Below are 141,911 nucleotides of genomic sequence, written 5' to 3'. Positions count from 1 at the left end.
CAGGATTGGCTTGAACAAGCTTGACAAAAATGATGCCCACAAGGCTGGATGGTTAGATGTTGACAGGGCTGCAGACAGATTGAGCAAACAGTTCCTCCATTGGGATGCTTTGCAGAATATACGTTCTCCATGCCTGCTGCTCAAGAAAGAAGAGAGGAGAAATCCATGCAAGTCCAGCAAAGTTTATCACACATATATAATAAGATCTTAATAAGTCTATTTGGGCATTTAAGTAGCTTACTCAATTCAGAAAATCAGCTGACTATAGATTGTAAAAAAAATACTGCAACACTGCTGTTAGAACTGATGGGTATTGCATGTATCTATAAGCAGCACGGGCTTTCACCCCATTTGTATGTGCAGCATTCAATGCATTTTTCATGGGTTTTTTTCTCTCCCATTGATCTATTAATCAAAACGCAGTCATTGGAAGAGACCTGAGACTGCTAAACTTCCCATAGCAAACTCATGAATCTGCTGAAATACAGATAAACATTCTTAACTAATGGGAACTCGCAGAACCAGGCTCTACTCCAGCGAGTGATATCAGCACATTGAAAGCATACCAACACATCCAGTATACATGTACACTAGCATCAAAACCAGATAACTGAAGATATTATAGTAATAATGTGCTCCAATGGAGCATGGCTTGGGCTTAAGGTCCTGACAGGTGGAAGGATTTAGGCCCTTCTTTCCTTGATCAAAATCCCCCTTTCCTAGAAATTATTAACAAAAATACAGGTAAAGCATAAGGTTCCTTAGAAAAGGTCCTAATTCAATAAAGCTTTAATTGAGCAGGTTAAATAACTTTTGTGCTGTTGAAGGTTTTCATGGCTGGAATCATTGGGTTGTTGTGAGTTTTCCGGGTTGAATGGCCATGTCCCAGAAGCATTCTCTCCTGACATTTCACCCACATCTATGACAGGCATCCCCAGAGGTTGTGAGGTGTTGGGAACTAGGCAAGTGGGATTTATATATCTGTGAAATATTCAGGGTGGGAGAAAGGCAGGAAACAGCCAGTCTTTGAAGCTGCCAGGCTATTCAGTGTCAATCAAGCTGGCCAATTGAAACATTCACACTTGCCTCAGGCAGACAAGAGTTCTTTCTCCCACCCTAAACACTCGACAGATTTATAAACCCCACTTGCCTCGTTTCCAACACCTCACAACCTCTGAGGATGCCTGCCATTGATGTGGGTGAAATGTCAGGAGAGAATGCTTCTGGGACATGGCCATACAGCCCGGAAAACTCACAGCAACCTAGTAAATCACTTTTGTTTTAAAAGATTTGATCACAGATTCACCACATCCTTTAGTGCGTAGCCCAGCATTTATTTTCAAAGCTTGGACAGGTTATTTATTTTAGATAGTGGCTCCTAGAATATTGGCAGTGCTGCTGACCAAAAGATTCTGGGAGTTGTAATACACAACAGTGATCCCTCTTCAAATTCTGGTTTCTGCATACACGGTTAGCTACTAAAGTATCATAAAAAGTAGTTTTCCCATGGTGCAAAACAAGTTATCCCTGAACTTTATTATACGAAGCTGCTACCCCCATAGCAGTTGTGTGAACACCAATAGAAGCAACGTATAGGCAGGGGCGGTTCAACCGCGAGGCAATCTAGGCAGTTGTCTGTGGCGCCATCCTGTAGGGGGTGCCATTGAGGCAACCCCTGCCCCGCTGCCACGCATGCCTCCGCAAGGAAGGAGGTCGCCGCTTTGGGAAGCAGAGAAACACCGCTTCTCTGCTCCCAAAAGTGGAAAACCCTTTCCTTCTCGCCCCTTCCTCGAGGTCAGGTCTCTGGGCTGCCTGGCCATGTTCCAGAAGCATTCTCTCCTGATGTTTCACCCACATCTATGGCAGACATCCTCAGAGGTTCTGAGGTCTGTTGGAAGCTAGGTAAGTGGGGTTTATATATCTGTGGAAAGTCCAGGGTGGGAGAAAGAGCTCTTGTCTATTTGAGGCTAGTGTGAATGTTGCAATTGCCCAACTTGATTAGCATTTAATGGCCTTGCAGATTCAAAGCCTGACTGCTTCCTCCCTGGGGCCATCCTTGGTTGGGAGGTGTTAGCTGGCCCTGATTGTTTCCTGTCTGGATTTCCCCTGTTTTCAGAGTGTTGTTCTTTATTTAGGCGTTTCCTTAATCCCTCCTTATTATCCAACATTTTAGCTTATCCAACATTTTTATTTTTCAGTGATTGGTTTGGAGGGGGGGGGGTGCCAAAATTCTGTTCGCCTATACAGTAGAGTCTCACTTATCCAACATAAACGGGCTGGCAGAATGTTGGATAAGCAAATATGTTGGATAATAAGGAGGCATTAAGGAAAAGCCTATTAAACATCAAATTAGGTTATGATTTTACAAATGAAGCACCAAAACATCATGTTAGACAACAAATTTGGCAGAAAAAGTAGTTCAATACGCAGTAATGCTATGTAGTAATTACTGTATTTATGAATTTAGCACCAAAATATCACGATATATTGAAAACATTGACTACAAAAATGCGTTGGATAATCCAGAACGTTGGATAAGCGAATCTTGGATAAGTGAGATTCTACTGTACTTGAAAATTTCCTTGGGCCGGCCCTGCGTATAGGAATAATCATGCTCACTATCACACATTTCTGCAATTGATCAACTACACCAATCCATGATTCTATAGCTATACTTTGATTTAGCCCCATGTCTTCACTCCCCTGGAGTTCTGTTACTCCATTATTATTTTTTAAAAAACAATTTTACAATTACTGGGAAACATTAAAAATAAAACTTCAACGACAATAGGTGGACACAGCATTTGTGTGATAGGGACTGTCACCAAAGATGCTGACCTGCTTCAATGGTATTTTACCACCTTTGTGTGGAAAAGTCCTCTGTATGCTAAAACTAAATCAAGACCATTTACCTTTAGCAAAAGAAAATAAAAATGGCAGAAGCATGATAATGCTTCAGGAGACTTCCAGCCTCTTCTTGTAGCTCAGCAGATAAATGTTAAGACTTCCTCAAACCAAGTAGCCCATCTAGCCTATCTCGGGAGTAATGCATATTTTCAGTGACATGGTGACTCAAGATGAGAATTCTACTTTGTGACATAAGAGAGCTTTGTTACTGTTGAACAGAGGACAATTCAGCCTAGACATCTCAACACAAACTTGTCCAAGGATGTTTGGCAGAAAGAGGTGAGGGAAAATATGGGGCTCTGGTGCCGTCTGTGTACAGAAACCAATTAGACTTGCACTGAGACAGTTTTTACACTGCCATATAATCCAGATTATGAAATCAGATAATCCATATTATCTGCTTTGAACTGGATTATATGAGTCCACACTGCCATATAATCCAGTTCAAAGCAGATAATCTGGATTTTTCATGGCAGTGTAGAAGGGTCCTGAGTCTTACTTTGATGCTGTCAATGGAACCCCTCCTCAGTCATCACTGAGGACAGCAAACTAGTTGAAGGGGCTCCATGACAGTAATGGTTGGGGGAATAGGGTAGAATTGCCCTGTGGTAAAGTCCTCTGCTTTTTTATCTGAAATAAAGTTTGGGTTTTCTGACAACTTTGTAATCTGAAGGAAGAATGTCTGTACTTGTTAGAAAAAAGGGCCCCATCACATACCTAAAATGTGGGCCCAATGCAATGGAGGTGTTGCAACAAGCAAGTTGCATGATCCCTGCATCTAGTCATATTTAGCAATCTAGCTATGGCTGTTGGGACCAATTGAAGTTTCTGAATATGCTTCAAAGGCAGCCCCGTGTAGAATGTGTTACCATAATTCAACTGGGATGTAAGTAAGGCGTATGTCACTGTGGCCAAATCTGATGCTTCAAGGAATGGGACAAGTTAACACAAGCTTTAACTCTGCAAATGCATTCCTAGACACCACTGAAACCGGACCTTCCAGGCTCCAAGCAGAATTCACACTCAGGGGAAGTGCAACTCCAGTGGTCTCAACCTTCCTAATGCTGTGACCCCCTAAAACAGTTCCTCATGTTGTGGAAACCTCCAACCATAAACTTATTTTCGTTGCGACTTCATAGCTGTCATTTTCCTACTGTTATGAATCATAATGTAAATATTTGATATGCAGGATGTATTTTCATTCACTGGACCAAATTTGGCATGAAAACCCAATAAGCCAAATTTGAATACTGGTGGGGTTGTGGGAGATTGATTTTGTCATTTAGGAGTTGTAGTTACTGGGATTTATAGTTCACCTACAATCAAAGAGCATTCTGAACTCCACCATCGATGGAATTGAACCCAACTTGGTACACAGAACTCCCCTGAGCAACAGAAAACGCTGGAAGGGTTTAGTGGGCATTGACCTTGAGTTTGGGAATTGTGGTTCGCCTACATCCAGAGAGCACTGTGTACTCAAACAATGATGGATCTGGACGAAACGTGGCACAAATTCTCAATATGCCCAAATGTGAGCACTGGTGGAGTTTGGGGAAAATAGACCTTGGAATTTGGGAGTTGTAGTTGCTGGGATTTATAGTTCACCTACAGTCAAAGAGCCCCTTGAACCCCACAAATGATAGAACTGGGCCAAACTTCCCACACAGAACCCCCATGACCAACAGAAAATACTGGAGGGATTTTGGAGGAATTGACAATGATTTAGGGGAGATATAGTTCACCTACCTCCAGAGAGCATTGTGAATTAATATGTGTTTTCTGCTGGTCTTTGGCCACCCCTTTGACACCCCCCCCACGACCCCCCACCAGGCGTTGAGAAACCCTGATCTAGCACAAGCTGAATCTATATTACTCAATCTACTTCATCACTAACCAGGAGCATTCACCAGCAATATTTTCCACCTGCGGTTGTATTGCCAAGACCACCCAGGTTGCTTCGATTGAGGGACATTTTAGTTACAGCTATCCTTTAAATTAAAACATAAGTGTTTTCCTTTCCATATTTCCCACTGTCCTGTACAACCATAGTGTACCTTCTCATATCCAGCATTTCCACTCCTCTTTTTTAGAATACACCCTTCCTATTTTAGACTGCCTGTACACTTACAGATGATAATGCTGTAATTTTAAAGTAAACATTAACAGAATGCAGGCCTTCTTCTTCTTTCAAATGGCATGACTAGCCTTTGCTTTGCTTTCTCCAAACGTGGTTCCCTCAGAGTTACAATCCCCTTTGGTTTTGCTTCTTTCAGAGGCAATGCTGCCAACAGTAGGCTAGTAACTTTCAAGGACTTTTTCCAACAAACGTCACAAACTCTGAGGATGCCTGCCATAGATGTGGGCGAAACATCAGGAACATGGCCATGCAGCCCAAAAAACTCAAAGCAAGCCAGTTTCAAGGACTCATTTCCAAGTTTGCCCTCTCTTCTACTGCATTTCCTCTTAAAAGAAGCTTCCAATAAATAATATCTGTCTTATCTTGAATAGATATGATATCAAGAACCAGCATGTTTTAACTCCCCTTTTGAATGCAAGTTTATAAAATTTCAGTGACCTACCTGGAATTTCACTGTGTAGCTTTGTCTCCTCTGGTCTTCTCAACACAGTTTATGGGAGACACGGATTTCTAGTTGAGACTTAAATTTCTTCTGCTTAGGCCTTATCTCAGCAATTCAGTCCAATGCGAATTTGTCAGTCCTGACACTTCCCTTGAAAGTCAGTCACTAACTAACTGAACGGGAAGCAGTGGAACTGAACATGGGAGGGAGCGAAAAGTAGCATAGGGTGCTTTATGGCAAACAGAAAGGGCTAAATTGGTCCAGCTTCATTTTGCCAAGGCCAGCAGACATTAAATAACAAGAGAGTTGTCAACACCGAGGGAGCCAAGGGGTTGTTTGGAGCGACAGGCGCAAGTGTGACCCTGAGCGACCCCTCAACGTGGAAGAAGGGAACATTCACAGGGAACAACTTCAAGTCCCAAGATGTAAAAAGGCCGATTAGCTAACTTCAGAAGTTCTGGAATTACAGACCGGGATGTCAGGGTGAGTGAGGTTGAATTTCCCAAAAGAATGACAGTGCAAAACCAGGAATATATTCCGTTTAAAAAAAACAACATCCACCTGTGAGTATGTTTATTCCAAAGACGACAGGTTAAATGAGGACGCCGTCTTTTGACAGATATGTGGTCCAGTTTCTTTCTGCATAGTAGGTCCCTCTAAAGCCTGACAGATAGTTGGCAGACAAGAGTTTGTCCTATTTACTTCACAGAGGCGTAAAAGCCTTGGCGGTTATTGAATTTAGCTCCTTAATCAGCATAATCCCCAATTATCTGTTAGAATTTCACACACGTACTGGGTTCCTAAGGTTCTCACATTCATTTTTACAATTAGTATCCATTCATTAATGTGATTTTAAGACCAATAAAACTAATAAGACAGTGGCAGCATGCATGTGGTAAATCTACTTTGGGCTTTAATCCAAAATTTAAGGGAGTACTGAATATATTCTGAGGGGATTCAACACCTTGCATAGTTTATTTAAAGTTTAGAAGAAAACCCATTGACACTGAAGCCACAAATACGTACCTGATGCAATATGAATATCTAATAAGGAATGAGGTGGGATTATACCCTTTCTTGAATCAAACTTGAAAGTTTCAGGAAAGGAGAAATGAAAATACAAATTAATGAATGGTATAAAGAAGTTTGGTGAATGGCACTGAATGACAAGCTAACATCAAATTTAAAAGTAAAGAAGGGATTATGGAAAAAATGATTTTGAAAGTGTTTGGAGAAAATTTCTATAAAAACCATTGGAAAAAGAAGATGGAAATTTACCTCCAAATGAAGAATTGAACTTTTGGTGGAACTACAGAAGAAGAGATGGCTCTGGGGAAGGGGAGCACAGGGGTGAATTTAAATAAAAGAGGGGGAAATGTATAGAATATGTTTATATAATATGTTTATATAACTTTTGTTATTTCTAAGAGGTTTATTGTACCAAGTACTAGAAGCAAGGTAGGAATATACTTTTATCCTCCTCCCAATCCAGATCATTTAATTCTAGATGTAATTCAACAAGGTCCCCCATGATCTTCTGGCAAACAAACTAGTCAAATGTGGGCTACGGTTAGGTGGATTTGTCATTGGATAAGTGAACAAACCCAAAGGGTGCTCACCAATGCCTCCTCTTCATCCTGGAAAGAAGTGAGGAGTGGAGTGCCATAAGCAGGGTTCCGTCCTGGGCCCGGTTCTGTTCAACATCTTTATTAATGATTAGATGAAGGGTTAGTGGGCACGATCATCAAGTTTGCAGATGACACCAAATTGGGAGGGAGAGCCAATACTCCAGAAGACAGGAGCAGAATCCAAAACGATCTTAACAGATCAGAGAGATGGGCCAAAACTATGCAGTTCAATAGGGACAAATGCAAGATATTCCACTTAGGCAGAAAAAAATGAAATGCAAAGATACAGAATGGGAGATGTCTGGCCCAATAGCAGTGTGTATGGAAAAGATCTCTGAGTAGTCATGGGGAACAAGTTAAACATGAGCCAACAATGCAATGCAGCAGCTAAAAAAGTTGATGGTATTTTGATCTGCATAAACAGGAGTACAGTATCTAGATCCAGGGAAGTCATGGTGCCCCTCTATTCTGCTCTGGTCAGACCACACCTGGAATACTGTGCCCAATTCTGGGCACCACAATCTAAGGGAGATTTTTTAAAATTGTGTCAGAAGCGACTTGAGAACATATTACAAGTCACTTCTGGTGTGAGAGAATTGGTTGCCCAGGGGATGCCCGGATGTGTTACCATCCTGCTAAGAGGCTTCGCTCATGTCCCTGCAAGCTGAGGCAAACAAACAGGAGCTCACCTCGTTTCATGGATTCAAACTGGCAACCTTAAGGTCAGCAACCCAACTTTCAGGTCAGCAGTTTAGCCGGCACAAGGGCTTACCCATTGTGCCACTGCGGCTCCTAGGGAGATGTTGACAAGCTGGAAGGTGTCCAGAAGAAGGAGTCTAAAAGGATCAAGGCTCTGAATAACAAGCCCTATGAGGAGTGGCTTCAAGAGCTGGGCATGTTTAGCTTGCGGAAGAGAAGGCTGAGAGGAGACATGGATAAGGCCATGTATAAATATGTGAGGGGAAGTCATAGGGAGGAGGGAACAAGGTTGTTTTCTGCTGCCCTGGAGACTAGGATGCAGAACAATGTCTTCAAACTACAGGAAAGGAGATTCCACCTGAACATTAGGAAGAACTTCCTCACTGTGAGAGCCATTTAGCAGTGGAATTCTTTGCCCTGGGATGTGGTGGAGGCTCCATCTTTGGAGGCTTTTAGGCAGAGGCTGGATGGCCATCTGTTGGGAGTGCTTTGAATGTGATTTTCCTGCTTATTGGCAGGAGGTTAGCCCGCGATACTGCTTCCAACTCATTCTATGATTCTAGATTCATATAAAAATAATCAAGAAGACCATTTGTTCCAGCATGGAACAAGTCCATCAGAGTCATTGTATAAACATCCCTTAAGATTGAGTTTGCACACAGGTATGGCTTTGGTGAATTATAATGGGATACAGGCAGTCCCCAAGTTACAAACAAGAAAGGGGCTGTAGATTCATTCTTAAATTGAATTTGTTTGTAAGTTGGAGCAGGTTCAAAAAAGTGCCCTCTTGGCTAAAAAAAGGTGCACATTACAGTTCCTATTTGATTATAATCCCTTTTTAAAAAACACCAAAGCTTCCAAGCAGTGGAGGGATTACATAGGGAATCCTGAAACCAGATGATTACATGAACCACAAAGCACTGATGCACACTAAGGGCTTTTTTTCATGCACTTTTGTTGTCTAGCTGCCAGACTTTGACGCTAGCTTTGAACTGCATTAAATGGTCAGTGTAGATGGGGCCTTGGTCATGCTGAATTATGTGTAAACTCCACAGAGCTTCCTGTTCAAAGCCAATCAGATTCACAGCAAAAAGATTTTTAATGTATCCAAATCTGAAGGATAAATCAGTTTTTAAAATAGTATGTTGAGACCCATTAGTGTGTTGGCTGCAGTATGTAGGTGTGTCACTGGAATGTAATGAGCAATAAACCTTATATTTTTAAAATAAATGAAAAGTTTTTGAGATATGTTGTGTCCCCACGCATTGCAACATTATAGTTTATGTATGCGTCCATCTCTTTTATAAAGGGTTGGCTTAACTTCCGGTTGGAGCCTCCGGTGGCCTAAGGGATAAAAGCCTCGTGACTTGAAGGTTGGGTTGCTGACCTGAAAGCTGCCAGGTTCGAATCCCACCCGGGGAGAGTGCGGATGAGCTCCCTCTATCAGCTCCAGCTCCATGCGGGGACATGAGAGAAGCCTCCCACAAGGATGGTGAAAACATCAAAACATCTGGGCAATGTCCCCTGGGCAACGTCCTTGTAGACGGCCAATTCTCTCACTCCAGAAGCAACTCCGGTTGCTCCTGACACGGAAAAAAAAAAAACTTCCGGTTTGCTAGTAAAACTGAATTACATTGATGCATGTCTAAAATGTGTATCACCAACATGAAATGTTTGGAAAGCTCTGGATGAATGGAGTGGAGGCTTCTGTTTGCACCATTTACTAGTTTTTTCAAACAGACCTATTTTGTTTGATAGACAGAGTTGTGTTCTCTTTCCTTGTTGCTTTAAGTTAAAGGTAAAGGTTTTCCCCTGACATGAAGTCTAGTCATGTCCGACTCTGAGGTTGGTGCTCATCGCCATTTCTAAGCCGAAGAGCCGGCATTGACTGTAGACACCTCCAAGGTCATGTGGCTGGCATGATTGCATGGAGCGCTGTTACCTTCCCACTGGAACAGTACCTATTGATCTACTCACATTTGCATGTTTTTGAACTGCTAGGTTGGCAGAAGCTGGGGCTAACAGCGGGAGCTCACTTCACTCCCTGGATTCGAACCACTGACCTTTCGGTCAGCAAGTTCAGCAGCTCAGCGGTTTAACCCACTGCACCACTGGTGGCTCCTTAAGTTATTATGATGCATTTCTCAACCTATTATTATCAATTGTATAGGCTGCTAAGAAATTTGGCCAAGAAAACTCCAATTTGGCCAAGAAAACTCCAATTGCCCAAAGGGGCACAACATCAATGTAAATATGCATACACATCAATGGAAGCACAGAGGGGAGGGGACAGATGAGAAATCAGATAAAGCACATTAATCTGTAGTTTGTCATTACAGGAAAACTGAGAAATGAGATCATGCCATGAGAGTATTGCTCTTTTATTTGATATCATTTTAAAAAGCAGCTGGAAATTTTTCAAATATCAAATAACATAAACAAAAAGACTATGCAGATTTCCAAGTATAAGATATAATTACTTTTAAAAATTAAAGGAATGTATAACAGATCATCCATACTGCAAAATTATAGCAGTTTGATACCACTTTAACTGGATATCTCTTATCGTATAGAATTCTATGATTTGTAGTTTGCCAGAGTTCTCTGAGGGCAAAAAGTAAGTATCTCACAAAACCATACAAAGACTAAAATTCCATAACACTCAGCTGTGGCAGTTAATGTGGTATCAAACTGCTATAATTCTACAGTATGGATGCAACCTATTTGGGGACATTCTATACCACTCCCTTTGATGCCATGATGCATCAAAGGACAACAGGAAAGATAATAACAGTAATGAACAGTGTGTGTGTGTGTGTATGTGTGTATGTATGTGTGTGTGTGTGTGTGTGTGTGTGTATATATATATATATATATATATACACACACACACACACACACACACACACACACACACACACTAAAACACAAACATTTTGTGCTCATTTTTGAGAACGAATTAGGCTTTCTGTACTTTCCTTCTCAGTTCTAAGATACCCTGAGATGTCAGAGAACCAAGGAGTACGTCAATGTATTCATCTATTTCCCAAGGTTTAAAAAGCTTGACATCCTCCAACTGGATATTGTTCCCCTGGCCAAGGCAGACTCATCTGCCCATTATCAAGCCAGAACCAAGGGCGTATTGGTTCTCTCCCAAATGCGGCTGGAGGGAAAACAAAGATTAAGGTATCGGTATCCGAATTACGAAATGACACCTCACCAGCCATATAATCCAAATATACTTTGATCTTCTTGAGAGGTTCACACAAGCTCAAGGGATTCTCATCTATACAACCGGTGAATGCTGCATAGGTGAATGCTGCATATTTGCCATTGCAACAACCTATTGCCCAGATTCCATCTTTAGGGGAAAACTCAACCGGATCCACCTGGGTCTTTCTTTTCACCGATTCTTTGGCAACACCAACACCCCAGTATTCTGCATCTTTGATGTCTATTTCCCAACAATGTCTCCCTTCCATGAATGCCAGTGTTCCTAGCACACATTTTACTTGATCAAATCGCATTTTATGAAATGTCTTAATCTCCGCAGAACCCTGGTTTACACGAACACTTCTTCCACCCCAAGAAAGGATTAGCTGATTGTGGGCTGTCACGGCATCAAAGTACATCATTGCTGTAAGAGAGAAAGGTTGTGATGACCATACTGCTCTGTTCAAAAGTGACCATGTCATGTATGATGCCATCACCAACATTCAACAGTACAAAGGAGATGTAATGATACCATTGGTTAGGACATGGCATGTCAGCATTGCTGTATCTCCCCAGTAAGGCCCCATCAACACTGCCATATAAAATCAAGATTATCTGCTTTTGAACTGGATTATATGGTAGACTCATATAATCCAATTCAAAACAGATAATGTGGATTATCTGCTTTGATAATCAGAATTATATTGCAGTGTAGATCTAAAACTGGGATGAGGCTGGTAACTGAGGCTGGATCTACACTGCCACATAATCCACTTTCTGATCCCAGATTATATGCTTTGAACTGGATTATATTGCAGTGTAGACTCATAATCCAGCTCAAAGCAGATACTCTGGGATCAGATACTGGATTATATGACAGTGTAGGTCCATCCTGAGCAAGAAGGGAAATGGACAACAAAAATAACTTTGGCCAAGGGCTACACCAAAACTCAGCATTGCTTTCAGTCCAACATACGCGCAACACTAGTCAAGATAGATAAAGCCAGGCATTAGTATTTGACAGAATTAAAATTTCCTTTAAAGAATAGTGAGAGGTATAGTTGATGGGATTGTACTGGTCGGTTTTACACTCATGTTGAACTGGGAGATGGAACAATTGGTATACTGGATAAACCCCTCATAAAGTAGGGTTTGTCCAGTATATTGGACAAAAATATAACTCAGGGCAATAACAATGGATTATGTCTCAGGCAAGGGGTGTCTTAAGTTTGGGACCCCTGGGATTTATACAAATGTATTTGTTGTCACGGGAATAAGTCTATTCCCAATACAGCCCCCCACAACTCCCTCCTACTTCCTTGTTCATATTTATGGTTTTACAAGCATCAAACACCAGCTACGTGTGGAGTAATGGAGACATAATCTAGGTCAGTGGTTCCCAACCTTTGGGCCTCCAGGTGTTTTGGACTTCAACTCCCAGAAATCCCAGCCAGTTTACCAGTTGTTAGGAGTTGTGGCAGCTGAAGTCCAAAACACCTGGAGGCCCAAAGGCTGAGAACCATTGATCTAGGTGGACAAAAGGGGGGACCCTATTCTTATTCCTTATTTATTTACCCTTGCTTCTATCCAGTATTCATTGCTGTCCAACCTAAGATCATAACATGTAATTTCACTGTCCTTCTTACAGTGAATTGTACTTGGTGGTTGAATGATTTACTGCTGTATTGACTCTTGTTTTAATATCTTACTGTGTTTTATTATTTTTTGATTATTGTTCAATGTATTTATGCTGTTGTTTCTGTAAATTGTGCTAGTTGGGCCTTGCCCCATGTGAGCCGCCCCGAGTTCCCGTGGGGAGATGGTGGCGGGGTATAAAGTTATTATTATTATTATTATTATTATTATTATTATTATTATTATTATTATTATTATTATTACAGTGGGAATACGTAATAGATTATGGGAGCAATCAGCTGATTTTGGCCTTGGCAGTTGTAGTAAGAGTGGTATATCAAAATCTGGGATATTAGTCACTCTTGCTTCACAAAAGCTTCAACTGTGGCTTGAAGTCCTCTTTGGGCTAGCAGGCAAATAGAGTATTGGTGGTGATTAGCAGGGTTAACTCCAGGCTTTAGATGGGCACAATGTGGGAGGGCTTTGTGTGCAAACCCTGTGGATCCCTGAGCCCAAACCTTGGGGTTTATCTTCATTTTAGCCACCCAAAACTGCTGACCAGGCAGATTTGTCTTGATAAAGTAAATACAGTAGAGTCTCTGTTGTGACTGCGCCTTCGGGGATTATGGTTGATGGTGATGGAATTCGGAGAGGAAGAAAAAACCCTCGTGATGAGGGTTCACTGGAGGAGTTGCGCAGGAAGCAACTTAGAGAGCTATATGGGGAATCTTCTGAGGAAGATTCAGATGGGGAGATGGATGCTGAGGAACAGGTGGTGGCTGGGGAAGCGGGCACTGAATGGGCACAGCCACCGGAGATGTCTGGGGATTTGGGGCTTATGGATACTTCTGAACATGGGGTTTCTGCAGGAGCTGATCCCAATTGGGATGCTTGGAGAAGGGAGGATGGTTCTTTAAGTGTTCATGGGGCTAAGTGTGGGCAGGATGATTGGGACTCCGACGAATTGCTAGGTACTCCAGATCCACGAGCTCTAGCTGTGTGGAGTTCAGACTCTGAGTAGATTTGGGACACCTGGTGTTTGGGTGTGAGTGTTTGGTCACCCAGGAGGAAGGGGAATAAAATGGGAATGTTTGGCCACTGCACTTTGCGTGTGGCAAGGTGTTGCTGAGGCGCCATTGGGATCTCTGTGTTTCTGGACTTGGACTGTGATTCGGATCTGCTGATACCATCTGGCTTGGCTCTCGCTGTGTCTTATCGTGGACCTGTTTTGGATGACTGCACCCTCTTCGGACTTTGGATTGAATTTGACCTGGCTTCTGTCTACGTCCTCTGACTGACGGCTACTCCCGGCTTCTGATTATTGGTTTGTCTTTCGGAATTTCTGCTGCTTCCTGACCTGACCTTGGATTCTTCTGACGACGGCTATTCATCATCCCTTTGAGGCTCTCGGCTTATCTGCACCGTGGAAGCTGCTTTACTGCTTTTCTAGTTTGTTTATTTTCCAGCAATTAACTCTATTTGTTTTCCAAAGCTGAATTGAAGCGTTATTTAGTTTTTTATTGAATGCCAGCATGGGAAATTAGCGTGGCTCGTTTTTGAGTTATTATTGTCCAATCTGCTCTCGAAACACTGAAAAGTGAAGTGTTTCAAGGATATTTCCTGTGTTTATGTTATTTTTTGGCTTATCTTCGGAATAAACTTTGTTTTGTATGTTAACTGGCGTCTGACTCTTGACAGTCTCACTTGTCCAAGCCTCGCTTATCCAAGCTTCTGGATTATCCAAGCCATTTTTGTAGTCAATGCTTTCAATATATCATGATATTTTGGTGCTAAATTCGTAAATACAGTAATTACAACATAACATTACTGCGTATTGAACTACTTTTTCTGTCAAATTTGTTGTATAACATGATGTTTTGGTGCTTAATTTGTAAAATCATAACCTAATTTGATGTTTAATAGGGTTTTCCTTAATCCCTCCATATTATCCAAGATATTCCCTTATCCAAGCTTCTGCCGGCCCATTTAGCTTGGATAAGTGAGACTCTAGTGTATTGATGTTTGAAGAAGGCCACTTTAAGCTGAAGGCCTTCAAACCACATAGTAGCGTTCTGCTTAGCCAAGAGATCACACCCTAATAGGGTGATGGGACAGTCATGACTGTATAAAACTTTGTAGGATCATCCTGGTTCAGCTGATGCCTAGACTCCTCTAAGGGTTGAGTAAATGGCAGTAGATGTCATCCAGAAATGCCCATGACTGAATTCACTTGGCTACTCATGGGACACAGGGCTTGGCCCACAAGGTCTCTTCCAACTCTGTTTCTATGTTTTCTCTGGAGGAGAGTCACCTTCTTTTTTTGGTAATCTGGGATGGACTCTGGGATCATCATGCTATCATCATGCACCCTATTTTGCCCACCTCATGCATTTTATTCTGACTCATGCACTTCATTCATCAGCCCTAATCTATGAGTTGCGACAGTCCTCCCATTCATGCCTAGGATTGGACCTTTCATAGGCTTATTGACAACTGTTTAAGATTGTTTTTATGCTTTTATAATTTTATGTTGTTTTAAACTGCTGTTGTGATTATCCTGTTTTATGTAATGATGTTTATGTTTTAATTTGATTGGGATTGTTGTATATTTTCCGGGATGTATGGCCATGTTCCAGAAGTATTCTCTCTTGATGTTTCGCCCACATCTGTGGCAGGCATCCTCAGAGGTTGTGAGGTCTGTTGGAAACTAGGCAAGTGAGGTTTATTTATCTGTGGAAAGTCCACTCTTTGTCTGTTGTAGGCCAGTGTGAATGTTACAGTTAATTTGTTCATTTTCATGGTTTCCTCCTTTCTGTTGAAGTTGTCCACATGCTTGTGAATTTCAATGGCTTCTCTGTGTAGTCTGATATGGTGGTTGTTGGCGTGGTCAAGCATTTCTGTGTTCTCAAATAATATACTGTGTCCAGGTTGGTTCATCAAGTGCTCTGCTATGGCTGATTTCTCTGGTTGAATTAGTCTGCAGTGCCTTTCATGTTCTTTGACTTGTGTTTGGGCGCTGCGTTTGGTGGTCCCTATGTAGACTTGTCCACAGCTGCAGGACATACGGTAGACTCCTGCAGAGGAGAGAGGATCCCTCTTGTCTTTTGCTGACCGTAGCATTTGTTGGATTTTCTTTGTGGGTCTGTAGATGGTTTGTAGGTTGTGCTTCTTCATCAGTTTGCCTATGCGGTTAGTGGTTCCCTTGACGTATGGTAAGAACACCTTTCCTCTGGATGGATCTTTGTCTTGATTCTCATGGCTTGTTCTTGGCCTTGCAGCTCTTCTGATGTCCATAGTGGGGTATCAATTGGCCTGTAGAGTCCAGTTTAGGTGATTTAATTCACCTTGGAGGAGGTGAGGTTTGCAGATTCTTTGTGCACGGTCTGTCAGGGCTTTGATTGTGTTTTTCTTTTTACTTGGGTGATGGTTGGAGTTTTTATGAAGGTATCTATCTGTGTGTGTAGGTTTTCTGTAAACTGTGTGGCCCAATTGTTGATTGGGTTTGCGGATGACCAGAACATCTAGAAATGGCAGTTTTATTTTATGATGTGATGATGTTGACTGGGCTCGTCCCTATGTAAGCCACTCCGAGTCCCCTCGGGGAGATGGAGGCGGGAAACAAAAATAAAGTTGTTGTTGTTGTTGTTGTTATGCTGAAATCAGGCCTTAATAAGGATTGGTAGGTGGCTCTTCCTTACCTTCTACAAATGGCGTGGGTCTATCTTGTATCATCAAAGAATCTTCCCCCAATTCTGGATCAGCCCAAAAAAGAAAGAAGACGAGTATTGGTAAACAGATGCAAAAAGTAAATCTCTAAATTAAATATAGTTACACAGCGGGCCCTCTGTGATGGTGGATTCTACTATCTATGCCATGAAAATATTCAAAAATAAAATTCAGAAAACAAATCTTGATTTTGCCACTTTATATAAGGGACACCACTTTATTACACCATTGTATATAATGGACCTGAGCATCCACAAATTTTGGGTCTCTCACAAATACCAAGATCCCACTGTAATATTAAATGGAAATAGTATGGAGAGAAAGACGAGGTATATTTTTTTATTGTGTCAGAAGTGACTTGAGAACATACTGCAAGTTGCTTTTGGTGTGAGAGAATTGGCCTTCTACAGGGGCATTGCCCAGGGGACACCTGGATGTGTTACCATCCTGCTGGGAGGCTTATTTCATGTCCCTACAAGCTAGAGCTGACAAACGGGAGCTTGTCTCATGAATTTGTGCCAGCAACCTTCAGGTCAGCAACCCAACCTTCAGGTCAGCAGTTCAGCTGGCACAAGGGTGTAACCCATTGCGCCACTGTGGCTCCTATGGGGTATAAATAAAGTAAATAAATAAAAAATGAGATCAATATCTCTCCAATACTGTAACCTGTTGGCTTGTATATCTTGTTCACCCTCTGTCCAAGTGCTAACTTCCCATGGGAACCTTCCATTATTTCCTCCATAATGTGTTTTTTTAAATCTCCAGATCAGATGTGGGGCCATGTTATATCAAATATTTAAAGCAGTATGATTCCACATTAACTGCCATGGCAATATCCTATGAAATCCTGAAGTTTAGGAACTGAGAATTCTCAGCCAAAGAACTGCTTGGTTCTAGTTGTTTCCAGTTTATGGCAAATCTATCACAGTGTGTTCTTGGCAAAATCTGTTCAGAGGGTTTTTTTTTCATGTCAAGAGCGACTTGAGAAACTGCAAGTTGCTACTGGTATGATTTCAGAGGGTAATTTCCTTTGCTTCCTATGAAACTGAGAGAATGTGACCTCACCAAGGCTCAAGAATCTTTCCAAATTTAAAACTCCTTCTTTCATAAAATATAGTCATGGCATTTAAAGTGGACTCAGTTCTATAATTCTGGCTGAATCTACACTGCCATATAATTCAGATTATTTTCTTTGAACTGAAGCCCCTTCTAGGCTGCCATATAAAATCCAGATTATCTGCTTTGAACTGGATTATGTTGCTGTGTAGACTCAGATAACCCAGTTCAAATTGGATAATCTGGATTATCTGCTTTGATAAAGACTATGCTGGTCATCAGTTCTCCCCTCTTAACTTACCATTTACACAGGGCTTCAAAACATCACCCCTAGCCCTTCTTAGGGCAGCTGCCATCTCACCTAGAAGATGGGTTAGAATGGAGACAAAGAACAACACTGAATAATACAGTCCAACAATATTTTTGGCATCAGCAGGTCAAACATACCCAGAAACATGGCTAACATTGAGGGCACCAAAATATGTGCTGGCTCGTGTAATTTATACTATTGCTTAAAATGCCCAAAGTACTTTCTTCATATTACTCCAGTGGTTCTCAACCTTCCTAATGCCGTGACCCCTTAATACAGTTCCTCCTGTTGTGGTGGCCCCAACATACCTGATATCTGATATACAGGATGTATTTTCATTCACTGGGTCAAATTTGGCCCCATACGCCCAAATTTGAATATTGGTGGGGTTGGGGGAATTGATTTTGTCATTTGGGAGTTGTAGTTGCTGAGATTTATAGTTCACCTATGCTCAAAGATCATTCTGAACATCAACAATGGAATTGAACCAAATTTGGCACATACAGCTCCCATGACCAACAGAAAATACTGGAAGAGTTTGGTGGGCACTGACCTTGAGTTTGGGAGTTATAGTTCATCTACATCCAAAGAGTACTGTGGACTCAAACAATGATGGATCTGGACCAAACTGGGAGTTTGGGGAAAATAGGCCTTGACGTTTAGGAGTTGTAGTTGCTGGGATTTATAGTTCACCTACAATTAAAAAGCCCCTTGAATCCCACCAATAGAATTGAGCAAATTGGGCTTTTGGTGGGAAGATTCGCTGTCAGTTTCCAAAAAGGAAGAGAAAGACAGGCAAAGAGATACTCAGCCTTCTCTGCCAAAGGGGTTCCTAAGACCATCAGAAATAGGTGTTTTCTGATGGAGTAGTTATATGTTTTCCGGGCTGTATGGCCATGTTCTAGAAGTATACTCTCCTGACGTTTCGCCCACATCTATGGCAGGCATCCTCAGAGGTTGTGAGGATGCCTGCCATAGATGTGGGTGAAACATCAGGAGAGAATACTTCTAGAACATGGCCATACAGCCCGGAAAACATACAACAACCCTGTGATCCTGGCCATGAAAGCTTTCGATACCACATTGTTTTCTGGTGGTCTTTGGCGACCCCTCTGCCACCCCCTCGTGATGCCCGCAGGGCTCTTGACACCCAGGTTGAAACACTACATTACTCAGATTCATCTGAGGTGGGGGTCACCAACTCGAAAAGTTCTTTATAACTCAGGCTGGATCTACACTGCCATATAATCTAGTTGAAAGCAGATATTCCTGATGTTACCTGACAATGTAGAAGGGGCCTCTATGGCAGGTTAAGGCAGACCTAGGTTGACTCTAGAGCAGGCATGGGCAAACTTAGCCCCCCCACCCCCAGGTGTTTTGGACTTCAACTCCCACAATTCCTAACAACTTCAGGCACCTTTCTTTCCCCCCTCAGCCCTCAGGCTGTTAGGAATTGTGGGAGTTGAAGTCCAAAACACCTGGAGGGCCCAAGTTTGCCCATGCCTGCTCTAGACTGTAGAATTAAAGCAGATTGATGCCACTTTAACTGTCATGCTCTGTGCTATGGAATCCAGGGATTTGCAGTTTGGTGAAGCACCAGAACTTTTTGGCAGAGAAAGCTAAAGACCTTGTAAAGCTACAACTCCCACGATTCCATTACATTGAGCCCTGGCATGCCCTTAGCCCCCATTCCACAAGAACCTTAAGATCGTCTGGAGAGGCCCTGCTCTCGGTCCCACCCGCCTCACAGGCACAGCGGGTGGGGACGAGAGACAGGGCCTTCTCGGTGGTGGCTCCCCGGCTGTGGAACTCCCTCCCCAGTGACATTTGGCAGGCCCCATCCCTTTTGGGGTTCAGAAAAAAACTGAAGACCTGGCTATGTACGCAGGCATTTGAAGAATAAGCATGTATTGGCTTCGACGTGGTCTGAATTACGGCTCTTGTATAACGTCTGGTGGATGAATGGCATAAGCACTTTGCATTGTTTTAAACTTTGTATATTGTATTTTATGACTATTTTATGACTGTTTTAATCATTTTAGTTTATTGTATATCAGTGTAACGGCATCAATTGCCACTTGTAAGCCGCCCTGAGTCCCCTCGGGTGAGAAGGGCGGGGTATAAATAATTGAAATAAATAAATAAATAAATAAATTCCCAAAGGACTGACAAATCTACTAGCCAACACTAAAGCCAAGCTGTGTTCCTGACTATCACAGGAAGTGAAACTCTTCTGCTTCTTCAGGATACCTTTGAATCGCTTCAGTATGTCCTGTACGGTCTTCTTATGTTCGATGAAACGACTGTGTCTTTCTTTCAGAAAATCAAACCTGTTTGCTTCAAAGCGCTCTGTCTCAGAATAGCTGGAATAAAACATATTGCATGTTATTTGACTTTGGCATTTTTGCTTGGGGAGATACAAACTTCTGAATACTTTTATACTTCCTCATGTTTAAACATTTCCACGCACATGGAAGGTAGAAGGCTGTCAGGACCTAATATTTCCTGAGGTACATGACAGCCTGTCCCTCACATTCGCTGAGGTTTGGAGCACAGGACTCCCATGAATGTGGAAAAATGTGAATAAATAAGTTGTCTAGCTCAGTGGGTTTCAACCTTCCTGATGCCGCGACCCCTTAATACAGTTCCGCATGTTGTGGTGACCCCCAGCCATAAAATTATTTTTGTTGCTACTGTTGAAAGTATTATAATGTTAAAAAATTATATTGTTCATGTACCTTTAACAGGTAATATGCTTTGTCAATTTGATACAGGTGGAGCTGTGTTTGTTATATATATATTCTTTGCACTTTGCACTCTGCCTGTTTTTTTCTTTTTGAGTTTTGTTTTGTTCCTGCATTATGCTTCTGTATTAAATTAAGTTTGACCACATTACTTCAGGGCTTTTGTTTCTGCTGCAGCTTTATTTTTTAATACTCTGCAACCTAAGGATTTTACCTTTGCTAACAGCTACTTCATAACTGGAATTTTACTACTGTTATGAATCGTAATGTAAATATCTGATATGCAGGATGTATTTTCATTCACTGGACCAAACTTCGCACAAATACTCAATATGCCCAAATTTAAACACTGATGGAGTTTGGGAAAAATAGAGCTTGACATTTGGGAGTTGTAGTTGCTGGGATTTATACTTCACCTACAATCAAAGAGCCCCTTGAACCCCACCAGTGATAAAATGGGGCCAAACTTCCAACACAGAACTCCCATGACCAATAGAAAATACAGGAGGGATTTGGGAGGAATTGACAACTGATTTAGGGGAGATGTAGTTTACCTACATCTGGAGAGCACTGTGAACCCAAACAATGATGGATCTGGATCAAATTTGGCATAAATACCTGATATGTCGAAATTTGAATACTGATGGGGTTGGAGGGAGATTGATTTTGTCATTTGGGAGTTGTAGTTCACCAACACTCAGAGAGCACCCTGTAGCAAACTGGTAATGGAACTAATAAACTTGCCACAAAAAGGAAAAGAAGGACAGGCAGAGGGATCTTCAGCCTTCTCTGCCAAAGGGGTTCTAAAACCACCTGAAATATGTGTTTTCTGGTGGTATTTGAGGACCCCTCCGATAACCCCCTCGCGACCCTCCCAGGGGTCCCGACCCCCAGGTTGAGAAACACTGGTCTAGGTCTTCTAGTACAACTTCTTCTGGAAACTAACCATAGAATCACACTGGAGGACTCATTGCCATACAACCCAGTTTCTGAATCCAGATTATCTGGTTTTAACTGGATTGTACAGCAGTGTAGACTCATATAATCCAGCTCAATGCAGATAACCTGGATTCATCAACTGGATTATATAACAGTGTAGATTCAACTTTAGGGATTCATGGAGAGGTTTTCTCTTTCTAAGTCTGTAGTTTCTCCAGCTCTTACAACCCATCACTTCTATAAAGAAAATGTCCCAAATGGCACTTAATCTACAAGATTTTTGCAGAACATTAAATAAGGAGGCTTAATGAACAGATACGTACAGATCTCTGATGCCGTGAATGTCCTAGAAGGAAAGAAAGGTGGCCCATTAGTTGTGTGTGTGGGGGGGGTGGGGGTGGGGTAATTTCCAAAAAAGGAAAAAGCACCACCAGTAGAGCAACTAATGCCTCTTCTACACTGCCATATACAATCCAGATTATCTACTTTGAACTGGATTAGACAGTGTAGACTAATAGAATTCAGCTCAAAGCAGATAATCTAGATTTTATATGGCAGTAAAGATGAGGTCTGAGTCTCATTTGGCAGAGACAAAGCAGGATATACATATACCTAACTGTTTTTTTCATATCAGGAGCAACTTGAGAAACTGCAAGTTGCTACTGGTGTGAGAGAATTAGCTGTCTGCAAGGATGTTGCCCAGAGGACTCTCAGATGTTTGATGGTTTACTATCCTGTGGGAGGTTTTACTCATGTCCCTGCGTGGGGAGCTATTGCTGACAGATGGGAGCTCACCCCGCTCCCCGGATTCGATCGGATTACCTTTAAGTTGGCAGTTCAGCCGGTACAAGGGTTTAGCCCATTCCACCACTAGGGGCTCCAATACTACTACTACTAATAATAATTCATATGTATTGTGATCTTTCCAAGTTAAACATGACCGCATTCACTCGCTTTTCTCCCCAAGCCAAAAACAAGGAAAATCCAACAATTTTCTCACCTTTCTCATGAACTGACGACACATTATCTGCCCTTTAAATATCATGCTTTCAACTTGGGCTCTTTCCTTCAGCAAATCAATTGCTGGCTGGTTGCTTGTCTTCTCTATGTCACTGATCAAAGAGTTGAGCTGGTCTATTTCCATGCTGTATCTGCTGCTAGTTTCATCCACCTTCTTTGTGAGGTCGGCTTGAAACACATCCAGATGGGGCAGCAACAACTGCACTTGATGCTTCAAAAACTGGCAGAACTCCTCAACGTCAGCCAGCAGTTTGTCTTTCACAATTCCTATCTTTTGATAAGAGACAGAAGACAGGAAAAAGAATACTTTCTAGCTCATCCCTGCGTCTCTACTGAGAAAGGGTGCATCTCTGCTGTAGGAACGAATGCCGTTTGAAAATACTTTACCATGACTCAATGCTATGAAATTTTGGGAGTTGTGGTGCTGGGGCTTGACCAAACTGCAACTCCCAGCAATCCATAGCACTGAGCCATGGCAGTGAAAGTGGTGTCAAACTGCATTAATTCTAAAATGTAGAGCCAGCTAAAGTCTATGAATTTCAAACTGGACAGAACTCTGAATTTTAGGGGCAACTTGGTATTTTCAAACTGAGAAATCAGTAACTTTATTGCCTCCCTCCTCCTTAGCAAGTCCAGGGACAACTAGGTAGAAACTCAATGCCATCAGGCCACCTGATAAATACTCTTTATAAAATTTGCAGTCTGCTACAGTACTTAGAAATTGTAGCAGTGAAGAAAATGAGAGTGTTTCTGCACTGCGTAAAAAGGTATCCAAAATTCATCCATAATGATACTTGTATTGGACCATCCAAAAGGTACAAAATATGTCATGCCGTATGTTTGCAATGTAATGCCAAACATTAGTTCAGAAACACAACCGTTTAGTGGATTCATACTGTTTTATTTAGGAAATAAAAGAATTACAATACACAGTCATTTTTAGAACGGAAACCTCTTTCAGTTACACGGTATATTTAAACTTCAGAGCAGTTCAGATGTTTTCATGGGTTTTCCTCCCACTGCCAATCACTCAAAACCTTCTGTCTTCCTCCTTCTCACAGAAATGGATCCAGATCAGTGGATCTGTTGGGAATCTATTGAGAAGTTAAGACTCAAAATAACCCTCTCTTGGGGTGATTTCACCAAAAAATATAGCAGAGTGCCAGAAGCACACTTCACAATCAGCGGAAACCTATGTGTGGTGACCTCTGTTGCTTAGGATGGCATAGGATTGCAGAATATAAGTTCAAAATTATTTATTGAAGTAAAAGAAATACATTCAGGATAGGAAAATTCTTGGAGCTAACTAACTTTTAAAATATCATATTCTAAGGAAGGTAAAAGGTAAAATATCAAAGAATGTAGACATGCAGCTACATCTTGCCTGGAGAATGGCAAGATGCGTCCTCACAGGAGGAAACAAAAGACTGAAGAGAAGATAGAATGGAGGTTGACCATGTGATCGATGTGGGATTTGTGTATAGATAGTGTTTAAATGAAATTTGTGTCTTGCCAGTATTGCATACTGATTGCATCATCCAGATTGTACTATAGTCTGGAAAGAGTTAATTACTAAGAAGCTGTGATGACCTTGATGTGTGGCTGGAACTGGGGAGTGTCCAGACACAAGTGTGTGTGCATTGCTGATTACATCAGTTCTGTTCTGTTCTGAGTCGAGTGCTGTCTGCTGAGAAGACAAGTCCTGTGTCCATTGTCTTCAAGTCTGTTTGTCTTTATTACTGCTTTCAGTAAAACTTGTATATAGTTTTACCATCGTCTCTGATGTCTCTTCATGCTGCGTTCCTCTGACTCCATCCAACTGCTGCTGCGCTGCGTAAATTACTCTGATAATCGAAGCCTAGGACCAATCAAAATGGCAATAGAGAGGAAGTCACCTCATACCTCAAAGAGATCACATTGCTACATCAACAAATTGGGGAAGAGAGGAGTAGAGACAGAAAGCCCCTTTTAGGAAGGCATGAATAGGAATAGAGAAAGGAATCCCTCGTTCTAATTCTGTTTTCTTAGTCTTGCTACTCATTGGAGACTGGAGACTTGTGGAGTCCAGGATGACACCCAACAGGATCATTACCCCCAAGCCGCACATGAAAAACAATCCCACTTCCCAGCATCACCAGCATCCAACATTACAAAGCATATATCAAAAATAACACCTGACATCATCAACTAGTTGTGTAGCACATCTCATCATCCAGCATTACAAAGCATATCCAGACGTTCCTCCCACACCGAAAGTATTTCTATCCATCTTATAACCTCAGGCTATTCACATACCGTAGGGGTATCATAACCTAGAATTTACCCAGTGCATAGAAGCTGGCACATGTTCGGCATCTATGCGCTCTTGCTCCTCTGTTGGAAAGGGTTTCCATTGTACAAAATACTGTAGTTTGCCTAGTGTCTAGAAATTATGATGCCTCAACATCAGGCTTTATTATGGATTTTGTTCAGCCTGAGTCCAAGATTGCATTTGTTGTCAAGTCTCTTCCATTTCCCTGTTTGCTCAACCACACTTTCAGCCAGAAGGGTGAATTGGTGCTACTCACCACTGTTTTGAAGCACCATTGTTGGCGCTCACCAGTCCAGGCAAGTCTCATTTCCCGAGAGCTGTTCGCTGTCTGATGCGTCATCCTTGGGACCGGCATGGCGGGCCTTAGGTTGTCTCTGCTGCTTCGAGGCCAGAGCTGTTGCCTTTGTCTTCCTTCCCTTGCACAGGCTCCCCTTTTGCTGGCTTTCTTCTGGTTTGCACCCTGCAGGTTTTCTCTCGCTTTCTGGGCAGGCTACGGCCAAATGCCCCTCACCTCCACAATGTAGACAAAGGTCCAGCTTCCACCTTTGTTCCTTTGCTCTTGGGTCAAGCCTGTCTCTGCTCCTGGGCGGGTTGTCATCCTTCTTCCCCCTGCTTCTGGGGAGCCAGGGTTGTTTTTGCCGAAATATTTTGATCTCTTCCTTCACCATCTCTCCCTTGCTGGCCAGGTCCACCCATCCCATCAAGGTGTCTGGCATGTCTCGTGCCAGTACCCATTCCAAGAGGTCTGGTCTCAAACCCTCCTTAAACACGTGGATCCTGAAGGCTTCGTTCCATTCAGGGAGCAGTGATGCCAGTCTCCTGAACTCGAGGGCATACTCTTGAACGGAGCAGGAGCCTTGCTTCAGGTTCATCAATTTTGCCCTGGCTCTGACTTTGCGGAGGCGATCCTCGAAGCGTGACTTCAGGGCCAGCATGAAGGCATCCAAATTGTTCAGCTCCGGGGCATTTGTGTCATACAGAGCCATGAACCATTCAGCTGCTGCCCCCTCCAAATGGTCAACCACATATTGGACCTTATCCATTTCATTTGCAAAAGTGTCTGCCCACTTGGTCATGAAGGTTGCAACTCTGAACAAAAAAATTGGCAATTTCTCGGGGTCCCCGTCAAAGGTAGCTCTGAGCTCCATCTCTTCTCTGTACTGTGGTTGGGCCTTGCCCCCCTCTCCCTCAGGCCTTTCCTGCTGGGAGGAAGGGGCTGCTGCCGAAAGGCCAGGGGTGGTTACCTGAGGAGAAGGAGATGTCGCTGGAAGCCCTGGGGTAGCTTTATGCTTCCCAGGATTGCTGTCATCTCTCAGCAGCAAAGAATGTAATAGCTCTTTCAATTGTGCCAGTTCTTGCCTAAACTCCTGCACTTCTCGGCAGCCTGTAGAGTGGAGAGGGTCATACTCCCAGCCTATTGCCGGCCTGGCTCCGTGAAACTTCTCCATCTGAGCTGGTGTGACCTGCCAGCAGCTGGTCATTGTTGAGGAGGCTGCTTCGTCCTTGGGAGTGTGAGATCCTGCCATCTCTCGTCCTCCGGAGCTTGCTTCTTCCCCAGAGATGTTCACAAGTTGGTTCTCAGCGGTGTTTTCCTCTCTCTCTTCTCCCTGCATGTTTGTTGTAGGTAGAAGTTTAGAGAAAGCGCTGATGATTCCAAACAACTTGTAAGGGTTCTTTGCTCCATCTGTGTTGCTACAGATTTAGTCTGCGGCAGCTAAAAAAGTAGATGGGATTTTGGCCTGCATAACAGGGATGTAGTGTCTAGATCCAGGGAAATCATGCTACCCCTCTATTCGGCCTTGGGTTTTTTTTTCGTGTCAGGAGCGACCGGAGTTGCTTCTGGAGTGAGAGAATTGGCCGTCTGCAAGGACGTTGCCCAGGGGACGCCCGGATGTTTTGATGTTTGAACCATAATCCAACATCTCTCATGTCCCCGCATGGAGCTGGAGCTGATAGAGGGAGCTCATCCGCACTCTCCCCGGGTGGGATTCGAACCTGGCAGCTTTCAGGTCAGCAACCCAACCTTCAAGTTACGAGGCTTTTATCCCCTTGGCCACCGGGGGCTCCATTCGGCCTTGGTCAGACCACACCTGGAATCATGCTGTATCCAATTCTGGGCACTGCATTGAAGGGAGATGTTGACAAGCTAGAATGTGTCCTGAGGAGAGTGACTAAAATGATCAAAGGTCTAGAGAACAAGCCCTCTGAGGAGCAGCTTAAAGAGCTGGGCATGTTTAGTCCGCAGAAGAGAAGGCCAAGAAGAGACATGATGACCGTGTATAAATATGTGAGGGGAAGTCATAGGGAGGAGGGAGCAAGCTTGTTTTCTGCTGCCCTGGAGACTAGGACGTGGAGCAATGGCTTTAAACTACAGGAAAGGAGATTCTACCTGAACATTAAGAAAAACTTCCTAACTGTGAAAGCTGTTCAACAGTGGAACTCTCTGCCCCAGGGGTGTGATGGAGGCTCGTTCTTTGGAGGCATTTAAACAGAGGCTGGATGACTATCTGTCGGGGAAGGGGGGACTTAAATGCGATTTTCCTGCTTCTTGGTAGGGGGTTGGACTAGATGGCCCATGAGGTCTCTTCCAGCTCTATGATTCTCTCAAGAGAACAATCCAAGACACACAGGGGCTGAAGGTACTACGCATCTTATACAAGAGTCTTGTGCTATAGCCCATATATATATTGGCCTTTGCCTAACAATGTCATAAATCGCTATCTGTACCCCCCCCCCCCCCTTTTTGGCCATGTGCTTTGTGTCAGTATGTGTCAGTGCCGGGGGAGCTCATAGTTGCATGGCATGAGTGATTATTTCACATCCCCAGTAGTGGGAAGAGGGTGTTATTTTTTCTCAATGTATATTTGAAACTTTGTAGACCTGTGAAAAGGCTACCACATAGCTCAATATAGAAAGTCTCTGGGTTTTTACATTTCATTTTGTTTATTTCTATATTGCCTTGTAATAACATTATTTTGAAATTGTTTTACAGGAGGGTTCTTAACTTGTGGGTCCCCAGATGTTTGGTCTTCAACTTCCAGAAAACCTAACAGCTGATAAACTGACTATGAAGGGACACAAGGGGTCTGAGCCTCTTCAGCTGGGATTTCCAGGAGTTGTAGGCCAAAAACACCTGGGGACCCATAGGTTGAGAACCACTGTTCTACAGATATTACCCACCGAACCCCAAATGCCACCACGGCTAGATCTAAACAACCATATAATACAATTTGGGAATGCATCATATGGTCAGTATAAACCCAATTAATACAGTTTGAATTGCATTGAATTGTATTATATGGGTTTACACTGATCATATACTGCTGTTCCAAATGGCATTATGTGGTAGTGTAGGTCCAGCCATTGTTACAAACACATTAAAAATAATTCAAGAATCAGCAAAGAAACCTTCACGGCAAATACCCAATGTTCCACTTTCAAAATGTATCATGAACATTTTAATTTATTCTCTGGAAAAAAGCAACATGCAAATAAAGTAAACAAACAAATAATAAATAAAATTCAGAACTATTCCACTGCTTACAGCAGGGGTCCCCAAACTAAGGCCCGGGGGCCGGATGCGGCCCTCCAAGGTCATTTACCTGGCCCCCGCCCTCAGTTTTATAATATAATATTTTATATCAGTTTTAATAATATAATATATTCAATGTGTTGTCGAAGGCTTTCATGGCCAGAATCACAGGGTTGTTGTATGTCTTTCGGGCTGTGTGGCCATGTTCCAGAAGCATTCTCTCCTGACGTTTCGCCCACATCTATGGCAGGCATCCTCACAACCTCTGAGGATGCCTGCCATAGATGTGGGCGAAACGTCAGGAGAGAATGCTTCTGGAACATGGCCACACAGCCCGAAAGACATACAACAACCCAATATAATATATTGTATATACATATAATATTGATAATAATATTATGTTATACAATATAATACTAATAGTAATACCTTATAATAATATTAAGTATATGTTATATATTACATATTATATAATAGTATAGTGGTATAGTTCAATATAGTAATATATAATGCTAATATTGTGTTATGCTAATAATATAATATATTGTATGTACATACAGCTGCTCTGAGTCCCCTTCGGCGTGAGAAGGGTGGGATATAAATGTAGTAAATAAATGCAGTAAATAAATAATTAATTTTAGACTTAGGCTCGGCCAAAGTCTGATATGACTTGAAGGCACACAACAACAACAATCCTAATTAACTTGACTATCTCATTGGCCAGTAGCAGGCCCACACTTTCCATTGAAATCCTGATAGGTTGATGTTGGTTAAAATTGTTTTCATTTTTAAATATTGTATTGTTTTGTTGTTGTTGTTGTTGTTGTTGCACTACAAATAAGACATGTGCAGTATGCATAGGAATTTGTTTTGTTTTTTTCAAATGATAATTCGGCCCCTCAACAGTCTGAAGGATTGTGGACCGGCCCTCTGCTTCAAAAGTTTGGGGACCCCTGGCTTACAGCAAGGAATTACATAGGAATAGGTTAGCAGACAAGTAATTCTCTAATATGAATTAAACTTTTCCAGACTATCTCTGCGCTAATGTGGGGAGGAGGATTGAGATCTATTTTATTGCTACTGCTTTACATAAGGTAAAGATAAAGGTTTTCCCCTGACATTAAGTCTAGCTGTGTCTGACTCTGGGGGTTGCTGCTCATCTCCATTTCTAAGCCGAAGAGCCGGCGTTGCCCGTAGACACCTCCAAGTTCATATGGCCAGCATGACTGCATGGAGCGCCTTTACCTTCCTGCCAGAGTGGTACCTATTGATCTACTCACATTTGCATGTTTTCGAACTGCTAGGTTGGCAGAAGCTGGGGCTAACAACAGGAGCTCACCCCACTCCCCGGATTTGAACCGCCCCAAACTGCTTTACATACCTTCCAATATTTAGCAGGTGAAAACCAAAACACTTGTGGCCAAGCAACATTTTAGTCCTCCCAAGAGAATCCAAGAACTGTCTCCCATTTTAATTCAGACAACCCTGGCTTTCCAGCACAGGCCAGATTTCCACCTATGTGGACCTACCTCCATGTCCTTCATTGACTTTTTAGCCTCTTCCTTGAATTTCTCAGCATCTCCTCTGGTTTTCTTCAAAGACGTCAAATGGTACACAATTTTATTCTAAAACGATGTGGAGAAAGAGGAATTGAGAAGAAACAGGATTATTATTTTTTAAAAGCATGTTTCCACATTTGTTTAAAGAGCAATAACCCAAAGAAAAAGCAGTGGAGTTGGAATCAAACTGGAGGGGCGCTTGTGCATTTTTTCTCTCTTGTTGATTTGGGATTATTTGGCGGGACTACAACTGCATCTGCAGGAGATGTGGTCATTCAACTCAAAAGGCCTCTCATAGAATCAAAGAGTTGGAAGACACATCAAGGGCCATCCAGTCCAACTCCATTCTGCTACCGTGCTCAAAAGGTAGCTGCTAGACAATTGCTGACTCCTGACCTGTTGGAAAAAATAACTGCTGGTCCGCCACATATCAGCTAAGCAGAGGAGCACCCAAGATCTCCAACGATGGGTGCATCTACACTGTAGGGTTAATCTAGTTTAACACCACTTTGTAATTTGGTGGCATCCCAGCATTCTTTGGCTGGAAAAAGGCTCAACTTTCCTGCCGTGGCTCAATGCATTGGCATTGTGGGAGCTGTAGTTTTGCATGGAATGCACCCTTTTAGGCCAAAGAGTGCTGGTCAATTAGGGCCCCTTTCACACTGCCATATAAAATCCAGATTATCTTCTATGAACTAGATTATATGGAAGTTTGGACTTATATAATCCAGTTCAAAGCAGAAAATGTGGATTATTATCTGCTCTGATAATCTGGATTATATGGCAGTGGAGAAGGGGGCTATAAAACCCATGATGTAGATCAGTTGTGGTGGAACTCTTTCTATTTCACACCCCTCTCTCCAGTATTACTCTGCAGGTAAAAGCTATTGTATTTTAAATCTCCTCACCTTTAGTGTCTAATTGGAAGAGATACTGAGGGTTTGGGGGACCCTGTCCCAACAACAGCTCTCAATAAGACAATGCCATAATTTAGGTAGGACAAGGACTACAGCAGAGAATTATAGGATTACTAACTTTGCCCGGCCACACGTTGCTGTGGCTTATGGGAATCATTTGTTGGCCAGGTGGAATAGCAGTGAATAGCCTTGCAGCCTCAAGGTCTGGCCGTTTTCTGGAGTAGCTGGAGTAGCACCCTCAATCAAAGAGCCGCTTTGAAGCCTGGCTACTTCGTTTGTAAAGTAATCCTTGTTTGGCCAGCTTGAATTGCACTGAATAGGCTTGCAGCTTCAATGCCTAGCCACTTTCTACATAGGGCATCCTTGCTAGGCCAGGTTGAATGGGACGGAGTAGCCTTGTAGGTTCAAAGCCTGGGGGTTTTTCACCTAGGGGAAACCTTGGCTGGCCAGGTTGAATAGCACTGAATAGCCTTGCTGCTTGCAAGCCTGGCCGCTTTCTACCTTGCAGAATCCTTGGTTGGCCAGTTTGAATAGCAATGAATAGTCTCCATGTGGCAGGTATGAATGCTGCAATTTGCCACCTTGATTAGCATTTAATGGCCTTGCAGCTTCAAAGCCTGTCTGCTTCCTGCCTGGGGGAATCCTTTGTTGGGAGGTGTTAGCTGGCCTGGTTGTTTCCTTTCTAGAATTCCCAATTTCCCTGCTTTCAAAGTGTTCCTCTTTATTTACTGTCCTGGTTTGAGAGATTATATTGTTCTGTATTATTATACCACAGTAATTATTACATATTATATTTATAATCTTATATTATCTGCTTAGAACTGGATTATATGAGGCCCCTTCTACACAGCTGTATAAAATTCACACTGAACTGGATTATATGGCAGTATGGACTCAACATAACCAGTTCAAAGCAGATACTGTGGATTATCTGCCTTGGCATTCTGGGTTATATAGCTGTGTGGAAGGGCCTTGAGTCTACACTGCCATATAATCCAGTTCAAATCAGATAATCTGTATTTTATAGGCAGTGTGGATGAGGCCTAAGTACACTCTTCCCCTGCCCTGGGTGCCATTTTGGCTGAGGGAGTTGCTAGTGGTGGTGGGCCTAAAGGCAGAGCGGGGGGGGGGGGGGGGGCTAAAGGCAGCGGAACCTACCTTTCTAACTGGCAGTTAGGGGCAGAAAGGCACTTCCTCTTCCTCTGTAATTGGGACTATATTTCTAGGTTTTTTTTATTGAAAGGCATACCTTGGATGACTATGACTGTTGTGGCCAAATTTGGTGTGATTAGGTTCAATGGTTTTGCTGTTTACTCCATAATAAAGTGCCATATTACATTTATATATATACAGTAGAATCTCACTTATCCAACATAAATGGGCTGGCAGAATGTTGGATAAGCAAATATGTTGGATAATAAGGAGGGATTAAGGAAAAGCTGAGTAAACATCAAATTAGGTTATGGTTTTACAAATTAAGCACCCAAACATCATGTTATACAACAAATTTGACAGAAAAAGTAGTTCAATACGCAGTAATGTTATGTTGTAATTACTGTATTAATGAATTTAGCACCAAAATATCATGATATATTGTATAAGTGAGACTCCACTGTATATCTATAGAATCCTAGAGTTGGAAGATGGCCATCCAGTCCAGGAACACACAATCAAAGCACCCCTGACAGATGGCCATCCAGCCACAGCAATGCAACTTATCCCCAATAACAATAGTATATGTATCTATATCTCAATCCGTTACCACAGCAATAGCATTTGTGCTGAACTGCACAATCTTTTAGAGCTATTACTCTGTGCGTCTTAATATATGTATTTCATAGAAATACATCTTAACATGTGTATTTTATAACCTGTTTATGATTATGTGTTTTTAGCTATGTTATGACCTGCCTCGGTGTAAGGTTTCTCAGCTCCAGCTGTGTTGCTGTGGGTTAGTCTTCTTCGGAAGAATACACCAAGACACACAATGAGTGAAGATACTATACAGCTTTATTGTTCGGAATACAAGAGTCTACTCTACTGCCCATCTATATAGGCCCTAGCTACAGTGTTATAAATCATTCTTAGAGTCCTGGCGCCTGTAGGTTGCTCATTCCCACATTCCAGAGTCCCTTTCCTCCCACCTCAGGGCAATTGAGTTTTATGGCTGGTTCATATGTCTTGTTCTCCCTTTTGGCCCATGGCCACGTGTTCTGTGTCAGCACTCTGTGTCCGGAGATGGCTTGAGATGGGGATCGAGCCACAAGTAGAGGTGGGTAAGAAAGAAGATGCTCCTGCTGCTCCTGATAGAATGATTTTTTATTATTTGTCTTTAGGACCAATTATACTATTGCGATTTTCAAAGTTTCTTTCAATTATAAACTATAATAACAAAACCAACAACAAGTACAGCAACAGCAACCAAAACACATCAAGTGTTCTTGGGTGGTTTGTTTTTAGCCTAGGAAGAAGCAGGTTCCCTGTCAGAGGAATACTTTAGTTCAGAATTAATGGTGTAAAAGGTGATATAAACTTTATATGTACTCAATTCACTAGCAGAGGTATGAACAAAGATAATCCATTCATCTATATATATAAAAGGGTAAGAAATTTCAGCCTAGGACAAAACAACAACTACACATCCCAGAAACATTACACTTGGCAGCGCAACACCTCATCCATGCCTCTACGTTCAAAGAACCAAAAGCTCCAGCTACTCCAGAAAACGGCCAGGCTTTGAGACTGCAAGGCTAGTCACTGCTATTCCACCTGGCCAATAAAGGATTCCCATAAGCCACAGCAATGCGTGGCTGGGCAAAGCTAGTATATAATAAAATATTAACAAATGAATCCTTAATATTTTGCATATAATACCGATTGAGCATCGCTTATCCAGAATTCTCCAAAATCCAAAATATTCTCCCCTTGGGGTGGCTGAGACAGTGACACTGCTGCTTTCTGATGGTCCAGTGTACAAAACGTTTGCTTCATGCACAAAACTATTCTAAATATTACATATTTGCATATATACAACTAGAGATATCTCAAAAAAATTGAAAAGCCAATACCTTTCTGGTCTCAAGTATTTTCGATAAGGGGATATTCAACTCACAAAAGGAATCTCTGTCATATAATCATATAGTTCAAAGCAGAGAATCTGGATTTAATATGGCAATGTCGAAGGGGCCTCTCTCTACAAATTCTAAAGGAATTGGCTTTATCCAGGATATTTTTTGCTTTCACACATCAATGCTAACAGACCACAGTCCAAATCTAAAAGAGCACGAGATCATCACATGCAACCTTTGAAGTTTTACAGCTCAGGTCACAGGTCACAATTTGTCCCTTTTGAGATCCTATTACATTCTGGCTGGTTCTACACTGCCATATCATGTGGTTTGAACTGCAAGTGTAGAACCAGCCTCTATTCCCTTCCACAAATCTCTAAATATGCTCGATAACCTAAGGCTTCAATATCAGTCTTATTGATACTTCTGAAGAAGTAGACTAATATTCTGGCCCTAGACTAAAATAAACATTGCTAAGTCTTAAAGGCAGACTGCCTAAATATCCTAAAACAGGCCTGCACACCTGTTTGGGCCTCCAACTCCCAGAAGTCCAAGCCCACTTGTCCAATGGAAAGGGATTCTTGGAGCTGAAGTCCAAAACACCTGGAGGGTGACAGGGCATGCAGGCCTGCTTTCACTGATCCAGAATGCATCTGATCTTGGAAGTTAAGCAGAAGCAGCCCTGGTTGGTACTTAGATAGATGACAAACAACACAGGAGTGATCACCCTTCCCTTTGCTTTACAGAACTACAAATATATAAATACACACACACACACGTTTTTTATTTTGCAGGATGAGGACAGTGCCATCTGAGTGGCGAGAGAGAGAGAGAGAGAGAGAGAGAGAGAGAGAGAGAGAGAGAGAGAGAGAATAAGAATGAATGTGTGTGTGTGTGTATAACTTGCCTGGAGTTACATTTTAAATTGTAACTCCAAGCAAATCTATCTATCTGTCTATCTATATATATAAAAGGGTAATGAAATTTCGGCCTAGGACAAAACAACAAAACTACACATCCTAGAAACACTAAACTTGGCAGCACAACCCCTCATCCATGCCTCTACGTTCATACAACAAAAAGCTCCAGCTACTACAGAAAACGGCCAGGCTTTGAGACTGCAAGGCTATTCACTGCTATTCCACCTGGCCAACAAAGGATTCCCATAAGCCACAGCAATGCGTGGCCGGGCAAAGCTAGTCTATCTATAATATATGTTTGTTTGCCTGGAGTTCCACCTTAAAATGTAACTCTTTATATATATTTGTCTGGGGTTACACTTCAAAAATGTCCCTGTTCCAACTAAGGGCCCTTCCACACAGCCATATAAAGGAGATTATCAAAGCGGATAATCCATATGATCTGCTTTGAACTGGATTAAACGAGTCTACACTGCCATATAATCCAGCTCAAAGCAGATAATCTGGATTTTATATAGAAGTAAAAGGGGCCTTAGAATCGCATAGGCCTTTTTAGGCCCCCATCTACACTGCCATATAAAATCCAGATTATCTGCTTTGAACTGGATTATTACAGGCAGTCCCTGAGTGACAAACATCCAATTTAGAAATGACTCATTGTTAAGAATGGGGTTGGGACAACAGGAAGAGAGGCCCCTTCTACATTGCTATATTAACTCCAGATTATCTGCTTTGGATTATATGACAGTGTAGGATCATATAACCCAGCTAAAAGCAGATAATGTGAATGATCTGCTCTAATAATCTGGATTACATGGCAGTGTAGAAGGGGTTTGAGAGAAATCTGCCCATAGGAAGGGAAATCCACTCATGAAAAAGCCCTTCATAGTTGGCCATGTGACATGTCCACTCTGAAGTTCTAGCTTTGAACTTTGAACCCATCTGATGGAAGAGACTAAATCTGGACTTTAATTTTTATGATTTTAGCAGGATTGTATTGCTCCATGCAGTCATGCTGGCCACATGACCTTGGAGGTGTCTACGGACAACACCGGCTCTTCGGCTTAGAAATGGAGGAGAGCACCAACCCCCAGAGTCAGACATGACTGGACTTAACGTCAGGGGAAACCTTTACCTTTTTACCTATGTTTTCTTTTATGATGTCTATCTTGTTGCACGGTCTTCTATTGGCAATTGAATGTTTTGCTTCCCTGAGTCCTCTTGGGGAGATAAGGTGGTATATAAATAAAGTTTTATCATAATAATCATCATCATCATTGGGGAAAAGTGTCGGAGGCCCCTTCCAAACAGCTGTATAAAATCCACAGTGAACTGAATTGTGGACTCAGATAACCCAGTTCAAAGCAGATATTGTGAATTATCTTGAAAAGGCTCAGTTGTAATGCTCCTTTCTCTCAGAAAGCAACTTATTGCAACCTCCCGAAGTTGGGTTCCCAATGAGCTGTCCGGGAGGCAGAGGAGATTACACAGCCTTTATTTGCAAATAGAGGATATGTGGGTGGCCGCCTGGAAGGACACAGTTTGGTTGGCTTTTATAGAATTTCCAAAGATATTTCACGCTTTCTAAATTCTTCTGTTCCCATACCTTCTTTTTTTTTCATCCTACACATGGTACTATTTGGTCAGATGCTTACCAAAACAGCAAACAGCAACAGTGTCGGCAGGTTTTTGAGTAATTACATTGGACTACCGCCGATTTCTGGGCCTGAATATATTGCACAAGATTTCCCTAGCCTAAAATGATACATTTTAATATATTGGGTTTATGGTTCCCGTCCCCTTGATCTGGTCATGTAAGTGTTATTTATTGTTATAATTGTATTATTTTACTTTGTTTAATAATGTGTTATTATGTTATTATGTAATGTTTGTGTTGTTTTTATGACTGTAAACCGCCCTGAGTCCCATCTGGGAGATAGGGTGGTATATAAATAAAGTTTTATTATTATTATTTATAAATGTTCATCCATCAAAACCAAACTACAGTAGAGTCGCGCTTATGCAACATAAACGGGCCGGCAGAATGTTAGATAAGCAAAAATGTTGGATAATATGGAGGGATTAAGGAAAAGCCTATTAAACATCAAATTGTGATTTTACAAAGTACAAAAACATCATGTTTTACAACAAATTGACAGAAAAAGCAGTTCAATACATGGTAAGGTAATGCAGTAATTACTGTATTTACAAATTTAGCACCAAAATATCTGAATGTATTGAAAACATTGACTAAAAAACAAAAGGCAGACCATGTTGGATAATACAGAACATTGGATAAGCAAAGGTTGGATAAACGATACTGTACTGTACATCAAGGGGCCTCTGGTGGCACAGTGTGTTAAAGCGCTGAGCTGGTGAACTTGAGGACCAAAAGGTCCCAGGTTCAAATCCCGGGAGTGGAATGAGCGCCCGCTGTTAGCCCCAGCTCCTGCCAACCTAGCAGTTCGAAAACATGCGAATGTGAGTAGATGAATAGGTACCGCTCCGGCGGGAAGGTAACGACGCTCCATGCAGTCATGCCGGCCACATGACCTGGAGATGTCTTTGGACAACGCCGGCTCTTCGGCTTAGAAATGGAGATGAGCACCAACCCCCAGAGTCGGTCACGACTGGACTTAACATCAGGGGAAACCTTTACCTTTTACTGTACATCAAACTGCCATCTCTGACTCCTACATCTAAGGCCGCTGTCTCCAAAATATATTGCCTGCTGGTGTGAGTTTCCTGAGCCAGGGACTTTTACAACTCTAAGGAATGTAATGGAATGTTAATTGCCTTTTTCTGTGGGCATTTCCCATGGCTTCATACTAAAACAAAGGCAGATTTCCTTCTAACACGAATGGAAGGCTATTTATTTATTTAATGAAACTACAGTAGAGTCTCACTTATCCAACATAAACGGGCCGGCAGAACGTTGGATAAGCGAATATGTTGGATAATAAGGAGGGATTAAGGAAAAGCCTATTAAACATCAAATTAGGTTATGATTTTACAAATTAAGCACCAAAACATCATGTTATACAACAAATTTGACAGAAAAAGTAGTTCAATGAGCAGTAATGCTATGTAGTAATTACTGTATTTACGAATTTAGCACCAAACTATCACGATGTATTGAAAACACTGACTACAAAAATGCGTTGGATAATCCAGAACGTTGGGTAAGTGAGACTCTACTGTATTATTAATACCATTGCTATGAATAAGATGAAATCAAATTAAACCAGGCCGCTTATGTTCCCTTCAATCTGCCTTGATATTCCGGGCTATATGACTGTGTGGAAGGGTCCTGAAGCTTCCTCACCAGTTCTGGTTTCCACAAAACAAGCAGACAAGGAAATAAGAAGGTATGGGCCAACTTGGGCCCTCCAGGGGTTTTGGACTTCAACTCCCACAATTCCTAACGGGAGTTGAAGTCCAAAACCCCTGGAGGGCCCAAGTTGGCCCATGCCTGCTCTTCTTACTTGGAGCGCCTGGTGGGCTTCCTCGAGGGGGATGACACAGTGCCCGCGGTGGGCTTTCCTCTTGTCGCAGACCACGCAGATGGGCCTTCCTTCGTTCTGGCAGAAGAGCTTCAGGGGCTCCTGGTGAAGGGCGCAGAGGGGCCCCTCCTTGGGCCTGAGCGAGGCCATCCTCCGGGCCACCTCGGCCACGTTCCTCAGCTGCCGGTTCTCCTCCAGCCTGGCCTTGGGGAAGGCGGTCCGGCATTGCGGGCAGGAGACGTTCCGCAAGGCGCCCGCCCAATACCGGCCCAGGCAGAGCCGGCAGAAGTTGTGCCCGCAGCCCACGATCATCACCGGGTCGGCCAAGACCTCCAGGCAGATGGAGCAAGTCAGCTCCTCTTGCAGAGCCTCTTTCACCGACTTGGGCTCCGCAGCAGCCATGTCTCCCTCCTGGCAGCCCTGAGACAAAAGCAATCCCTTTCTTTTCTGCTCTTTTCCAAGCCAAGGTGGGCGGGAGTTCAGGGGTTTGGGGGCTGGCTTGGGGTTCAATCTGACCCATCGCTGCCCTCTAAGTCGGATCTGCAACTTCGCCACCTTTGAACCTTTACAATAGGCAATAGCAAACTTTGGCCCTTGGTGTTTTGGACTTCTAAATTCAAGCCCCACTCATAGAATCAAAAGAGTTGGAAGAAACCTCGTGGGCCAACCAGTCCAACACCTTAGCAAGAAGCAGGAAATCGCATTCAAAGCACCCCCGACTAATGGCAATCCAGTCTCTGCTTAAAAGCCTCCAAACAAGGAGCCTTCGACTGTGTGGATCAGGGGTCCTCAAATTTTTAAAGCAAAGGGCCGGTCTACAATCCTTCAGACTATGGAGGGGCCGAATTATCATTTGAAAAAAAAAAACCGAACAAATTCGTATGCATACTACACATGTCTTATTTGTAGTGCAACAACAACAACAACGAAAGAACAATACAATATTTAAAAATGAAAACAATTGTAACCAACATCAACCTATCAGGATTTCAATGGAAAGTGTGGGCCTGCTACTGGCCAATGAGATAGTCAAGTTAATTAGGATTGTTGTTGTTGTGTGCCTTCAAGTCATTTCAGACTTTGGCAGAGCCTAAGTCTAAAATTAATTATTTATTTACTGCATTTATATCCCACCCTTCTCACCCAGAAGGGGACTCAGAGCAGCTGTATGTACATACAATACATTATATTATTAGCATAGCACAATATTAGCATTATATATTAATATATTGAACTATACCACTATACTATTATATAATATGTAATATATAACATATAATTAATATTATTATATGGTATTGTTATTAGTATTATATTGTATAACATAATATTATTATCAATATTATATGTATATACAATATATTATATTATTAAAACTGATATAAAAATATTATATTATAAAACTGAGGGCGGGGCCAGGTAAATGACCTTGGAGGGCCGCATCCGGCCCCCGGGCCTTAGTTTGGGGACCCCTGGTGTGGATCATCTATCTTCTATATCTTCTATATATATAAAAGGGTAATGAAATTTCGGCCTAGGACAAAACAACAAAACTACACATCCCAGAAACACTAAATTTGGCAGCACAACCCCTCATCCATGCCTCTACGTTCATACAACAAAAAGAAAAGAAAAATAAAGTCCTAATTAGAGGGAGAGGAATAATTGTTTTTATCCAGTTGCTGCCAGTTAGAAGGCCACATCATGAGGAGACAGGAAAGCTTGGAAAAGATCACGATGCTGGGGAAAATGGAAGGAAAAAGGAAGAGAGGCCGACCAAGGGCAAGATGGATGCATGGTATCCTTGAAGTGACTGGCTTGACCTTGAAGAAACTGGGGGTGGTGACGGCCGACAGGGAGCTCTGGTGTGGACTGGTCCATGAGGTCACGAAGAGTTGGAGACAACTAAACGACTGAGCAGCAGCAAAGGAGCCTCCACCATACTCCTGGGGCAGAGAGTTCAATGCTGAACAGCTCTCATAGTAAGGAAGTTCTTCCTCATGTTCACCTGGAATCTCCTTTCCTGTAGTTCAGTGGTTCTCAACCTGTGGGTCCTCAGAAATTCCGAGACCCCCCCCCCCCAAACCCCTGAACCCACCTTGGCTTGGCAAAATCTCAGCCAGTTTACCAGCTGTTAGATTTTCTGGGAGTTGAAGACCAAAAACATCTGAGCACCCACAGGCTGAGAACCACTGCTGTAGTTTGAAGCCATTGTTCTGCGTCCTAGTCTCCAGGGCAGCAGAAAACAAGCTTGCTCCCTCCTCCATATGACTTCCCCTCACATATTAACAGCAACAATACAGTAGTGTCTGATTTATCCAACATTCACTTATCCAACCTTCTGGATTATCCAACGCATTTTTGTAGTCAATGTTTTCAATACATTATGATATTTTGGTGCTAAATTCGTAAATACAGTAATTACTACATAGCACTACTGCCTATTGAACTACTTTTTCTGTCAAATTTGTTGTATAGCATGATGTTTTGGTGCTTAATTTGTAAATCATAACCTAATTTGATGTTTAATAGACTTCTCCTTAATCTCTCCTTATTATCCAACATATTCGCTTATCCAACGTTCTGCCAGCCCGTTTATGTTGGATAAGTGATACTCTACTGTATATTGTTACTCTGTTCAACCTATTGAACTGAAGTAAAATTCACAGACCTGAGTGGCACTTTATTACACTGCAGGGTAAATTTTGGTTCAGAAGCCGTGGTAGAGCTTCTATTTATTTACATCTACAACATCCAACAACAAGAATTCAGTGTGTCTTCCTGTGCATCTGTATAGGAAGGGAGCCTGCCTGCATAATAGCCATCACTCTTTTCAGTCAGAGTTTCCCTTATTTTTGAGTGGCTCTGTGAACTGACCCCAGTGGTCGGTGGACCAGTGGGACAGGGAAGAGTGAATGATGTGGTCGTAGACTAATACAATTTGATTGGTGGCAGCGAAGTTATATTGTGATGTAATTGGCGGTTGGCAGTTGGGATCCACCATTGTACACCTCTTTAACTGCCATGGCTCAGTGCTATGGAATCCTGGGATGGGCAGTTTTACAAGGCCAAAGAGAACTTGTGCCTCACCAAAGTACATAGCACTGAGCCACGGCAATGGGGCTCAATGCTGCAGAGTCATGGGAGTTGTAGTTTAGAGTGAGGCACCAACACTCTTTGGCAGAGAAGGCTGAAGACCTTATGAAGCTACATCTCACAAGTAATACTACTTTAATTCTACAGTGTAGACCAGGCATGGGCAAACTTTGGCCCTCTAGGTGTTTTGGACTTCAACTCCCACAATGCCTAACAGCCTACGAGCTGTTAGGCATTGTGGGAGTTGAAGTCAAAGACACCTGGAGGGCCAAAGTTTGCCCATGCCCAGTGTAGAAACACCCCAGAAAATGGCTTGACTTGAGTTCCACTTTCATTTTCCTTTTTATTCATCTCATAAAGAATCCCCTTACTTTGAAAGATATGTTATGTTTTTTCAGCATTTGGTTGGCCAAATAAAGGTAACAGCATAATGTGTACTTCTAAATTACATTTATGGCCAATGGGACTACTTCTGCATTCTAGAAAGAATATGGAGACACTACACAACAGCTGTAATCTCCCAATATATGGTTGTTTATTCATTCCTTACATTATAAGTTTATTCCTTTTAATTATTTTAATATACAGATTCTGTGTCACTGTGTCTTATATTTGCAGCATAGTAGTCTTCTGCCAACCTGGCAGTTCAAAAACATGCCAATGTGAGTAGATCAATAGGTACTGCTCTGGCGGGAAGGTAACGGTGCTCCATGCAGTCATACCGGCCACATGACCTTGGAGGTGTCTATGGACAACGCTGGCTCTTCAGCTTAGAAATGGAGATGAGCACCAACCCCCAGAGTCAGACATGACTGGACTTAACATCAAGGGAAACCTTTACCTTACCTTAGTCTAGACCAGTGGTTCTCATCCTTTGGTCCTCCAGGTGTTTTGGAATTCAACTCCCAGAAATCCCAGCCAGCTTACCAGCTGTTAGGAATTGTGGGAGCTGAAGTTCAAAACACCTGGAGGACCAAAGGTTGAGAACCACTACTCAAGATCCTTTGAGCTATGAATTAATCAACAATATCCCCTTTGTTTTGCCCAATCATCCTTGGATCCACTTCTTCACATCTTATATAAAGTCATCCTCCTCCACACTGAGCTCTTTCAGCTCTACCCCACCCTCCTTTCCAGGCAACAATGTTCTCATCTCCCTTTCGACAGCTTCTTCTCTGGCATCCAGACTTCGCAAAAACTCCTCCTTCTTTTCCAACACCAGCTCCTTTACTGCTTTCTGTGCTGCGTCACAGCCTTCGGCCAACGTGACGCGTTCGGTGGCTAACGCTGGGTGATTAGGTTCCATGGTCAGGATACGACCTAAGCTGCTGATCCGCTCCATCAGGTATTTCTGCGATACCTCCATGTAAGTCTCAGAAATCATGACTACTAGTTGAGCCACACTGGAAGCATTAAAAATATATCCATAAACTATATCTGCTGTGAAGGCATTGAATGTATAAGCTGAGATTTTAGTGGTACTCTCTACTGTGTCGACAAAATCTTTCACGCTCCAAGCCAAGCAAGACCCAATTAAGTTGGAGATCATTTGGAAAAACTGTATCATCTTCTCCCATTGCTCCTTCAGTTTCCCCAGGGCATTCAGTCCCTTGATGAGCATTTCTCTGGCAGTGTCAAAATCCACCTCCTTGACCTGATAACTTCTCATAGTGCAAAGGATCTCCGCCAGCTCCTCGTTCTGCTTCTTGAAGTTCTCAAAGCTTTTCTGATATTCCTCCCTTGTGGCCTTCAGTGCCTCCTGGCTCTGCTTCACTTTCAGGTGGGCATTTTCTAACCCTAAACTTTCTGCTGCTGCCAATTTGGACAAGTTGGGTGGTTTGGGAGAAAAGGCTGGAGATCGAGTGTAGGACTTGCTGTACGAATCAAATTCTGCTGCATTCTTATGGAGTTGATTAATCTCACTCAGTAAGCTGTGCCCTACCTGCCCAAGACCACCTTCTGAGGAAGCCATTTCCTCCAGCTGTTGGCAAATATCCAGTCCAACTTGACAAATCACTTGAGCTTTTGCTTTGGCCTCGCAATCTACTTCTTTATCAATGGAGGCTTTCAGCCTTTGTAAGTTTGTGGTCACCCACCTTGTTTTGACTTCTCCAGTGTTTTTATCAAGAATCAAGGGGACCTTGAGACCTCCATGTCCATCTAAGAGGTTCTTCAAGCTGGTTGCAAAAGTTAAAAGCTCAGCTGACTTGGAACATATGATACTAGCTGGAATAAATGGCGTCATCACAGCCTGTTCCCCACCAGCGTTCCTGTCAGCTCCTTCTCTCACAATCCCCTGCCTCATTGCTAACATGCGGGTGAACTCAACAGAAAGATTACCCAAGATTTGATTAAGGTTGGTAACCACTTCCATTCCCACTGCATCCCACCCTGTGGGGATGGAATCCATGGCCTTTTTATAATGCTGGTAGGACTCCTCTACTTGCTTCTTCATTAACTTATGATACTGTTCAGCCATCTTTTTGGCCTCTTTGGCTGATTTTTTTCGGATCTCAGCTTGTTCCAGAGCTATCTTCACATCCACCAGCTCCTGCTCATAACCATGTTTGGCATTGAGGCAAGCCTCAAGGAGTTCCTGGATCAATTTGATCACATCCGCAAACTTAGCATTCACTGCCTTGGCCAGCTCTACACATCGCTCTGTCATTGCCTGGAGGTTTTTGAGTTGGCTAGGAATCAAGGCCGTCACCACCTCAGCTTCCTGAAGAAGAGTCTGCACAATTGTTTTCATCCGTTGTGGAATGCCCCTTGAAAGCAACCTGATCTGATCCATGTTTGTGTGGGCCTCGTTGAAAGCACCCCAACCTTGATTGCTCACTTGACATAGGGAAGCCTTGAAGGACTCTGGAAACTTGAGATGATGGAAGCCTTCCTTGGGTGGCTTTAAGTTGATGGAGAAGTCTTGCTGTCCTGATGAGATAAAAATCAATTCCCCCAGGATAGCAATGGAGAGGGGAGCTGGTATCAGGAACTCTTCCCAGTTTGCATAAGGTTTCATGACAAGTTCCGCTTCTTGGCGTAGATCTTTTGCTTTGCTGAGGGTCTCCACAGCCTTGACCAAGGCACGTGTCTTTTCTTCTGGGGATGCCATAGTGAACAATCTGCCAGAGGAGAAGTGACAGATTACTAAGCAAAGATGGTAAGAGGAGGGGCCCAGCATCCAATACCATTTGTGACATGATCACATTGTTGCTCTAATTATCCTAGCAGATGCAAATCTCTGACCTCTTTTTAAATAATACTTTGTATTAAATTTCCAGAATATATATAATATCATAATGCAACAACATTTAAAGATAGTTTTAAATCTAACCTAAAATGTGGCATAAACAACAAGAACTGAGAAGCCCTGACAGTCGAGCGCTGCAACTGGAGGTCAGTTATTACCAATTTATTTATTTATTTATTTATTTATTTATTTACAGCATTTATATTCCGCCCTTCTCACCCCGAAGGGATCACATTACACATATAGGCAAACATTCAATGCCTTTTAACATAGAACAAAGACAAGACAAACATAGGCTCCGAGCGGGCCTCGAACTCATGACCTCCTGGTCAGAGTGATTCATTGCAGCTGGTTGCAGCTGGCTTGCTCTCCAGCCTGCGCCACAGCCCGGGCCTATTACCAACAGTGAAGATGCACAAATGGAGGGTGAAAAGGAAAAACGTGTCCAGAGGAAGGCACATCAAACAAACCCTTGCTGTGACTGCCTTTCATCTGAAAATCTATGTCCTCATTATGACAGACCATGTGGATCCAGAGCAGGTCTTCACCGTCATTTATGAACCCACCACCAAGATTCTACTTCTGCAAGACCATCCTATTCGGCAACAAATGATTGTCTTTCCCTGAATTTTTCCTCCACAGATGACAACAGAGAAATATGCATTCAATGCAGGCCATATTAATAAAGTAAGAGTTGAGAAAGTAGATATTGTAAGAATACCCTTAAGCAGAAACTTTGCAATTATTATAAGACAAAATGATATTTTCTGAAATGCAGTACCGTACATTTAACATATTGGGAAGATTTCTTTATTGCTTTGCAAAACTATATATTGCTCTCTGTGATTATTCATCTTGAATGTGGAACAGAAGGAGCACAGTGTATTTTTAACAGAAGGAGAGAAACCCATAAAGCTGTTCTTGCAGAAATCTAAAGTGCATTCATGCTCCCATACGATTTCTGTGTGCATATCCATACAGAGTTACGCATGTTCTGCAGAATAATTCTATTTCCCATCTACAGGCTTTGCCAAAATGTATTACTTTGTGACTTAGTAATGATATTAAATTACTTCTAAGAATGCTATGATAATGAATAGGAGTTAATTCCTTTTTAAATGAACTTTTGAAATGATTTTTTCCCCTGTAGTATTGATTTTGTGGGAACGATCTTTCAAGAAAGCAGACCAAGGATTGTTTTTCCTTCTGGTAACAAAAGGAGGTTCACCAGCAGAGGAACAACCTACTTGTAGGTTGCTTTTAGGTTGGCTCCTCACATATCACTCCGGCTTCTAAACAGAAGTCTTCATGCCCTTCCATGCACTTCCAATATTTAAAAAATAGCAGCTATGCTGTACTGAAGGGGCATGCACTCTGCATGTTCTCAGGAGTCCCTTTCTGACTCAGAGAACGTGCAGAATGCATGCCCCTTTACTATCTCTTCCAACCTACCACTCTCTTAATAGACTTTATAAAATAACAAAAGCATAAGACACAAAGGGATAACATGGGAAAGTTATAAGTGGAAAGATTTAACCTAAGCAGAGGTATCCCTGGTTAGTACTTGGATGGGAGGCTACCAATGAATACCAGGTGCAGTAGGGTATATTTCCAAGGAGGGAACTGATAAAACCACCTCTGAGCATGCTTTCCTTATGAAAACCTTATGAAATTCATAGACCAAACAGAAGGTACATACAGTCTGGGGATTGTAGTGCCTTATTAAACTAGAAATGCTAGGATTCCATGGGATGTTGTTTCAGCATTTAAATTTCTATCAAAGTACTCTAATTGCACAACCTGAAAGAGCTGGGGATTATTTCCCCATTCCATAATTCCCTTCCGCTCCCATAATATTAGTTTCTTTCCAAGAGAACTTGCAAGAGAATATATACCAAACATTGTAATGTTTAGTGATCTAAATTATTTTTAAGGCACCACAAAGAATAACCCACCCCAAAACTATCTTTTTAAATATATTACTCACTGCTGTTTCTGTACTTAAGACTAAAAGGTATGGCATTCTACCATATCTCATCTTCTGTGTGTGGTCTCAAGCCCCATTCATTATCATAGCATTATGATTCCACTTTCACTGCCAGTGACTGTATCCTGTGGGATCCTGGGGATTATAGTTTGGAGATGCATTGGAGCTCTATGGCAGAGAATTCTGAATACATCTCGAAACTGCAAATGTCAGGTTTCCATAGAATAGAATCATGGCAGTTAAAGTGTTATCAGAGTGCGATAGGAAAGAGACCTTTCTCTAGGATAAACTTTTCAGACATACCCTCCTCTATCAAAGTTTACGCACCTTTTGTGGAGCCAAAAACTCAAAAGCCCAGGATGCAGTCTGCTCAGTTCTCAGTGCAAGACCTCATATATAGGTATTGTGACCAGCCATCCTCCTCCTCCCCCCCCAAAGTATTTTGAAATATCTCTGGCTGACAAAGGGCGTTGAAGCTAATTCCTCACAAATCCAAAACTAATTCTTTGGATGTTTCTGTTGGGGGAAAGGAAGATTTTAACTTCTCGAAGACAAACATCCAAAACTTGAGAACAGATTGGCTGCTTATCCTCAATCCCTTTTTATCAGCATTCCTCAAATATCTATGCAGGCTTTTAGAAGTTATAATGGCCAGATGTTTTTTAGAGTGGGACAGCTAAACCTGTGTCTCTTTTTAACTATTGTGGAGTTTCTTCCCACAGAAATTTAGGGAATCATAATTTAGGGAGGATGGACTGGTTGGATCTTCTTGCGGTCCAAGGCACTCTCAGGATTTTCCTCCAGCACCAGAGTTCAAAAGCATCTATCTTCCTTCGCTCAGCCTTCCTTATGGTCCAGCTCTCACATCCATAGGTTACTACAGGGAATACCATTGCTTTAATTATGTGGACCTTCGTTGCGAGTGTGATGTCTCTTCTCTTCATTATTTTATCGAGGTTGGCCATTGCTCTCCTCCCAAGAAGTAAACGTCTTCTGATTTTCTGGCTGCAGTCTGGGTCTGCAGTAATCTTTGTGCCTAGAAATACAGATTCTGTCACTGCCTCCATGTTTTCTCCCTCTATTTGCCAGTTATCAATCAGTCTGGTTGCCATAATCTTGGTTTTCTTGATGTTTAACTGAAATCCAGCTTTTGCACTTTCTTCTACCTTGGTGAGAAGGCTCCTCAGCTGGTATCATATGCATATCTAAGGTTGTTAATGTTTCTTCCAGCAATTTTAAGTCCAGCCTTGGATTCATCAAACCCCCTTGTCGCATGATGTGTTCTGCTTACAAGTTGAATAGGTAGGGTGAGAGTATACAGCCCTGCCATACTCCTTTCCCAATCTTGAACCAATCTGTTGTTCCGTGGTGTGTTCTGACTGTTGCTACTTGGTCGTTATACAGATTCCTCAGGAGACAGATAAGGTGACTCGGTATCCCCATACCACCTAGAACTTGCCACAATTTATTATGATCCACACAGTCAAAGGCTTTAGAATAGTCAATAAAACAGAAATAGATGTTTTTCTGAAACTCCCTGCCTTCCTCCATTATCCAGCAGATATTGGCAATTTGGTCTCTCGTTCCTCTGCCTTTTCTAAACCCAGCTTGTACATCTGGCAACTCTCGCTCCATGTATTGCTGGAGTCTGCCTTGTAGGAAATACCTTAGATTTTCTACTGAGTGGAAAATTTTCAGTTTGGCCATGTTTCTCCTCCCAGAATGTGCAGTGTATGTTGGGAAGTGAGGTGTGTGTTATTGAGCAATCAGACCCCTGAGCCTGAGCTTGTACATGACAGCAATAAGGTTACCTGAACTGAAACTAATGTTGATAAACTACTATCATGTCCAACCATTGGCCAAGCTAGTAAAAGCTAATGGGAACTGTTGTCCAGCCACATCTGTGTGGGACATATGTTTCCCAGTCCAGGATTAAAGTAAAGAAGGATAAGAGCCTGGATTCCCCAATTCTTAAAAAATGTGATTAAAAGACACAGTTTGGAAATAACGTAATAAAGCTTTGTGCTCCCATAACTTTTTAGTTTGCTGAATCTATCTGCATTTTGACTGATGTGTTCAAGGGGGAGTCAAGCAACTGAGTTTACAACATAGTTTGCTATCTATACATTTTGCTTATCTTTCATGGACAATTGACAGCCTTGGCTTATTTTTGACTTTACAGAATTACCCAAGTGGCAGTTAAACACTGATATTTGCGTCTGGTAATAAAATCCAACACGTCTGACCCTGGAATGGAATGGAGCAATCTGATAAAGAGGATGAGCACCAAGTTTTGCAATCTGGATGTGTTTATGAGTTGTTGCTTAACTGGTTCTTAATGCATATTGATTAACGTCATCGCCGGGGACTGTCCCTAGATCTCATGTTTTGGTTCAGCAAACTTCAAGGTTCAGAATGGTTTTGAACTGCTTCTTCAAACTCTTTAAATCTCCTTATTGCTTGGATTCCTGATTGCTTTTCCCAAGAACATGGGGAGTAAATTAATTCAGAGGCAAAGGGTAAGGATTCACATGTACAGACACACATATCTCCATGTTGCAGTCATATCAATCACATACACAGTGTATGCTTTTAGGGCCTCTTCTACACTGCCATATAAAATCCAGATTATCTGTTTTGAACACGATTCTATGGCAGTGTAGACTCGTATAATTCAGTTCAAAGCAGATAATGTGGATTATCTGCTTTGATAATCTGAATTATATTGCCGTCTAGAAGGGACCTAGGGGAGAGAGGAAATTCCAGTCCATCCACGAGTTTAAGTACACTTTACTGTCAGAACCCTGCTACTAGAGCCTGGATGTGGCTCTGAGTTTCAGGGTCACTGACATTGATAAGACACCTGCGGCTCAGGACTTGGAGAAGAAACGGCTGCTGGACTTGGCGGGGAATTTGCGCGGGGTTTTACTGAGCGGGAAGAGACTGTTCAAATGAGGGGGAGGGTATATAAAGGAGGGTTGGCCGTAGTATCCCATTCTTGGCTTTTCTGATGTTCATGTTTCCTACAGTAAAAGTTTCTGGTGATATCACAGAGAGTCTTGTGTGTTCATTCAGGAGCGGCTGTGGTGAGCTGACACTAAGCCAAGAATACGGACACCATCCCGCTGTAGCGGTGAGGTGTAACATGCAAGTGGAGGATGAAGAGCTCTTGGGCGCAGGAGGAGGAAGGTCGGAAAGGGCCACTCCCGAGCCGGACGCTGAGTTCCACCAGCTGGCGGCCCTGGCGTCATCCACCGCTTATGCCCAGCCAAATGGGGTAACCCAGAGGCGTGGAGTGGTGCGGGGAGACAGCACCGGAGGAGAGGAAGGTTCACCTTCCCCAGGCCCACAAAGGATGGTGTTTCTGGAGGAGAGGATGTCGGCGATGGAGACCACCCTGGCAGTGATGTCGAGGGCGGTGGAGCGCCTGGCGGTTTTGGCGGAGCCGGAGAGAGGAAGGGAACTTCGGGCTAGCTCAATGTGGGACGTGAGCGTGGGAAGCAGCCAGGGCTTTGCAGACCTCCCAGCACCGAAGGGAAGGGAAATGCGAAAGGAGCCCGGTGCCCGGCCCAAGATCCAAACAAGCCTGACGCGGGTGGAGGAGAGTGACGACGAAGGGGAAAAGCCTCCGAGAATCCCGGCTACGCTCCCAACTGAGACCCTGGTGCCCCTGGCGAATGCCGGGCGTGGCACAGGGCCAAGAGAAGCAGCAGCGGGGCCCACTGGTCCGCAAGGGGGCTTGCGACGGGCGGAGAATTGGGGATTGCCACCACAGGGACCCCTACCGAGACGAGAGGAACTAAGGATCGAGTTTGGGGGAGAGTCCTCTGAACTGGATTTTTTCCTGACCACGGTGAGGGGCTATATGGAGGACAATGCTCACACTTTTAGAACGGAATCCAGCCGGGTACGGGCCATTGGTGCAGTGTTGAAGAGGGGAGCGGCCAGCTGGTACGTTCAACTGCACGCGCGGCACGACCCATGTCTGGGGTCACTCCGACGCTTTATGGGGGCCCTGGAGACCCGTTTCCGAGATCCACTGGAGCAGATCCGGGCGAGGGAGAAGTTGAAGACCGTCTCCCAGGGGCAGAGGTCAGTATCTGAGTATGCGGAGGAGTTCCAATGCCTCGCTGAAAAGGTGCCGGAATGGTCTGCAGTAACAAAGATAGAACTCTTCAAAGAGGGTCTCAGGCGGGAGATCCTCTCCTGGGCGGTGCATCGTGATGAGCCTGACACACTGCGCGGATGGATTCAGCTGGCGGGGCGCATCGAGACATCGCTGGCCCAGGCGAGGAGGCACCGAGGAGGGCTACAGCAGCGGCCGCAGATGAAAGAGGGGAGCCGGAAGGAGGGATCAACCCCAGCCGGGAGGAGAACGGAGCCGACAGGGAACGTGAGCACCAGCAGGAGGGGCTGCTTCGTGTGCGGCCGTTTGGGCCACAGGGCTGCCGAGTGCTGGCAGAGAAAAGGGGAAGGCGGAGGCCCGCCCAAACCAAGAGCCGTGGCAGGGAAACGCGCCGAGGAAGAACCACCGATGAGGCACCACTCGGGGGGGTTGGTAAGTCAGGACAAAGCCATGATAGTGGTCCCCATTCAGCTTGAAAGTGGCAGCAAACAAGCAACCTGCAAAGCATTTGTGGATTGTGGATGTTCCAGGAACATCATCTCCCCTGAATTAGCCGAGGGATTGGGATGCGAAAGAACGAACCTAGAATCCCCAATAGCTTTCTCGCAGTTGGACGGATCCACAGCATCGGGATCATTAGCTAAGTACAGTGCCGAAGATGTAAAGTGTAAGATAGGGAGTTGGGAAGGAAAGGTGTCATTTGTGATATCACAAATAGCCAGCTATAATGTTATACTAGGCATGCCATGGCTGGGGCAGGCCAACCCGCAAATCAACTGGGAGGATAAGAGCATGATCTTCAGGATGAAGTTGGAAGAAGGGAGCCAGGAAGTGGAGAGAGAGCCGGGGAAAAGGGGGGAGGAAGACTCTATCAGGATAGCAGAACTGGCAGATAAATTACCCCCAGAGTATCGGGATTTTGTGGATGTATTTGATGAGAAGGAAGCAGACAGTTTCCCACCGAAGCGGAGAGTTGAAGTGAAGATAGAGCTAGTCCCAGGAGCAGAGCTTCCCAAGGCAAAAATATACCCAATGTCGGCTAGGGAAAAGGAGGAACTGAGAAAATACATTGATAAAAACCTAGCGAGGGGTTTCATAGAGCCTTCAAATTCCCCTCTAGGGGCGCCTGTGTTGTTCAGGCGGAAAAAGGACCAAACGCTGAGGCTCTGCATTGACTACAGGGGCCTGAATGCAATCAGTTCTGTAAATAAATACCCCCTACCCTTAGTGAAGGACTTGATCGCCCAGTTATCGGAGGGACAGATATTCACTAAATTGGACTTAATTGAAGCGTACCATAAATTGCAGATCAAACCAGAGGACAGGTGGAAGACGGCCTTCTCCTGTGCATTCGGATTATTCAATTATCGTGTGCTCCCCTTCGGTTTGTGCGGCGGAGGTGCCGCGTTCATGCAATTAATCAACGAAGTGTTGCATCCATTGTTGTACAAGGGGGTCTTTGTTTTTTTAGATGACATATTGATAATATCTCGGACTAAGGAGCAACACATAGAACTAGTCAGGGAAGTCCTGCAAAAGTTGAGAGAAGCAAAACTGTATGCGAAGCTTGCCAAGTGCGAGTTCAATAAAGACCAGATAGACTTTCTGGGGTATAGGATTTCCTCCCAGGGAGTGGCGATGGACCCTGCGAAGGTAGAAGACGTGAGGGGGTGGGAAGCCCCCAAAACACGGAAGCAGCTGCAATCCTTCCTAGGGTTCGCAAACTTCTATAGAACATTTATCAAGGACTTTGCGCGCCTCACTTTGCCATTAACGGATTTGTTAAAGACTAAAGGCAGGGGAGAAACAGCCAAAGTGAAGGCCCCAGGGGCCAAACTGACATGGACAATAGAATGCCAGGAAGCTTTCGAAGCCCTTAAAAAGCGTTTTACTGAGGAGCCTGTCCTACAGCACCCTGATATGTCTAAAGCCTTTGTATTACATTGCGATGCATCAGACCGGGCATATGGGGCAGTTCTGCTACAGAAAGACGAGGGGGGGAACCTGAAGCCATGTGGCTATCTGTCAAAAAAGTTTAGCGATACAGAAAAAAACTGGCCAATTTGGGAGAGTGAAGCCTTAGCTATTCTAAAAGCACTAGAGTGCTGGAGACACTTTCTGGAAGGAAGTGGAACACCGTTTGAGGTGTGGACTGATCATAGAAATTTACAGTATCTAAGATCCCCTCGTAAACTATCAGCGAAGCAAATTAGATGGGCCCAATATTTCAGCCGTTTTGATTTCAGACTCAGATTCTTCCAGGGGAAACATAACATACTCGCTGACGCTCTCTCTCGGATGCCTCAGCACGGGGGAGGAATTCAGGAATCTGAAGGGAGCCTATTCCTAGATAAGCAATGGGGCCTGGCAGTACTAACTCGAGCACAAGCGGCCAAAGAAAACAAACGTACTGCCATTTCCACGGGGGGAGGAGAAATATGGGAGGAAGAGTTGAAGCGAGCGTATGGAATGGACAAATGGTTACAAACTAACAAAGAAAAGGGAGAATTGTGTGGGGATTTGGTGTTTGTAAATAAGAAATTGTATATCCCTGAATGTTTAAGACGAGAAATGTTAAGGAAGTACCATGATAACAAAGGTGCGGGTCATCTAGGCCCCACCAGGACTATTAAACTGTTGGCCAGACAATGCTGGTGGCCCGGAATGAGGAAAGACGCCAGGGGGTACGTCACGCAGTGTGAATTATGTGCAGAGGGAAAAACACCACCGGGGAAGCCCCAGGGGCTATTGCAGAAGGTGGTGGAGCCCATGAGGCCATGGGAATGCGTAGCCATGGATTTTGTAGGCGAACTACCCCCCAGCAGAGGCCACAGATACATTTGGACAATATTGGACCTATTCTCAAAACAGGCACACTTTGTGGCCCTGCCAAAACTCCCTTCAGCTGAAAAACTTGCTGATTTGTATGTGAAGCATGTATATCGCCTACATGGGTGTCCCGACAAAATAATTAGCGACCGGGGAGTCCAATTTACTGCAAAATTTTGGGGAAAATTCTTACAGCTGTTAGGAGCAGAAAGGAACCTGAGCTCGGCCTTTCATCCCGCGACCAACGGGGGGGTCGAACGTACCCAACAGACACTGTGCCAATTTTTAAGGATGTACACCAATTATAGACAGGATGATTGGGCGGACCTTCTACCGTTTGCTGAGATGGCTTTTAACGGGGCCGTACATTCGGCCACAGGTCGTGCCCCATTCGAAATAGTATACGGACAGGAGGTGGCACCTTTCCCCAGGCTACCCGAGTGGAAGGAAGGGGAGGGCCAGACCGACGAGGAATGGCCGGCCAAAATCAAGCAAGGGTGGCAAACCGTAGTAGAGGCATTGCGGGAAACACAAAAGAAGTACAAGCTCTTTGCGGATCGTAGGCGCCGAGAGGGGGACAAATTGGGCGAAGGAGATCTGGTTTGGCTGAGCACAAAAAACCTAAAATTGGGATTCCCATCCAAGAAATTGGCTCCACGCTATATAGGACCATTCAGGGTAGCAAAAAGAATAAACGAAGTGACCTATGAGCTGAGGCTACCCAAGGGCCTAGGAAAGATACACCCGGTATTCCATTGCAGCCTGTTAAAAAAGTATAAAGGAACTCTGGACGGCGGAGAACAATAGTTGTGTTTAATCTTTTCCTTCCAGGATGAAGGGGAGGAGGACGCCATGTCAGAACCCTGCTACTAGAGCCTGGATGTGGCTCTGAGTTTCAGGGTCACTGACATTGATAAGACACCTGCGGCTCAGGACTTGGAGAAGAAACGGCTGCTGGACTTGGCGGGGAATTTGCGCGGGGTTTTACTGAGCGGGAAGAGACTGTTCAAATGAGGGGGAGGGTATATAAAGGAGGGTTGGCCGTAGTATCCCATTCTTGGCTTTTCTGATGTTCATGTTTCCTACAGTAAAAGTTTCTGGTGATATCACAGAGAGTCTTGTGTGTTCATTCAGGAGCGGCTGTGGTGAGCTGACACTTTACCAGATCTTGGGCTGAGCAGTTAGAAAGTGTAAGAATACTATGAAACATAAATCTTACAATTATTGTAAAAAGAATTTACGATGCAGTATTTTAATTAGTATTTATTGGGGTTTCAAGTACAACTACAAAGATATAACAAAAGAAAAAGACACAAACAGGCACAGATTTTGGACAAAGCAAAAATGTTTTTAACAGACTGTTCCATTAGAATAAATGTCAGTGTGTTGGATGCTATTGGTCAAGATGAGCGCATAATTATCTGAGGCTCCTTCTACTTTAACATATAATCTAGATTATCAAAGCAGATAATTCATATTATCTGCTTTGAACTGGATTATATGACAGTGTAGACACTGCCATATAATCCAGTTTAAAGCAGATAATCTGTATTTTATATGGCAATGTAGAAGGGCCCTGATAGTGGTTGAATTTGGAAGATATCGGGCACTTCTGTTGTTGTTCTCATTCTTGTTATTTGCCATTTACTTGACTTATGTTGGCTTTAAGCATGAGAGACTTCCAGGTGCTGTAGTCATGAGAAAACTTGTCACGTCTTGCAAACCCAGGCCTGTCATGTCATGATTTATATCAGTCATGGGCAAACTTCAGCCTTCCAGGTGTTTTGGGCTTCAACTCCCACAATTCCTAACAGCCTACAGGCTGTTAGGAATTGTGGAAATTGAAATCCAAAACACCTGGAGGGCCAAAGTTTGCCCATGCCTGGTTTATGTCTATCCATTTGTAGCATGGTCTTCCTTCACTTTCTAATTAGCAACATGTATTAGCCTCATCATAGAAGAGAGCTCTTTTAGTGTGAATGGCATTAAGCAACAATTTAGAAATGCATCAGAGTTGGACTACGACATGGAGCTTTGTGTGTTTGTGTATTCACATCTGATCTGCATCTCTGCACTGTGCTTCTGAGCCAATTAACTGCATGGCAAGAGGTTGGACTGGATGGCCTTTGCGGTTTCTTCCAACTCTATGATTCTATGAAGTACAGGTTAAGCAACAACTCATAGTGCTCAGTCTCTTTATCAGATCATTCAAATCCCTTTCCCTGTTGGTTTCCTTATACTAAATGTAAGTTTGTGTGTCTAACTCTTTGGGTATTTGAGTAAAGCCAAAGGTAATCCAAGGCTATTAATCATTGATGGAGGATAAACAAAAAGTGTAACCCAGTTACTTGACCCCTTAAAACACATTAGCCAAATTTCAGCTAGACTCCGCGAATTATGAGGAAAGAGGTATGTGCCAGCTGCATAAAGCTTAATTCATCTATCAATCAGTACAAAAGTGAGCAACATCTCTCTCTGTTTGCACTCTCTCTCTCTCTCTCTCTCTCTCTCTCTCTCTCTCTCTCTCTCTCTCTCTCTCTCTCTCTCTCTAGCAGCTCTGTTGAGAGCAGAGAGAGCAGAAGGGGTGGATGCTTCTCCTTCAAGTTGGTTTTTATGGGGATTTTTACAGGATCCAGGCAGGAAGTGGTCTTCTAGGGTATCAGAAGTCCTTTCAGAAAGAGCAACTCCATTTCTTAAGAAGAGGCTTGAACATCATTAAATCCCATGCTAAAACAGCTGTTCATAATATTGCTAAAGATGTTGCTAGTGATGTTACCAAGGCAATTGTAAATACAGTAGAGTTTCACTTATCCAAGCCTCGCTTATCCAAGCCTCTGGATAATCCAAGCCATTTTTGTAGTCAATGTTTTTAATATATCATGATATTTTGGTGCTAAATTCGTAAATACAGTAATTACAACATAACATTACTGCATATTGAACTACTTTTTCTGTCAAATTTGTTGTATAACATGATGTTTTGGTGCTTAATTTGTAAAATCATAACCTAATTTGATGTTTAATAGGCTTTTCCTTCATCCCTCCTTATTATCCAAGATATTCGCTTATCCAAGCTTCTGCCGGCCCGTTTAGCTTGGATAAGTGAGACTCTACTGTAATATGAAAACCCCGGCTTAACATGAAGGATTGGGTCTGGTATAAAGGGAAAGCATCATGGGTGAGGTTAATAGGTTCTCTCTGAGCTCTAAAAAACAGTATAAGGAAGAAAACTCAGAATTGGAGAGTTGTAATAAAGAGGACGAGGCACTAGGTACCAGCTAGAGCAGTGGTTCCCAAGCTTTGGGCCTCCAGGTGTTTTGGACTTCAGCTCCCACACTTCCTAACAGCTGGTAAACTGGCCGGGCTTTCTGGGAGTTGAAGTCCAAAACACCTGGAGGCCCAAAGGTTGGGAACCACTGACCTAGAGGGATAGATTTTAAACCACTACCATGGCTTTTATCCACAGCAATTCTGAAGAATCTACTAAAACAGAGTTAGACTTGTTTACTATTGGCCTACATAGGAGTACAGGCAGTCCCTGAGTTACAAACATCCAATTTACATCAGACTCGTAGTGAAAAAAATGGCAGTGTGACAACAGGAAGTGGGAGAAATCTATATGTTGGAAGGAAAATTCACTCATGGGGAAAAGGTGTCTCCACTGAAGCTTTATCACCGATCCTTGTTTGCACAACAAGCCAAATTTTTCAAAATCCAATTCTCACAGGGATATAAAGTGAGGGGAAATCTTCTGAACAGGGGCACAGACAGCAAAACAAACACAACAGGGGTGTTAACCCTTTCCTATGCTATCCAACGTGTGTGTGTGTGTGTGTGTGTGTGTGTGTGTGTGTGTGTAGAAAGAGAGAGAGAGAATGCTGGAGTTGGAAAAACATTGCACTATATGTTGTCCTGGAAGTGAGGTATGTGAAAGTCAGGTATAGTTTATGACAGCAAAACTGGCACAGTCTTGTTGTGGCCCTTTCAATATATATTTTTCAGCATATATTTACTTCACAGGGTTTGGCTACCCACTTCAGCAGGTTATAATCAAGCTTCAGCTGGATGATGTCTTTAGCTGTGTTCTCGTAAGAAGGGAAAAGCAACTGCAAAAGTTATCAGCAAATGACAGTCCAAACAGTGGTCATTTAACAGTCACAGCAAGGTTTATTTGTGATTAATTTTTAGAAAAACACAATTTCTATGCGATTTTGAGATATGGGGGGGGTTAGCTTATAGCTAGAGGTTTGGAGCTTTCTCTGGCTAACTGAATAACACAGCAGTCTCTAATAGGTAACATAAAGGGGTCAAAATTCAACAATTCTTAGCTTCTTGAGAATTCATGTTCCCACATTGATTACCCATTTCACTTATTGAGTTGAGTTGCATTTCCACTTTCCTTTTTATTCATTTAATAAAGAATCCTGTTTGCATTGAAAGTTATGTGAGGTATTATTACCTTTTGGTTGGCCTAAAAAGATATCGCCACAACGTGTATTTGTGATTTACATTTATGGCTAGCAGGGCTACTTCTGTATTGGGGGGAGGATTTGAAGATATAGACCACACAACAGCTATATTCTGCTAGTGTATATTTATCTATTCCTTCATATATATATATGTATACACACACACACACACACACACTTTATTACGGTCCATGGACCACACACACACACACACACACACACACACACACACACTATTACAGTCCATGGACCCACAGCTGTTAAGTGGATAACATACAGGAGTTTACAGAACATTCAAAACCGGGGAAATGTGCTAAACAGACACAAACTACACAATGTCAGGTAATACCCTGATTGGAGACTAGACTCTTTCTCAGCCTTGCTGCCACTGCAAAGAACTTTGCCACCATGAGGGTCACCTCGTGGTGCTTATCCTCCATAAGATGTCTGACCTTCCCTTGCGGGGCATGGTCAGGCAATTGGGTCAGGATTGCGTGTATGAGTTGACCTCGTTGGGCTGAGTAATAGCAGCACTGCAACAAGATGTGTTGTAATGATTCTATTTCATTTCCACTGCACGGGCATAATTTTTGGGAGTAGGGGATACCAGATAGTCTGCCATTTAGCAGCTCTGATGGAAGTACGTTTAGTCTTGCTTTTGCGAAGAGTCTTTGGTAATTACACACTGTGAGACTGTTAAGATAATTATATGACTTAAATGGCTCAGTTCAGGGCCCAGGGAGAACATGGTGAATTTGAGTGAACTCTGAGCTCCCCCAGGGCAATGTCCCTCATCCGCTGCTTCAGTAATTTCTGTGCCGTTTTGAAACCAAGGTGCAGAAAAAGGGATGCTGATAGACCAACTGAGGTCACTTTCCGATCGGCCCTCCTTATAATAGATTATAGATTTTGCGTCATTGTGTGTTATGTTTGCAACATAGTGATCCAGACTCTTTGAGCAATGAATTAATTAATGACATTATATTGGCTTTGCCCAAACAACCCTCCTACCACCTCCTTTGTAGGACCCACAAAGATTTTGGACCCATTTTTGTCATAGGTTATATAAACTTGCTTTCCTCCTCCAGACTCAGCACTCTCAGATGTGTCTCAGCAGCATACCAGTTTGTAGGCAGGAATGCTCTCATCTCACTTTCAATGGCTTCTTCTCTGGCTTCCAGACTTTGTTCAAACTCTGCCTTCATCTTCAGCACCACTTCCTTCACTGCTTCCCGTGCAGCATCACAGCCTTCAGCAAATGCAATTCGTTCAGCAGCAAACATTGGTTGGTTAGGATCCATGGACAGGATGCGGCCCAAGCTATTCAACCGTGGCATCAGGTACTTCTCTGACACCAGCGTAGAAGACTCAAAAATCTTACCAACAGGCTGGGCTATGCAGAAAACATTAAAAATATGACCATAAAGTAGATCAGCTGTGAAGGCTGTGGATGAATAGCTGGAAGTACTCTTGGTTCTGTCCACTCTGTCAGCAAACTCTTTCACACTCCAAACAAAGGAAGACTCAATTAATTTGGAGATAATTCGGAAAAACCTCATCATCTTCTCCCATTGCTCTTTCACTTGGGTCAAGGCATACAATGCCTGGATGAGCATTTTCCTGGAAGTGTCAAAATCTACTTCCTTAACATAATAACCCCTCATCTTGTAGAGGATCTCTGTCAGCTCTTCATTTTGCTTCTTGAGGTTCTCAAAGCTTCTCTGATATTCCTCCCTTGTAGCTTTTAGTGCTTCCTGGGTCTGCTTCACTTTCCGCTGGGCATTTTCCAATCCTGAGCTTTCTTCTACTGCTATCTTGGACACATTGGGTGGCTTGGGAAAAAAGGCTGGAGATTGAGTGTAGGACTTGCTGTATGAGTCAAATTCTGCGGCCTTCTTATGGAGGCTATTTATCTCATTCAGTAAGCTCTGCCCTACCTGCCCAAGGCCTCCTTCTGTTGAAGTCATTTTCTCCAGCTGTTGGCAAACATCCAGCCCAACTTGACAAATCTCTTGCGCTTTTATTTTGGCCTCACAGTCTGCCTCTTTCTCAATTGTGTCTTTCAACCTTTCTAAGTTTTTCTTCACCCACGCTGTTTTAAATTCCCTGCTCTTTTCATCTAGGATCATAGAGATTTTGAGGCCTCCTTGTCTATCCAAGAGGTTCTTGAAACTGGTGGTAAAGGTTAAAAGCTCAGCTGACTTGGAACATATGATACTAGGGGAAATAAATGATCTGATTAAAGTCAGTCCCCCATCACTGCTCCCTCCAGCTGCTTCTCCTAGATTCTCTTGCCTCATTGTTAGCATGCGGGTAAACTCAACAGAAAGAGTACCCAGAGTTTGGATAAGGCTGGTAGCCAACTCCATTCCCACTGCATCCCATCCCATGGGGATGGATCCTATGGCTTTTTTATACTGCTGGAATGATTCTTCCATTTGCTCCTTCATCTCCTGGTGATACAGTTCAGCCATCTCTTCAGCCAATTTGGCTGATTTTTCTCTGATCTTGACTTGTTTGAGAGCTATCTGCACATCTCCTAGCTCCTTTTCACAGCCACGTTGGGCACTACAGCAGGTCTCAAGTAGTTCCTGGATGAGGCCGATCACATCTGTGAACTTCTCCCTCACTGCCTTAGTGAGCCTTTCACATTGCTCTGTCAAGGCCTGCAGGTTTTTCAGCTGGTTAGGAATCAAGGCTGCCATCACCTCGGTGTCCTGAAGAAGTATCTGTATAATTCTTTTCATTCGTTCCGGGATGCCCCTTGTGAGCAGTCTGATCTGATCCATGTTTGTGTGGGCCTCATTGAAGGCACTCCAACCTTGATTGCACATTTGACACAGGGAAGCCTTAAAGGACTGTGGGTACTTGAGGTGAAGGAAACCTCCCTTCGGTGGAGACTCATGGATGGAGAAGTCTTGCTGCCCTGCTGAGATGAAAATCAGCTCCCCCAGGATAGCAATGGAGAGGGGAGCTGGAATGAGGAACTCTTCCCACTTGGCATAAGGTTTCATGAGTAGTTCAGCTTCTTCGCGTACATCCTTTGCTTTGCTGAGGGTCTCCACAGCTTTGACCAAGGCATGTGGCTTTTCTTCTGATGATGCCATAGTGTACAACCTGTCAGAGGGGTGGTGACAATCAATTTAGTAAAGATGATCAGGAGAATAGGCCCATCATCACATGCCATCCTCCACAGGGGCATATTTATTTACTGTATCTACTCGAGTATAAGCCTAGTTTTTCAGCCCTTTTTTTTAGACTGAAAAAGCCCCCTTTGGCTTATACTCGGGTGAGGGTCCTGGTTGGCTTATATTTGGGTCAGCTTATACTCGAGAATATATGGTACATTTATTATTTTTCTCTATTTATCTCTATTTCTCTGATATTATTATTGCATTTATTATTTTACTCTATTTATTATTGCATGTATTATTTTCCTGTATTTATTATTATTATTATTATTACATGTATTATTTTACTCTATTATTATTAAAAGGATACATAAGCACATTTACATTGAAACAGATGAGAATAATGATTTGATCAGAGTTGGACAGTCTTATCTTAAATTTGAGCTTAATGTAAATATCCAAAAACATTTAACCTACTGATGCCTCAATTAATGTAATTTTATTGGTATCTATTTTTATTTCTGAAATTTACCACCCTCGACTTATACTGGAGTCAATGTTTTCCCAGTTATTTTAGTGGTAAAATTAGGTGCCTCGGCTTATATTCGGGTCGGCTTATACTCGAGTATATACAGTATTTATTGTGTGTCTATCCCATTCTCTCTCTTCCTGAGGGGGACTCAGAGTGACTCAGAGTGGCTTACAATTTGGCAAAAGTGTTGCTCTAATTATACCTGCAAATCTTGGACCTCTTGAACCTATAAGCCTGAGTTACAAAGAGCAGTCTGAACCTGTATAATAGCAGCCATGAAGTTAACAAACAACATTATGATTGTGGCAATAGTATCAGAATTGTGACTATGTGGCCAATGTTAATCTGAAACAACTGTAACTGTTCGATATTCACAATCACTATGTAATAATGATTTTGACACTACTATCACAAGCACAACTCTTCTGGCAACCTACTTTACCAAGCATCATCTGTATTGGGAGAAGGATGGCCATTCGGTTAATTATCAGAGATGGTTCAATAATGTTTCCATCATTGTGTGGAGTTTTAAAAAACCATGAAATTTCCCTCCATGGCCACTAAAACTCAATCCTAACTGAACTTAATGGAAATGAAATATGATATATAAAACTAAGATGTCAGAAGAAATACCTAAATTGGTTTGGTGAGATGTAGTTGGTTAGAGCAGGATGGGGGAACCTTCTGCCTCATATTGTTGAAGAACTATTACTCTGTTCATGCCTCACAATTAGTGTGGCTAATTAAGGCAGATGGGAACTGGGATTCAGCCATATCCGGGTGGGATGTATGTTCCCCAGCTCTCAATTAAGGCCAGAGAAGAAAGAAGCCTGAAAGTTTGGATTTTATACAATAGGAAAAAGATGTGGTATTATATAGATGGAATTAATAGTTTTAGAGTGCACCTATTACAGCTTTGTGCACTCTTCTGACTTATTCATTTGTGGAGTCTATCACATTTTGGCTAAATGGTTTAAAGGGTCAAACAATCAAACACATACATAGCATATGCTTTCAAGAGAAAGAAAAAAAAACATAGGGATTTCTGATCTTCTTCTCCTTCTTTGTACTCTTTTCTCTCAGGACCAAGATCCAAATACAGTAGAGTCTTACTTATCCAATGCTTGCTTATCCAACATTCTGGATTATACAACGCATTTTTTTAGTCAATGTTTTCAATATATCATGATATATTCGTAATATATGCTAAATTCGTAAATTGCTTGTGGGCATTGCTGTGTATTGAACTATTTTTTCTGTCAAATTTGTTGTATAACATGATGTTTTGGTGCTTAATTTGTAAAATCATAACCTAATTTAATGTTTAATAGGCTTTTCCTTAATCTCTCCTTATTATCCAACATATTCGCTTATCCAACATTCTGCCGGCCCATTTACGTTGGATAAGCGAGACTCTACTGTACCACTGTTATTAAAACAATTCAATTAAAATTTATTTAAATTAATAAATAAAAAACAATTTAAAGTTACTTATAATACTTTGCAGCATGTGAGTTTATGCATGTTTCACTAGATCTTCATGACAATACAAAATTCATGAGGTTGCCGTAACTTGACAGGTGACTTGAAGGCACATACTAACACTTAAAATTCTCAGTTTGAGAGCAAGGGTACCTCATCAAACTACAAACCCCAGAATTCAATTGGGAGCTGCTATTAAAATTCAAATGCTATCAAATTGCTCTATTTGTATAGTGTGAAAGGGCTGAGGAATTTCTACCCACTACTATAATAGGCAGGGACAACCCTGTCTGGCCCCTTGTGGTCACAAATAATAGTATCTCTATAACCATCAGTGCCAGTTGACCATATCTAACTGCTAAAACCATATCCAATGGGATCCTGGGATGTGAAAACTGGCAGAAAATTCTAAACTACACATGTTGGATTCCATAGGATGAAACCATGGCAGTTAAAAGGGGTATCAATGTGCAATGGGAAAGAGCTCTTATTCCAGCTGGAGCTCAGTGCTAAAATCTTCAGACATTCCCTCCAATACCAACGTTTACTCACCTATTGTGGAGCCAAGGGCCAAAGATGCAGTGCGCTCATTTCTCAATGCAGGGCCTCATATATAGGGGCTGTGAGTGTCCATCATATCACTCCCCAAAGTGTTTTGAAATACCTGTCTGACAAAAGAACATCCGAACTAATTCCTCCCAAGGTGACATTTAATCCCTTTGGATGTTTCTGCTAGTGGGGGGAACGAAGAGGTGGATCCCATGGAGATAAACATCCAAAACTTAAGATCTGATTGGCTGCATGTCCCCTGCTCTGTTATTAGCCTTTCTCAAATATCTATGTACTCATACAGAAAAGGTAATAGACAGCTATTTAACAGAATGAAAAAAGGACCATCAACTGTAATATAGAGTTATTACAACAATTATAAATTAAACAACATCTTTGGGAATACATCGCCATTCATTACAAAAACAAAAACAACATATTATAAATGTAGCACAACAAATAATCATAATTATAATCATAATCTTTATTTATAACCCACCTTCTTGCCCCGAAGGGATCCAACTAAGGTAGAACTACAGAAAGAGAATACAAGTGGAAACCAGTTCAAGGTGAGGCTATTCAATTGTTATTCTTTCTCTTTATGTATTGTTCCAGTTTCTCTATCTTTCCATTTATCATCTTGACTTCCTGCATTAGTTGATTCTTTAACCCAGTGGTTCCCAACCTTTTTTTGACCAGGGACCACTCTCCAATGTTAGTACCAAAAGAGTTACAAATTAGTTTTTTGTTAACTTTAGATTCGGTTTGGTTATTTGGAAAATGCAGAAAACTGCATTGTTTAGACCACATCAGCTCTAGTTTCTGATACAGAATGTATACGATCCAGTAGTCATCATCTGCTTGCCCACAGAAAGCCATATTTAATAATCTAGAGCTGACGTGGTCTATCCAATGCATTTTTCTGAATCAGCACTCCAAATAAACCAAGAACCGAGGATGCCTGCCATAGATGTGGGCGAAACATCAGGAGAGAATACTTCTAGAACATGGCCATACATCCCAAAAAACATACAACAACCTCTTTCTCACTTCTCTCCTGGTGTGTGTCATGTTTCAGTTCTTGCTTTAACTCTTGATTATTTTTCCTTGTTTCTCAAATTGTTTCGCAATGATCTGCTTCAGCTCTTCCATTATTGTAGCCATACAGGTGATGTCTTTTCAATTGTTGTATCCACTGATGATCTTCTTGCATCAGTAACATTTTTCCAGTTCTGTAGCTCTAATAAATGTATCTGTCATTTTTAGCTAGAGAGAGATCAAAACTACTGGCTATTAAATCAAAAAGAAGTATTACTTTGAAATCTTCAAAAGTTGAGACCCTTTGGTTTCTTTCTGTGAAGGTTAAATGTTCAGACATCAGTTCCTGGCATACTTTGCAGTTTTATGTCACCCCTTAAAATAAAACATTCACCAGCATGTGTATAAATCCAGCTGAGGCTAGAAAATAAACAACTCCTGAAGTGGTGAGCTCGACTCTGTGAAAGGTTATGTTAGCAAAAGTAGGAAAAAGAGATGTACTAAACAGTACATTTAGAATTGTCAAATTTATCTCTGTGCTTCATTTGTGTATTGACTGTTTCCCAGAGTGGGACATGAGGTGATACAATGTAATTCTAAAAACGATTAAAATTAGTAAAACAACATACATGTATTTTTTAAAAAAACAAATAGTTTCAGAAGAATAAAATGAGACCATAAAAAGATGATAAAAATAACATTTCAGATCAAGAAAGTTTACAAAGATTTTTCAAAAGTGTCATTCATCCCTTTATAAAGCATAAGAAATTATCGAGGAGAATCTAGAAAGTTATTTATGTAATTCAGAACTTACCTACAATTAATGATGAACAAAGGAAAAGAATAAATGAATTGAAGTCACAGAAGCAATAAAGAATATAAAGCTAGGGAAGGCTCCATGTCCAAATGGACTCTCAGATCAATATTATAAATCTTAGATTTTAATTCTACAATGGATTATGAATTTGATTTTGATGGGGAAGATACCATAGATGTAGGGTAATGCTAATATAACCTTAATTACCAAAGTAAACTGAGACCCTGGTGGTAGTGATAAATGTGAAGATAGAGTATATTTTAAAACCAATCAAAGGGATGAACTGTTACTGATTTTTTTATATATAATAGTTTATCAAGGGAAGAGAACAGGCTCATATCCCCGAAAAATATCAGACTTTGGACAAAAAGATGAAGATTTATCAAGGTAAATTACTTTGATATGTTTTAATCATCTGAAAGATTATTTATAATTGATATATGTTTTTACAGTTTTATAATATTGTGCTTTATTGTTATTTTTATTATCCGAATCTGGCATTGAATTATTGCCATAGTTTGTAAGCCACCCTGAGTCACCCTTCGGGTGCGAGAAGGGCAGGGTATAAGTACAGTAAATAAATAAATGTGTGTTTGGACATAAGGGATAATTTGGAATTATTGGATTTATGGCAATATAAAAATGAAAAGAGGAAAGTAATAGATCTTTAATAACTGATATAATTTGGATTTCAAAATCTTTGGCAAAAAAAAAGATTGAGATATTGCCAAAGGCCTTTTCAGACCACAATCCTGTATTATTGTTTCTTAAAAGAATCAGGGTTTTTAAAGATGAAAATTAAATGGGTCAATTTTGCAAGCACAACAGGTGCCAAAAATCAAATGAGGGTGGATGTATGGCAAGCATAGTAGGCTAAAAACAAAAAAACAATTATTATTGTTTTGGAGGCCTTTTTTCTGCTGATGTTGGCACAAGTTTTTGTATGAGTACAGTAAATTTCCACTGCTAGTCAAAGATCTGTGTTATCCTTGTCCAAGAATATGGATGTTGTTATGGCTAGGGGGTAGGAGCAGCAATGACACGAGCACGATCCATTGTCTTTCCTTGTGCTGATAAAGCATAGGAAGGGGGTGATGGTGTACATTGGATGGGGCTATGAATCAAATTGTACCCTACCTCACTGTCCAGATTGCCCCAACACTTTGGGATTGCCTCATAGTTTTACCAGATATTGGGACCTGCCATATCATTTTGACCTTGCAATTAACCATCTGGATATGCTTTTATACTTGACTTCTCCCCAAATCCTGATACGTATGATGTAGCGGTTTCAGTGTTGGGAGACCAGAGTCAAATCTCTTCTCAGCCATGGAAACTCCCTGGGTGACCTGGGGCAAAGCCAAATGATAGAAAGAGGCAAAGCCAAATCCCTTTTGATAAATCTTGCAAAGAAAACCCCATGATAATTTCGCCTTAGGGTATGTTGTAGCTATCAAACTGGGGTTCCAAACATTCAACCCCTTGAAGGAGAAAACTCCAAAACAAACTGTCTTTTAGTAAAGAAAGATTTATATGAAAATATACAAACATAAGAGTCCTTGGCTTTTATCTACAGCTTTAAAACGGCGAAACAAAATGTTATCTTCAAGCTTTCTTCAGCTCCACTCCAACAGCTTTCCAACAGCAACACCATCATCGTCACCATCACATCACATCACCTCACCTTCACCTTCACAATCACATTCACAAACTCAAGATTTACTCAGTCTCTATTAATAGCACTCAGTCTTTAGCAGGTGTCTTGATTGCTGCTGGTCATACATGGATAGGACATGATTCTTACAAACACTTATCCATTTTCACATAAGAAATGACCTAAATAATATAAAACTCTGACAGGGGTCTACACAAGTTCAAAATTACTTAAGAGGCACAGAAAAATAACAGTTTTAAATGCCCCTCCCTGAACTGAATATCCCAGGATTCCAGATTATGTTGCCTTGGAAGTTTAAGTGGAACATAGTTCTAGAATTGTGTGATGTGAGAGAAATACTGTTTCAACAAAGGATACAAATAAATGTGGGCTCCCAGGTTTGCTAAAACGGTGTCCTTATTTTTAAACTCATCTCCACGGTATTGTTTTTCTCTCTAGCTCCAAATCCATCACTATTCACCATGGCTTTCAGGCAAGATGAGATGTACAATACATTCATCATCAGTGAAGAAGTACAATCAGCCCTGCAGAAGATTTTGGCCTTAGCTGAGCTTCTACTCCTCGCAAATTCACCCATTGAGGAGATCAGTAATAAATCCAGTGGTCTTGTAGATAGTGCATCTTACTTTTTTACTATAGCTAAAGATAAAATATTAATTTCTCATCCAAATGAAGTGATTGTGCTGATAAAACAAATGCAAGACAATCTGCAGGAAAAGAAGGGGAAATTGGCAGACATGAGAGTCGAGATCATTGCCCACAAAGAAGCTCAAATGAAGGCAGAGACAATGCCAGAATCTGCAGAGCTGTGTCTAAAAAAAGAAAGGAAGCAGCATGAAAAGCATGCGGAAGAGGAGACGTGTAAAATGCCAGCTAACATGTTAGCACCTTTTTCAATCCTTAGTAGGTTTATTTTCATCTGTATTAGTAAGTCCTGGACTGTATGTAATTCCCTACAACAGAATATGCAATCCCACTAAGCTTGAGGAAGTGTGGGCACACATCAGGCTTATAGAATTGACTTTGTCTGTACTTGAGCCTTGTTTTCACCAGTGGGAAGCAGTGTGCCTTCAGTGAGGGCAGATATACAATACATTTGGGGTGCATCTGTCTACATTATGGAACTAAGCAGCTTGGTGCTACTGTAAATGTCATGGCTTTATCCTAAGCGGTCCTGGGATTTGTAGACTGGTGAAGATCTACAGAGAAGATTTCCTGTGGCGCAGCGGGTTAAACCGCTGAGCTGCTGAACTTGCTGACCGAAAGGTTGGCGGTTCGAATCCAGGGAGCAAGATGAGCTCCTACAGTTACCCCCAGCTTCTGCCAACCTAGCAGTTCAAAAATATGCAAATGTGAGTAGATCAATAGGTACCAATTTGGCAGGAAGGTAACAGTGCTCCATGCAGTCATGTTGGCCACATGTCTACGGACAACGCTGGCTCTTCGGCCTAGAAATGGATATGTGCACCAATCCCCGGAGTCAGACACAATTAGATTTAATGTCAGAGTAAAACCTTTACTTTTACATAGTTTAATGTTTAGTGCAGATAGCCAGACAGGACACCTTGGAAACCGTAGTTTCTCTAGCAAAAAAATCTTAAGTTCCTCACCAAACTACAAAATATTACAGGATCCCATCACAATGGCACTAAACTGTTGTAACTGTGCAGTGTAAATCACACCTTGTGTAATTATCCTTTTGTCTTAGTTTACTGTTATTTATTTTTTATGTAATTTATGTGTTTACTTCTGTTGTTTGCTACATGCTTATTTGCTGTATATTGACTTTAGTTGTAAGCCGCTCCAAGTCTCCTTGGGGAGATGGGGCAGGGTATAAAAAAAGATTATGATGATGATGATTATACTCTATGATAACATGCTGAACCAATAATTTGTTTTTAAAATGCTGAGCTTTGAATTCTTTCACATTTTCTCATCCCACCATCCCCAATATTTTCCTTCTAGTTCCCTAACTCTAAAGGGGAAATGGGAGATAATTGTTTTGCTACTGTTAAAACATATAGGAGTAAGAAAACCAGTTTATTTTGTTGGTTTGTAAGTTACATTTATGTCTAAATATTCCCTCTTTCAACAGCATAGATGGCTTGTCTTTCCTCTCTATTCATACAAGTCTGTGATGTAGGTCAGGTTCTCAAATTGCAATCTGACACCTTATCACATTGGGATATACAGTAGAGTCTCACTTATCCAACATAAACTGGCCAGAAGAATGTTGGATAAGTGAATATGTTGGATAATAAGGAGGGATTAAGGAAAAGCCTATTAAACATTGAATTAGGTTATGATTTTACAAATTAAGCACCAAAACATCATGTTATACAACAAATTTCACAGAAAAAGTAGTTCAATACGCAGTAATGCTATGTAGTAATTACTGTATTTACGCATTTAGCACCAAAATATGATATTTTGAAAACATTGACTACAAAAATGCGTTGGATAATCCAGAACGTTGGATAAGTGAGTGTTGGACAAGTGAGACTCTACTGTACTCTGTTTCCGAACATAATTTTGAACGGGTCCTATCACATGACATTTGCCCTATTCTACCAGTAATCCATTGGATTATGTCTGCAAAATGTCACAGAAATTGAATAATTGCACAAAGGATTCTAATCACGTCTTTAATCTACTTTAAGTTTATACATTGCTGTTTGTACATGTGATCAGAACATCAGTGTGCATTCTGTCAGCTAAAATCTCATGAGAATGGTAGATTGAGACTTCCAGGCTATATTATGGCAAAAAACAAAACAAAACCCAAAAACAGTGGCATAGGAGGCCAGATTGGGAGGAGTCTGCCTTCCATGGTCAAAGCATAGTATTTTCAAATTGTAATAATCATAATTCTTGGATTTAATGGTGAGAATATGCATCCCATCTCAACACAGTATGCATCCAGTCCTAAAACAATATGGGATGCATACTGATACAAATGGATTATATCCAAATGTGATGAGGTCCTAAAACTTGAACCTCTGTGCCATGCAAGGTTCTGATTTGACTACAGAACAATTTATTCTCAGTAACTCCAGGTGAATTCCTCATTTATTTGTCTTTACTTTCTAGGACTTGTGATGTCTTCTAGTCTCAAAGCAGTTGTGGACGCAGCTTACAAGCTTGTAGTTGAGACTGAACAAGCTTTGGCTCAATATAGAGTAGAAGTCGAAGGCTACAAGGAGGAGGTTGCAGAAATACCTCGAAAGGAGCAGGAGTTACTGGCTTGGATAAATACTATGGAGCAGGAAATCTCCCAGGTTCAATCTGAATGCGATGAGGTACTTGCTCTATATGCCACCAGAACAACACAGGCATCCTGGATCAGAAAATGCCTTTCGCAGTTAAATTTTCTGGGAGGAAAAATTAAAGCTGCTGCAGTGATCTGCAACTATGGCGATATCTCTGAGTTTGTGGTGGATATTTTAGAAGAAATAGCAGGAATGATCTCAGGGCAGGATGCAGAATCATTCCTTGTTGATAAGGAGATTCGAACTTTGGTTAAGCAAATAAACAGCGCAGTGCAGTCTCTGAGAGCCAGGGCAAACGTAGCCATTGCTTAATAATACTCCATGGCCTTCCTCATCATATGCTTTTAGTAAATGCTGTCCCACTTTTCTCTGCTGAATACTATCCTTTGTGCTGAAACATACAAATAAATTCTGTATGGTGATGTTCTTGTGTGGCTTTTTTATTTGTTACTGCTGTTGTTCTTATTCTTCAGGTCATTTCTAACGTGATCTCAAGGCAAACCTTTCATAGGGCTATCTTGGTGGGATTTGTTCGGGGGGCATTACATTTATCATCTTGTGAGTCTGAGGATGATATCCCATTGTTTTAAAATGGGCGCTCCCCTTTTGCTAGCCTTAATACTAAAGTTTCCAACCTCTTCACATTCCCCAGCTGGCTTGATTCCTTGATGCTTTTTCTCAAGATGAGGGGAGTCAATTGATACAGAGGCAGAGGCTGAATATATATACAGTAGAGTCTCACTTATCCAACACTCGCTTATCCAATGTTCTGGATTATCCAACGCATTTTTGTAGTCAATGTTTTCAATATATCATGATATTTTGGTGCTAAATTCGTAAATACAACAACAACAACAACTACTACTACTACTACTTTATTTTTATACCCCGCCCCATCTCCCCGAAGGGACTCGGGGCGGCTTACATGGGGCCTTGCCCGATAAAACAATCAAATATTAAAACACAGCAATAAAACAATTATCCAATAAAAATATCAATTACAGTAAAAACAATCGTTAAAATACAGTAATTACTACATAGCATTACTGCGTATTGAACTACTTTTTCTGCCAAATTTGTTGTATAACATGATGTTTGGGTGCTTCATTTGTAAAATCATAACCTAATTTGATGTTTAATAGGCTTTTCCTTAATGCCTCCTTATTATCCAACATATTCGCTTATCCAACATTCTGCTGGCCCGTTTATGTTGGATAAGTGAGACTCTACTGTATACACACACACACACACACACACACACACACACCTCCATGTTAGAATCCTTTCTCCTGATATTTTTAAATTAAGAAAAAAAATAAAAAATAAAAATACACTAATTATGTATTCATAAACATATTTAAACAATAATTATATACCAAGCTACACAACATGCATCTCTATTTTAATTACATATAAGCCTAACTACGAACATTTATACATATGTGTTATCGAAGGCTTTCATGGCCAGAATCACTGGGTAGATCACAGGCAATTTCTGGGGAGTTTTGCATAGATGTGAGTGAAACGTCAGGCGAGAATGCTTCTGGAACATGGCCATGTAGCCCAGAAAACTCGCAGCAACCCATATATACGTAATTTGATATTAAAACTGGATTTCTTCCTTCCCTTTTTTCTGTTTTTCTGTATCAAATGACCTATCCCACAACAACATTGTTAACTTGTCCATTCCTATGAGTTCCCACAGCTTTGCTATCTAATCTTCCAAAGTTGGTATCTGTCGTTTTCCACATAGAATTCCTGTCACTGTTAACATATATTGCAGTATTGTCTCATGTTCCTTTTCTATTTGATCATCCAATAGTCCTAGTAATATAAATTCCAGCTTGAAGTTAATTTTGCCTTAAAAATTGTCTCCAGAATCTTTTGGACTTTTTTTCAGGTTCGTGAACTTCACATTCCCAACGCTTATTTATTTGCACCTTTACACATTTCTCAGTTCTTATTCCAATCATACATTCACACAGCATATGTTTTTAAGGGAGGGAGAAAAATCACAGGATATTCCTATCAATATGTGAGTTTAAGAATGGTTTGTTAAATCTTATTGTTAAATCTATTGTAAAAATACCATTATCCATAAATGTTGCAGTTATTGTTGCAATTAATATTGCAATTATTGCAAAACACATTTTTTTAAAAAAAATCAGTATTTTTGAATGTATTATGAAGATTTTTGTGTGTGATGATGAAAGCACTTGCACCCTGTGTCCTTCTGGTGGTGCAACTACTACCACTGTTTCACACCCCAGAATTTCACAGAAGAAAACTGTGACATATGGAAGCAAACTATGGCCCCTTCTACATTGCCCTGTATCCTAGGATCCGATCCCAGATTATCTGCTTTAAATTGCATTGTATGAATCTCCACTGCCAGATAATCTGGGATCAGATCATGGGATATAGGGCAGTGTAGAGGGGGCCTACATCAGAGCATAGCCAAAGTTTCAAAAGTTTTCAAAAGTTATTCAAGAGGAAGAACACATAAGCAAGGAGAGGCTGCTACGGTCAGCCTTGTTCTGAGCCTATCGGGAAGGGAAGAACTCCAACCCCTTCTCTCATCCCGCTGCTACTTTCGAAATTAGTTTGCAGCAATTGACATATGGTGAGGAGTGAAGGGCAAGAAGAAGAATCAAGCTGGGACATTTTCACAAGCAATTGAGAAGGTGGGAGTGCTGATTAATAACTAAAGCTGGATCTACACTGCCATGTAATCCAGAGGTGCTTGACATTAAGGTATTTTATGGTTATGTGTTTTATCTGTGCTGTGCTCCGTCTCATGCCGTGAGGAGAGGTGGGTAACAAACAAAAATGGACAATGATGATGATGGGAAGGTCACTTCTGTTTACTCAATAATTATTCCTTTTCCTCCAGGCACAGTTGCCACACCACCCAGAGAGCAGACAAATGAAGTGAATAAAGTCTGGCCTTTTTAGAATTTGGAACTGAGACTGTCAAAAAACATCAGATATGTTTTAGAGAAAGGACATGGTAAAACTATTTCTTATCTAAGAAAATACTGTGAATTTCATGGAGGCACTATAAGTGGGCAGACAACTTGAAGGCTCATACATACACTTGAATACAGAATATTCCAGGCTTTATGCTTTTGGTGATGCATCACTCAATACTTCCCCTTATAAAACAAGATGTTCCACTGGCTTGGTTCTGCCTATAGAGTTTCCAGTTGCAACATCAGGAAAATCTATGTCTCAGTATCTGTCTGTTCATCTCGAAGGTGGAACAGAAGGGGCAAAGTGCATTTTAGTAAAATGGAAACAACATTTTCCCCATATGCTTGCAAAAATGTAAGGTACACCAATGCTCACATTCTAAATGTGTGTGTGTGTCCACACACAGAGATACACGTGTCCCAAAGTATTTTGCAATACCTAGCTGACTAAAGGCATAAAAGCTAGTTCCCCCTCAAGGTAACATTTAATCCCTTTGAATGTTTTTGTTGGGTGGGAAGGAGGGGTCCATCGATTCTATTAGAGGCAAACTTCCGAAACTTAAGATCTGTTTGGCTGCTTCTTTTCAGCCTCTGCGCTCTTGGGATATAAAGTGAAACACTGGAAATGCAGATGAGACCCAGAGGAAGCTAAGCAAACAGACACAAAGCTTTCAGCAGGGTAAGTCTGCATAGCCAACAAAGAAGTGGAAGGACAAGGATATGTAGTTTTTAACTTGAAATGACTGGTAATCATGCTACATGGCAGGTGATACTTTTATTTTGACTAGTGACCGGGAGCCTTTCCACACAGCCATATAACCCAGAATATCAAGACAGATAATCCACAATATCTGTTTTGAACTGGGTTATCTGAGTCCACGTTGCCATATATTCCAGTTCAATGTGGATTTTATACAACTGTGTGGAAGGGGGCTGGGACTTAACTCTTTGGGGCTTTCTACCTCCAATGCAAGTAAAACTCTTCCATTGAACTGCAATTGGAAAGTTTTATCTGTACAGCATTTCAAAAGTTTTTTTCCCCCAGATGGAACAGTATAGAGACTTTGAGAGATTCAAAAAGTCTCTATTCAAAAAGAAAGGAACAATTATCTGGATTTTTTGGATTACCTATAGTTGCATATGGAGATAGGGATCAAGTATAAACCTGAAATGTATACATCATATTTTTAATCATTCTATGCATGAAACAAAGTTTGGGTACACTGAACCATCAGAAAAGCAAAGGTGTCAACATTTCAGCCTCTCTTGGAGATAATTTTGGAGTATTTCAGTTACAGCCCAAGATTTGAACAGAGTTGGGAAAATTGAACCATAAACTTCTGATTTGTAATTGAGTCTCTTAGGCCCCTTCCACACAGCTATATAAAACCCACATTGGACTGGATTATATGGCAGTATGGACTCAGATAATACAATTCAATGCAGATATTGTGGATTATTTGACTTGATATTCTGGCTTACATGGCTGTGTGGAAGGGCCAATAGTTGCTAAACCAATACATAAGGGCTTTTCACACTACACAATTATAGCACTATATTCCACTTTGAAAGTTAGTACTGTTAATGGTTTAAGCGTCAGACTACAATAAGAGATCAGAATTCAAATCCCTGCTTAGCCATGGAAAGGCACATTCTCTCAGCTTCTGAGAAAGGCAAACCAAATGACCTTTGAACAAATCTTGCTATGTAAAACCTGCGATAATTTTACCTTTGGGTCTTAAGTCGATAATGAGTTGAGGCACACAGAAACAGCAATATTTCACTTTAGCTGCCCTGACATCCTTTGGTTCCCAGCTTGTTATAGCTGTGTCTTTATTTTTAAAATCATCTTCCTGTGCTGTTTTTATTTCCAGCTCCACATCCATCACTATTCACCATGGCTTTCGTGCAAGATGACAAGTACAACAGATTCATCCGGAAACATTCGGCGGCAGGGCTGCAGGAGTTGGTGTCCCTAGCTGAGATTCTGTTCCTCCCAAGGCCACACAGTGAGGAGATCTGTAATAAAACCCGTGATCGCATCAATAATGCATCCTACCATTTTTCGGAGGCTGAACGGCAGGTTGAATCCCACCTCTCACAAGTTGATTCCCAGTCAGAAGCTATGATAGCGGTGAAGAAACAAATGCAAGACGATCTGCAGGAGAAGAAGGGGAGCTTGGCAGACCTGAGAGCCCAGATGGTTGCCATCAAAGAAGTTCAGAAGAAGTCCCAGGCAATGCTGGAATCTGCAGAGGTGCATCTAGAAAATGCAAAGAAGCAGTATGAAGAGACCAAGAAGGAAGAAGAAGAAGATATATTTTACCAGACACTGCTCTCAGTAGGGGTTGGGCCAGTCATTGGTAAGCTTATTTTCTTATGCGTTAGTAAGTTCTTGATCAAGCATAGTCCCAAGTAAAATAATATGCATTCCCCTACTAGAGGAAGAATGGCATGCATCAAGCTTTTGGGATCTAGAGGCATTTCCCAAGTTGGAAACATCCAACTTACAAATGACCCCCAACCATAAAATTATTTTTATTGCTATTTCATAACTGTAATTTGGCTACTGTTATGAATCGTAATGTAAGTATCTGATATGCAGGAGGTATTTTCATTCACTGGACCAAATTTGGCACAAATATCTGATATGCCCAAATCTGAATACTGGGGGGTTGGGGGGGGATTGATTTTTTCATGTGGGAGTTGTAGTTATTGGGATTTATAGTTAACCTACAATCAAAGAGCATTCTGAACTCCACCAACGATAGAATTGAACCAAATTTGGCACACAGAACTCCCATGACCAACAGAAAATACTGGAAGGGTTTGGTGGGCATTGACCTTGGGTTTTGGAGTTGTAGTTCACCTACATCCAGCCTTCTCTGCCAAAAGGGTTGCTAACACCATCAGAAATATGTATTTTCTGATGATCTTTTGCGACCCCTCTAACACCCCCAGGGGTCCCAGCCCCCAGATTGAAAAACATTGGATTAAACCCTTGTGCTGGCTGAACTGCTGACTTGAAGTTTGGCTGTTCGAATCCGCGAATCCATCTGTCAGCCCCAGCTTCCCATGTGGGGACATGAGAGAAGCCTCCCACAGGTTGGCAACACATCCAGGCGTCCTCTGGGCAGCATCTTTGTAGACGGTTGATCCTCTCACACCAGAAGCAAGTCACTTCTGACATGATTAAAAAATCTGCCTTGATATTCTGAGTTATATGGCTGTGAGGAAGGGCCCTAAGAGGGAAAATTGGAAACATTCCCTTGCTGGTAATAAAACATTCAGGAGTCAGAAACCAGTCTATTTTGTTGATTTGTAAGTTAAAATTACATCTTTTCTGGGCAGCATAGATGGCTTGCCTCTCCTCTCTATTCAAAATGAAATGGCAGACAAAGGTTTGAGGTAATGAGACAAAGAGAGTTCTGGTGGCTGTAGAAAAAATGTTTATTCTCAGTGGCCAGAGAGAATAAGCAATAAGAAAAAGGACCTTCTCCTGTAATCAGGAAAGTGAAGGTCCGAAACAAAGAAACACAGGTTCTTATATACCCTTTTCCCTCCATCTACCTATGTCACCTTGGCATTATCCATCACCAATTAGTGTCAAAAAACTCTTACTCTTCACTTTACTAAAAGCTACTTTTGCATTTTCTTAAAATATAGGCTCTTTCAAGACCTCTGACCCTCCATTAGACCTTATCTAAGGAATTTCCTATCTAGGCTCTCAGGGGTTCTCATTAATTAAGGAATCTCCTCCTATCTTAGCTTTTAGGGAGCCATTAGCACTTCTACATGGCGCCAGGTCTTATCTTGACATCCCAAAAAGCCTTAATTTGTCTCTTGTCCTTTAGCTTATCTATTCTTGTTGACACTTAACATATATCTCTGGCACTTAGGGTGAACTTTGGTCCTGCTTATGGGGAGACAGTTATTTGCTGAGCAGAGTGTATTTTGGCGCTATATGCACACAATTCTGCTTGTGATTACATTTTTCCTATTCCTATTTTTAATATGATTACATTCAATATATAGTTTCCAATAAAAGTATTATATTTTCCCAATACACCTTCATCAAAACAACTCTTGTGATATAGGTCAGGCTGCAGGAGTATAGGATACCTGGTGAGTTTCATGGCTTGGGGGAACTAAAACGTGGGCTTCTCAAGTTGCCATCTGAAACCATAACCACTATGCCATTCTGGATCCTGATCTGCCTTCTACATGTCTCTGCACTTGAGAATACAACACCACACCATTCCTCTTTTGTAACCTCATGGATTTGTCTTTGCTTCTTAGCACTTCTGACGCTTCCGAGTCTCGAGGCAGCAAGGAAATCAGCCGAAAATCATATAGCTGAAGCCCAAGAGGCAGTGGTCCAAAGTATAGCAGAAGTCGACGGTTACAGGAACGAGGTGGCACAATTGTCCCAAAAGGAGCAGGAGATACAGGCTGGGATAAACACTGCTGAGGAGAAGATTTCCCAGATTCAAGCCGAACATGACGAAATCCTTGCTTTCCACAACACCGTAACAACACAGCAAACCTGGATCAGAAAATTCCTGTCCCTGTTGGATCTGTTGGGAGGCAGGATTGACGCTTCTGCGGTAATGTACAGCCCTGACTGTACGCCTGACTCCCTGGTGGGCATCTTGGAAGAAATAGCAGGCATGGTGGCAGGACAAGACGCAAAGTCCTTCTGTGCCTATGAGGAAATCCAGGCTTTGGTTCTGCAAATAAATAAGACAATGCAATCTCTGAAAGCCACGGCAGGAGGAAATGAAACCATTGCTTAATAACGCCCCCCACAACCTTCTTGTCATACTACTTTTCTCATTCTACTCAGCCGTTTCCCACTTTTCCCATTCCATTGGCCCATTTCATTTCTGTGTTGGAAGATAACTGCAGATTTTGTATGCTAGTGTTCTTGTGTGGCTATTGTTTTTATTTGTTGTTGTTCTGTGCCTCCAAGTCATTTCCAACACATGGTTATTCCAAGGCAAACATATCACAGGTTTCTTGCGATAAGTTTTTGGTTTTGTTCAGAGGCAATTTGCCTTCTTCTGAGGGCCCCTCCACACAACCATATAACACAGAATATCCTACAATATCTGCTTTGAATCCATGCTGCCATATATTCCAGTTCAAAGAAGATAATGTGGGATTTTATTCAGCTATGTGGAATGGACCTAAGGCTAAGACCCCTCCTGCATTGCTTTATAAAATCCAGATTGCCTGCTTTGAACTGGAATATATGGCAGTGTGGACTCAAATAAAGCAGTTCAAAGATGATATTGTGGAATTTTCTTCCTTGATATTCTGGGTTAAAGGCCTCTGTGGAAAGGCCCTATGAGAATATGCCTTGCCTACAGACACTATGGCTAAGTGGAGATTTAAAGTCTGTTGCCAGAGTTGTTACTCACTGCTCAAATCATTACATTGCACTGATTAGTTTACTAGCAAAATATTGTGTTGGGAACTACATTCCTGAATTTTACTGTTGTTTGCTGTATTTTCATAGAATTATAGAGTTGGAAGAGGCCATGAGGGCCATCGAGTCCAACCTGTGGAGATTTGTAAAAGGCATCATTGACTGGAAAGACATGTGTCAGCAGCTGATTTGCTAAGAGTGCCAGGAGCCAACATTCTGATTGGCTACTGCCTCTGGCTTACTGCTGAGAGAAATGGTTTGGACAGGCACTTTTACCTCAGAGAGCGAAGAGGTAACACCTAGGGAATTAATGGCTGCCGACTCTCTGAAGCCTGATAATTGATAAGGCAATGAGGTATATTTAAAGGCTGATTTAAAAGGACTGTTTATTCCCTCTGTTCTCTGTAAGAAGCCAGAGAGACTACTGTATATATTGTTGCTCTGTTCGATCTATTGAACTGAAGTAAAGTTACTGTTACTTATTTCACAGACCTGAGTGGCACATTATTACACTGCAGGGCAAACTTTGGTTCAGAAGCCGTGGTAAAGCTTCTATTTATTTACATCTGCAACATCCAACACAACACCTTGCAATGCAGGAACAAACAATCAAAGCACTCCCAACAGATGGCCACCCATCCATTGGATAGTATATGAAGATACTGAATTCTCTACTCCCTTCGCCCATATGTTATCACTCCACACATCCCATATAGTAAGCAAGGAGAGGGAATCATGCAGCTGTCCACACCTTTCTGAAACACAACTCCTAATATTCCTAAGCATTGGCAATGCTAGTTACTAGAATTGCTGGAAGTTGCAATCCAACACATGTCGATCCCTCAAATAGGCTCTTGTTGATTAAAACACTTCTCTCTCCATGTGAAAGTCAAAGTATTTTCTTGTTGTTTGGTTTGTACTACAAAGACTTCTACATGGTGAAATGGCAGACAAAGGTTTGAGGTAATGAAACAAAGAGAGTTCCTGTGGCTGTGGAAAAAACGTTTTCCTGTGGAAAAAACGTTTATTCTGTGGCTAGAGAGAATAAGCAATAAGGAAAAAGACCTCCTGTAATCAGGAAAGCGAAGGTACGAAACAAAGAAACACGGGTTCTTATATAGCCTTTTCCCTCCATCTACCTACGTCATCTAGGCATTATCCATCACCAATTAGTGTCAAAAAAGTCTTACTTTGCACTTTTACTAAAAGCTACTTTTGCATTTTCCTAAAATATAGGCTCTTTCAAGATCTCTGACCCTCCATTAGGCCTTATCTAAGGAATTTCCTATCTAGGCTTTTAGGGCTCCCCTTCAACCTCCATTAGCACCCCTTTTCATTCCTCATGGAGACAGGCTGCCTAAGCTCCCCTTGACAACCCTAAAAGCCTCAATTTGTCTTCAGTTCACCGGTATGGCCTTATCTAGTCTGTTGACACTTAACAGATGTTTCTGCGTGTTTGAGGCCTCTTTAAGTGAACTTTGGTCTTCTGCTTATGGGGAGACAGTTATTTGCTGAGAGAGTATATTTTTGGGGCTATATGCACACAATTCTGCTTGTGATTACATTTTCCCTATTCCTATTTTTAATATGATTACATTCAATATATAGTTTCCAATACAAGTATTATATTTTCCCAATACACCTTCATCAATGGCTTGATGGATCTGGACCAAACTTGACACACAAACCCTTCATTACCCAATTTAAAACAAGCATGGGGTCTCAAATACAAAATCCACCCTGTTTTGCGATGAGGGACCCCAAAAGTAAACAAAAAAAGGGCAGTATTTCGATTGTAAAGATTATCTTCTTGTCTCAAGGTATGCATGTATGCAGCATTCAGATTCAGGGCCCTTCCACACAGCCATATAATCCAGAATGTCAAGGCTGATAATCCACAATATCTGCTTTGAATGAGATTATCTGAGTCCACACTGCCATACAATCCAGTTCAATGTGGATTTTACACAGCTGTGTAGAAGGGGCCTCAGCCATAAGAAGGCAGTAAGGCCCCTTCTATACTGCCAGATAAAATCCAGATTATCTGGTTTGAACTGGATTATATGAGTATACTGCTATAGACTGCTAATCGAGTTCAGATCAGATAATCTGGATTTTATATGGCAGTGTAGAAGGGGCCTAAATAGATAGAAGGGATTAGCTCAGGCTGGATCTACATTGCCTGATATCTCAGGATCTTCCTGAAAAGAGTTAAAAACTACTGGACTAATGGGCTGTTGTATGTCTTTTGGGCTGTGTGGCCATGTTCCAGAAGTATTCTCTCCTGACGTTTCGCCCACATCTATGGCAGGCATCATCAAAGGTTGTGAGGTATGGATGAGGATGCCTCTGAGGATGCTATCCTCTGAGAATGCCTGCCATAGATGTGGGCGAAACGTCAGGAGAGAATACTTCTGGAACATGGCCACACAGCCTGAAAGACATACAACAACCCTGTGATCCCGGCCATGAAAGCCTTCGACAACATACTGGACTAATTTCTTTGGTTTGCAGTTTTCTTAGCTCTATGTACTTGAGGCAGTGGGAGGGGCTGCAGACCATGTTTCTGGTTCAGTGACTGTTTAGAATGCAGTTTTTAAAAGGACGACAGTTGAGGAATGACAGTTGATGTTTGAGTCTGTTTGAGCACAGAAGCCAATGTTAGAAGTTAGAAGTCAGTTGAGACTTGAGTCCCTTGGAAACAGACTGTTATAAAGGAGAGCTGTACAGAGCAATATAGTTTTGATGAGACTGGTCACAACCTATTGGGGATTATGACCTATTGGGATCATAATCATAGCAGAGTTTCAGGAGTGTTCCTTTAGTTAATGGATGATCACTGGGCACATATATACAGTAGAGTCTCACTTATCCAAGCTAAATGAGCCGGCAGAAGCTTAGATAAGCGAATAACTCGGATAATAAGGAGGGATTAAGGAAAAGCCTATTAAACATCAAATTAGGTTATGATTTTACAAATTAAGCACCAAAACTTCATGTTATACAACAAATTTGACAGAAAAAGTAGTTCAATGCACAGTTATGATATGTTGTATTTACTGTATTTACGAATTTAGCACCAAAATATCCCGATATATTGAAAACATTGACTACAAAAATGGCTTGGATTATCCAGAGGCTTGGATAAGCGAGGCTTGGATTAGTGAGACTCTATTGTACCTTGTTTCTATTCCACACTCTCAGCAGATAAAGATTCAAGTAGACTTCTCTGAAATAACATGATTGTTTTACTCACAACTTCATGTATTTAAATGTACAGGTATGTTTCTTGTCAAGTTAAACTTAAAACATTTCATTTTATAGTCTTTATCAGTCTCATCAAAATTACATTGCTATGGTGCTTGCTTCGGCAGCACATATACTAAAATTGGAACGATACAGAGAGAAAAATACATTGCTATGTACAGTTCTCTTTTATAACGACTAGACTTAATGTCAGGGAAAAACCTTTACCTTTACCTTAAGGGGATTTAGGCAATTATGATTATGCAATCTTTGAAATGCAAACCTATGACTCGATGACAGTGTTTCTCAACCTGGGGGTCGTGAGGAGGGTTTCAGAGAGATCGCTAAAGACCATCAGAAAACACATACAGTAGAGTCTCGCTTATCCAAGGTAAACGGGCCGGCAGAATGTTGGATAAGCGAATATGTTGGATAATAAGGAGAGATTAAGGAAAAGCCTATTAAACATCAAATTAGGTTATGATTTTACAAATGAAGCACCAAAACATCATGTTATACAACAAATTTTTACAGAAAAAGTAGTTCAATTCACAGTAATGCTATGTAGTAATTACTGTATTTATTAATTTAGCACCAAAATATCACGATATATTGAAAACATTGACTACAAAAATGCCTTGGATAATCCAGAACATTGGATAAGCGAGTGTTGGATAAGTGAGACTCTATTGTATTTCTGATGGTCTTAGGAACCCAAATCCCGCTAGTATTTTCTGTTGGTCATGGCGGTTCTGTCTGGGAAATTTGGCTCAATTCTATTGTTAGTGGGGTTCAAGGGGCTCTTTGAGTGTAGGTGAACTATAAATCTCAGCAACTACAACTCCCAAATGTCAATCTCTATTTTCCCCAAACCCTTCCAGTGTTCAAATTTGGGCATATTAAGTATTCATGCCAAGTTTGGTCCAGATCCATTATTGTTTGGAGTTGTCACGACCCAGGCTACAGAGCACCAATAACCATACGCAGAGGCCAGATTCTATCTAATATCTTTATTAAGGAAATATATAAAGTTAGTAAAAGCAAATGTAAAAGATAGTCCAGAAGCAGACCTTTCAGGAAAGGTCAAAATTAGTCCAAGGAAATAATGTCCAGTATGAAATATTAAGGTCCAAAGTTGTAATCCAATAACCGAAACACTCACTTTGACAAGCAAAGTGAGGGGAGATGACAAGGTCCTTTAGTCCAGGAAACTTGAGCGAGTCTAGAAAGTAACTTGATACTTGGAACAAGGCTTGAACGTGGAACAAAGGTAACTAAGAACAAGAACAAGGTCCGTGGAATAACTTGATAAATCCGTGGAACGAGGCAAGGATTGATCCTGGGAAACTAGGCAAAGTCCGTGGATAAACAAGGCTGGGAACCAAGGCGAAGGCTGGATAGCAAGGCAAGGCTTGAGCAGGAGCGAGGCTTGAACCGGAGCGCGCTGTCCAGACACAACTCGCTCCGTAGGCTGACGAATTGACTCCGCGAAGTTACTTCGCGGGTAAATCACCTATATAGAGTCTAACTTTTCCCGCCGAAGCAGTTCTCTGGGAACCAGAAACGAAAGCTAATCTTTGAGACCAGATGTTTGACTCCTTAAGGATTCTCACGAAAAAGGAGACTTAATTGGCAGAATTCTTGGCTGCTATCCTCGCACTCCTGCGCGAAGCAGCTTCCAAACCTCTCTGTTGTTTACAAAACTCCCGGCGCAAGAATACGGGAGAAGTAGGCTCTGGGCTTGTTTGACATACTTCTGGGAGACAACTTTCTTGCAGGTGCAAGGTTCCCAGATCTGCCTGGGAAAGATCTGGCTGAGAAGATTCCAGTTCTGACTGGGAAGGTAAAAAACCCAAGTTTTCATCTTCATCAGGAATTACCATGTCCTGAGCAGGACTACAAGGCCCATGGGTCATCACACTATCCCCCTCCTCAAGGCCCCTCCCAAACTGGGGCCCTCTCCCCGAGGCGCGAGGTCGCGGTTTGGTGGGATAGGTCTGATGAAAGCGACGGGTTAGCTCAGGAGCATGGACTGCGGAGGCGTCTTCCCAAGAGCGTTCCTCAGGGCCAAAACCCACCCAGTCAATGAGATATTGTAGGCGGCGGCGGTGAAAGCGAGAATCCAAAATGTCCTCAACCTCGAACTCCTCCTCCCCATTCATCAAAACAGGAGGGGGGGCCGGTTGGTCTGTATCAGGACGCACACCATCCGCCGGAAGGAGCAGGGAACGGTGAAACACTGGGTGAATGCGCATTGAACGCGGAAGTTGGAGTTTGAAAGTCACAGGGTTTAATTGCGCCACCACTGGATAGGGGCCAATGAAACGGGCATCTAACTTCCGGCAAGGGCGGTGGGAGGGCAGAAAGCGAGTGGACAGAAAAACCCGATCTCCTACCTTGATTTCGGGGCCCGGCTGGCGATGTTTGTCAGCGTGGCGTTTATAGTCCTCCTTGGCTTGGTCCAGTTGCTGGAGCAAAAGTTGTTGTACCGCTGTGAGTTCCTGCAGCCAATCCTCTGCTGCGGGAACTTCTGAAGTTTCAATGACAGGGGGAAAGAAACGTGGATGGAAGCCGTAGTTTGCAAAGAACGGCGTTTCTTTTGTAGAAGCTTGAACTCCATTGTTGTAGGCAAACTCAGACAGTGATAACAGAGAAGCCCAATTGTCCTGTTGGTAGTTTACATAACAGCGAAGATACTGCTCCAAAGTGGCATTGGTGCGCTCCGTTTGCCCATCTGTTTGGGGATGATGAGCTGAAGACAAGCGAGAGTCTATGCCCAATAGTTTTTGTAGCGCCTTCCAAAAACGAGAGGTGAATTGAGATCCACGGTCTGTGACTAAACTCTTGGGCAATCCATGTAGTCTGAAAACATGTTGAAGGAATAGATCCGCAGTCTCTTTGGCCGTGGGGAGGCCTTCGCAGGGAATGAAATGGGCTAACTTGGTGAAAAGGTCCACCACCACTAAGATCGTGGTGAATCCACAGGAAGGTGGTAGGTCAGTGATGAAATCCGCAGAAATTATTTCCCATGGGCGAGATGGGGTAGGAAGGGGGTGTAAAAGCCCTGAGGGCTTCTCCCTTCGTATCTTGGAGCGCTGGCATACTGGGCAGGTGTTGACATATTTTTCCACATCCTTGCGGATCTTGGGCCACCAAAAATCCCTTAGGATCAGATGCATGGTTTTAAATAGTCCGAAGTGTCCTGCTGGTTTGCAATCATGACACAGACGAAGCGCCTTTTCCCTGCCCGGTCCGGGTGGGATGTAAACATGATTTCTATAGCAAAGCAGTCCATCCTTAAGCGAAAAGGGAAAATGCAGACCTTGGCGAAGTTGGTCCTGCGCCCAGGCATCTGCTTGCTGACTAGCCCTGATTTCTTGAGCACAGAGGGGTCCTGGAGTAGGGGAAGTAGAACCAAGGGGAATGGATTTGGTGTTCCCCACTGTGAGCGTGGCAAAGTTCTCGGGTTGTAGTAGTTGGGATTCAAAGGTCTCCTTGCGTCCTGCAGCGTATTCTGGTTTACGTGACAGGGCGTCTGCTTGCTTGGTCTGGGCTGGGGTCACATAATGAATCTGGAAGTCAAAACGTTCGAAGAATAAAGCCCAACGTTGCTGCCTCTGATTTAGTTTGCGGGCAGTTCTTAGATGCTCTAGATTACGATGATCAGTGTGGACTTCAATGGGAAATTTGGCCCCTTCTAGCCAATGTCTCCAAGTTTCAAAGGCTGCCTTTATGGCCAGTAGTTCTTTTTCCCAAATGGTGTAATTCCTTTCTGGTGTGGTTAGTTGACGAGAGTAAAAGGCACAGGGATGGAGGTGATCTCCCACCGGTTGTAAGAGTACAGCCCCAATTGCCACATCTGAGGCGTCCGCTTGCACAACAAAAGGGGTTCCCGGATTTGGGTGCTGTAGAATTGGCTGGGAGGTGAATAGTTTCTTTAGTTGCTGGAACCCTTTCTCTGCTTGATCAGTCCAGCGGAAAGGCTGCTTTCCACGGATGCAGCTAGTGATGGGGTCGGACCAGCGGGCAAAATCTGGAATGAACTTGCGGTAATAGTTCGCGAACCCCAAGAACCGCTGCACCTCTTTCTTGTTAGTTGGCGCCTGCCATTCCAATACTGCTGAAACCTTGGCTGGATCCATGGAAAGCCCTAGAGGCGAGATGCGGTAACCAAGGAAATCTACCTCTTGTAGATCAAAGGCGCATTTTTCCAGCTTGGCATAAAGTCCATGGTCCCGCAATCGTTGTAACACCATTTTGACGTGGTTCTCATGTTCTGATTGTGATCTAGAAAACACCAAAAAATCGTCCAGGTAGATTATCAAGAACCTGTCTAGATAGTCCTGAAAAATGTCATTGACAAAATGCTGGAACGTTGCGGGAGCTCCGCATAAACCGAAATTCATAACTCGGGACTCGAATAATCCGAATTTGGTCTGGAAGGCGGTCTTCCACTCGTCCCCTTCCCTGATGCGAACTAAGTTGTAAGCCCCCCGAAGGTCCAGCTTGGTGTAAACCTTGGCTCCTCGAAGCCGATCCAGTAGATCCGAGATTAAGGGCAGGGGATAGCTGTTCCGCTTGGTGATATTGTTCAATGCTCTGTAGTCCACCACCAAGCGTAGTTCTCCTGACTTCTTCTTCACAAACATCACTGGGGAGGCGGCTGGGGATTGAGAGGGTCTGATGAATCCCTTGCGAAGGTTTGTCTCTATGAATTCCCTGAGAGCTTCTTGCTCTGGTTCAGTCAGGGAGTAGAGATGCCCTCGCGGGATCTGGGCCCCCTCCACCAAGTCAATGGCACAGTCATAAGGTCTATGTGGGGGTAATTTTTCGGCTTCTTTCTCATTGAATACATCCCAATACTCGGAGTACTTCTTTGGCAAGGTGATGATGGGCTCGGTGTCCGTGGCATGGCAGACCTTGGCTACGAGGCAATGGTTTTGGCAGTACGGTGAAGCAAACTGCAGTTCTCTGTTGGACCAGGAGATGTTAGGGTCGTGGAGAGTCAGCCATGGGATTCCCAAAATCACAGGGAAATGGGGAACCTCGGTAACAAAGAAGGAAATCTCTTCCATATGTTCCCTTATCCACATCCTGGTGGGTTCCGACCACTGACTTACGGGGCCCGTCTTGAGGGGGCGGCCGTCTATGGCTTGCACCACACGGGCATTCTTGAAATCATGATATTGTAATCCCAGAGAGTCGGCATACTCTCTATCAATGAAATTGTTGGTAGCTCCAGAGTCTATCATGGCGTGGATCATGACGGGTCCCCTTTTTGCTGACCATAATGTGACCACGAGAAGGAACAGGACCCCGGTTGGCGGCTCTTGAATGGATTTTTTGACCGGGTTGGCGAGCCTCTCTACACCCGGTCGTTGGCTTCCCCCGCCGGCTGTGTGCCAGTCGGCTCAGACGCCTTCGTCTCCGTGGAAGACGCCGCCGCAAGACGGGCGGCAGGCTTCCCTTTGGCTGGGCACTCTCTGGCGAAGTGGCCCCCGTTCCCGCAGTACCAACAGAGGTTTAAGCGTTGACGACGGGCCTTCTCGGCGGCATCTAGTCTGGGACGCACATTGCCCAACTGCATCGGCACTTCCTCGCCTCCTCTGGGGTATGGGGTTGGCGGTGGGGGTCTCCACACTGGACGTGGCTGAACGCTGGCGGGAGCGGGGGGTTTTGCCCCGGCTCTACTGCCCTGGCCTCGAACCCACTGTTTCCTGTTGGCAATCATGACTTCAGCCCGTAAACATTGATCAATGAGTGCCTCGAGGGTCTGGGGAGGATCCACCTTGGAGATTTCTTCCAGCATTTCAATGTTGAGACCCTCCCGGAATTGTCCTCTGAGGGCTACATCGTTCCAGCCGGTGTTGTGGGCCAGCACTCGGAACTCGGCTATATACTGAGACATAGGTCTGTCTCCTTGGAAAAGGCGACGGAGTTTGTGACCGGCTGCCTCCAAATTGTCCTCGATTCCCCAAGTCTCCTTGAGGTGGTCCAAGAAGTGTTGCGCTGATCTTAGGTGTGGAGAGGCTTGGTCGAACAGTGCCGTCGCCCAATTGGCCGCTGGCCCGTCTAGAAGACTGTAAACCCACGCCACTTTGATGTCTTCTTGGGGAAACTCGGCATCACGGGCCTCTAGATATGCTTGACATTGGCGACGGAAAACATGAACCTTAGAAGCTTCTCCAGTAAACTTGGTAGGCAACGCCATGGCCGGGAGGCGGATTCCGCGCTCCCGCAAGCCCTTTATTTCTCCATCCTGGGCGTTGAGTCTGTCGCGGATGCGATCCACTTCGTCCTTGCTGATGGTGTAGCTCAGTGGCTGCCCACCGGGCACGGTTCCGGTAGACATTCTGGCCGAGGTTAATTGGTGCTTAGGGTGGCGGAGTCAAACTGTCACGACCCAGGCTACAGAGCACCAATAACCATACGCAGAGGCCAGATTCTATCTAATATCTTTATTAAGGAAATATATAAAGTTAGTAAAAGCAAATGTAAAAGATAGTCCAGAAGCAGACCTTTCAGGAAAGGTCAAAATTAGTCCAAGGAAATAATGTCCAGTATGAAATATTAAGGTCCAAAGTTGTAATCCAATAACCGAAACACTCACTTTGACAAGCAAAGTGAGGGGAGATGACAAGGTCCTTTAGTCCAGGAAACTTGAGCGAGTCTAGAAAGTAACTTGATACTTGGAACAAGGCTTGAACGTGGAACAAAGGTAACTAAGAACAAGAACAAGGTCCGTGGAATAACTTGATAAATCCGTGGAACGAGGCAAGGATTGATCCTGGGAAACTAGGCAAAGTCCGTGGATAAACAAGGCTGGGAACCAAGGCGAAGGCTGGATAGCAAGGCAAGGCTTGAGCAGGAGCGAGGCTTGAACCGGAGCGCGCTGTCCAGACACAACTCGCTCCGTAGGCTGACGAATTGACTCCGCGAAGTTACTTCGCGGGTAAATCACCTATATAGAGTCTAACTTTTCCCGCCGAAGCAGTTCTCTGGGAACCAGAAACGAAAGCTAATCTTTGAGACCAGATGTTTGACTCCTTAAGGATTCTCACGAAAAAGGAGACTTAATTGGCAGAATTCTTGGCTGCTATCCTCGCACTCCTGCGCGAAGCAGCTTCCAAACCTCTCTGTTGTTTACAAAACTCCCGGCGCAAGAATACGGGAGAAGTAGGCTCTGGGCTTGTTTGACATACTTCTGGGAGACAACTTTCTTGCAGGTGCAAGGTTCCCAGATCTGCCTGGGAAAGATCTGGCTGAGAAGATTCCAGTTCTGACTGGGAAGGTAAAAAACCCAAGTTTTCATCTTCATCAGGAATTACCATGTCCTGAGCAGGACTACAAGGCCCATGGGTCATCACAGGAGTCCACAGTGCTCTCTGGATGTAAGTGAACTACAACTCCCAAACTCAAGGTCAATGTCCACCAAACCCTTCCAGTATTTTCTGTTAGTCATGGGAGTTCGGTGTGCCAAGTTTGGTTCAATTCCATTGTTGGTGGATTACAGAATGCTCTTTGATTGAAAGGTGTAAATATATGATATGCAGGATGAGTTTACATTATTTATTTATTTATTTATTTACAGCATTTATATTTCGCCCTTCTCACCCCGAAGGGGACTCAAGGCGGATCACATTATACATATAGGCAAACATTCAATGCCTTTTCACATAGAACAAAGACAAGACAAACATAAGCTCCGAGCGGGCCTCAAACTCATGACCTCCTGGTCAGAGTGATTTGTAGCAGCTGGCTGCAGCTGACTGCTCACCAGCCTGCGCCACAGCCCAGCCCTAAATAGATAGAAAGAATTAGCTCAGGCTGGATCTCCATTGCCTGATATCTCAGGCAGCTGGCTTGCTCTCCCGCCTGCGCCACAGCCCGGGCCCTAACTGGACCAAATTTTGCACACATACCTGATACACCCAAATTTGAATACTGGTGGGGTTCAAGGGGCTCTTTGATTGTAGGTGAACTATAAATCCCAGCAACTACAACTCCCAAATGACAAAATCAATAACCCCACCAGCAATCAAATTTAGGCGTATCGGGTATATGTGCCAGATTTGGTCCAGTGAATGAAAATACATCCTGCATATCAGATATTTACATTATGATTCATAACAGTTGCAAAATTAGTTATGAAGTAGCAACGAAAATAATTTTATGGCTGGGAGTCACCACAACATGAGAAACTGTATTAAGGGGGTCACAGCATTGGGAAAGTTGAGAACCACTGCGCTATGAGTTTCAATGGAGCGAAAATAGAGCAGCCAGTCATCCAAAATCCAGGACCATGTTACAGTATATAATTATAGTGCTATGATTCTACATTCCAGCAGAAAATTAGAAATAGGCTTCTCTTTATAGTCCTGGGCTGTGTTTACGTTGAAATAAAACTCAGGGTGCGTCTACACTGTACAATGAATGCAGTTTGACACCACTTATACTGCCATGGCTCAATGTTATGGAATCATGGGAGCTGTAGTTTCATAAGGTCTTGAGCCTCCTCTGCCAAAGAGTAATGGTGCTTCATTAAACTGAAACTTAAAGGATACCATAGCAATTGAGCCATGGGAGTTAGTTAAAATTGTGTCAAACTGCATTCATTCTACATGTAAATGCACTCCATTGCAATCTAAACAAGCTCCCACCGCTTTTTCGGATCCAATCCGCTGATTGGTCGATTTGAGAAAAAAGGGGCGTGTCCTCCTTCTTCGCGCGCCCTTTTGAAGCGGGGAGGAAAAAAAGAACCGCTCTAAACAACAAAGATGTTGTCCCGTTCTCTGATTGGCTGAGACCCCGCGAAGGGGTGTGTCTTCTATTCGTCCGGCCTACTTCATGACGTCACGGCTCCACATTTTCCCGTTGTCTGCGGATTGGTATAGTTTGTAATCTCTCCGTTGGAGTTAGGACGCGAGTGTCTGGCGCATGCGCAGTTCGGCATACGGTGGGCTGCTACTAGTAACTGCTGGTGGAGGGTTCGGAACGGTGGATTCCTGCAAAAAAAAGGGGGCGGAGCGAACCAATGAGAGGGAGGAAAAGGGGTGAGCGGAACGAACCAATTTAGAAGTGAAAAAGGGGGGTTCTAGGGAGTAAAAGGAAGGATTTAGAAAGCAGGTTGTGCTAAAAAACCCAAACCCTAACTGACTTGTAAAAAGCAAAAGAAGAAAGAGGATAATATAAGGACTGGCTCCTTAAGCATTCAAAGTACTTGTTAAATATATTAATTGTAATTATAGCCAATGTTATCCAATATTTTTAATCATTTTGTACATGAAACAAAGTGGTAAGTAACACAAAAATGTGTGTTGTCGAAGGCTTTCATGACCGGAATCACTGGGTTGCTGTGAGTTTTCCAGGCTGTATGGCCATGTTCCTGAAGCATTTTCTCCAGACGTTTCGCCCACATCTCTGGCAGGCATCCTCAGAGGTTGTGAGATCTGTTGGAAACTAAGCAAGTGGTTGAAGGTCCAGGGTGGGAGAAAGAACTGTTGTCTATTGGAGGCAAGTATGAATGTAGCAGCTTCAAAGCTTGGCTGCTTCCTGCCTGGGGGAATCCTTTGTTGAGAGGTGCTAACTGGCCCTGATTGTCTCCTGTCAGGAATTCCTCTATTTTGTTGTGTTGTTCTTTATTTACTGTTCTGATTTTAGAGTTTTTTAAAATACTTGTAGCCAGATTGTGTTCATTTTCATGGTTTCTTCTTTTCTTTTGAAATTGTCCACATGCTTGTGGAGTTTAATGGCTTCTCTGTGTAGTCCAGGCAAACTTCAGCCCTCCAGGTGTTTTGGACTTCAACTCCCACAGATTCCCAACAGCCGATAATTTGGATAATATTGCAGTGTAGAAGGGGCCTCAGTGCTATTTTATAGTCAGCTTTTAGTAGAAATTGATCATAGACTTGAGGTGGAAGATGTCAAGATTCCTGGAGAGCAATTTTTAAATTATTATTTTTCACTTCTAGGTGTTGGTTCCTTTAATTGTAACTCCAGTGAGTGTGTTTTTGGAAGATTATAATTCAGAGCTATGGACAGAAAGAAAGATTCAGACAAACAGCTGGAGCCTCCTGCTGCGTTCGGAGTCCCACGATCCACTGGTAAAAAAGGAGCACATTTGATATTTCTTCTTTGTGTACACTGATTTAATAATATTGATTTTTTTATTTGGGAAGTTGGGAATATGAGTATCCAGTGCTTGTCAATGTCAGTGTCATGGGTGGAATTTACACTATAGAATTAATGCAGTCTGACACTGTTTCATTTTGCTGACTTTGGTATGGGGTATAGTCTTAATATAGTAATTAATGGAGCAGGGTTACCCCTCTACAGTAGATGCTCAAGCAACCAGCAAAAAAAAAAATTCCAAGAAATAATAGTGCATTCACAAAGGTGCTTTTATAATACTGTGTGACATACATTAAGTTTGCCCTCATTTGTGTATTTTTGCTTTTAATTACAGTATTTCAATATTAATAGAAAGTCAATATAGAGTTTATAGTATGGGGTATAGCTCTAGTTAGGCCTATTTCTAATAGTAACTCTCAGGCAACCAGAAACTACATTTATCCGGCATCTACCAATCCCTATGTGGGCCAGTTCACTGAAAGTATACTATATAACTTTCTGTCATTGGCCAAATTCAACAAGAATGTGGATTGAACAAGCACAATTTGTCGTAATACTGATCTGTTGTATTCCTGAATTCCCTCCTAGACAAAAGTGAGTTGTCCGTATTTTCAGTACTTATATGTCCATCTGTGCTTTTAGTTTTTAGCTGTTGATCTGTTTCCCATATAGAGCCCAGAGGGTTGATCCCACCTTCTCATTTCCAAAGCCGGTCAGCCCCTCCTTTGCCAGGACCTGTGGGGCTGCCTTGGGGTGCCACCTCACTCTCTAACTGGGAGGCAGCTGAACTCAAGCAGGAAAACCAGCGACTGAAGGATGAGCTCCAGAGATGGAGGAAGAAGGGAGAGAAACTGGAAGAAGCTGGAAACAGAAAGAGGTAAGCAATCATATATATCTGTTGTTTCATCCATTTAATTCTGCATAACCTGTAGAGGGGAAAAACAACATTTTCCTTGCTTATAGGGCCCCCCCAATAAGTTTAAGTCCTATTATTATAATAATATTCCACAGTAAAGGCAATCCCCAAGTTTTGGATAAGATATGTTGTGTAGATTCATTCTTAAGTTGAATTTGTATGTAAGTCGGAACAGGTGCATTTTAAAGTGTAACTCCAGCCTATATACATGCACACACGCTTTGAATAGCATAGGGAAGGGTTAACGTTCCTGTGGTACTTTGCTGTCTGTTCTGAAAATTTCTCCTCACTTTCTGTCCCTGTGATAATTTCATTTTGAAAAATCTGGGTTGTTTTGGAAACAAGGATTGGGGATAAAGCTTCAGTGGAGACACCTTTTCCCCATCATAATAACTTCCAGGAGTAAATTTCCCTTCTTAAGGGTAGATTTTGCTCACTTTTTGTTGGTGTCGTTTGTAAGTTGGAAGTTTGTAGCTTGGGGATTGCCTGTATATAAAGTTTTTTTGTCTATGGAATAATAATAAAAATAATAAAAATAATCATAATAATAAGCCTTTATACCCCGCCTCCTTCTCCCATAGGGACTCGGTGTGGCTTAAACAATGACACAATAGTGCCATAGCATATACAATACAATATGACAATATATCACTCAGAACACAATAGATAAAAACTGACATATAAAATTAATAAAAGCAACTTCAATTAAATAGAAACAGTAATATGGTTGTAGTCGTAATTAAATATTCCATACAGTGGTTCAGCATCTCAACTGTATCACCTTAAACGGTGTAAGGTGCTATTATAATGGCAATGAGGCTGGCAATTGTCTAAGAATGAAAAGCCCGCTGAAACAGCCACGTTTTGAATTCTTTTCTAAAGTGCTCTAGTGAGGAGGTTTGCCTAAGTTCCCTAAGGAGGGTGTTCCAATGCCGGGGGGCCACCACCGAGAAGGCCCTCTTTCTCGTCCCCACCAGAAATGGCAGTTGTTTCTGACACCTTTCCCTTCTAGGTCTCTGGACAGAGAAGCGGAGCCTCTCAGTGCCTGTCACACCATGGCCATGTCCCAACAGGCTGAGATCATCTCTCACCAGCTCCATGAGATCCAGAGGCTTGAAGCTGAGCTTGCTAGCCTCCGAGTTGCCTCAGTTCAGCAGGAGGCAGTGGCAGTCGCTCGGGAAAACACCCTTGTCAACCTACAGGGAGAGCTGGCAGAGCTCAAAAGCCAAAGCCAAGCAGAGGCCACTGCCTTGAAAACAGAACTGGAGGAGGTCAAGAAAGGAAGCAGACTGGAGACTGAGGCTCTGAGGGAGGAGCTTGAAGAACTTAGGAGGCGAAGTCGGTTGGAGGCAGACTCCCTGAGACAAGAGCTTGAGTTGGCCAAAGAACGGCATGCCCTTGAGCTTGGACTGGCACAGGGGGAGTTGCAAGGGGCACTCGAAAAGGCAGAAGCTGAGCGGAAGCGGTATGAAGAGAGGGCACAGGAGGGCCTTCAGACACTGCACAAGGAGCACCAGACAGAAGTATGTATACACTTGAGTCTAATACGCCATCAAATCTAATACGCACCTCAATATTCAAACCCACGAAACTAAAAAAAAGTAATGTAATGTGCAAAAAGTGGCAAAGAGTGCCCTCTTTGTAATATGCCCATCACAGTTGCTGCCTGCTTATAATTCTTTCTTTAAAAACAAAAGTGTTAGGCCACCAAAGCTTCCAGAAATGGAAGAGAAACTGTGGGGTGCTGCAGAATGAATGCATTTTAACTGCTTTGGTGCAATGCTATGGAATCACGGGGACAGTCGTTTGACAAGGTCTTTAGCCTCCTCTGCCAAAGAAGGCTGATGCCTCATCAAACTGCAAATCCCAGGATAGCATAGCATTTAGCCCTGGCCATTAAATTATAGATGAGGTACCTCAAAGAGGAGCTCCAGGTGCAGCTCCTGAAGCACCTTCCCCTTTGGCTTTGGTTCAGCACTAGGATTACTATATGACGTGAACCCTAATTTTGGCCAGTTCATACAGGCAAAAAAGAAGAGCATTAGATTCAAGTAAATACGGTAAGTGGTGGAAGAAAAGCATTCTGGGAAATGGGGGGTCTTTTTGAAGAGTTGAATTTGCGTGGTATAGTGGTTTGATCATTGAACTGTGGAATCAGGGTTCAAATGTCACATATACATAGTAGATCATTGCATATAGAGGTGTTCTCACCATTTTTCTACCTATATGATTTTAATGTATTTGGTTGATAAAAGAAGCCAGTAAAGCTTCAAAAGTTTGCATATTCTATGTTTTGGAGCTGGTCCAATACAGATATAGCTGCTTATGGATTTTGTTATAATTTTTCTACACAGCTACCTGTCAGAACCCTGCTACTAGAGCCTGGATGTGGCTCTGAGTTTCAGGGTCACTGACATTGATAAGACACCTGCGTCCCAGGACTCGGAGGAGAAACGGCTGATGGACTTGGCGGGGAATTTGCGCGGGGTTTTACTGAGCGGGAAGAGACTGTTCAAATGAGGGGGAGGGTATATAAAGGAGGGTTGGCCGGAGCCTCCCATTCTTGGCTTTTCTGATGTTCATGTTTCCTACAGTAAAAGTTCCTGGTGATACCACAAAGAGTCTCGTGTGTTCATTCAGGAGCGGCTGTGGTGAGCTGACACTAAGCCAAGAATACGGACACCATCCCGCTGTAGCGGTGAGGTGTAACATGCAAGTGGAGGATGAAGAGCTCTTGGGCGCCGGAGGAGGAAGGTCGGAAAGGGCCACTCCCGAGACGGACGCTGAGTTCCACCAGCTGGCGGCCCTGGCGTCATCCACCGCTTATGCCCAGCCAAATGGGGTAACCCAGAGGCGCGGAGTGGTGCGGGGAGATAGCACCGGAGGAGAGGAAGGTTCACCTTCCCCAGGCCCGCAAAAGATGGTGTTTCTGGAGGAGAGGATGTCGGCGATGGAGACCACCCTGGCAGTGATGTCGAGGGCGATGGAGCGCCTGGCGGTTTTGGCGGAGCCGGAGCGAGGAAGGGAACTCCGGGCTAGCTCAATGTGGGACGTGAGCATGGGAAGCAGCCAGGGCTTTGCAGACCTCCCAGCACCGAAGGGAAGGGAAATGCGAAAGGAGCCCGGTGCCCGGCCCAAGATCCAAACGAGCCTGACGCGGGTGGAGGAGAGTGACGACGAAGGGGAAAAGCCTCCGAGAATCCCGGCTACGCTCCCTACTGAGACCCTGGTGCCCCTGGCGAATGCCGGGCGTGGCACAGGACAAAGGGAAGCAGCAGCGGGGCCCACTGGCCCGCAAGGGGGCTTGCGACGGGCGGAGGATTGGGGATTGCCACCACAGGGACCCCTACCGAGACGAGAGGAACTAAGGATCGAGTTTGGGGGAGAGTCCTCTGAACTGGATTTTTTCCTGACCACGGTGAGGGGCTATATGGAGGACAATGCCCACACTTTTAGAACGGAATCCAGCCGGGTACGGGCCATTGGTGCAGTGTTGAAGAGGGGAGCGGCCAGCTGGTACGTTCAACTACATGCGCGGCGCGACCCATGTCTGGGGTCACTCCGACGCTTTATGGGGGCCCTGGAGACCCGTTTCCGAGATCCACTGGAGCAGATCCGGGCGAGGGAGGAGTTGAAGACCGTCTCCCAGGGGCAGAGGTCGGTATCCGAGTATGCGGAGGAGTTCCAATGCCTCGCTGAAAAGGTGCCGGAATGGTCTGCAGTGACAAAGATAGAACTCTTCAAAGAGGGGCTCAGGCGGGAGATCCTCTCCTGGGCGGTGCATCGTGATGAGCCTGACACACTGCGCGGATGGATTCAGCTGGCGGGGCGCATCGAGACATCGCTGGCCCAGGCGAGGAGGCACCGAGGAGGGCTACAGCAGCGGCCGCAGATGAAAGAGGGGAGCCGGAAGGAGGGATCAACCCCAGCCGGGAGGAGAACGGAGCCGACAGGGAACGTGAGCACCAGCAGGAGGGGCTGCTTCGTGTGCGGCCGTTTGGGCCACAGGGCTGCCGAGTGCTGGCAGAGAAAAGGGGAAGGCGGAGGCCCGCCCAAGCCAAGAGCCGTGGCAGGGAAACGCGCCGAGGAAGAACCACCGATGAGGCACCACTCGGGGGGGTTGGTAAGTCAGGACAAAGCCATGATAGTGGTCCCCATTCAGCTTGAAAGTGGCAGCAAACAAGCAACCTGCAAAGCATTTGTGGATTGTGGATGTTCCAGGAACATCATCTCCCCTGAATTAGCCGAGGGATTGGGATGCGAAAGAACGAACCTAGAATCCCCAATAGCTTTCTCGCAGTTGGACGGATCCACAGCATCGGGATCATTAGCTAAGTACAGTGCCGAAGATGTAAAGTGTAAGATAGGGAGTTGGGAAGGAAAGGTGTCATTTGTGATATCACAAATAGCCAGCTATAATGTTATACTAGGCATGCCATGGCTGGGGCAGGCCAACCCGCAAATCAACTGGGAGGATAAGAGCATGATTTTCAGGATGAAGTTGGAAGGAGGGAGCCAGGAAGTGGAAAGGGAGCCGGGGAAAAGGGGGGAGGAAGACTCTATCAGGATTGCAGAACTGGCAGATAAATTACCCCCAGAGTATCGGGATTTTGTGGACGTATTTGATGAGAAGGAAGCAGACAGTTTCCCACCGAAGCGGAGAGTTGAAGTGAAGATAGAGCTAGTCCCAGGAGCAGAGCTTCCTAAGGCAAAAATATACCCAATGTCGGCTAGGGAAAAGGAGGAACTGAGAAAATACATTGATAAAAACCTAGCGAGGGGTTTCATAGAGCCCTCAAATTCCCCTCTAGGGGCGCCTGTGTTGTTCAGGCGCAAAAAGGACCAAACGCTGAGGCTCTGCATTGACTACAGGGGCCTGAATGCAATCAGTTCTGGAAATAAATACCCCCTACCTTTAGTGAAGGACTTGATCGCCCAGTTATCGGAGGGACAGATATTCACTAAATTGGACTTAATTGAAGCGTACCATAAATTGCAGATTAAACCAGAGGACAGGTGGAAGACGGCCTTCTCCTGTGCATTCGGATTATTCAATTATCGTGTGCTCCCTTTCGGTTTGTGCGGCGGAGGCGCCGCGTTCATGCAATTAATCAACGAAGTGTTGCATCCATTGTTGTACAAGGGAGTCTTTGTTTTTTTAGATGACATATTGTTAGTATCTCGGACTAAGGAGCAACACATAGAACTAGTCAGGGAAGTCCTGCAAAAGTTGAGAGAAGCAAAACTGTATGCGAAGCTTGCCAAGTGCGAGTTCAATAAAGACCAGATAGACTTTCTGGGGTATAGGATTTCATCCCAGGGAGTGGCGATGGACCCTGCGAAGGTAGAAGACGTGAGGGGGTGGGAAGCCCCCAAAACACGGAAGCAGCTGCAATCCTTCCTAGGGTTCGCAAACTTCTATAGAACATTTATCAAGGACTTTGCGCGCCTCACTTTGCCATTAACGGATTTGTTAAAGACTAAAGGCAGGGGAGAAACAGCCAAAGTGAAGGCCCCAGGGGCCAAACTGACCTGGACAATAGAATGCCAGGAAGCTTTCGAAGCCCTTAAAAAGCGTTTTACGGAGGAGCCTGTCCTACAGCACCCTGATATGTCGAAAGCCTTTGTATTACATTGCGATGCGTCAGACCGGGCATATGGGGCAGTTCTGCTACAGAAAGACGAGGGGGGGAACCTGAAGCCATGTGGCTATCTGTCAAAAAAGTTTAGCGATACAGAAAAAAACTGGCCGATTTGGGAGAGAGAAGCCTTAGCGATTCTAAAAGCACTAGAGTGCTGGAGACACTTCCTGGAAGGAAGTGGAACACCGTTTGAGGTGTGGACTGACCATAGAAATTTACAGTATCTAAGATCCCCTCGTAAACTATCAGCGAAGCAAATTAGATGGGCCCAATATTTCAGCCGTTTTGATTTCAAACTCAGATTCTTCCAGGGGAAACATAATATACTCGCTGACGCTCTCTCTCGAATGCCTCAGCACGGGGGAGGAATTCAGGAATCTGAAGGGAGTATTTTTCTTGATAAGCAATGGGGCCTGGCAGTACTAACTCGAGCACAAGCGGCCAAAGAAAACAAACGTACTGCCATTTCCACGGGGGGAGGAGAAATATGGGAGGAAGAGTTGAAGCGAGCGTATGGAATGGACAAATGGTTACAAACAAACAAAGAAAAGGGAGAATTGTGTGGGGATTTGGTGTTTGTAAATAAGAAATTGTATATTCCTGAATGTTTAAGACGAGAAATGTTAAGGAAGTACCATGATAACAAGGGTGCGGGTCATCTAGGCCCCACCAGGACTATTAAACTGTTGGCCAAACAATGCTGGTGGCCCGGAATGAGGAAAGACGCCAGGGGGTACGTCACGCAGTGTGAATTATGTGCAGAGGGAAAAACACCACCGGGGAAGCCCCAGGGGCTATTGCAGAAGGTGGTGGAGCCCATGAGGCCATGGGAATGCGTAGCCATGGATTTTGTAGGCGAACTACCCCCCAGCAGAGGCCACAGATACATTTGGACAATATTGGACCTATTCTCAAAACAGGCACACTTTGTGGCTCTGCCAAAACTTCCTTCAGCTGAAAAACTTGCTGATTTGTATGTGAAGCATGTATATCGCCTACATGGGTGTCCCGACAAGATAATTAGTGACCGGGGAGTCCAATTTACTGCAAAATTTTGGGGAAAATTCTTACAGCTATTAGGAGCAGAAAGGAACCTGAGCTCGGCCTTTCATCCCGCGACCAACGGGGGGGTCGAACGTACCCAACAGACACTGTGCCAATTCTTAAGGATGTACACCAATTATAGACAGGATGATTGGGCGGACCTTCTTCCGTTTGCTGAGATGGCTTTTAACGGGGCCGTACATTCGGCCACAGGTCGTGCCCCATTCGAAATAGTATACGGACAGGAGGTGGCACCTTTCCCCAGGCTACCCGAGTGGAAGGAAGGGGAGGGCCAGACCGACGAGGAATGGCCGGCCAAAATCAAGCAAGGGTGGCAAACCGTGGTAGAGGCATTGCGGGAAACACAAAAGAAGTACAAGCTCTTTGCGGATCGTAGGCGCCGAGAGGGGGACAAATTGGGCGAAGGAGATCTGGTTTGGCTGAGCACAAAAAACCTGAAATTGGGGTTCCCATCCAAGAAATTGGCTCCACGCTATATAGGGCCATTCAGGGTAGCAAAAAGAATAAACGAAGTGACCTATGAGCTGAGGCTACCAAAGGACCTAGGAAAGGTACACCCGGTATTCCATTGCAGCCTGTTAAAAAAGTATAAAGGAACTCTGGACAGCGGAGAACAATAGTTGTGTTTAATCTTTTCCTTCCAGGACGAAGGGGAGGAGGACGCCATGTCAGAACCCTGCTACTAGAGCCTGGATGTGGCTCTGAGTTTCAGGGTCACTGACATTGATAAGACACCTGCGTCCCAGGACTCGGAGGAGAAACGGCTGATGGACTTGGCGGGGAATTTGCGCGGGGTTTTACTGAGCGGGAAGAGACTGTTCAAATGAGGGGGAGGGTATATAAAGGAGGGTTGGCCGGAGCCTCCCATTCTTGGCTTTTCTGATGTTCATGTTTCCTACAGTAAAAGTTCCTGGTGATACCACAAAGAGTCTCGTGTGTTCATTCAGGAGCGGCTGTGGTGAGCTGACAGCTACCCATGAATATATTTGTTCAGTGACTTTGTTTTATGCAAACCTGTCATAGGTTTTCCCCAATAAAATTTGTTAAGAGGGGTTTTGCCATTCCTTTCTTCTAAGGCTGAGAGAGTGCAGCATGAGTTTCAGTGGCTGAGCAGAGATTTGAACTCTGGTCTCATGGAGTCCCACTCCAGCAGGCAAACCACTTTTATCATACTGGCACACTAAAATTCAAAATACAATAATAACAAAAGGCAGGGTGTATATACTTAATCATAGGACTGCAATCTCTCCCTGTCTCCTTATAGTTATTGAGGCTATCTGAAGTCTATGGAGCTGAAGTTGCCTCTCTGAAGAATCAGGTGTGTGTCCTGCAACAGGATCTAGAAACTCACCATAAGGAGACAGTCCAGTTGAGGGAGAAGAAGGATGATCTCCAGAACCAGCTCAGGTATTATTAGTTCTTCTGGACCCCCTTCCCCTACTGAGGTTGTCTCCAAGTTTTGGAAAAAGGCAGTCTTTTTTTCCCTTCTAGCATGGCAAAGGCAGAACTGGCCTCCCAGAATGCTTTGATGCTGCAGTTGAAGACCTATGTTGGGGAGCAGGAGTCGAGACAGCCTACTTCTGAGCTGGAGCACCTGAGAAACAGAGTACAGGTGAGACTTAGAGAAGGGAACACCTAGATTTTCATCTGTATGGTTGTAAGGATATGCAGCAATATCTGACCTCACTATTTGTCTCCTGTTTCAGCAACTGGAAGATGAAAAAGAGGCACTGAAAATTACAGCTGAACTTCTGCAGGTTCGCCTGGCTTCCCTCACTGATATCCTGACACTACAGGAGACTGAGCTCAGCAAAAAGGTATTTATAATTAAGAATAGCTGGAAGTACTCTTCCCTTGAAGGTATAAACAAATGGGCAAAAATAATCTGACTTGAACCCAAATAATTGGTTAAAGTTTGAATCTCATATCTGTAGTGTCATTTATCATGTCCTTTCAATGAATTTTCTAGATCTTTCATTAAGATTCTATGGTATTCTTGGGTCAGGAAGTTGTTCATTTCAGTAGAGTTCACTATTATTTACCATTATACTTATGTAGGTGAAGTTCAGAAAGCAGAGTGATACTGTATTTCAAACCGATTGTGTAGCCCTCCATTGGATGCAGACATGCCATTTTCTGTCCTTTCTCTGTCAGGGTACCACTATGTAACAAAATTTGGAAAAAATCTGTTCCTGGTTTGAATGTGTTATTTCGCATTTAATTGTGCAGTACTTACTTTGAAAGTAGTTGTTATACTCCAGAAACTTTGTTTTTCTTGCTTCCACAAACTATGTTGAATTGGTTGAGAATCTATCAGATATTCATTGAAAAACTATAGGAAAATGTGCTGCAGGATGTTCTGCAAAAACAGTTTTTGCAGTTTAATAAACCTTTTCCATGTTTTTTTTATCATAGAACCAATTGGGAAATTACATTTATAACCTAGGATAAAAAATGTTTTATATTTATTATATAGTGATCAAAGCAAAGTATGAGTCTTGCAGCATGTCAGCATTATATGCTGGACTGCTTTTGAATGTACGTAATTGCCACAACTTGCCTCTGGGGATCTTTCTTCTTAAAAAAATCCCTGGGGTTCTATGATTTTCATCAGAAATAGCTATGACAATTTTAAGTCATTTTCCAAAGCATTTATTATGTATTTTCTCTCAATTCTCCCAGGTGCAGCTCCAAGACCCTCTTCAGTCTGACTCATCCCAGAAGCTCCAGGGGTTGCTGACTTGTTGGCGGGAGAAAGTCTTTTCCCTCCTCGTGCAGCTTAAATCTCAAGAACTTAGTCACAGAAATGCCATTAAACAGCTAGACTGGAAGGTATGTGCTTGGAACAGTGGGAGAAAGCTCAAAAGAAGCTTAGAGCAGGAAGAGCAGAGAAAAAAAATACCATACGTCTGAACATGGGAGTGTGGGAGAGTTTAAAGTTAAGACAGAACATCTTGACTCTGAAGACAGGAATTGGAGAGGGAGAGTGCAGTAAAGGATTATGGGTGAAAGGATGTATATGGATGGGGTGAAATGATCACAAGCTTTTTCATAAGAAGTACATGAAACCCTTGATTTAATATGAGTAGGTATAGTGTAGCAGGTGAGAAGTGCACCTAAACGTTAGGTGCACTTTAAACGTTTATAAAGCTATTGTCCTCTCAACCCTGCTATACGCTTGCAAAATGTGGACTGTCTATAGACATCACACTCAACTCCTGAAAAGATTCCATTAGCATTGCCTCCGAAAAATCCTGCAAATCTCTTGGGGAGATAGCCGGAGAAATGTCAGTGTGCTAGAAGAAGCAAAGACCGCCAGCATTAAAGCGATGCTCCTACGTCATCAACTCTGCTGGACTGGTCACGTTGTCCAAATGCCCAATCACTGTCTCCCAAAGCAGTTACTTTACTCCCAACTCAAATGGAAAATAGAACGTTGATGGACAGGAAAAGAGATTTAAAGATGGGCTTAAAGCTAACCTTAAAAACTGTGGCATAGACACCGAGAACTAGGAAGCCTTGGGCCTTGAGCGCTCTAGCTAGTGTTCAGCTGTGACCAGCAGTGCTGTGGAATTTGAAGAGGCACGAATGGAAGGCAAAAGGGAGAAACGTGCAAGAGGAAGGCGCATGAAACCATTCCTGACCGGGACTGCCTTCTACTTAGAAAACCATGTCATCACTATGGAAGAACATGCGGGCCAAGAATAGGACACCACAGTCACCTATTTATTCTCTGCCAAGACACTACACTTAGAGGACCATCATACTCGGACAGCGAGGGATCAAGTAAATAAGTAGTAAGCAAGTGTCACAGGTGAGAATTGCACCTAAACATTCGGAAGCAGCTTCTGGTTTGGAATATACTGCCTGGGAGTGTGATGGAGTCTCCTTCGCTGGAGGATTTTAAGCAGAGGCTTAATAGTCATCTGTTGTGAGTGCTTTGATTGTGCTTTCCTCCATGGCAACATGGGGCTTGGCTGAATGACCCTTGGGGTCTCTTCCAACGCTGATTCTTTGTCACTGCTGTAGTAAACTCATTCTATTCCTCCTAACTTAAAGAAGCAAGCCCCTTGCAAATACAGAGAATAAAAATATTGACTAATTTTATAATTCAGAACTGGACACCAGGGGTTTAAAGACTTGTACATCATACTCACCTTGTACCCAGTGCTGGCACAAAACACAACTTTCTTTAAAAAAAAGCCTTATTTACTTATTTCAAAACATTTCATACAATACAGTCATCTTGGTACATCATCTTTTCCAAGCATGGTCAAACTCACAGATGTGAGTAATAGCCAGTAGGCTATTAGGAATGGTGCGAGTTGAAGTCTAAAACACCTGGAGGGCTGAAGTTTGCCCATGCCTGCTCTATTCCCAAATCTATATTCTCCAACCTTGTCATTACCTTAGCATAAAAAAACAGCTCTGTCCTATTACTTATTCTAATTTCAGGCATTACATATAATTATTGTAATATATTTTCTAATTGTTTATCTGCAATCTTTCTTTCACACAACATTCGTAAGTATTTGAATCTAATACCGTTCTTTTTCATCCCTGGAGACTTACATCTGAGTTTTAAAAGAGAAAGCTTTTACTCTACACTTTCTTTGGAAAACCCAAATTATTTCATGTGTGCCCAGTGATCCAAATCAGCTTTAGTGTTAAAATGGGAAATTGGTTTTCGGGTAACAGATGGATGGGAGATCTCCTGATCCATGCCACCACACAGTGCTACATGTTTCCATTTTGCCAGCATGCAATTGCCTTTATTTTTAAAAGATAATTGCATGTTGGTATTTGCATACCTTCTTCTATCAGCATTTAAACACAAGCCACTTCACTTAATAGGATATTTAAAGACTGTGGAAGAAATCTGACAGCTAAATGACCTGCCAGAACTTAAAACACAACTGAAGACCTATTTTTCCGGCAGCCTTACCTAGTCCATTTTAACTGTGACTTCTAAATTGCTTTCTATGTTTATGGTCTTTTAACTTTGTTTCAGGTATTTTAATGTAAGCTTTTATGATTGCATGTTATGTTTTCATATGTGATTGTATAGATGTATTTGACTATGTTGTGCCCTTCCTTGCGCCAAAAGGAGAGGCGAGTAATAAATAAAAACTTATTATTATTAGTATTATTACAGGCAGTCCCTGAGTTACAAATATCCAACTTACAAATGACTCATAGTTATGAATGGGGGTTCGTAAAATCCAATTATCAAAGGGACAGAAAGAGGGGTGAAATCTCCTGAAAAGAGGCATAGTCAGCAAAACAAATGTCACAGGGGTGTTAACCCTTCTCTACGCTATCCAAAGCTTGTGTGTGTGTGTGTGTATGTATGTATGTATTTGGCTGGAGTTACACAAAAATTGTACCTGTTCCAGCTTACATATGAATTCAACTTTAGAACAAACCTACAGAACCTATCTTGTTTGTAACTTGGGGATTCCCTGTATTATCATTTATTTCTCATTGAGGTGTATGTGTATAATGCAGACATATCATAAATACATTCACGTGCATGAGCAAATCTCACTTTTAGAAGAAAGGTTATATAAAATTCAATAAAGAAAGTTTTTAAAAAAATTGGAGTGGCCATTGCTGTGTGGTGGGCAAAAATACAAAATATAGTGCACACATGATCATCTTGGCATCACCCTTAAACACTGAAATGAGCTGACATAGGGGAAAGGTGTTGCTGGCAATGCCAGTCTCCATTGGATGCAATAAAGATGTGTGTAGTGTAAATGAAGTCACTATGGACCAGGAAAACCTGAAATAAGGAGAATATGTTTGCATGCATAGACAGCACCTTGGAAAAGGCCCTGCTCATGTTAATCATATTAATTAGGCCAGCATTGCCTTTGTCACCTGCAGGTAAAAGATTTAGAAGAAGAAGTGGAGTCCAGGGAACAGAAGGTGGCACTCTTGAGCCATAGTCTGGAAGACAAGACAGCTGAGGCAAACATGGAACAAGTGAGAAATAAGGTACAATAATCACCCGGAATCCCCTCATGCAAGTTTTACTGTATTTGTATTGTAATACCATCCTTCCTAACTGCAAGCCCACTGCAAGCAGTCCAAATAGGCTACGGTATTAAGCCAGGGAATAGGGTTTGTGATTGTGTCACAGGTAGCTGGGAGCTCTTTTTGTTCTTCCTGGCAATTTACTCATTTCTTTTTGTTGTCTATTCATTCGGTTGCTTCCGACTCTTTGTGATCTCATGGACCAGCCCACGCCAGAGCTCCCTGTCCGCTGTCACCACCCCCAGCTCCCTCAGGGTCATTTCTATTACTCATTTCTATTTTTCTATATTTAGAGGCTAGACTAGGAATGTGAACATTTTTAACAATAAAGGCGTGTTTGCAGCAGGATTAAGGGCTTTTCCTCTCCTCTGCTGCTTCATTCTGAAAGGTGATGGGAGTCACTGAAAAATGTGTTTTCAGCTTATCCTTTACAAGAGGAAACCTTGCTCTCAAACGGTCTCTTTTCCCCCACAGACTCTCCAAGCAGAAGCATTGCGCTCAAAGGAACTAGCACAGAAACTTCAAATAAGAGCAGAGGCTGCTGAAAATGCCCTTAAGGGACTGGGAGACTTAGCCAGCAGGTAATGCTGAGCAACAAGGCAAGACTGAAGGTCGACATAAAGAATTACTTCACTTTCTAATTCATTGGCTGGCTTTTCTTCTTCCTGCTTTCCACACTTAGAGAGCCATGCTTGAACATGAGCTCATTCTTTATTTCTCAAATCCCCTTATCCATCCTCAAGAAGAGGTTTATTTCCCCCCCCTAAGTCAGGAATCACTGGTCTCCTGTTGCTTGCTGCCTTCTGTCAGCCTTTATCTTTTCCATCCAAGTGTTTGCATTTTCTTCATTGAAGTTAAAGATGGCAAAGAACTGTAGAAAGTTCTGGGGGAAAGAACAAAGGCCTGCTTCATGTTGCAAATGTTTTGTTTCATTCAATATGTTGTGGAGCAGGAGTGGGGAATTAAATATATGGTCCTCAGTATGCTGCTGAACTATTACCATCAGCTATAGACACTGATGGGATGATGTGTCCAAATTTCCCAAAGTTCTCAATCTTTATCCTAGGGAAATGTTTCAGGGGTGGGGGGAGGAAGAATGAGTGAGGATCTATGGTAATAAATCATCCTCTGGTATCTGCTGACTTAATTGTTGTGATTAATAGGTTTCTTAGCCCTTACTGCCATTTCCAATTAATCATGTGGCTAGACTTTTTGTAATAAAATTAATTGACTTTAAATCTAATTACTTAATTAGGTATTTAAAAAACTCACCATACTGTTACTTGCCTCTTTTAGGATGAAGTCTGTATTTTCCTTAATCAGGGAGGGAACCAAAGATATCCTTTCCCTCTGTTTCCTTATGAATGTTCTCTGGGGACTTTTGCCCCAGAAGAAGCCTCCTTGGTTAGATCACATTGAAAGAATTTGTTTAATCTCCAAAATGAGGTGCATATTCTGTCCACGCTATTAGCCTAACCAGTTACTTATATCTTGTTGCTTCATAGAGTGAACCAGCATCTACTGGGACAGGAGGAGACATGGAAGGCGACCTTGTCCCGTCTGGCAGGACTGGGAAATAGAGTTGCTTTTGCAGCAAAGAGAGTTGACACCATCCAGGGTATTAATTTTATTTATTTGTGTACTGTATTTCTACCCCACTCTTCTCACTCTGAAGGGGACTCAGAGCGGCTTACAGTTTGGCCACTTCAGTGCCACATTGCAAATACACAGTGTATGAATATAATACAATGCAAATCAAAGCACATCTATATATATAAAAGAGTGATGGAATCGCGGCACCGAGCAAAACAACTAAACTACGGGCCTCCCAACCTCGAAATTGGACAACACAACCCATCATCCACGCCTCTAGGTTGATACAATTAATCCCTTCAAAAACCTCCACGGGGCCTTAAAACCCCAGCCGTCAGCCGGGCTGGAAGGCCCCATGGTGATCGGAGGAGGAGGGGCCTCCACGCAGCGGGGCCTGTGACGCCCACCGAAGAGGAGGGCCGCGAGGCCCTAAGGTTTCTTTTTTCTTTTCTTTTTTTGATGTTGAGGCCTGCAGAGGCTAAGGCGGGGGGGGGGGCTTCCAGAAAGCCCCCCCTCCCCACGAAGAGCACTGCAGCCTCCTCCGTGCCCCACAGGCCTCAGGGCGGCCCCAGCCAGGAGAGAGCCGGAGCCTGAACCTTCCCTCCCCCCCCCCCCCCCCCGAAGAGCCAGGCTGGAGGGAGGCCGCAAGGACCAAGGTTTCTTTTCTTTTAACAATTTATTTTATTTTGGAGATAGCGGCCTGAAGGGGTGGCCTCAAGGCCGGGAACAGACCCCCCCCCCCCCCCCCGGTGTCTTAAAGGGTCCTAAACCCTCCTTCCCCTTTCCCCCTCTTCGGACGAAGGCCCTCCCTTCCCAGCCTCACCTGCCTGGGCCTCTCTCTCTCTTCCGCCTGCCTGTGCTCTCAGGCAACAAATATCATGTCTACAATTACTGTGGTGTAATAATACAGAACAATATCATCTCTAAAATCAGGACATTCAATAAAGAGGAACACTCTGAAAATGGGAATTCCAGAAAGGAAACCAACAGGGCCAGCTAACACCTCCCAACAAAGGATTCCCCCAGGCAGGAAGCAACAATATAATCTCTAAAATCAGAACATTACATAAAGAAAACACTCCGAAAATGGGAATTCCAGAAAGGACACCAACAGGGCCAGCTAACACCTCCCAACAAAGGATTCCCCCAGGCAGGAAGCAACAATATAATCTCTAAAATCAGAACATTACATAAAGAAAACACTCCGAAAATGGGAATTCCAGAAAGGACACCAACAGGGCCAGCTAACACCTCCCAACAAAGGATTCCCCCAGGCAGGAAGCAACAATATAATCTCTAAAATCAGAACATTACATAAAGAAAACACTCAGAAAATGGGAATTCCAGGCAGGAAACCAACAGGGCCACCTAACACCTCCCAACAAAGGATTCCCCCAGGCAGGAAGCAACAATATAATCTCTAAAATCAGGACATTACATAAAGAAAACACTCAGAAAATGGGAATTCCAGGCAGGAAACCAACAGGGCCACCTAACACCTCCCAACAAAGGATTCCCCCAGGCAGGAAGCAACAATATAATCTCTAAAATCAGGACATTACATAAAGAAAACACTCTGAAAATGGGAATTCCAGACAGGAAACCAACAGGGCCAGCTAACACCTCCCAACAAAGGATTCCCCCAGGCAGGAAACAACCAGGCTTCCAAACAGCAAGGCTATTCAGTGCTGTTCAATCTAACCAACCAACATTTCCCCATCATAGTACACCCTCAGGATTTCAAGCCATGAGGCTACTCCATCTCATTCAGCCTGCCCAAGAAAGGATGCCCCTATGTAGAAAGCAGTCAGTCTTTGAAACAGCGAGGCTATTCAGTGCCATTCAAATTGGCTAAAAAACCATTTCCCTACAACGCAACTGCCCAGCCTTCCAAGCAGCAAACCTATTCCATTGTATTCCAGCTCACCAAACAAGGATTCACGTAAGGAGAAAACACCCAGACTTTAAGACTGCAAGGCTATTCACTGCTATTCCAACTGGTCAACAAATGATTCCCATCAGCCACAGCAACGCGTGGCCGGGCACAGCTAGTTTAACATAAAATACAAGACAAAAATCACACAAAGCATATAACATCCAGAAATAAGGTATAAATAAATAAATATAAATAAATATTAAGCATTATAAATATTTAAAACCAATTACCATTATTGTAGAGACTCATCAATTTAATAGTATATTTTGCTAAGCTTAGTAATCAGTTATAAACATGACCCAGTGAGAAAATTAAGAGAAGTCTCCACTAAATAAATAAATAAATTGAAGTTAAATAAAATAAAATCTGAAAACAACTGCAATAAATCACTACTGACCAAGAGGTCATGAGTTTGAAGCCTGGGTCGGATTGAGTGCCCGGCCATTAAAGAGCCTCAGCTTGTTGTTTGCCTGCCCAAGTCTTTTTATAGCTGGTAAATGTTGCTTTGTTAACACAGTTTCCTCTCCCATCAGATTATCTCCAGATTATCTTCTCTTTGATGCTATATTTGAACAAATAAACAAACAGCCCAGTTCTCTTCTATATATGTCTGTCTTTAAGCAGAAATACATCCCACCAAGTTTAGTGGGCTTTATCTCACAATGAGCACATGTACAATTTCAAATGGATTGGTGAAAGTGCTTGAAATTACAGCCCAATGCTATAATCCTATGTACAATTATGAAAGCAAAGGCAACCTTGTCTGAAAAATCTTGCCAAGAAAACCCTATGATATGTCATGGTAGGGTTGTTTTCCATTGGAAAGGACTTGAGGACACATAAATAACTTATTGTCTTTAGCTTTTGAGAAAATGTACACTTCAAGTCATTTTCTGTAGCCAGGGAATTGTAATTGTTTGAGCAACAGTAGAGGTGCTGAATGGAGTAATTTTCTGATGGACGCTATTCTTCCTGTGCAATCAACAACCAATGCCGAAACCATCTTGGAATGATGGGAGTTTCAGTATAATACATCTGGTAGGCATCATCTGGAGTCGTGAGCTTGACACCTTTGCCTATAGTTTCCAAGATTTGGGCATAAGCTGCAATAGATCAGGTATAATACAGATGTACATTTATTGCTTGCTGTAATGCTCTCACGTAGTTAGAATCCCTGTGTGCTCTCATGTACCTGCCCTGCTTCTATCACTGTTATCAGTCTTCATTGCCAAAAAATGCAAAACTTCAGAAACACGGAGATTCAGCTGGAAGCATGTATGTTTTGAATAAATATGCAAAGTACAGTAAATGCCAAAAGAAACCCCATAATTATTTGCATACTGTATTCTGCAGGGCATGAATGTGCCTTTTTATGGGCACACAGGGCTTCAACAACTGGAAGTGAGGAAGCCATGACCTCAAAGTCATGTGTGAAATGTGGCATTTCTAGATCTGATCTATCTCACACATCACATTGCTAGAGTGTGTGAATCCTGGGGCCCTTCCACACATCCATATAACCCAGAATATCAAGGCAGAAAATCCCACAATATCTACTTTGCACCGGGTTATCTGAGTCCACATTGCCATATATTCCAGTTCAAAGCAGAAAATGTGGGATTTTATTCAGTTGTGTGGAAGATAGTTATCAACTGAGGTCATGTGGGTTTCAGCAAGAAGAATGTTCTCTGTGTTGTTCTGTGCTGTATAAAGTACTTCTAATTGCATAGTCAACAACTTGTCAGTTCTGCATAAAATCTGCATTTTTTGTAATGTACATCACTCTAACTTTTTTGCATGGTCCCCACCGGAGCTTGTGTTTCTTATCTTTCCTGTTGCTCCTAGTGGAATGGTAGAAACTTACATGCAGATTCTTTCTGCCTCAACAGCAATATCTGGGCTGACTTATCAGTGGGTCAATGTAAGGACGCAACTTTTATTTTATTTTTTGAAAAGGAGACTTCTGGTCCTCTCAGTAGATAACTGAACCATTTTATTTTCTAGGATTGGTTTGTCAGAAAATAGCACTGGCCAAACTTCAGCAAGAGGACAAAGTTTCTATCATGAAATTGACTGAGAAGTAAGTCTAAAACTAATGCAGGGGCATGCAGCTGTGGCCTTCCAGTGTTTTTTTTTTTTTTTAAAAAAATTCTGCAACTCCCATTTTCCTTTTCTATTCTGGCTAGGGTTGATGAGAACGGTCATCTAGGCCAGTCTTAAGCTTTTTCCACTTACGACTCCTTTCCGTCTGAGAAATTTTATACATGACCCCAAGTATATAGATACATAAAATAGGTATAAAACATTTACTGATGACAAGCCATCATTTCCAAGGTTTGCTAAACAGGCAAATTTTCCATTTTGTGGAGTACAGACTTGGCAAAAAGAACAAGACATGATTGCCCTTAAACTTCCCATCTGCTTCTTTCCTAGGATCCAGCCATCTTATGAAGACCTGCAAGCAGAATTACAGATGCTCCATGAAGAACGAGACCAGCTTTCAATGGAGCTGAAACGTGGAGCTCAACTAATAGAAAGGAAGGTGGCTGAAGCAAGAGAAAAAGGTGGCCATTTTATATCTAGTTCCCATTCAAGTGACATTAACTATTTCTGTACGACATCAGAGTGCAAATGAGTGCAGTTTTAAATTAATTACAAGTTGAATATCCCTTATCTGAAGTGCCAGGGACCAGAATTGTATTGGATTTTTGCAAATTTTGGAATGTTTGTATTGAATATATGGGACCGAGATTAAACATAAAATTCATTTATGTTTCTTATATATCTTGTGCACATAGCCTGAAGGTGATTCTATACTCCCCTGAATAACCAGAAAGCAAAGTGTCACCATCTCAGCCACCTATATGGACAATGTTGAGTTTCATAATTCCAGATAAAATATGCTCAACCTGTACCATCATAACTGTCAACAAAGTAACACCTGAAACAAAATGCATGGTGGTGGCTCTAATATATCCACTTTTTTACTCCTATGGTTACTTGTGCAAACATAATGGAAATGTCCACAATATTTTAAGTATTTTGTGCATGGAACAATGTTTGTGTACACTGAACCACCAGAAAGCAAAAGTGTCACTATTTAGCCCCCCCCCTTTACTTTTGAGGATCAAAGGAATGTTACCTGTAGCAAAATATGCACATTAATGATCGTACAGGTAGAATTAGCCTTTATTCCATGGGCAGAGATACATACACTTGGATTAAAATGCATACATTTGTAAAATGCATACAAAATATATATACATCTGAAGAAATATGTATAGCAAATACCCCTGGTGAGATAGAACAAATAATTCCAGAAATCCAGGTGGCTGTCCCAGAATAAATGTTGCAGTTTTCCCCCATCGTGGCCTTGCTCTCATCTCTTGACTGTTTCCCTCTCCGTTCTGCAGTGGAGTCTGACCTCCAGGACTTGAGGGAGAAATCGCAGAGCTTGCAAGAAGCATTGGAGGCAAAAGCAATGATGGAACAGGCCTTGAGACAACAACAGGAAGACACAGAGAGACAGTTGGAGAAAGTGTGCCAGGACCTGCAAAAGAGTGAGGAATCTGAAGAAGGTTTGAGGCATGAGCTGGGACAAATGAGAGCGGAATATGAGAAAGGTATGCCAGGACATTCTCAGTTTTTCTGGGATATTTGTAATGTGAGCAGAAGAAGCTCTGAAATCATAGGAGGGGACTCTTTGGCCATCCCAACTGTTCATACTTCCTTTTCCATATTCCTTTACTATCAGTTGTACTGGCCAAAACTGTTAGGTGTTTTCTGTCAAAACCCCTAGAGAACCCAACATTCCCCACTCCTGTTTTTTTAATGGTCTGTCTTTCTTTTTGTTATGTGATCAGCAGGAGAAAAAAACAAAAACAAAATGGAAGTGAATAGCTGGAATACAGTTGCAATACAATACATATCTGTAGTGGAGTGTGAAGGGTGGCATGACTTTTATTGCTAGTGAAGAGGATATTTCTGATGAGTGTCTGATAGGAAGAAAAATGGAAATTAGGCTTGAGGTCCATTCCCAAGTGAACAAATCTTCCTCCAGTTTTGTTCCTGCCCAAGTCTGAGTCAGTAATTACTTGGCTGTTGGTTTCTCTAAGACAGGGCTAGATAAAGTGTGGTCTGTGTTTTGCATCCGGTTGCACTTAGGACCTCCAGGGGTTTAAAAAGGCAACAACGAAAACCAAAGGCTTTTTGGTCCTAAATGCTGTCTAGAACAGGAATGGGCAAACGTTTTTGCTTTGGGGCCGCATTGCAGGCCCAGACGGAAGTGCCGGGCCAGGAGAGATAGGATGGCAAGGCACACACTATTCACCCCATCCTTATACTAGAGGAAAGCGAGACACACAGTAACTGCCTCGATCCTCCTCCCCCAATCCTCAGGCTGTCCTCTTGGCATGATGCTGGGAGGAGAGTGATACAGGTGGTGGTGGAAATTGCTCCGAGGGGCTCTTAGCTGCCGCATGCCTTCCTCAAGCCATCCTCCCATCATAAGGATGGGGCCACTCTCACTGTCCTAGGAGGACAAGACACACAGTGTCTGAGAGTGCTCCAGAGGGCTCTCAGCTTCCTCCTCTGTCTTTTTGGCATAAGGATGTGGCAGGCTGCCATGTCCTTATGCCAAGAGGATAGGAAGAAATGAGGGCCTGAAATAAGTGCCCAGAGGTCCACATCCAGCCCTCTGGCCTTAGTTTGCCCATGCCTGATCTAGAAGGTGTGGAGAATATTTCCACCATGTGTCTTGGAGCCAATGAGGCAAAATAACACAGTGCCCTTCCCCAGCCCTTAAAGGGCATTTTGGGGCAAAAAAAGTGGATCTGATTTGAAATCACTTTATCTCTGCATCTGTGGACAACTCATGATTGAAACTCTTACTCCTTGAAAGGGCAGGACATAGAATTTCAAATGATTACCACTAGATGCCTCTCCCAGCACACACACACACAGCCCCTAGCCTCCTCAGTCATTCTAAAGGTGATGACTCTGCAACATAAGGTATAATAAGATATTCTCCTGGCTCAAAACGGTTAGTAGAACCTGATAACTCATACAATCACTTCTAACGTTTTGTGTAATTTTAACATGTTACCATCATTGAATATACTGCTTTGAAATTGGGTCCATCCTGTTGAAACACCTTATATTTCCTCCTCCCCCCCCCAAAAAAAAAATTGCCCCAAAAATACCCTTTAGGGACTGTGGAAGGTATTTCCACTGCATCTTGGCCCTTCCTAAACCCTTTTAGGACCTATTAGATTGTTGTTGTTGTTGTTCTAAGAGAGTGTGTTGAGGTTGCTAATGCAGCTCCTAGCCTTCCACATTTGCCTAACCCCTGCTTTAACAGAAATATATGATGGCATCCAGCATTGCAATTGTAAGACTGACCCTCTATTAAAGGAGGTTGACTTGGGGGCTGTAGTGTTACTTTCTTCAGACTTTGGCAGTTACCTGCTGGGCTCCCTGAAGGAGGCGAATGGATGTGACAAGTTTTCCAGGAGACAGCTTTTCTGTGTGGCTGTGAACCTCCTTTCAAAGGTGTTTAAGCTGACAGACACAAGCATCCTAGAGCCCCAGTGTAACTCTGTAGATAGATGCAGCCTCTCTTCAAAGCTAGTAGACTCAAGTCCGTTATCTACTCTAGAAGTGAAATCTAAGTACTCATAGTTAGTCCTCTTGTTGATGGATTGCAACTGCGATTCAGGTATGATGTGTAGATTACTTCTTTAGTGTGTAGGAACAAAAAATTGGGGAAATGCATGGAGGAACTAATATGTCAGCATCAGTGATGAATAAATTGCTCTTTCTTTGCAGCCCTGCAGGAGAAAGTGACTGAAGTAGAAATGCAACTGCGCAAGGATCTGTCAGAAATGGAAAAATGTCTCAATGAAGCACGAAGGGAGCATACCCAGGCAGGTAAGTAGCATACTCTCGGCAAAATTCTTGCATTTCTGTCAGAAACTTGGAAATAAGTCTTCTTCCCAGAGTTTGGCAGAATTACTATTTTGCACTACCACATCCTATCTACCATCATAGCTTTGTGAATTTAGGAGTTGTTGTCCCTCACCCATAACTTGGTTTTTTCTTTCAATTTGAAAAAACATCAGGGCTGGAAAAAAATAAGTTCATGCCCTGCCATATTTGCTATGTACCTAGGAAAAGATTTCTTTATTACATCTGTCAGGGGTACTTTGTGCTTTTCTTCATGGCAGGGGGTTAGACTGGATGGCTCATGTGTGGTCTCTTCCAACTCTATTATTCTATGATTCTACATGTAGAGTTCTGTGATCTCTGCCAATAGTATCATATTGTTATTGTTGTTAAAGATAGTTTGACAGATAGGCTGCCTTTGGCTTTTACAAGTTGTGCAGTTAAGAGCCTTGTGTCCCTTGTTCTTATCTCAGTTTATCTGTTTCATTGTGATCCCTTTCCACCCCTCTGTGCAACTCTGCAGTGGTTGCCCTCCGCCAGACAGAGCGACAGGCAGCAAGAGACAAAGCACGTAGTGAGGAGTTGGCCAAGCTGCAAGAATCTGCCACACAACAGGAGGTTGCACGGCTTGAAAAGCGCATGCAAGAGCTCGAGAGGGACAAGAACCTGCTGATGGTAGGTCCAAAGAAGAAAAAAGTTCAGCTTTCCCACTGGTGAGTGCTGAGCCTATCTACTTCTTTGTCCAGGTGACCTTGAAGGAGGAAGGGCTGTTGGCTCAGCATAAACAGAATCGACGGCTGGCAATTCGGGGCCCAGAAGAATCAACTGGGAAGACAGGGCATAAGCCTCCATCTAAAGGTATAAATACCTTGCCCTGTAATTTCTTGTTGTTGATGCTGCAAGAAACCAGTTTGGGTTGTTTCCCTACACCATCTACACTCAATGTGTGCCGTCACTCTTTCTTTTCAATGATGATGATGATGATGATGATGATGTATTTCTTACCTGCCTCTCCTGACAGCTCGAGAAGGGGCACAACACAGTCAAAAATACATTATCACAAAAATGTTAAGGAAAATACATACATCAAAATACATCTATACCAGGCATGGGCAAACTTTGGGCCTCCAGGTGTTTTGGACTTCAACTCCCACAATTCCTAACAATCAGTAGGCTGTTAGGAATTATGGGAGTTGAAGTCCAAAACACCTGGAGGACCAAAGTTTGCCCATGCCTGCTGTAGTCAGAGGAACCCATTGGCATCTTCCTCTGTCCTTTCTCAATCCTCACAGCTTTCTCTTCCTTTCTCCACAGAGTCTCTTTTTGCTGTGCTGGATGATCTGCAGGCTCTGGGCGCCGCTATCTTAAATGAAGAGGAGGCAGACAGAGACAGCAACACCAGTGCTGAAACATAAGAGTTGTTTTTGAAGGAAATTATGTACTTGGGAGTGCCTTGAATTTGAGAACAGAAATCAGTAAATATTATTTGTAAATAAAAAGGGTTTAAATAGTTACCGTGGACATTTGTTTGAAGCACCCAGATTTTTTTATTCTGTTTCTCTGGTCTATTCCTTTTTTTAAAAGTCATACTGTACTGTAGTCTCATTTTGCTCCCAGAGCATTTGATGAACCAACCTGGACACAGCATATTATTTGAGAACAGAAATGCTGGACCACTCTAACAAATACCATGTCAGACTACACAGAGAAGCCATTGAAATCCACAAGCATGTGGACAATTTCAACAAAAAGGAGGAAACCATAAAAATGAACAAAATTTGGATACCAGTAGGAAACAGCCAGACCTTGAAGCTGCAAGGCTATTCAGTGCTAATCAAGGTGACCAATTGCAACATTCACACTTGCCTCAAACAGACAAGAGTTCTTTCTCCCACTTTAGACATTCCACAAATATATAAACCTCACTTGTCAAAAGACCTCACAACCTCTGAGGATGCCTGCCATAGAGACGGGCAAAACATCAGGAAAGAATGCTTCTTGAACATGGCCATACAGCCTGGAAAACTCAGCAACCCAGTGATTCCGGCCATGAAAGCCTTCGACAACACAATGAAATGTTATTTATTATTATTTTATTTATTCCCCGCTTTAAATCTCCCAAAGTAGCTTATATTAACAGTATGACCACATAATTTAAAAATATACACATATGTTAATAGTGTGTTTAATGTACAGTCTTTAACACAGGATAGCCGAAATAAAATTCTGCCTGTAAAATTGATTTGGTGGGATTGTTGTAATAGTAACTGCTGCTGTACAGTTGGGTCACCATACAGACCCTGCAGGTCATGTAGAAACAGAATTGAAAGAGACTACAAGGACCATCCATTTTAACCCTCTGCCATGTGGGGTCAAAGCACTCCTGAAAGATGGCCATCCTTCCTCCATTCAAAGATTGAGACTCCACCACATCTAAGGGGTTTAATGTAAGTAAATGAACACTTCCCAGCAGATTTCACTATTCCCAGGAGTAGGTCTTTTGTAAAACCGACAGCTTTTAATTATCCAAGATCTATCCAGACAAAATATTTTCCATTATGATACAGGTAGTATAGTTTTACTGGGATTTCTCATCCATGTCCACCACAAAGAAACTGAGGGTATGGCTTGGAGCTACTTTCTGAGGGAACGATGACCCCATGCCATACAGCTGTATAGAATCCCACATTATCTGCGTTGAATTGGAATATATGGCAGTGTGGAGTCAGATAACCCAGTTCAAAGTAGATATTGTAGATCAGCGTTTCTCAACCTGGAGGTCGGGACCCCTAAGGGGGTCATGAAGGAGCTTTAGAGGGGTTGTCAAAGACCATCAGAAAACATTTCTGATGATCTCAGACAACCCCTTTGGCAGAATAGGGTGAAGATCTCTCCACTTGTCCTTTGGCCCAATTCTATCATTGGTGGGGTTCAAGGGGCTCTCCAAATGCCAAGGTCTATTTCCCCCAAACTCCACCAGTGTTCACAATTGGGCATATTGAGTATTTGCGCCAAGTTTGGTCCAGATCCGTCCACAGTGCTCTCTGGATGTAGGTGAACTACAACTCCTAAACTCAAGGTCAATGCCTACCAAACCCTTCCAGCTTTTTCTGTTGGTCATGGGAGTTGTATGTGCCAAGTTTGGTTCAATTCCATCGTTGGTGTTCAGAATGCTCTTTGAGCATAGTGAACTATAAATCCCAGCAACTACAACTCCCAAATGACAAAATCAATCCCCCCAATGCCAGCAGGTATTTGTGCCAGCAGGTATTTGTGCCAAATTTGGTCCAGTGAATGAAAATGCATCCTGCATATCAGATAGTTACATTATGATTCGTAACAGTAGCAAAATTAGTTATGAAGTAGAAGCGAAAATAATTGTATGGTCGGGGGTCATCACAACATGAGGAACTGTATTAAGGGGTTGCAGCATTAGGAAGTTTGAGAACCACTGCTGTAGATTGTTTGCCTTGATATTCTGGTTTATATGGCTGTGAACAAGGGCACTCAGATAATCCAGTTCAAAGCAGATAATGTGGATTTTCTGCATTGATAATCTGGCTTATATGGCAGTGTACTTTTAAATACTTTAAAAAACATAATTAAAAATAGAGTGGATAGGCCTAATGGCGATATGCAGGTATCAGCTTGCTCAAGGCATCTAGATGAAAGCAGGGATACACAGCTTCTGTGTTTGTGTTGCAGGGGACCTCTTCAGTATCAGAGATGTTAATACTTAAGAGTAAAATTAATGCAGTTTGATACCAGTTTAATTGCAGTTGGGAGTTAAAACGCCAGCACTCTTTGGCAGAGGGAGCTAAAAACTTTGCAAAACTTAAATTCCCATGATTCATAACACTGAGCCAAGTGGGGTCAGACTGCATTTGCTCTACAGTGCAAATAAACCCATGAGAGGCGTTTCAGTCCAGGGATTCCAACCCAGGAATCAGCTGCTTTCTCCTGTGTGTGTTCTGCGCATGCGCAGTCCGAATCCCCTCCTCTCTGCAGAAGGCGCCACTCCGCACCCGCCCACCAATCAGGCGCCGGGTTCCGCGCCCCGCCCCGACTCCCTCGCGCGCTCCGGTCCTTCCCTGACTTCCAGCAAATCAGGCAAGAGCCGCTGTTTCCCAGGGACCAATAGGAACCCGGAGCCGCGCCTTCCCTTTTGCCGCCCTGCCAATCGCGTGGCAGCGCGCGCCGCTCAGAGCCCTGGTGCAGCAGCAGCAGCTCAGGGAAACTCCCAGCTCCAGGCTTTCAGGTGTGGACTCAGCATAGGAGGTGACAAAGGTTTGTTCTTGCAAGGATCTGCGAAGCTTTTCCTTTTCCTGCTATTGTTATTATTAGATTTATGATTGTCATTTTTGTTTTTATACTGTCTTTCTCTCAATATAGGCATGATGATTCTTGTCCTTTCCAGGATTTGCTTTTTAAGCTGAGGACTGGGCCTTGGCTGTGGATGCACTTGGCTGCAGGCAATATTACAGGCAATCCCCAAGTTAGGAACAGGATAGGTTCTGTAGGTTTGTTCTGGACTTGAATTTGCATGCAAGTCAGAACAGGTACATTTTAAGTGTAACTCCAGCCATATATATATATATACACACACACACACACATGCATACATGTGTTGGATAGTATAGTAAAGGTAAAGGTTTTCCCCTGAAATTAAGTCTAGTCGTGTCTGACTCTGGAGATTGGTGCGCATCTCCATTTCTAAGCCAAAGAGCCGGCATTGTCCGTAGACACCTCCAAAGTCATGTGGCCGGCATGACTTCATGGGGCGCGGTTACCTTTCCGGCGGAGCGATAACTATTGATTTACTCACAACTGCTAGGTTGGTAGGAGCTGGGGCTAACAGGAGCTCACCTCGGTCCCTAGATTCGAACCATCAACCTTTTGGTCAGCAAATTCAGCAAATCAGCGATTTAACCTGCTGTGCCATTGCGGGCTCCTTGTTGGATAGTATAGGGAAGGTTTTCTGTGGTGTTCATTTTGCTGTCTGTGCCCCTGTTCAGTATATTCCACCTCACTTTCTATCCCTATTATAATTTTGGAAAATTTGGCCTGTCTTGGAAACAAGTATTGGTGATCAAGCTTCAGTACAGACACCTTTTCCCCATAATAATGCTTTCAGGAGTGAAATTTCCTTCCCTGGGTTAGATTTCTCTCACTTCCTATTGTCTCACCCTCATTCTTAACTATGAGCAGTATATAAGTCAGATATTTGTAACTTGGGGACTGCCTTTTTATCTAACCTTTAATCAGGAGTGACAGGAAATAAACATTATGGACTGGAGCAAAGTACAATATATACCTTGATATGATGCCACATGAATGTGAACGTACATTATAGTTGTTTCTTAAATTTGCTTATTTTTTGATATGTATATGTATTTTTGATGTATTCTGATTGTTGTTTATGTGATTTTAACATGTCGTAAACTGCTTTAGGTCTAGTGAGGGAGAAAAGCAGGATTTAAATAAATTATTATTATTATTATAGGACACAAATGTGATTATTGTCCTTTCAAAAATCCGAAGAGCTTTCGGATCATCTTTGCACAAGGAAAGCATCAAATGTGATTATCATCCTTTCCAAGATCTGAGGTGCTTTTGGATCATCGTTGCACAAGGAAAGCATCTTGAAGAAGCTGATATACAGGGTATAGCATTGCTCTGGCTTGAAGGAGCTCTACAGGATTGCACTTGAAGGTCTTCTGAAGCTGCACTTCAGCTCACTGGAGTTATTGGGCAGGCCCTGTACTGCAAAAGGTGATTATTATTGTTATTATTACTGTTTATATTTATCCTGGTATAGAGACTCACATTATGAGGGGCAAAGCGATTTTTGTCATTTCAAGGATCTGAGGAGCTTCTGCTGTTTCTGGAGTTTCTTACCAGGCAACTGGGCTTTGACTGTGGAGGCGTTGGACAGCCCAATGCAGAGTTGGTACGGTCAATGAGCTGGTCATTGACCGTAATAAAAGTTTACAAAGTTTACAGAGTTGGTACACTGCAAGAGGTTATTGTTATGGATTTAATTTTTATCCTAACTTTCTCCTGATATAAAAGTTTATGTTATGAGGGGTCAAAGATTACTTTGGTTATTTCAAGGATTTGAGGAGCTTCTGCTTTTGCTGCAGAGGATTGGGGTGACTTTCTAGGTAATAATAATAAAAATTATCTTTATACTCTGCCATCATCTCCCAGAAGGACTCGGGGCAGCGTAGAGAAGCACATAAAGTATCATAACATATAAAAATAGAGATAAAATTACATCACATATTAAACAATGATAACAGCAGTTAAGATAAAAACAACACATTATAGGTCCAATTTAAAAATCAATAAAACACAGTACAAATTACCATAAAATGAATAATACAGCATCCCAGCCTCAGTCCAATTCTACCATTAAAGTGCTAGTGACAATATTAGATTGTTTGGTCCTTAGATTGGCAGATGTCTTAATCATTTCCAAAGACCTGCCTGAAGAGCCATGTTTTCATCTCCTTGCGAAAATATTGAAGTGTGGGACAAACCTAAATATCCCTGGGGAGGGCATTACAAAGCCAGGAGGCCACCACGAAAAGACCCTCTCTCTCTCTCGTCCCCAGTAGCCACATTTGAGACCGAAGGACCAAGAGGAGGGCCTCCCTGGCAGATCCTAGAGCCTGCACCGGTTCATAGGGGAAGATGCGGTCACAAAGATAGGTTGGACCTGAACCATGTAGGGATTTGTAGGTAATAACCTGAACTTTGAATTGATAACCCTGATCTTAACTGTGGAGGCACTGGGTAGCCCTATAGAATCACTGCACTGAGAGATGTTTATTATTATTACTTACTTTATGTTTATCCTAACTTTCTCCCGATATAGGACCTCAGGTTGTATGGGGACAAAGGTGATTTTTGTTGTTTTACATTTGCATCTAGATCAGTGGTTCTCAACCTGTGGGTCCCCAGATGTTTGGGCCCTTTAACTCCCAAAAATCCTAACAGCTGGTAAACTGGCTGGGATTTCTGGGAGTTGTAGGCCAAAACACCTGGGGACCCACAGGTTAAGAACCCCTGATCTAGATTATAGTATTAATGCTGCTTTAACTCCCATGGCTCAATGCTATATACAGTAATCTTGGGAGCTGTAGTTCTACAAGTCACCAAACTGCAACTTCCAGGATTCCTTAGTATTGAGCCACAACAATCAAAATGGCATCAAATGTGTGTTTTAATTTTTTATTTTATGTATATGTATGATAATAAAAGCTATTTTAAAAAATAACATAAAATAATGGTGTTGAATGCATTAAATTTACAGTGTAGATGTGCCCAAGGATCTGAAGAGCTTTGGCTTTTTCTGTTGAGGGCTAGGCTCACTTTCCAGACCTTGATTGTGGAGGCACTGGTCAGCCGACCACAGAGTTGCTGCACTGCAAGATGTTATTATCGCTATTTATTTTTGTCTCTTATCTTTCTACTAATATAGGTACTCAGATAATGAGGGTTCAAAAGTGATCCTTTCAAGGATCTGAGCAGCTTCTGGATCATCATTGCGCCAGTGGTAAGAAAAGGATCTCGAGGAAGCTAGTATACAGGGTATAGTGCCGCTGTGCCTTGAAGGAGCTCTACAGGATTGCACTTGAAGAACATCTGAAGAATTACACTTGAAGGACGTCTAACGCTGCACTTCTGGTCAAAGCACTGGCACAGATAAAGCAGAACTATCCCAGACTATCACGGCAAGAAACAGGTTACAAAGGAGAAGGAGCCTTTCTTTTTCTGTGCAATAAGACTGATCGGGGGTGCTTTGAATGCGATTTCCTGCTTCTTAGCAGGGGGTTGGACTAGATGGCCCATGTGGTCTCTTCCAACTCTACTATTCTATGATTCTATGATTCTAAGAGAAAATGAATTTAATATGAATAGTGTGTACTGAAGAAAGGATCTAGTCACAATTTCTCACTTAGAAGATAACGTATCATTGTATCCTTGGTACACCCAGCTAATCAGCCTTGTGTAGCAATCCCAGTTTGCACTGTTGATAGTTTTATCTTTGCACCCAGTGCTGCTATATTTTTCTTTATGGTCCCTTTCAAAATTCCCTTATCACAGCTGGATTAGGAGGCATACTGTATAGACATCGAACCTGCATGCCCTCTTGTCATCTGGATATTCATCACTGCCATTGGATTCTCATTCCAATCTGTTAAACCTCTGCCTAGACTGTTCCTCGGTGAAGCAAGAAGCCCTGAGAGCTATTGTGTTTTCCTTAGCGGGAAGAGAGAGGAAGCCAGCTATGCTTTCAGAGGCCCTACCCTGTTTCCAGTTACTTCGGATGGGCCCTGCTTCTCCAGGGGATTCGCCCAACCGGGATCTCTATACCTTCCGACCGTCCAGGCCCAGCTGCACCTATCGGTTGGGCCGCCGAGCCGAAGTCTGTGATGTCATTCTGTTGTCAGAGCAGAATCCAGCTTTGATCTCACGGATCCATGCGGAGATCCATGCCGAGAGGGATGCTGACAGCACAGCTGGGGAGTGGCAAGTTAGCCTGATAGACCACAGCACCCATGGTGAGTCCTTGGCAATATGCTGCCCTGAAAACATGGGGGGGGGGGGCAGGATTCCTATCCAATGAATGCAAGAAAGGGTATTGAGGGTATCTTAGTCTCTATTTTTTGAATGTCTGTAGGACTTGCATTCTATATGGTGAAAAGATAGAAAGGGTTCACTGCTGTCTAGAGAAATCAGTCAGAAATGAAAAGGTGAAAAGTTATTGGTAGTATGGCTAGTATTTGTGAAAGCAGTTCTATACTTAAAGTTTTCAAATTTGCTCTTGGAAAATAAACACGTTATTCTGGAACACATTGGGAATTGTATATATAGATTAGCAAACAGAAATGTTAATCTTTTTCCTCTATCCATTTTTGTTTTCATAAAATAAGGATCTGAACATTATTGTTTTCCCTTTATAACATGATTACAGTTCTCACTGGAGTTGCAGGATGGTCCATATGAGTCTTTTAAGATAAAGTTCACACCCACTAACTCGGTGGTTCCCAATCTTTTTTTGACCAGGGACCACTCCCCAACATTAGCACTAAAAGGGTTATGAATCAGTTTTTGGTAAACTTTAGATGCCGTTTGGTGATTTGGGGTGCTGTTTCAGAAAATTTCATTTAATAGACCACATCAGCTCTAGTTTCTGATACAGAACATATAGTTTCTGATACAGAACATATGCCCATAGAAAACCATATTTAATTAGCCTCGGCACTATAAAAGGGTTTTGTGAGACCGATCGCTCTCGTTGCAACGGTGTAATGACAGTGCGGCCGTGGACCATATTTTAGTTATTGCGGACCACATGTTGGGAACCACTGCACTAACTCATAAAGTGTCAAGCTCTATTGGCACAGAGACATACACTATGGTCCCCTTATCTCCAAGACTGGTGGTTTCATTTATCCATATCCAATAAAATATCATATGTTCTCTATAGACACTTTCTAGATCCTCCAGCACAACCCTATCACATTATTAGACCAGAAGGTCACACATCCTTCATTTCAGTAAGGTCCTCTATTCTCTGGCTTTGTATATTCCATACAGAGTCCAGAAACATATTTCTTGTGGATATAGGATTCATATTGTCTGGGAGGAAAAAACATAAACATTGGAGCCAGGTGACTCTGAAACTCAAGAGTCTGCAAAGTTTAGGTGAATTTTTGGCTTGATGTTCATATGTTTCATCTCTTACCCATTTGTTCATGTGTGTGTAATTTTTGACAACTCAGGGTGACACACTTTAAATGTACATACTGATACCTATTTTGATGAAGGACATATTGATAAAGCAAGGGTATGTATTTGTAATACTTTGCCCATAGTGCATTCATCATCTCATATCCGTCCTCAGCTATCTGGGACTGAGGGGAATTCCAGGCCACTAACATTTTGTAGAATACCATTATCCATTTTAGTCTAAAGAGTGTTATTGTTCTTTTATTCAATTTTTTCCTTCAGGTACTTACGTTAATGCTGTGCGTATATCCCACGGCAAGCGAGTGGACTTAAATGATGGGGATCTTCTTACTTTTGGCCACCCCAACCCAGTTCCTGAGGGCTGTGCCCTGCCACCTCCTCATGGAAACTCCGAGTTCTACTTCCTTTTCCAAAAAGTCCACGTCCGGCCACAAGACTTTGCTGCTATTACGGAGCCCAAAGCCCCATGGGCTTCCTCCAGTGGATTCCGGCCAGTGTTGCCGTCCGGCAATCACCGCATCCGTCCGCTTTCCCGTCACTCGCCTACCTCCCTTTCATGTCGCTCCAAAGCCACCCTCATCCTCAGCTCCATCGGCAGCCTCAGCAAACTCAAGCCGCAGCCCTTCACTTTCTCTCTGGACAGGGGGCGAAGCACAGATCCCCCAGCCCAGCCAAAACCATCTCGGAATCGCCGCAAGTCTGCTCACACGCTGCTGCCTGAGCTGGAGGATGAAATCACGCGGTTGGAAGAGGAGCAGCCGTTGCCAGACAAGGAGCAGCGATTGGGGAGAAGTTACACCCATTGCCACAACAGTCCCTTACAGCTTCAGCCCCGAAGAGTGCCAGAGGAAAGCAGGAACCCACAGGAAGATCTACGGCCAAAGCTACATGTTGTGCCCAGTGTGTGAGTCCCTTCTTTGTCTGCAATATATTTATGCCTGCAACATATTTAGCTAACGCCACTGGTGGCGCAGCAGATTAAACCGCTGAGCTGCTGAACTTGCTGACTTAAAAGTTGGCAATTTGAATCTGGGGAGCGGGGTGAGCTCCCGCTGTTAGACAACTAGACTTAATGTCAGGGGAAAACCTGACATTAGCTGAGGGATTTTTTCAAGCATTTTAAGGGAGGGCGAGGTTAGCTCTGGGATATTATTTATTTATTTATTTACAGCATTTATATTCTGCCCTTCTCACCCTGAAGGGGACTCAGGGCGGATCGCATTACACATATAGGCAAACATTCAATGCCTTTTAACATAGAACAAAGACAAGACAAACATAGGCTCCGAGCAGGTCTCGAACTCATGACCTCCTGGTCAGAGTGATTCATTGCAGCTGGTTACAGCTGGCTTGCTCTCCAGCCTGCGCCACAGCCCGAGCCCAGTGTGCTCAAGGTAGATGGTTTAATTCTTGTTATCTAGTAAAAAAATTACTAGGCAGGGAAAGACCTCTGATTAAGATCTTGAAGAATGGTACCTTGCATGACTACACTGTGCTTGGGTTAAAAGGAGCCATGCTTTAGTTTCATAAAGCATAGGTTCTTATATTCCAATCAAACTAGATGTGGATGAAGCTTCTAGTCATCAACTCACTAGCAAGCTTTCTTCTTATATGGCCCAATCTCTTATAAAGCCATAACTTCCTCCTGCGAAGAGCTTGAAAACATTACTTTTTGTGTTGCAGCTCCCATTAATAGCCCCCGGTGGCGCAATGGGTTAAACCCTTGTGCTGGCAGGACTGCTGACCAAAAGGTTAGCAGTTCGAATCTGCGGGGGGCAGTGTGAGCTCCCGTCTGTCAGCTCTAGCTCCCCGTGCGGGAACATGAGAGAAGCCTCCCACAGGATGATAAAACATCAAATATCCAGGCATTCCCCTGGGCAACATCCTTGCAGATGGCCAATTCTCTCACACCAGAAGCAACTTGCAGTTTCTCAAGTAGCTCGTGATGCAAAAAAAAAAAAAGCTCCCATTAGTCATTCTGGTTGGGGAGTTCACATAAGTAAATTTAACAAGCTCTGCCTGCTAGGACCCCCTTTCCACTTTCCATGAATACCAAAATCTGTGGGTGTTTCATTACATACAATGGTGTAGCAAAATGACATCCCTTATATAAAATAGCTAAATCAGGATTTGATTTTGGACTTTTTAAAAAAACATTTTCAAGCCATAAATGGCTGAATTTGTGGATATAAAATTGTAGAAGTTGTTGCCAGGTTAAAAAAATGCAAACCTTTTTTGTTTCAGTGTTCTGAAGTTTATGTTATTTTAACTCATGAGGATTTCTGTGTGGTGACAGAAACAAGATTGGAACGAATGCATGCATGCTGCACTGTGTATATGAAAGAAAGTGAGAGATAGAAGTTCACAAGAGAAATTGCAGAGAATAGGGTTGGGGGATGTGAGGCTCCCCACATTGCAGGTGCTGCTGGACTGCAACTCCTGTTGTGACTTTAGCCAGCATAGCCATTAGTGAGGGATTTTGCAGTAAATAGTGGAATAAATAAAGCTTAAGCTGGGAAGGCATGAGATGCTGCTCTGGTTATAAGTGTCGAAATGCTTACCTGACTTATTTGTTTCATTTCACCTGGCATATTGTTACTGAACCAAAGACTTACTGAAACATGATTTGTGGTGAAGGTACTTATGCCCAGTGTCTTCCTGTTTGGATGGTAAAACATCCAGGTGTCCCCAGGGCTACATACTTGCAGATGGTAAATTCTCTCACACCAGAAGCGACTTGCAGTTTCTCAAACCCAAACAACCCCAAACAACTTTAGCCTCTTACACAAAACCTTCTCTTGCCCAAGAATGCACCTACTTTGTTAACTGTGCCTATCTGTGCTCTTGCAGGAAACGACGTGGTCGGCCCCGGAAGAACCCTCTGGGAGGAACGGCCCAGGTTTTTTCCCAGACTCTCTCTTCATCGGAGCCGTGTGCAGCGCCCCGGTGCCACCTTCCCCAGGACGAGATGGTGGCTTGGGTCCAGTGCGATGGCTGCGACGCCTGGTTCCACATTGCCTGCGTGGGATGCAGCTACAACGCTGTCAAAGAGGAAGATTTCCGCTGCTCTGCTTGCCGCTCTACTTAGAGGTTGCTGTGACAGGAGGGAATATCCTCCGATACGGGATACCATCCATGAACCCAAATCGGATGTGCATGTTTGCAGGCACACTGGAGAATTTTAAAAATAAAATTGCAAGGTGTGGTTGTGCATGGAGGAGTTAAAATTTGCACAAGAAGTCTGTATTTTCTGAGACAAGCCAAACAGACAAATAGAAAAGCTTGTGGGGAGTGGCAGTATAAAAAAGAGGTGGGTTAAAAAACAGTCTGTTGAAGAATATGGGAGTATCTCAAGGGGAACTATGAGGAGGTTTACTCAGCTGCCATTCTTTCTCATGTAAAGCTGGCCAATGTCTCCAGTTGTCAACTTTCATGTGTCTTGAAGACTGTTGCATTGGTGATGGCATGGGGGCTCTGGAGATTCAGACTGGCTCCTGGATCACAAGCGCTGTCTATCAATCAGAGGAAGTCAACTTGATCATGCTCAGGACAGATGGTGCAAGTGTGCGTGCTACTTGTGCGTCTTTTAGAGCTGTATGGGTTTACAGTGGGGACGAAGAGGCACACAGGCTGACTGGAAAGAGCAGTTCGTGAAGAATGTGAATGCATTTGCTCACTTGACACAAGATTCCTGACAAACATCATTTGAGTAAATGACTGCCTTGAGCTTGTCACACTGGAGGAATAGCTCTATTGCCTGGGAAACCAAAATCACCCAACAGTCCATCTTGGAGAAGTGCCTCACAGCCCAATATTCCAGAATACGAACATTTGAGAGCATGGAATTTAGGAACTGCGACTCCATAATGTTCTCAGAATGTAACATTTTATTGGCTTCACATAAAGAGACAAGATACCAGGACAGTAGTCAAAGTGTGCTATAAACTGGTCCTCTCAAGATTTCATACAAAAAGATGAACAAGGGAAACAATGAAGATAGAACTCTATGATTCTATAAGGGTTGTAAAGCCAAAAGTGTGATTTCCTGCTACTTGGTAGGGGTTTGGACTAGATGGCCCATGAGGTCTCTTCCAACTCTGATTCTATGATAAGTAGGAATCTTAGGCCACAGAATGCCAGGAAGGCAATTATGTTTCTACTTTAATTGAAATGAGTCAGCTTAAGTTCATATTCACGCTTCTACCCTCTACATCTAAGGTGTGTGTTCTATTTGGACTATTATGGAGGAGAGAACTTGTTCACTCATGTCTTTTTTATCCCAACATGTTTTTGCTTTCATATCTGTTATTTTAATAATGGGTTGAAATAATTTATCTTCCCATTGCCTTGCATAAATGAATAGAAACATGAATAATTGCACCAGCTCTCTGTCCTATTAACTCCGCACATAGTCTTGTGCAACACAAACAGTTCATCTTCTAGAACCTTAGGATCGCACATTACTTGCTGTTTGATCCCATTTTAACTGTCATGGATCCAACTTATTGAACTCTCAACTGCAGCCCAAAGACTGACAAGTTTATAAATACCTTGTTGTGTGCCCTCAGGTCATTTTTGACATCTGGCCACCCTAAGGTGAACCTATCATGGAGATTTCTGCTCCAGATTTATTTAGAGGGTGGGTTGCCTGAGGCTGAGAGTGACTTGCCCAACGGCACCCAGTGGTTTCCATGGTTGAGTGGGGGTTTGAATCTTGGTAGTTCAATGCTGAAATCAACGCAGCATGCTACCCAACCTATAAATATACCCAAATGCTAAACTATAGAATTTCTTAAAATATAGCCATACCAGTTAAAGCAGTGGTTCCCAACCTGTGACGCATGGACCACCAGTGGTCTCCAAGAACTAAAATATGGTCCACGGCCTCACTGTTACTGCACCGTTGCAACGAGAATGGATGGTCTTGTGAAACTCTTATAGGGTTGAGGCAACAGGGAAGTCGAGAGAGGTGAGAAGCTGACTACCCACAAAAGGCATGACAAGAAGCCTCCTGACTGCTATTTCTCTTCCTCCCGCTGAGAGGAGCCTTTCATGGGGTTCCTTGGTGTCTTCGTTTTTAGGCCTGTTTCTGGGGTTATTTGGGGTGCTGATTCAGAAAATTGCATTGGATAGACCACATCAGCTCTAGATTATAGTGTTCCTGCACTACTTTGTTCCTGCACTCGCTTTCTGCAGATTTGCTGTTTCGCGATTTTTAATAAATACTAAAATATTATTATAAATCATAAAATAATATTATAAATCCCTCTTTCTACTTCCTAAGGAGAAACCTAAGGAAGGAAGGAAGGAAGGAGAAGTCAAAGGGAGAGAAAAGGAGGCTGAAGCAGCTTTGTTTTTGCCTTACAAGGCAGCGGCGGGAGCATCCCTTTATAGCGTCCAAATATAGCGTCCCTAATTCACGGATTTTCACTTTTCGCAGGTGGTCCTGGAACGTAACCCCCACAATAAGTGAGGGAACACTATTAAATATGGGTTTCTGTGGGTGAGCAGATGATGACTACTGAATGGTATGTGTTCTGTATCAGAAACTAGAGCTGATGTGGTCCATCTGATGCAGTGTTCTGAATCAGCACCACAAATAACCAAACCGAATCTAAAGTTGACCAAAAACTGATTCTTAACCCTTTTGGTACTAATTTTGGAGAGTGGTCCCTGGTCAAAAAAGGTTGGGAACCACAGAGTTAAAGTGAACACTGAGTGCTATAACCATGCAGTGTGGATGCCCTTTAAAGGCTAACAAATGAGTTGTGATGGGATTTTTAAAGGGCCAAATGACCAAAGCATTATTTTCATTGCATATGCATATATTGCCTTGGTATAGGAGCCCTGATGGCGAAGTGTGTTAAAGCACTGAGCTGCTGAACTTGCAGACCGAAAGGTCACAGGTTCAAATCCCAGGGGCAGAGTGAGCGCCCGCTGTTAGCTCCAGCTTCTGCCAACCTAGCAGTTCGAAAACATGCCAATGTGAGTAGATCAATAAGTACCGCTCCAGCGGGAAGGTAACGACGCTCCATGCAGTCATGCCGGCCACATGACCTTGGAGGTTTCTATGGACAACGCCAGCTCTTCGGCTTAGAAATGGAGATGAGCACCAACCCCCAGAGTTGGTCACGACTGTACTTAACGTCAGGAGAATACATTTACGGGGAAATATGTCTAAACTAAAATCAGTGACATGCAAAGTGAAACAGGGTTTTCTGATCTGGTGGTACCCAAGGCGGGCAGAGTATGAGTTACAGGTGACTCCCATGCTTCACAGTACCCTCAGTCTGATAAATACTTCCAAACCACATGATTTTATATTTCTGCCTGTTGACTTCTGTGCCTTTTCTTAAGTGCTTCACCTGAGTGGGAACCTGAGACAGATGTGTTGCTTTAATCTATTCACTATTCCAGAGTACTAGCTGTAGTTCCAATATGTAATAGCAACGAAGCTGAATCCTTTGTAAACCAGCAATTAATTGCTGTGTAAAAGACATATTTTGCTGTATCTGGGTATGTTGGTTTCTTCAGCAGAGTACTGCAATCATCATCTTTTCCAGCTGGAACAGAAATAAACTTTGGTGGCCTAGCTTCATCCTGGTGAAATTTATTTGGGGAAAAGGAAACCTTTATTTGCTTCAATAGCTCACCAGGCATTTGCAGATCCTCAGGGTGACCCCTGGCAAGGGCAGCTGTCCCTGGTTTTGCAGCCCTCCCAAGGGTTTTTTGTTGTTGTCTTCCACCGGTCCCTCCAAATTTTTGCTCAGTTTCACAAGTTGAACTATCAGAGAAAGAGATCCAACCATACTCCCAGGCAGGATATTCCATTATTAAACAGTGGTGCAGTGTGTTAAAGCGCTGAGCTGCTGAACTTGCAGACCGAAAGGTCCCAGGTTCAAATCCCGGGAGTGGAATGAGCGCCCACTGTTAGCCCCAGCTCCTGCCAACCTAGCAGTTCGAAAACATGCCAATGTGAGTAGATCAATAGGTACCGCTCCGGCGGGAAGGTAATGGCGCTCCATGCAGTCATGACCTTGGAGGCGTCTGCGGACAACGCTGGCTCTTCGGCTTGGAAATGGAGATGAGCACCAACCCCCAGAGTTGGTCACGACTGGCCTTAAAGTCAGGGGAAAACCTTTACCTTACCATCAGGAAGTTCTTCCTAATGTTTAGGTGGAATCTTATTTTTCTGCAATTTGAATCCATTCCTCTGTGCCCTAATACCTGCAGAAGAGCAAAACACAACAACGACAACAATACTTTATTTATATTCCCACTTCTCCCCGAGGGGATTCAGGATTGAATTCCATCGGGGAGAAGTGGGAATATAAATAAAGTATTATTGTTGTCGTTGTTGTGTTTTGCGCTTCTGCAGATATTAGGGCACAGAGGAATGGATTACAGCATATAACCAGACACAGGCAAACATTCAGTGCCTTGTTACAATGAAATATAATTAGACAGAAATACACAGATAAAGGCAAGGGCTTTTCCTTTCAATTTCTGGCTCTGGAGGCGGTGCTCATCTCCGGCTCTGGGGGAGATGCTCTTCTCTATTTTCCTAGCCGAGGACCCTGTGTTGTCCATAGACACTTCCTGGTCATGTGGCTGGCATGACTGTTTGAAGCATCTTTTTCTTTTTGCTTTTTCCCACCGAAGCGGTATCTAATGATCTCACATTTGAATGTTTTTGAACTGCTAGGTTGGCAGGAGCTAGGGCTAACAGTGGGAGCTCATCCCGTCCTGCAGATTCAAACTGTTAACCTTCAGGTCAGCAATTCAGCACCAAAAGGGTTTAACCCATTGCACCACAAACTTGCACTTTCTCGATGTGACATCCTTTCAAATATTGAAGCGGCTGAGGGGGAAAATGAAGGGGCCTGAGTCTGTTAGGAATTGTGGAAGTAGAAATCCAAAACACCTGGAGGGACAAAGTGTGCCCCTGCCTGGTATAAACTAATACAATCAGGTGGGCCACAAAGGAATGCTTGCCTGCCTTTTTTTTTGCTCTCTAGTGCCTGCACAGCAGTATTGCATTTGCTGTCTTTAAAACTGTTGAATCATAAATAAGCTGCACCTGTATGTTTGTAAGGAACAACAATACAGTAGAGTCTCACTTATCCAACATAAACGGGCTGGCAGAATGTTGGATAAGCGAATATGTTGGATAATAAGGAAGGATTAAGGAAAAGACTATTAAACATCAAATTAGGTTATGATTTTACAAATTAAGCACCAAAACATCATGTTATACAACAAATTTGACAGAAAAGTAGTTCAATACGCAGTAATGCTATGTAGTAATTACTGTATTTATGAATTTAGCACCAAAATATCACGATGTATTGAAAACATTGACTACAAAAATGCGTTGGATAATCCAGAACATTGGATAAGTGAGAGACTACTGTATCTCCAACCATCAAGCAATATAACTGAAGGCTCAAATGTTTAGGAAAAGAGAACAAGGTTTATTCCTATAGGCACCTTTTCATAGATTGCATTTGTCTTTGAAGAAATGAAGTTTATTGTGTTGTCGAAGGCTTTCATGGGTGGAATCACTGAGTTGCTGTGAGTTTTCTGGGCTGTATTCCCATGTTCCGGAAGCATTCTCTCCTGATGTTTCACCCACATCTATGGCAGGCATCCTCAGGTGGTGAGGTCTGATGATGCCTGCTATAGATGTGGGCGAAACGTCAGGAGGGAATGCTTCTGGAACATGGCCATACAGCCTGGGAAACTCACAGCAACCCAATAAAGTTTATAATTTCCTTGCAATAGCCCATCACATGGTTTGCAACAGTTATGGTTCCAGTTATTGAAATAAACCCACACTGCAAACATTTTGAGTGTTTAATTTTCCTCTTGTTTCAATAATGACTGAGATTTCAGCAATTAAACCAGTGGTAGGCAATGCCTAACTTTCCAGAAGTTACATGACAACTTCCATCAGTCTTAGGGTGCATCCACAGCCTAGAATTAATGCAGTTTGACCCCACTAACAGCCATGGCTCCATGCTTATGCAATCCTGGGAGTTGTAGTTTGATTAGGTCCCAGAACTCTTTGGCAGGAAAGGCTGAAGATATTGTGAAAATACAAATCCCAACTTCTTTAATTCTGCAGTGTAAATGCACTCTTAGAATGTGTTGACAATAAGAGCTGCTGAAAATACATACTTTGCTACGTCTGGATTAAATAATGATCAAGTTCAGAGCCTGCCTTTTTAACCGATATTTTTTTATTACGGTGCAGCCCCCGATGGCGCAGCGGGTTAGACCGCTGAGCTGCTGAACTTGCTGACTGAAAGGTTGGCAGTTTGAATCCGCTGTTAGCCCCAGCTTCTGCCAACTTAGCAGTTCGAAAACATGCAAATGTGAGTAGATCAATAGGTACCACTCCGGCAGGAAGGTAACGGCGTTCCATGTGGCCATGACAGCCATATGACCTTGGAGGTGTCTATGGACAACGCCGGCTCTTTGGCTTAGAAATGCAGATGAGGACCAACACTGAGTCAGACACGACAAGGCTTAATATGAGGCGAAAACCTTTTCCTTTTCCTTTGTATTGTGATCTGAAGAATCTAATCTACCATGAGAACCTCAGGAAAGGTGGACAGGTTTTTGATATTTGAATTCGCCTGCCAGTTCTGATCCACCTATTCACTGCACTATTGGGGAGTTGTTACATCAACTCTTAGTCAATTTTAGGCATGAATAAATGCCAGCCACTATGGAACATGCTCACAAATTTCTCAGGAAAGAGGCTGTTGCAATATTTTTTTTCTCGCAGTTTCAAGCTGCTGCTATGTTAGAAGTGAAATAGAGTGGGGCTTGCCGTAAAAATATTTCAGTGGAATGCCAGACTATTGTGGCCTTTTAAGACTTTCTAATTTCCCTTCCCAGCTCACGAGACAATATTCCCCGAGCATGCTCATGTTTGACTGGTAATGCTTTTAAGAGGTGACAGTCTCTTTTCAAAGGTTCCACAAAAGTATTTTTATAAATTTGGAATCCTGCTCCTAATTCTTACACTGAACTTCCTCTCGTACATTAAGGCTCACATTCAAACAACTCCAGGTTTTCCAAACTCTGGTCTACCAGTTATTTGCAGACTCTAGCCCCCAGAATCCCTGATCATTGGCTAAGGCAGCTGAAGCTTCTGGGAACCAAAGTCTACCCAGAGAACTAAAGTTTGGGAATCAAGGGGTGTGGATGACAAAATCCACAGCCAACCAGCATTGGCTGAGAATGTTGTGGCCCTCCAGAACTTGGGTAAATTAATCATTCTTTCCAGAATTCAAAAAAAATTCTACAAGGTAGTTCCCATCATTTGATGGAGCCATGGTGGTGCAATGGGTTAAACCCTTGTGCCGGTGAGCTCCCATCTGTCAGCTCTAGCTTGGGGGGACATGAGAGAAGCCTCCCAGCAAGATAATAACACATCCAGACATCCCCTTGACAACGCCGACGGCCAATTCTCTCACACCAGAAGCAACTTGCAGTATGTTCTTAAGTTGCCTCTGACACAATTTAAAAAATAATTTGATGGCCATGCTGGTTTGGGCAGATAGGAATGTTTTTCCAATATTATCTCCAGAGCTACATCTTCCCCAGCACTATTCCAATCTTTAAAGTAGTTACTTCCTAGTATGTGTGAGACAGTATATGATTTCTACTAGCCCGGAGGAGATAGCATGGTGTGTTCCAGATCTTTTGCACCACATACTCCATAATCCTTGATCACTGCCAAAAGTGTCAGGGCATAGTTTTATAGGCTCAAAAACTCATCTCCCAAGTAGAGACTACAGCAAAATACAACTATTAGCCTGTTATCTCTCGAAGTATAAAAGCAATACTCAACATTCTTCCCTGGATGGAATAGTGTTCAATTGGCTCCAATCTATCAGATGGCCGAGTTCACCAAAATTTGGCAAGCCTTTAAAATACAGGCAGCTGATCATCAGGTATGCTAACTTGAAGATGTGACAATGTACACACACACTGATGAACTCCAACTGGTGCTAACTAGTGGAAACACATCTAAATTCACAGTGAACTAATACGTAACATCTTTTACACCCTGTTATGGACTCTAAACATCATTTTTAATTCAGAAAGTGTCAACTAAAGAACTTTGAAAAACTTACAGTATTTTTCAGCTTGCATGGCAACTGAAAAGGTCCTTGACTGTTCCACAGAGTTCCCTTGCTCATTCTCCTAGTTTAGATACATAGATGGTGTGTTGAGTATGAGAGCAAAGCTATGGGATATGTAGATGGCTAAGCTTTGAGCCACTAATTTCAGTAGAAGTCTTTTCCTTAGTTTCTGCCCAAACAACAATAAAGACACAGACAAGCACACAGTATGTTTAGTAACCTTTATTAGGGGTCTCTCTCCTATAAAAACATGTCATGCATAAAAGTCTGAGTGTCAGGAGCTCATCATAAAATTTAAGTACAGAGACCAAATGATTACCGAGCATTTTTTTTAAAAAACCCACCACAAAATTCCTCTCCCACACCAAAGCAAATAGTAAAAACAAAATAGAAATAGGAAGGAAGGAAGGAAGGAAGGAAGGAAGGAAGGAAGATCTTCAGTGCCTCCTGCTCAGTTTCACATTTTTCTTTCTTAAAAGGATTGTTTCAGTACAGCAAAAGAAGATAGCGGAGGAAAGGTTGAAAAATCATAATAAATCCACTGAGAAAAGTGATATATACACACACATCTTGCATCACACAAATGAGAAGAGGCTACAAATACTCCACTGCCCCAACTTTTGAACGTTCAAGTAACTGAGAAGAGGGACGAGCAAAAGTCCCTCCACAAATAGCACACACCAGATTTGAAAACTGACTTTGTGGCTCAAGAGATTAAGTAAGCATCTACGACAGGGATAGAAAAACCCATGGTTCTCCACAATGTTGGATCACAGCTCCTGTTATCCTTGAACACTGGTTGATCTAGTTGGGTTTGATAATTAGTATAAAGCCAACATCTTCTGGAGAACCAAAGATCTGGGATGAAAGCTACTCTGAAGAATAGTCAAGACTTAAAAGATGAAACAATTTCTGGAGGCACTCCTTAGTCAAAGACTTATTACTGCTTCAGTCACTGCTTATTTTAAAACTTTAGGGATGGGTTAGTTAAGGAAAGCTGCTAGGCAGGATAACTCAAGTTGTGGCTTTTAATGAAGAATGGGTGAAATCCTACCATTGCCTTAGTTCCTACATCCCTCAAACATTTGTGTATTTCCTATTTATCTGCAGACAAAAAGCAGGATCTTGTTGGTAGCATACACTTAAGTACTCTGGGGTTAGGCAAGCATATATGCTTTCACATTAGTTGTGCAAGGAGGTATTCAGTACCTCCTTACATGATATCCATTGCCACCACCCCACCGTAGATGCCGTTTCTTTTTTACTCTGGTTACATAATTGTAGTCAGATGCTAGTCTGATGCCCACCACCAATATAAACTACACTCTTCCTCCATTAAATATGCTTTGGAACATGACTTGGTATGGAGAAGCTGTCTTCAGTGGTGGCAGAAGTGACAGCTTACCAAAATTGCACAAGAAAGAAATTATGCTCTGCCTGCATAATATGAAATCTCACTCAGAAGATGGTGAAGTTGAAAGAAAGTTCTGACTTGAATTCTATGAACAGGTATTTTTGTTTCATGGGCAAGTGTTTCAAGCTTACAATTCTCCCCTTACAGATTCAAAGCAATCTGATTTTGCATCTCATTCCTTTTTATATCAGAATGTGTTTGCCATCTCCAGCATGAACAACACAACTGCGAAGAATTTCTGAGCCCTACTGATTTCAACAGTGTATTTACTTTGTCCTCTAGCATCTTAATACTCCCAGATGTGTTGGATTACAACTCCCACCGCTCCCGAGCTAGCTAGGGAGTTGTAGCCCAACACATCTGGAGAGTGCTTGACCAAGGAAAGCTGGCACACTTCCCTCTCTCCTAAAACCTATGGGTTGTTTAATTTCCGGAGGGCAAGGTAAAGACCAGAGAAGAGACTGGATATACTTTAATTAATTTCTCCTTAACTTCTATAGCTACTGATAGACCGGCAGACCACACATATCAAGGGCTCTAAGAAAATGAAAGCTCATACATATTTTTTTTAAATGGCTGTGACTTCTTGATGCGTTTCAGCTTGGGAACACAATTTAAAATCCTGATTACAAATCGTATCTAAAAGAGGTTGCCTTCAAAAAGGAGTCTGGTTATCCTTAACTATGTTTAAAAAGAGAGACCCCAAACTACACCCCTGCTCTTTCCCCTTCCTCTAGGTTGCCCCCTTTCCTTAAAAGACCAGATGTAGGACCATTCTCTTCCTCAAAACATAGGGGGCTTCTTAAGAGAGCACCTCAAATAGAATGCATGGGGTGGCCCATGACTGCAGAGCCTGAGTTGGCGGGGGCAAAGTGGTCTCCATCGTGGAAGGGGGACAGATAAAAGGCAGAAAAGGCAGGCGCACCAAAGCCCTGGGGTGCTAAGCCCATCTGGTGATGAGCTGCTCCAAGCCCTGGAGATGGGGCCTGGAGGGAGCCATGGGGGCCAAAACCATTGATTTCTTCCTGAGGGCTGGGTGCTATGTTGCGCTTGCCCTTCTGGCGACGATTGCAGAACCAGACGCGGACAACCTACAAAGGGAAGGAAAAGAAGACGGATTATATACATTACAGTCAACACAGTTTCCTTTGTTTCGGTTCCTAAGGTTGGGTAGCAATCATGCCATGTTCTATTTCACCTTTACTTTCCTCATCTCAGAACCCATCGCAGCCCATGAAAGAGTTCGGCAAAGGTTTTTTTTTTAGGTGGCTTTGCACCAGAAGCACAAAAATGTTTCTTGGTAGTATGCACCTCTAGTCTTGGCCACTGGATAGCCTTAGTTAGATACTACCCCCACTTCTCTTTCCATTTCTGAAATAGGAATAGTAGGGACTACATATTTACTGAGTATTTTTATGTTAAATTGAGGCACCACACACCACTCCAGAGAGCCAGTGTGGTTTGAGTGTTGGACTAGGACTCTGTGATTTAAACCCTGGGAGAAGGGTTTACATTTCTTTTCAGCCACAGAAACCTATTGGGAACTTTGGGCAAAGCACACTGTCACAGAGCAAGGCAACTGCAAACCTCTTCTGAAGAAATATTGACAAGAACGCCCAGTGATACATTCACTCTAAGACAGTGGTTCTCTACCTGTGGGTCTCTAGGTGTTTTAGTCTACAACTCCCAGAAATCCCAGCCAGTTTACCCGAAGTTAGGATTTCTGGGAGTTGAAGGTCAAAACATCTGGGAACTCCAGGTTGAGAACCACTGCTCTGAGGTATCCAAAAGTCAGAAATGACTTGAGGATACACAACAGCAGCATTAATCTAAAATAAAACTATTTGAAATGACTACATAGTAATACAATTTGAAATAAAACTATTTGAAATGACTACATAGTAATAAGGGGCCCCTGGTGGCGAAGTGTGTTAAAGCGCTGAACTGCTGAACTTACGGACCAAAAGGTCCCAGGTTCAAATCCTGGGAGCGGAATGAGCACCCGCTGTTAGCCCCAGCTCCTGCCAACCGAGCAGTTCGAAAACATGCCAATGTAAGTAGATCAATAGATACCGCTCCGGCGGGAAGGTAACGGCGCTCCATGCAGTCATGCCGGCCACATGACCTGGAGATGTCTATGGACAACGCCAGCTCTTCCACTTAGAAATGGAGATGAGCACCAACCCCCAAAGTCGGTCATGACTGGACTTAACGTCAGGGGAAACCTTTACCTTTTGCTACATAGTAATAAGGGTAGGCGATGTTACACTCAGACTTTGCCCTCATCTTGAGACAGCTGAGAACTGTGTCCATACATAGAAAGCAAAACAAAAAATCAGTATCTTGCTTTGCAGCCTTTAAACCAGAAATATTTGCTGCCACCTTAGGATCAAATTATCGATAGCATAGAGCAGTGTAGAACGGAGCCGAGATCCATAATTCCTGTTTGCCTTGATTAAACATGTCACAGCAGACACATTCAACATCCTTTCACTGGCCATGCTGGATGGGGCTTAAAGAAGTCACAGTTCAAGGGACTTGGGGGCTTTCAGGTCTGTATATCTATATGTAAGGGGAGATGCCTGTGCAGATGGAATAAGATGGAGACACTCACATCTTTGTCTAGGCCAAGTTCACTAGCAATCTGAGTAATCTGCTGGAGGCTGGGCTTGGAGCAGCGTCGGAAGTAAGCCTCAAGGGCGCCCCGCACGGTGTTCTCAATGCTGGTACGCTTGCGCTTCCGAGCCTGGATCATGGCCGACTCCATGGTGCATAGCTGCTGAGTAGTAAGGATAGTCATGTTGGGCGATGCTATTTGAAAATCACACACTCCATAAATATCTGGGCATACTTGGATGGGAGACTACCAATGATTACCAGGTGTTGTTATCTCTATTTCAGGGGAAGGAACTGGTAGGACCACCTCTGAATATTCTTTGTCTAAACCTTACATCTGTCAGCTCTAGCTTGCGAGGACATGAGATAAGCCTCCCAGAAGGATGGTAGCGTATCCTGGGCAACGTCTCTGTAGACAACCAATTCTCTCACACCAGAAGTGACTTGCAGTATATTCTCAAGTTGCTTCTGACATAAAAAAAACCCACTTAAAATATTTATCCATCTTTCTACTATCATTTTCCTTTCCATCTCCAGATAGCCTTACCTGAGAATGGCTAGGGAAAAAGTGAAGGCACAAGGCTACTCTCTTAAAATTTGGCAACCACAGAAATGTAAGTGAAACCTTGTGGTGTAAACCCACAGGTAATATGTGGCCCACAGGTAATACATGGGCACCTAGGGTCACTTTTGTGAAATGAAATGAAACTGTTTATAGCCCGCCCTACCTCTCCAAAGGGACTCAGGACGGCTTACAATAAAATAAACAGCGACAAACATTCAATGCAGACAACAGTACACAAAAACAACTCAATAAATTATAAAAACAACTTAAATAAGCAAGACAATACATAGCACCAGCCACATAAGTATAAGCATATTAAATCCTTAAAAATTCATTAAAAATCTCAAAAATTTAGTTAAATTAATTGGGAGGGAGATGGTAAACAGCAAATTAACAGGTGTTAGAAGCTAGGTGAGGGTGCATGTAAATGCACTTAATTCACCTATCAGGGTCACTTCTTTTACAATGTATAACCATTTATTTTGCTCTGAAACACAAGATAATTGTTTCTTAGAGGCGTAAAGGGCATTTGGGCTGGGCTTTAGCACAGCAGGTTTATCACCAAGCTGCAATAAATCTTGCCAACCGGAAGGCTGAGAGTTCGAAGCCTGGGTCAGGGTGAGCTCCTGACCGTTAGCCCAGCTTCTGCCTACCTAGCAGTTTGAAAACAAATGTGAGTAGGTAAATAGGAACCGCATTAAAACAAGGAGATATTTAGGCTTGGCATTTGAATTTAAAAAAGAAGGAGGTTTACAAACAAAGAAAACTCCTCAGCAGGGAGATGGAGTGACAGCACCCCCGGTGGCCGAAACCGAGAACAGACTTCAAAGATGCCGAAAGATGGGAAAGCCTATATATATACCTCTATCTGTTGTCTGTCTTGTCATTGTTATGATCGGCATTGAATATCTGTCGTATAGGAGTTCTGTGATCCACCCTGAGTCCCCTTCGGGGTGAAAGGACGG

At 42.8% G+C, this 141,911-nt stretch overlaps 10 protein-coding genes across 19 annotated transcripts in view; 6 read left to right on the top strand and 4 right to left on the bottom strand.

The window, feature by feature from the left end:
• Positions 1-5,860, bottom strand: part of LOC100558114 (killer cell lectin-like receptor subfamily G member 2) — a 26,183-nt gene extending 20,323 nt beyond the window's left edge. Inside the window, exons 1-2 of one of the 2 annotated variants that reach the window (XM_008121951.3) lie at positions 5,487-5,860; positions 1-136 (exon numbers count right to left, since the gene is read on the bottom strand). The exon at positions 1-136 is cut by the window's left edge and continues 262 nt beyond it. In XM_008121951.3, the coding sequence (XP_008120158.2) occupies positions 1-131 (131 nt within the window). In that variant the 5' untranslated portion in view covers positions 132-136; positions 5,487-5,860. Of the gene's footprint in view, positions 137-2,912; positions 3,064-5,486 lie in introns of those variants that run through there. The other variant, XM_062973689.1, reaches the window with a different exon arrangement.
• Positions 5,861-10,178: 4,318 nt separating this feature from the next.
• On the bottom strand, positions 10,179-38,906 carry LOC107983628 (zinc finger protein RFP). 4 transcript variants are annotated; one of them, XM_062973684.1, is made up of 8 exons: positions 38,249-38,814; positions 29,829-29,924; positions 22,437-22,727; positions 21,760-21,782; positions 20,004-20,116; positions 17,745-17,804; positions 16,360-16,413; positions 10,179-11,450 (listed from the first exon to the last, which is right to left on the bottom strand). In XM_062973684.1, exons 1-8 carry the CDS (start codon positions 38,666-38,668, stop codon positions 10,867-10,869), a joined length of 1,641 nt encoding a protein of 546 aa, XP_062829754.1. In that variant the 5' UTR covers positions 38,669-38,814; the 3' UTR covers positions 10,179-10,866. The 4 variants fall into 4 exon arrangements, with proteins under 4 accessions (XP_062829754.1, XP_062829755.1, XP_016853407.2 ...); XM_062973685.1 differs by lacking the exon at positions 22,437-22,727 and having other exon boundaries at positions 38,249-38,816; XM_016997918.2 differs by lacking the exons at positions 10,179-11,450; positions 16,360-16,413; positions 17,745-17,804; ... (1 more) ...; positions 21,760-21,782; positions 22,437-22,727 and adding an exon at positions 24,175-26,374 and having other exon boundaries at positions 38,249-38,906.
• Positions 38,907-41,875: 2,969 nt separating this feature from the next.
• LOC103281111 (uncharacterized) lies at positions 41,876-47,064 on the bottom strand. Its single transcript, XM_008121953.3, has 2 exons — positions 46,927-47,064; positions 41,876-44,484 (listed from the first exon to the last, which is right to left on the bottom strand). The coding sequence occupies exon 2, from the start codon at positions 44,472-44,474 to the stop codon at positions 42,438-42,440; it is 2,037 nt and encodes a 678-aa protein (XP_008120160.2). The 5' UTR covers positions 44,475-44,484; positions 46,927-47,064; the 3' UTR covers positions 41,876-42,437.
• Positions 47,065-49,390: 2,326 nt separating this feature from the next.
• On the top strand, positions 49,391-54,712 carry LOC134295951 (uncharacterized). The gene is made up of 2 exons (XM_062969528.1): positions 49,391-51,157; positions 54,386-54,712. Exons 1-2 carry the CDS (start codon positions 49,610-49,612, stop codon positions 54,425-54,427), a joined length of 1,590 nt encoding a protein of 529 aa, XP_062825598.1. The 5' UTR covers positions 49,391-49,609; the 3' UTR covers positions 54,428-54,712.
• Positions 54,713-62,735: 8,023 nt separating this feature from the next.
• LOC100558308 (uncharacterized) lies at positions 62,736-70,938 on the top strand. Its single transcript, XM_008121954.3, has 4 exons — positions 62,736-64,286; positions 65,884-65,959; positions 67,686-68,150; positions 70,338-70,938. The coding sequence occupies exons 2-4, from the start codon at positions 65,944-65,946 to the stop codon at positions 70,826-70,828; spliced, it is 972 nt and encodes a 323-aa protein (XP_008120161.3). The 5' UTR covers positions 62,736-64,286; positions 65,884-65,943; the 3' UTR covers positions 70,829-70,938.
• A 1,794-nt stretch (positions 70,939-72,732) lies between these two features.
• On the top strand, positions 72,733-79,408 carry LOC103281112 (uncharacterized). The gene is made up of 3 exons (XM_008121955.3): positions 72,733-74,167; positions 75,363-75,851; positions 77,788-79,408. Exons 2-3 carry the CDS (start codon positions 75,386-75,388, stop codon positions 78,282-78,284), a joined length of 963 nt encoding a protein of 320 aa, XP_008120162.1. The 5' UTR covers positions 72,733-74,167; positions 75,363-75,385; the 3' UTR covers positions 78,285-79,408.
• Positions 79,409-91,001: 11,593 nt separating this feature from the next.
• Positions 91,002-116,951, top strand: cchcr1 (coiled-coil alpha-helical rod protein 1). Of its 5 annotated transcripts, none has more exons than XM_008121956.2 (18): positions 91,002-91,121; positions 92,137-92,268; positions 92,969-93,173; positions 94,225-94,735; positions 101,184-101,326; positions 101,411-101,531; positions 101,626-101,736; positions 102,602-102,751; positions 105,809-105,919; positions 106,433-106,539; positions 107,464-107,576; positions 111,492-111,567; positions 111,921-112,051; positions 112,901-113,110; positions 115,314-115,415; positions 115,954-116,105; positions 116,177-116,288; positions 116,745-116,951. In XM_008121956.2, exons 2-18 carry the CDS (start codon positions 92,199-92,201, stop codon positions 116,843-116,845), a joined length of 2,526 nt encoding a protein of 841 aa, XP_008120163.1. In that variant the 5' UTR covers positions 91,002-91,121; positions 92,137-92,198; the 3' UTR covers positions 116,846-116,951. The 5 variants fall into 5 exon arrangements, with proteins under 5 accessions (XP_008120163.1, XP_003228385.2, XP_062825596.1 ...); XM_003228337.3 differs by having other exon boundaries at positions 91,028-91,218; XM_062969526.1 differs by lacking the exon at positions 91,002-91,121 and adding an exon at positions 91,247-91,381.
• On the top strand, positions 95,565-100,838 carry LOC134295950 (uncharacterized). The gene is made up of 2 exons (XM_062969527.1): positions 95,565-97,335; positions 100,564-100,838. Exons 1-2 carry the CDS (start codon positions 95,788-95,790, stop codon positions 100,603-100,605), a joined length of 1,590 nt encoding a protein of 529 aa, XP_062825597.1. The 5' UTR covers positions 95,565-95,787; the 3' UTR covers positions 100,606-100,838.
• A 2,647-nt stretch (positions 116,952-119,598) lies between the features above and the next one.
• Positions 119,599-131,790, top strand: tcf19 (transcription factor 19). Its single transcript, XM_003228338.4, has 6 exons — positions 119,599-119,717; positions 120,934-121,202; positions 122,917-123,180; positions 123,653-124,000; positions 125,454-126,096; positions 128,043-131,790. The coding sequence occupies exons 4-6, from the start codon at positions 123,727-123,729 to the stop codon at positions 128,278-128,280; spliced, it is 1,155 nt and encodes a 384-aa protein (XP_003228386.1). The 5' UTR covers positions 119,599-119,717; positions 120,934-121,202; positions 122,917-123,180; positions 123,653-123,726; the 3' UTR covers positions 128,281-131,790.
• Positions 131,791-136,558: 4,768 nt separating this feature from the next.
• Positions 136,559-141,911, bottom strand: part of pou5f1 (POU class 5 homeobox 1) — a 21,480-nt gene continuing 16,127 nt past the window's right edge. Inside the window, exons 4-5 of one of the 2 annotated variants that reach the window (XM_008121961.3) lie at positions 140,380-140,544; positions 136,559-138,856 (exon numbers count right to left, since the gene is read on the bottom strand). In XM_008121961.3, coding sequence (XP_008120168.1) covers positions 138,581-138,856; positions 140,380-140,544 — 441 coding nt within the window. In that variant the 3' untranslated portion in view covers positions 136,559-138,580. The remainder of the gene's footprint in view (positions 138,857-140,379; positions 140,545-141,911) is intronic. The other variant, XM_008121962.3, reaches the window with a different exon arrangement.

This window comes from Anolis carolinensis, chromosome 2 (assembly GCF_035594765.1).
Source record: "Anolis carolinensis isolate JA03-04 chromosome 2, rAnoCar3.1.pri, whole genome shotgun sequence".
NCBI lineage: Eukaryota > Metazoa > Chordata > Lepidosauria > Squamata > Dactyloidae > Anolis > Anolis carolinensis.
Note: the sequence above shows the minus strand (reverse complement) of the source record. Positions and strands in the feature narration are given on the sequence as shown.

Excerpts from the sequence above, each read along its gene's own strand:
- LOC100558308 (XM_008121954.3), top strand. Across the intron at positions 68,151-70,337 it reads AGCACCTTTTTCAATCCTTA|GACTTGTGATGTCTTCTAGT; the intron begins GTAGGTTTATTT and ends TTTACTTTCTAG.
- tcf19 (XM_003228338.4), top strand. The coding sequence starts at position 123,727 with ATGCTTTCAGAGGCCCTACCCTGTTTCCAGTTACTTCGGATGGGCCCT. Across the intron at positions 124,001-125,453 it reads GATAGACCACAGCACCCATG|GTACTTACGTTAATGCTGTG; the intron begins GTGAGTCCTTGG and ends TTTTTCCTTCAG. Across the intron at positions 126,097-128,042 it reads CTACATGTTGTGCCCAGTGT|GAAACGACGTGGTCGGCCCC; the intron begins GTGAGTCCCTTC and ends GTGCTCTTGCAG.
- LOC107983628 (XM_016997918.2), bottom strand. The coding sequence starts at position 38,668 with ATGGCTGCTGCGGAGCCCAAGTCGGTGAAAGAGGCTCTGCAAGAGGAG. Across the intron at positions 29,925-38,248 it reads AAGCCCACCAGGCGCTCCAA|AATAAAATTGTGTACCATTT; the intron begins GTAAGAAGAGCA and ends ACATCGTTTTAG. Across the intron at positions 26,375-29,828 it reads AGTCAATGAAGGACATGGAG|GGAGAAGAGAGAGAGGAAAA; the intron begins GTAGGTCCACAT and ends ACAAACATGCAG.
- LOC103281112 (XM_008121955.3), top strand. The coding sequence starts at position 75,386 with ATGGCTTTCGTGCAAGATGACAAGTACAACAGATTCATCCGGAAACAT. Across the intron at positions 75,852-77,787 it reads AGGGGTTGGGCCAGTCATTG|CACTTCTGACGCTTCCGAGT; the intron begins GTAAGCTTATTT and ends TTTGCTTCTTAG.
- cchcr1 (XM_008121956.2), top strand. The coding sequence starts at position 92,199 with ATGGACAGAAAGAAAGATTCAGACAAACAGCTGGAGCCTCCTGCTGCG. Across the intron at positions 101,737-102,601 it reads AGACTGAGCTCAGCAAAAAG|GTGCAGCTCCAAGACCCTCT; the intron begins GTATTTATAATT and ends CAATTCTCCCAG. Across the intron at positions 116,106-116,176 it reads GGGACAAGAACCTGCTGATG|GTGACCTTGAAGGAGGAAGG; the intron begins GTAGGTCCAAAG and ends TTCTTTGTCCAG.
- LOC134295951 (XM_062969528.1), top strand. The coding sequence starts at position 49,610 with ATGTTCATGTTTCCTACAGTAAAAGTTTCTGGTGATATCACAGAGAGT. Across the intron at positions 51,158-54,385 it reads GGCACCACTCGGGGGGGTTG|GATGAAGGGGAGGAGGACGC; the intron begins GTAAGTCAGGAC and ends TTTTCCTTCCAG.
- LOC134295950 (XM_062969527.1), top strand. The coding sequence starts at position 95,788 with ATGTTCATGTTTCCTACAGTAAAAGTTCCTGGTGATACCACAAAGAGT. Across the intron at positions 97,336-100,563 it reads GGCACCACTCGGGGGGGTTG|GACGAAGGGGAGGAGGACGC; the intron begins GTAAGTCAGGAC and ends TTTTCCTTCCAG.
- LOC103281111 (XM_008121953.3), bottom strand. The coding sequence starts at position 44,474 with ATGGCATCCCCAGAAGAAAAGACACGTGCCTTGGTCAAGGCTGTGGAG.